The sequence below is a fragment of the Trichomycterus rosablanca genome, chromosome 15, assembly GCF_030014385.1.
Source record: "Trichomycterus rosablanca isolate fTriRos1 chromosome 15, fTriRos1.hap1, whole genome shotgun sequence".
Lineage (NCBI taxonomy): Eukaryota > Metazoa > Chordata > Actinopteri > Siluriformes > Trichomycteridae > Trichomycterus > Trichomycterus rosablanca.
This window is the reverse complement of record NC_086002.1, coordinates 20,367,172-20,511,350: the sequence shown is the minus strand read 5'-3', so window position 1 is coordinate 20,511,350 and position 144,179 is coordinate 20,367,172. Positions and strand designations below refer to the sequence as shown.

The window sequence follows — 144,179 nt, the reverse complement described above, 5'->3', positions numbered from 1 at the left end:
ATTTGAATCTTTGTACTGAATCAGGAATCATGATTTCGAAATCTTAATAAACCCAGATCCTATGAGTGCCAAGAGAATTAAGAGAGAAGGATTTATTTACAGAAGATGAGAGCACGGAAGACAAGTGATATTTGGATGCATTTCATGCAGTAAATCAATCGCAATAAAGATGTCAGTACAAATGACTCAAGTGACTCAACTTACTTAAGTGAACCAGATCACATTACTGAGTGACTCACATTAACCCGAGTCCATAAAATGAACCGAATTTACCACCACTAGGAACACACACACACACACACACACACACACACACACACACACACACACACACACACACACACACACATACACATACATACATATATATATATATATATATATATATATATATATATATATATATATATGATTATTTAAGCATGTTTATGTGGTGAGGACTGAGGGGGCTAGTTGAATTAAATTGATTTAGTTTGGTTGGTTCTATTTTGTGTGACAACGCCACCTTTCACCCCAGGAAATATAATACAGGTAAAACCCACAAGCACACAGGTACGTTCAGAAAGTTTCAAGAGCCAAAAGATTGAGTTTAATTGACATGAAAAAGAATACATATCAACAACAACATACATGCACTGGAACAGTCGTCACTGCATGCCTGCTACACCTAACAAAAACACTTGAGACAGAAGAGCATTTATAACTCTCTTTTATTTTCATTTTTTTTCTTGCGAAGTTGTTTTGAAACCAAAAATAAATAAATGAATCAATTAACAAAAGCTTTAAAATGAAGTGTTTATGTTCATTCATCATCTTAACTAATCAAGTTCGTCATTTTTTCAGACATTGTTTACATAAGCAAAAATCTCAAGTGAAAGACCAAAGCAATTGTTTTAAAAAACAACAAACACAACAGCAAAAATTAATAATAATTAAAAATTTATAACTAATATTGATATCAACAACAACAAAATAATAAAACACATTAGAATAACAACAACAATAATAATAATAATAATTGAAGTCACAAATCCTGACCCAATCTACAAGATGTAACTTCTTTCTAACACCACTAGATGAGGATGATGTCTGCATATAATTTAGAACTCCACTTCAAAAGTCAGTTAAATGTTGAACATTTTAATTTGGTTTTTTATTTTAGCTTATATTAAATGCAATTAGAGGAAACACAGGGCAGCTTATTATTATTATTATGATATGATGACGATTATTATTATTATTATTATGGTTTCGCTTTTCCAGTCACTTTAATAGGATCCACCAATGGATCGCGGATCCGCTCGGAGGCTGAGCGAACAGCAGCGAATCGATTGGAGCGTGGCAGGTTCCATCAACCAATCCTCGGGGCGGATCCTGAAGCGGAGGCGGGTGTTAGAAATGTTCTGCTGCTCGTGTTCTCACGCTGGTTAGAATGGAGATTTCTGCTTGTTGTGCGGCTTTGTTCAAACTTAGTGGTTAGCTTACCTGTGTATATGTTGTGTGTTTTATGATTTCTTCTGTTGTAAATAGTGTGACGGTGTAAATAACGCTGTAAATAGTTTGTTGTCATATAACCACTTACTACTTTTATTTGTTTTGCTTTTGCACTTAATATCACATCAATTGTTTTGATTACATTTCTTTGCAACTCAGTTGTCATCTTTTGCTCTGTTTTGTTTTCCTCCCACCTCACTGCATATCTTTATTAATGTTACAGCCATTCCCCTAGACTGGGTCGTAACACTAGTAGTGTGGTGTCCTTTTACTTTACACATTTAGGTTAAATAAAAATAAACTAGACTAATGTTAGACATATTGTGTTAAACATATTGACAATGAGAAAATGTCATTCTAAACACTGTGCTTGGTTTCAGACCCTTAAAACAACAGTTAAAGACCACACACTTAGAAGAGATGTCTGGAACGTGCTCAAGTATCTCAAAATTTGTTGGTGACCTGACTGAGGCAGTGCATGGATGGGACTACTGCAGTACCCACTCCCTGAGTGGAAAGCGCTCTTCCCAAGTAAAAGACTTAATCCGACCAGTCAAACCAGCTGCAGATAGGCTCACAATCAGATCCATATCAGGTAAGTTTAGTGTGCCTCACATTGGAATGTATAAGCAATATGGCACCAGTAAGAGAGGTGTTAGTGAAAACACAAGCTCAGAGGCATGTCATCACAGCCATGGGTATATCCTTTACCAAACCCACTTTCACTCGTGCCAGTGGTACCTCAGATTTAAAAATCAACCATCTGATTCACCAGTAGCATGGGTAAATGCACCTCCAAATTTGACCCAATGGTGGCGCTAGAGGTTATAAGGTGCTGACATGAAACTTGACAAATTTTAGAGGTTGCTGCTGTTGGGCCCTTGAGCAAGGCCCTTAACCCTCAATTACTCAGACTGAGACTGTAACTGTACTGTACTGTAAGTCGCTTTGGATAAAGGTGTCTGCTAAATGCTGAAAATATAAAATATTAATATATAATATAGAGGAATGCCCCCAAAGATTGTGTGCCAAATGTCACAACTTTTACTGCAGTAGACTCCCATGGCAGAAGATAAACAAAAAATGCCTGCTCCCCTCCCCCTTTCTTCAAAAATGTGCTCCTTGAGCCCTAAGGCTGGTCTTATGCCTTAAGCCTTAATGGGGTTATTTAAATATACTTAAATATATTTTTATATATTTTTTATATTATCATACTGCATATAATGTGCACTTATATATTGAGAAGCCCACCAATTCACATAATGTTTAGTTTATGCTTTATGACACATCAGATGTAAGGTATTGCTGATCAAACAAATTAGGGCCCCTTAAGTTAGTGTAGCTTAAAGTGATGGCAAATGTTTAAGGTTTTTTTGCGTTCAAGTATTTTTCCATTTGTGGATAATGGCTTTTACTGTGGTTTGTTGGAGTCCCACAGCTTAAGTAATGGCTGAGTTTAAATCTCTGCTGCCTGCTACCAGACAGGTTTTATTTGAACCCAATTGTCAATAGAATTGGGTTAACTGGTTGATTTAGTAGCTAAGGGTGCAGTTACTTTTCCACTGTCACGCTTGGAGCCTCAGTATGATCCTGTGCTCCAGTGTGCCACGCCCTTCTCTCCCCAGTCTCCAGCCAGCCTCCCTCTCCTGATTGGTTAGCTGGGGCTAATTAGCCCCAGCTGCTACTATTTAGGAGAGGCTCAGGGAAAGGCTGGTTGGAGACTATTGCATGGTAACTCTGTTTGCGTCTGGGATCTCGGCTCCTGGTACTCTGTCCATTCTCGCTCTGTTTGCTCTGTTTGCTCTGTTTGCTCTGTTTGCTCTGTTTGCTCTGTCTGCTCTGTCTGCTCTGTCTGACCTGTTTGACCTGTTTGACCTGTTTCGTCAGTTTCGCCTGTTTCGTCTGTTTAACCTGTTTAGCCTGTTTGTTTGCCCCGTTAGCCTGTTTAGCCCCGTTAGCCTGTTTAGCCTGTTTGTTTGCCCCGTTAGCCTGTTGAGCCCCGTTAGCCTGTTTAGCCTGTCCGTTAGCCTGTTTAGCCCCGTTAGCCTGTTTAGCCTGTCCGTTAGCCTGTTTAGTCTGTTTAGCCGGTTTAGTCTTTGTTTCGCCTGTCCGTTAGTCCTGTTCAGTCCTGTTCTGTCAGTTTACCCTGTCTTGTCTTTATTATTATTAAATATAGTTTCTGTCACACATCTCCGCGTTTGTGTCCGCCCCTCCTGTCCGTCTAGCCCACAAACCGTTACAGAATAGTCTCCCATATAGGACACAGCGAGATGTTGCTGGTTTATTCTTTCCCAGACTTTGGCTCTATGAGGTTTCCTCAAGTCTTCCCGCTTAGTAGGCCGGCTCCTTATGATGGAAGCAACCATAGGGTTGAAGGCTTCCTTCTACAGAGCCAGCTCTACCTGCAGAACCTTCTGGACCCCCAGCCAACTGAAATCGACAAGGTTCGATTTATGATGTCTCGGCTGAGGGGTGCTGCTCGTGAGTGGGCTAAGCAGCTTTGGTCTGACAGGGGAGTTGAGCTGAACTCGGTGAAGGATTTCGAGGGCCTCATGAGAACCAAATGTTCATGTAGCAAAGTGCCCACTGCAGCTTATACCTGGCATCCAGTGCCCACTGGGGAGGTTAAATTTTCCCCAGTGCCCACTGCGGATGTGGTCCAGGAGCCAGTGCCCGCTTATAAAGCTCGTGACTGTCCCAAGTCCACGTTAGGAGCCAGTCAATCTTATTTAGGTCCTGTTTCCTGTTTCAACCCCAAGGGCTCCGGGGGTCCTTCTGTGTGTTCGCCGGCTCCAGTGTTTTCGCAGCTGCGTCCAGTTTCTCCAGGGTCCAAACAGCTGACTTCTGACGCATATCCAGGGTCCAAGCAGCTGATTTCGGACGCCTCTCCAGTGTTTTCGCAGCTGAGTCCAGTTTCTCCAGGGTCCAAACAGCTGACTTCTGACGCATATCCAGGGTCCAAGCAGCTGATTTTGGATGCCTCTCCAGTGTTTTCGCAGCTGAGTCCAGTTTCTCCAGGGTCCCAACAGCTGGCTTCTGACGCATATCCAGGGTCCAAGCAGCTGATTTCGGACGCCTCTCCAGTGTTTTCGCAGCTGAGTCCAGTTTCTCCAGGGTCCAAACAGCTGACTTCTGACGCATATCCAGGGTCCAAGCAGCTGATTTCGGACGCCTCTCCAGTGTTTTCGCAGCTGAGTCCAGTTTCTCCAGGGTCCAAACAGCTGACTTCTGACGCATATCCAGGGTCCAAGCAGCTGATTTCGGACGCCTCTCCAGTGTTTTCGCAGCTGAGTCCAGTTTCTCCAGGGTCCAAACAGCTGACTTCTGACGCGTCTCCAGGGTCCAAGCAGCGGATTTCGGATGCCTCTCCAGTGTTTTCGCAAGTGACTTTGGATACCTCCCCAGGGTTCTCACAGCTGAATCAAGTAGATTCTCAAGGATTTGTGCAGCTGATTAATGACGTTTCTCCAGTGTTTTTGCAGCTGACTCCGGACGCCTCTTCTCAAGGGTCCACGCAGCTGACTCCGGACGCCTCTTCTCAAGGGTCCACGCAGCTGACTCCGGACGCCTCTTCTCAAGGGTCCACGCAGCTGACTCCGAACGCCTCTTCTCAAGGGTCCATGCAGCTAACTTCGGACGCCTCTCCAGGGTCCACGCAGCTGAATGTTTCTCCAGTGTTTTCCCAAGTGATTTCGGACGCCTCTCCAGTGTTCTCCCAAGTGACTTCGGACGCCTCTCCAGGGTCCTCACAGCTGAGTGATGTTTCTCTAGTGTTTTCGCAGCTGATTTCGGACGCCTCTCCAGGGTCCTCACAGCTGAATGACATTTCTCCAGTGTTTTCCCAAGTGACTTCGGACGCCTCTCCAGGGTCCTCACAGCTGAGTGATGTTTCTCTAGTGTTTTCGCAGCTAACCCCGGACGCCTCTCCAGGGTCCTCACAGCTGAGTGACGTTTCTCTAGTGTTTTCGCAGCTGACTTCGGACGCCTCTCCAGGGTCCTCGCAGCTGAATGACGTTTCTCCAGTGTTTTCGCAGCTGACTTCGGACGCCTCTCCAGGGTCCTCGCAGCTGTATGACGTTTCTCCAGTGTTTTCGCAGCTGACTTCGGACGCCTCTCCAGGGTCCTCGCAGCTGAATGACGTTTCTCCAGTGTTTTCGCAGCTGACTTCGGACGCCTCTCCAGGGTCCTCGCAGCTGTATGACGTTTCTCCAGTGTTTTCGCAGCTGATTTCGGACGCCTCTCCAGGGTCCTCGCAGCTGAATGACGTTTCTCCAGTGTTTTCTCAAGTGACTTCGGACGCCTCTCAAGGGTCCTCGCAGCTGACTCCCGAAGCCTCTTCGCCAGGCTCATCGCAGCTGACTCCCGAAGCCTCTTCGCCAGGCTCACCGCAGCTGACTCCCGAAGCCTCTTCGCCAGGCTCACCGCAGCTGACTCCCGAAGCCTCTTCGCCAGGCTCACCGCAGCTGACTTCCGAAGCCTCTTCGCCAGGCTCACCGCAGCTGACTCCCGAAGCCTCTTCGCCAGGCTCACCGCTGCTGACTCCCGAAGCCTCTTCGCCAGGCTCACCGCAGCTGACTCCCGAAGCCTCTTCGCCAGGCTCACCGCAGCTGACTCCCGAAGCCTCTTCGCCAGGCTCACCGCAGCTGACTCCCGAAGCCTCTTCGCCAGGCTCACCGCAGCTGACTCCCGAAGCCTCTTCGCCAGGCTCACCGCAGCTGACTCCCGAAGCCTCTTCGCCAGGCTCACCGCAGTTGATTTCTGTTCCCGAATTGGCGTCCCTCGGCGACGCTCCTGTTCCCGAGTTGGCGCATCCCGATGGCGCTCCTGTTCCCGAGTTGGCGCATCCCGATGGCGCTCCTGTTCCCGAGTTGGCGCATCCCGATGGCGCTCCTGTTCCCGAGTTGGCGCATCCCGATGGCGCTCCTGTTCCCGAGTTGGCGCATCCCGATGGCGCTCCTGTTCCCGAGTTGGTGCATCTCGGCGACGCTCCTGTTCCCGAGTTGGTGCCCCCTGATGGCACTCCTGTTCCCGAATGGGCGTCCCTCGGCGACGCTCCTGTTCCTGAGTTGGTGTCCTCCGACGGCACTCCTGTTCCTGAGTTGGTGTCCTCCGACGGCACTTCTGTTCCTGAGTTGGTGTCCTCCGATGGCACTTCTGTTCCTGAGTTGGTGTCCTCCGACGGCACTTCTGTTCCTGAGTTGGTGTCCTCCGACGGCACTTCTGTTCCTGAGTTGGTGTCCTCCGACGGCACTTCTGTTCCTGAGTTGGTGTCCTCCGACGGCACTTCTGTTCCTGAGTTGGTGTCCTCCGACGGCACTTCTGTTCCCGAGTTGGTGTCCTCCGACGGCACTTCTGTTCCTGAGTTGGTGCCCCCTGATGGCGCTCCTGTTCCAGAGTTGGTGTCCTTCGAAGGATCTTCTGTTTCCTCATCGGCACCCACCGACGGCGTTCCTGTTTCCTCGTCGGCACTCCCAGATGGCGCTCCTGTTTCCGAGATGACGCCCCCAGATGGCGCTTCTGTTTCCGTGTTGGCGCCCCCCGATGGTGCTTCTGTTCCCACGTTGGCGCCCCCCGACGGCGCTTTTGAACTCTCGTCGGCGCTCCCCGACAGCGCTTCTGGTCTCCTATCATGCCTACCGCAAGGCATATTAAATGACTTCGAATTTGCCCCTCAAGGTCCAGGACCTCCTTTTGTTTTTGTATTTGGGCACGCCAGGAGTCGTGCCTTCGGGGAGGGGCCTACTGTCACGCTTGGAGCCTCAGTATGATCCTGTGCTCCAGTGTGCCACGCCCTTCTCTCCCCAGTCTCCAGCCAGCCTCCCTCTCCTGATTGGTTAGCTGGGGCTAATTAGCCCCAGCTGCTACTATTTAGGAGAGGCTCAGGGAAAGGCTGGTTGGAGACTATTGCATGGTAACTCTGTTTGCGTCTGGGATCTCGGCTCCTGGTACTCTGTCCATTCTCGCTCTGTTTGCTCTGTTTGCTCTGTTTGCTCTGTTTGCTCTGTCTGCTCTGTCTGCTCTGTTTGACCTGTTTGACCTGTTTCGTCAGTTTCGCCTGTTTCGTCTGTTTAACCTGTTTAGCCTGTTTGTTTGCCCCGTTAGCCTGTTTAGCCCCGTTAGCCTGTTTAGCCTGTTTGTTTGCCCCGTTAGCCTGTTGAGCCCCGTTAGCCTGTTTAGCCTGTCCGTTAGCCTGTTTAGCCCCGTTAGCCTGTTTAGCCTGTCCGTTAGCCTGTTTAGTCTTTTTAGCCGGTTTAGTCTTTGTTTCGCCTGTCCGTTAGTCCTGTTCAGTCCTGTTCTGTCAGTTTACCCTGTCTTGTCTTTATTATTATTAAATATAGTTTCTGTCACACATCTCCGCGTTTGTGTCCGCCCCTCCTGTCCGTCTAGCCCACAAACCGTTACATCCTCATAGATCCACACACATTATTTTCTTTTAATAAATGAAACCATTGTTTAAAGCACATTTTGTTTTTATTTGGTCTTTAATATTAAAATCGTATTTGTTTTATTGTCTGATACATACAGTACAAGTGTGACCAGTGCAAAAATAGAGAAAATTGGAAAATGAGGTAAATAGTTTTTTCACTGCACTGCATTATTACAGAAAGATAAAAGTAATTAAGAATATAAACTCCATACAAAAGATATTTCCAAAAAAATAATTACACATTACTGTCAGTCTGTCACGCTGAGTAGAAAGTGGACAGACGCTCGCGGAGAAAGATCCAAGCAGTTTAATAAAGTGCACAAACACAGCAAACAAATCCAAAAACACGAGGCTAAGAGAGGTCAAAAAACGAATACAAAAGTCCGATGCCGAAATAAACAAGCCAAGGAGAATCCAAAAAGCGATATCCAAAAACGGTAAGAAAAGGGTCATACACGATAAAGACTATCAGAACTATCAGAAACACTCGGTATACCACAAGAATTGGCAATACTTCGCAATCTGGTAACAGATTGCGCTGCCTTAAATAACATTCTTAATTGGCAAAGTGCACACAGGTGTGTGACTAGAACTCAGGAGAGGGGGGTCGCTGAAATGCGTCCGTCTGGTATTCAGCGCATGTCAACAGTTCCGTACGTTCATCTACTGCACTCTGGGAATCGTAGTCATGCGTGACAATACCCCCCCTCAAGGAGTCCGATACAGCCGAGGCTCGAGGACGACCACGACGACCACCACCAGGCCGACCACCTGAGTTGCGTAGGTGCTGGTTCTGCGAAGCTTCTCGTGACTGCTTCCTGGGACGACCTCTGGGACGAGGGGCTGGTTTCCCCGGGTGGTTGTGGTGAAACTCGGCCACCAGGGTAGGGTCCATAATGTCCTGTGCTGGAACCCAGCTCCTCTCCTCTGGGCCGTAGCCCTCCCAGTCCACGAGGTACTGTAATTGGTTACCCCTTCTCCTGGAGTCAAGCAGTCTACGAACAGCATACACCAAGGTCCCTTCAATCATAGCTGGAGGGGGTGGTGACTCGTCCGGCAAAACCTCATCCAGAGGACCCGGAATGACTGGCTTAAGGAGAGACACATGAAAAGAGGGTGAGACTCGATAGTTTTGTGGTAGGTCCAGCTTGTAAGTGACCTCATTAATCTTTTCTTTTATCATAAAAGGACCAACAAATTTAGGAACAAGTTTTTTACTTCCCTCTTCAAACCTGAAGTCACGTGTTGACAGCCATACTCTATCCCCGGGGCTAAACTCTGGAGTTTCCCCTCTCCGTCTGTCCGCCTGGACCTTGTTTCTCCGCAAGACTTGTTCAATGCGCCGATGAGTGAACTCCCAAACCTCCTCGCTCCTCTTCATCCACTCATCCACTGCTGGAACATCCGTACTCACTGCTGTCCATGGCATGAGCGGAGGCTGATACCCCAGAACACACTGAAAAGGTGTTAATCCTGTGGCAGAGCTGGTGAGTGAGTTTTGGGCAATCTCTGCCCAGGGAAGAAAATGAGACCAATCCAATTGATTTTCATAACAATACAGTCTGAGAAACTTGGTTAGTTCTTGATTAGCACGTTCACATTGCCCATTAGTTTGAGGATGGTATCCAGAAGTTAAACTGATTGTTACCCCCATGTGTTCAAAGAAAGCGGACCATACCCTGGAGGTAAACTGTGCTCCTCGGTCTGACAAAATGTTCTCAGGTATGCCAAAAAAGCGGAAAACCTGGTGAAACAACGCCTCTGCAGTCTCAAAAGCTGTGGGCAGCTTAGCAAACGGTATGAACCGTACGGCTCTCGAAAAGCGATCAATCACTGTTAAAATCGTAGTATACCCTTGAGAAGGTGGCAGGTCCGTCACAAAGTCAATCGCAACATGCGACCAAGGACGCGCAGGAACTGGAAGTGGCACTAGCTTCCCAGCTGGTAATGCCTTGGGAGTTTTACATTGAGAGCAAGTTGAACATGAGGACACAAATTTATGAATATCAGAGTACATACTCTCCCACCAGTACCGATTAGCTAACAACTGTTGAGTTCGAGTTTCCCCTGGATGCCCAGATGATAATGACGAATGAGCCCAAGTAATGAGGCGATCTCGAAAAGCCAAAGGAACATACTTTCTCCCCATAGGGCAATGAGCCGGTACAGTAATACTTTCTAGCTCCTTGTCAATGTCCTCATCAACCTGCCAACGAATGGCCGCCACAACGCAGTTCTTAGGAAGGATTGCTTCTGGAAGCTCTTGTACACTAGCCTCCTCCTCCCCTATAATCTGCCGTGAAAGGGCATCAGCCTTGGTATTTTTACTACCTGGACGAAATGTGATTTTGAACTTAAACCGAGAAAAAAACAGAGACCAACGTGCCTGTCTGGGATTCATTCTCTTAGCCTGACGTAAATATTCAAGATTCTTGTGATCCGTGAGAACGATAAAGGGGTGAAGCGCACCCTCCAACCAATGTCTCCACTCTTCGAGGGCTAACTTAACAGCAAGCAGCTCCCGGTCTCCAATGCTGTAATTTCTTTCGGCTGGACTTAGTTTATGAGAAAAGAATGCCACAGGATGCATCTTACCCGGATCTCCTACGTGTTGGGAAAGAACAGCTCCCACACCCACCTCGGAAGCGTCAACCTCAACTAAGAAAGGCTTCGTGGGATCGGGATGAATGAGGATAGGGGCAGACGTGAAAGCTTCTTTCAACTTCTTGAAAGCAGTTTCTGCCCTACCATTCCACACGAGACGTCTGGGTGACCCCTTCAAAAGAGAAGTTAAAGGTGCAGAATATGTACTGAAATTTCGAATAAATCGCCGATAAAAATTAGCAAATCCTAAAAAACGCTGTAGTTCCTTAATCGTGGATGGAACAGGCCAGTCTATCACAGCATCAACCTTATGGTCATCCATGACAACCCCTTCTGTGCTAATAATGTAACCCAAGAAGGAAATACATTGGCAATGAAATTCACACTTTTCTCTCTTCACAAAGAGCTGATTCTCTAACAAGCGCTTAAGCACCTGACGAACATGACTGACATGAGTTGCATAGTCTGGAGAGTATATCAGGATGTCGTCTATATAAGCAATTACAAAACGGTCCAACATATCTCTAAGCACATCATTTATAAAAGCTTGGAACACAGAGGGCGCTATAGAGAGCCCAAACGGCATCACCAGATATTCATAATGACCATTACAAGTACTAAAAGCAGTCTTCCACTCATCGCCCTCTCTTATACGAACCAAGTTATAAGCACTACGTAGATCAAGCTTAGTGAAATACTTGGCTCCCCGGAGCTGTTCTAATGCTACTGGTACCAAAGGCAAAGGATACGGGTATCCTTTGGAAACCAGATTCAAACCCCTGTAATCAATACACGGCCGGAGACCCCCTTCCTTTTTGTCTACAAAAAAGAAACCAGCTGAGGCTGGAGAAGAGGAGGGACGAATGAAACCCTGTTGAAGAGCTTCCTGAATGTACTCGTTCATAACTTGACGCTCTGTTTGAGAAAGTGGGTATATGCGTGACTTGGGAGGAGTGGCTCCTTCTAGGAGTTCAATCGCACAATCATATGGGCGATGAGGAGGCAACTCGGTAGCCCTTACCTTACTAAAAACTTCACTAAGGTCAGAATATTCTACTGGAACATCTACTTTGCATTCCCTCTCAGGACCTTCCACTAAAGTAGCATGTAATGCTAGCTTAGGTTTATTAATGCAATGTCTCATGCAATAAGGAGACCATGTTAAAAGTTCCGACCTTGCCCATGAAATCAATGGATCATGTTTTCTTAACCAGGGTAACCCTAAAATAATAGAATATTCAGCCGACTCTAACACAAAAAAACTTATCTCTTCAGAATGTAAAGCGCTTGTGTCCATCTTGATGGGAACAGTCACTTGTGATACCATTCCCGATCCTACAGGATTACCATCCAGAGCTGAAAGGGTAAGGCTTGCCCTTAATGCTTGGGTGGGAATGCACAGCTGTTCCACAATGCGTGCGTTGATGAAGTTTCCCTCGGCACCGGAATCAATTAACGCTGGAAAAACACACACAGAGGCAACACTTGGGCAGTTTAACGTAACAGGGAGGAGAAATTATCGTGATACCAACCCCTTAGTGGGAATACTCACCACATTAGCGTGTGGAGAGAACTTTCCTGGGGTCGGCGCCAATCGTCGTGGATTTACAGGGCAGTTGCGCACCTGATGTCCAGACTCACCGCAGTACAAGCACAAGCCCTCATAAAATCGACGACGTCTCTCCTCCGGGGTTAAACGTGTAGAATCACACTGCATGAGGTTCTCTGGATCAGCAGAGCTTCGAGGGTTAAACTCCCATTCTTGATACCCCTGCGGCTGTGCAGGAACATTGCGCTTCCTCACAAGTCTTGTAGCCATTCGGTCTGGTTTGCGTGCATTCAAGAGATGATCCAAACGAGTAGCTAAATTATAAAGTTCTTCCAAAGTTAAATCCTCATCCTTGCATGCCAACTCCTTCAGAATGTCCGTGTTCAATCCATTCCGAAAAATTACTCGTAATGCCGGCTCATTCCAGCCACTATCTGCAGCCATGGTACGAAACTGTAAAACATAGTCTGCCACAGATCGATTACCTTGAGATAATAGTGACAAAAGTTCACCAGAGGAACGACCCCCGTGAGGACGGTCAAAAATGTTTCTAAACTCCGTTTCAAACTGAGTATAGGTGTACCCTTGTACTTTAGGCCAGACTGCTGTGGCCCATTCCAAAGCTTTGCCAGTCAAACATGATATTAAAAACGAAATGCGGGCTTGATCAGCACGGGGAGGAGTGTTACTAAAATACAACGAGCATTGCAACAAAAACCCCTTGCACTTATCAAACGCCCCATCGTATTTATCCGGTGCACTAACAGGATAAAAAGATTCCTGTTGGTTAGGCGAGGCGTCCGCAGGTGTGGGAGTGACCAAAGAAGTGGAAGGACGAGACCCCAGCAAAAAGGTGGACAATTCCTTCAATTGGTCCTCAATGCGTTCCAGATGAGAATACTGAAGGGTCTGCTGTTGAGATAAACTCTCAACTGAACGCGAGAGATTTTCAATAACAGTGCGGTGCTCACCTAACATCTGTCCTTGCGTGGAAACTGCATTGATGATCCTTTCTGGGTCCGCCGTCTGCATGATGTGGCGAAGTATTCTGTCACGCTGAGTAGAAAGTGGACAGACGCTCGCGGAGAAAGATCCAAGCAGTTTAATAAAGTGCACAAACACAGCAAACAAATCCAAAAACACGAGGCTAAGAGAGGTCAAAAAACGAATACAAAAGTCCGATGCCGAAATAAACAAGCCAAGGAGAATCCAAAAAGCGATATCCAAAAACGGTAAGAAAAGGGTCATACACGATAAAGACTATCAGAACTATCAGAAACGCTCGGTATACCACAAGAATTGGCAATACTTCGCAATCTGGTAACAGATTGCACTGCCTTAAATAACATTCTTAATTGGCAAAGTGCACACAGGTGTGTGACTAGAACTCAGGAGAGGGGGGTCGCTGAAATGCGTCCGTCTGGTATTCAGCGCATGTCAACAGTTCCGTACGTTCATCTACTGCACTCTGGGAATCGTAGTCATGCGTGACACAGTCATTACAGTAACATGAACACAAGGTTTATTCAAAATATCACTCATAATGTATTAGTATGATTATTATTATTATTATTATTAGTCATTAAATATGCAAAATATGTAAATAAAAATGACTCATTTTGCAAATATATACCATTCCAAAAACCCACTGGTTACTGTGAGAAACATCACAGGATGACAGTGGATTGTGGGTAATAGCCTGTACTAAACTGTTGTCTGTTTTGGACTTGCAAAAAAGGGGATTATGTACCCCTCATCCCAGCACCTCTACTGTTTGATGTCTGTTTAGGTCTGTTCTGACCATTCAACAAGATCCCTTGAAAAGTTCCAGGATGAGAATCATACAGAAGAGACTTTCTTCAGTCAGTCCTCTAAACATCTTGTGGTTATGTAGGAAGACGTTCTGACCTCAAGACCTCACTAACATCTGTAATTTCCCAGTAAAGATCCTTAGAGATTCTCTGGCCACTCGAGTAATCCTCATCATGTTCTCCTCCAGGCAGAATCTCAACATCTCCAGTGGCTTTAAACATCTTCATTACAGGTCAGTGAACAGCATGCTTATGCATCAAGCTAATGCAGGGTTTTCTAAAGCAGTCCTCATGGACCCTCAAACCATTTTGCAGCCCTAATCCCTGTCCAATGTACCAGATTAATACAGATGGTACCAGACACCTGATGGACTCTCCAATCCCATTACTTCAGCAGTGATGTATAGAAGGGGGAGATGAAGGTCCATCAGGACTTCTGAGTGGATTTGAGAGTGTTGATCTTGTACAGGAAGTGATGTTATGAGAGGAGCACACCTTCCTTTTTAGAAAGCTTTGTTTACGGCTATGAGCAGTAAGAAGCTGAAAAAAGCGTCACCTTATAGAATCCCAGTGTGAAGAGTAGATGGTGTTTATCTCCACTGCTCTTCATCTTCTTCTTCTCTTAATTCAATGTGTTACAATCAGATGCTGTAGAAGAGATCAGACATGATCAGATGTTTCTGTCACCTATCAGACTTGAACCAGTATAAACACCAGCATACACAGAGACCAGCTGGAACAATGATAGAACATTTTATCTGATTCATTGTATACTAAAAAACCCTGATACAGATGAGATACAATAAGAAAGACATACCCTTGCATGTGTATGTATCGTGTGCATGTGTATGTGTGTGTTTAGGTGTGTCTGTGTATAAAGCAACAGTAACTCACTGTAGCTCTTCCAGGTTACATTGTGGATCCTCCTGTAGATTTTTGAGCAGTTTTACTCCTGAGTCTCGTGAATAATTTTCGGTCAGATGCAGTTCTCTCAGACGTGATGATGGATTTGATTTCAGAGCTGAAGCCAGAGCAGTAAAACCTTCATCTGTAATACTGCAGCTATTTAACCTGCAGAAGAAAATTATTTAATAAAAATCATACATCATCTTCTCCCACCTCCTCCTCCATTTCCATTCAGATCCACAACCAGACATCATCACTGAGAAATCTTCAACATGTAAAACTATTCTATTATATTAATGATAATGTGTTTTATCTTGTGTGGGGAAAATTAGTAAAATATCAAACTCAAATACACACATAAATAACAGTTTCTGTATGAATGATCTTCTGTATCTACAGTGTGAAAGTAAATATCTTACTCCAGTATCTCCAGTTTACAGTGTGGATTCTCCAGTCCAGCAGAGAGCAGCTTCACTCCTGAATCCTTCAGTTCATTGTAACTCAGGTTCAGATGTTTCAGACTGGAGGAGTTTAAACTGAGAACTGAGGACAGAACTTCACAACTTTTCTTTGTGAGATTACACCACCACAACCTGGAGAGAAATAATCAAATCACTGAAATACAGTATCAGTTAAAATATTTTGCTGTCAATGACAAACACAGAATCATGATTTTAGCTTTTAGTGTTAATGTTAAAGGTGCACAATAAAAACATGTTTTTGCTTTCTTTTTTATTAACTGGTTAACTTAGAAAGAAATCTTCTGTATCTACAGTGTGAACATGGCTGGATTACTGACCGGGCCAGTGGGGCCAGCGCCCAGGGGCCCTTGAGGTCAGGGGGCCCCGGGGGGGCCCTGGCCCAAAACATTTTGCGATGCCTATCAACATTTATGATACAATATATTTTTATTTCCGAGGGCCCTCCATTTTAAGGATCCTCTGACTATTAGGGACTTTGACCCCAGGGCCTCTTGGGGGCCTTAGCCATGCTTTTGGGGCCCCTAGCCATGCTTTTGGGCCCTAGCCATGCTTTTGGGGGCCCTAGCCATGCTTTTGGGCCCCTTATGAAAATGGATGAGGCGTTGTGGCACTGCTCTGACTTCGACTTCTGGCTATTAGGGGTCCTAGGAAATAGGGGGGCATATTTTTAGAGGGCCCTGGTTATGAGAGCCCCTACCAGGGGGCCCTAGAGAAGAGCAGGGCATACCATTAGAGGGCCCTTGATCATGAGGGCCCCTGCTATGGGGCCCTTGACTTCCATAGAAGTCGTTTACCATGGCTCCTTGACTTTCTAGGGACCTACAAATTGCCAGGCAAGCTACCATATTTCATAACAGACGTTTTGTTGCAAATATGCGATTCAGGCCCTTACTTAATGTTTCTAAATTTGTATTGTTTCTCTTTGCCCAGGGGCCCAGACTATCCTTAATCCGTCCTTGAGTGTGAAAGTGAAGATCTTACCACAGTATCTCCAGTTTACAGTGTGGATTCTCCAGTCCAGCAGAGAGCAGCTTCACTCCTAAATCATTCAGTTTATTGTAACTCAGGTCCAGATGTTTCAGACTGGAGGAGTTTAAACTGAGAACTGAGGACAGAACTTCACAACTTTCCTCTGTTAGATTACACTTCCACAACCTGGTGAGAAATAATCAGATCAATCAGAGAAATGAAAGACGTCACCTAGCAGCAGTAGGTGGAATCCAAGTAGCAAATCTGATAATATTACCCAGACTGCATTGCAGATGAAAGTAAAAGCAGTTGAATGGATGATGTAGCATCAGTAATTATTCCAACATTGTCTCTTAAAGTGTGTGTGTGTGTGTCACCCTGAGATGGTTTATTTGTTTACACTGATTGTTTCCCAGGATGACGTGATTACTGTAAATGAATAAATGTGTATAAAACTTAGTAAAAGTGAAGATCTTACCCCAGCATCTCTAGTTTACAGTGTGGATTCTCCAGTCCAGCAGAGAGCAGCTTCACTCCTGAATCCTTCAGTTCATTGTTACTCAGGTTCAGATGTTTCAGACAGGAGGAGTTTAAACTGAGAACTGAGGACAGAACTTCACAACTTTTCTCTGTTAGATCACAATCCCACAACCTGGAGAGAAATAATCAGATCAGACTACATTGCAGATAAAAGTGAAAGCAGTTGAACTGATGAATCAAACAATAGCAGGACTGCTCTACTATACTGAGCTTCACATTTCTACACAGTCCAAAAGTAGTGGAAGTGCTAAATATAGCCGTGTAGCGACTGAGAATTAATACAATGTTACCCACCGATTATAAATGACAACTTGATTTTCATCTCCATCCTAAAACATAGATGAAAGTGACTGTGTTTGTGTGTGTGTCACCAATGTGAGTTCCTACTTCCTTGCAAGTGTTTTTGAGTAGCACTGGATCCACCGTGGTCCTGACCAGTATGAAGTGGTCCAGTCATGAGAACTAATAATTATCAGGAAGCTCTACGCAGAAACTGCTGTCACTAACATTCAGGGTTAGAGGTACAAATACTTCTGCTCCTGCTTTCAGGTGAAATTCTACATTCTGTATAAAACTAGTGCACGAGTCTAAACATGTCATTTACACGTCATGTTTATGTAAACTGAGCTCTGTTTATTCCACGTCTGATTCATGATACTGTCGTACAGCAAAATGATCTGATTATTATTACAGTGTTTTCATCAGAGTAAAATTCATTTTCCTGAAAACATGATTACACATCAGTCAGATCAATTCCCTCCATGCTAACGTCCTCAGATTTCAGCAAAAGTGGTCTAGCGTACCTTACTGCTGCACCACCTGAGCACCCTGTTCATGCTAACTTGAGTATCTTTATTTAAAAAGATTGTTTATTATTAATGCATTTCTCTTTTTATTACTTGTAATTTATTTGTCTTATTATTACGTTTAGTCCTGAGATATTTGGAGCTCTGTGGTTGATGATTTCCTCCATTTCAAATCAGATTTTATACTCAGTATCATTAGCAGAGTGCAAGTTAGTAGGTGGTGCAGAAACAGTTAACATTATTATTTAAGTTATTAAATTAGATGTTAATTTCAGACATATTTTGAGATCAGACTGCAGCACTGTAGTTTTGCACCTTCTCAGTTTCGTATATTTAACTATTAGTTTTTGTGTGATGAACTCATGAATCAAATGTTTATTAATAAATGACTCACTCAGCTTTTCTTGATTCTTTCACCACTGGCAGCATCTTCAGAAGACCTTCATGTGATGGATAATATTTCCTCAAATCAAACTCATCCAGCTCCTGATCTGAGTTCAGCAACACAAACACCAAAGCCGACCACTGAGCAGGAGAAAGACGGAGTCCATCGTGATGAACATGACCTTCTCTGTTCAGGTATTTTTGGATTTCCTGCACTAGAGAATCATCGTTCATTTCATTCAGACAGTGGAACAGACTGATGGATTTCTCTAGAGAGGGATTCTCAATGATCTTCTCCTTGATGTACCTGACTGTTTCCTCTTTGTTGTAAAAGCTACTTCCTGTTTGTGGCAGTAGGCCTCGTAAGAGAGTCTGATTGGACTCCAGTGAGAGACCCAGGAGGAAGCGGAGGAAAAGATCCAGGTGTCCATTCTTACTCTGTAAGGCCTTGTCCACTGCACCCTTCAGAAAGTCAGACATGTTTGTATAGTTTCTAAAGATGTTAAAGAATCCAGTGTTTTGCATCACCAGCACATTTCTGTTTTTGTTGATGAAGGTGAGAAATACATATAAAGCAGCCAGAAACTCCTGAACACTCAGGTGCACAAAGCTGAAGACCTGACCCAGGTGCAGTCCAGCCTCTTTTTTGAAGATTTGGGTGCAGACTCCTGAGTACACTGATGTGTTTTTGACATCAATGCCACACTCTGTCAGGTCTTCCTCATAAAAGATCAGGTGTCCTTTCTCCAGCTGTTGGAAGGCCAGTTTTCCCAGTGCCAGTATCGCCTTTCTGGTCTGGTGTGGATCAGGCTCAGATTTCCCATGGTACTTTTGTTCCTTGTGTTTTATCTGAAAGATCAGGAAGAAAGTGAACATTTGAGTCAGAGTTTTGGGGATCTCTTTCCCCTCGGCTCCATCCAGAATTCTCTCTAGAACAGAGGCTGAGATCCAGCAGAAGACTGGAATGTGACACATGATGTAGAGGCTTCTTGATGACTTTATGTGTTTGATGATTTGACTAGCCAGGTTCTCATCACTGATCCTCTTGCTGAAGTACTCCTCTTTCTGAGGGTCACTGAACCCTCGTACCTCTGTTACCTGGTCTACACACTCAGGAGGGATCTGATTGGCTGCTCCTGGTCGAGTGGTGATCCAGAAGTGAGCAGAGGGAAGCAGGTTCCCCTTGATGAGGTTTGTCAGCAGCACATCCATTTTTACTGACTTTGTTATGTTACACAATCGCTCATTATTCTGAAAATCTAGAGGAAGTCGACACTCATCCAGACCATCAAAGATGAACAAAACTTTATAAGCATCACAGTCTAATGATGGCAGACCTTTCACTTCTGCGAAAAACTGACAAAGAAGTTCCATCAGACTGAGATTTTTCTGCTTTATCAAGTTCAGCTCTCTAAAAGGAAGTGGAAATATGAAGATGACGTCCTGATTTGCTTTTCCTTCAGCCCAGTCCAGAATGAACTTCTGCACTGAGACAGTTTTTCCAATTCCAGCGATTCCTTTAGTCAGCACAGTTCTGATGGATGTGTCTTTAAAGAGGTCATTGCATTTGATGAGTTTCTCCTGTGCTGCTGGTCTCCTGGATGCTGCTTCAATCTGTCTGACCTCATGTTCATTACTGACATCTCCACTCCAACCCTCTGTGATGTAGAGCTCTGTGAAGATCTCATTCAGAAGTGATGAGCTTCCATGCTGGTAGATTCCTTCATAAATTCTTTTAAATTTCTCTCTTAGATTGGATTTGAGTTTTTTCTGATTTACAGGGACTAAAAGTTCTAATAAACAAATAAAGGTGATCAACATTTTACTGCATGATCAATAAACATAGTATATAATTTAATATTGTAATAAATAATAGGCTCATTACTAAATGATTTTAAGTATAAACCTATATGATTATAACTGGCTTATTTGTAGAGATGTAGTGACCAATATCATAGTTAGAATTCTCATTTAGTATCAAGTACCTGGTGCTCATAAAACGTTATATAATAGAATCTAATGACCAATTAAAAACCTAGATAATTCTAGAACCAAGATAAATATGGAAGAATGTTAATCCAATATTAAAGAAGTTAATAATTTAAGTATTTAGGTCTCTTACTACTCTGCAGGGTGTTAGCGAGCTCTGTCTGGTTCATGATCTTCAGAACATTCAGTGTGATCTTTAGCGCCCCCTCTCTGAAACTACTCAGATCTTCCACATCCTTCACCTCCTGCTCAGAGCATGCTGGGTAATCATCATTCAGTAGCTTTTTGAACTTGTTTAGTTCATTCTTTACCATGTTGATGACTTTGAGCTCCAGTTCCTGTTGAGGAATTTTGAGGAACAGATCATCACAATAAGCACCATGAGGTAATAAAGAAAAATAAGTGATGTGACCATATAAAGAATGATGTAGATTTAACATTATACTGAAACTAGTTATTGTGACACATTTAGTATAATAACGTGTGTATGTGCCACATTGTTTTATTTTTCACCTGCATGATAAGTTTGCTAAATGAATAAACATTAATTGTTCCTTAAAAGTGGTAAACTGGGATTTCACCTCTGCCTGAACCAGTTGCAACCATTAAAATGTAGAAGGACTTGAAATGAGGCCCATTAACACCATGTGGCAAAAATAAAAAAAAACATTCACATAAGTAAGAAGCAGAACAACATCTAAAGAGGGTCCAGAATCCAAAATCAACATGTAATCTCTCACAGTATTTATTTAACCAACAGCAAACTAGACAAGCATCATCATTATTATTACACACACATACATACAAACCTTAAATATGGATTCCAGCTGATCTCTGTAAGTAACATTTAATTTCTTCTTTTGTGATCTGTAAATAAAAAACAAATAATCTATTGTGCAGCTTTTCAGTCTTTATTATACAACACCAATAAATATACAGAACAGTACTGAACACTAGCATGTTCCATCATCCAGTTATTGAAACATTTCCTATATTTCTATAAAAAAAATGACTAGTTGAATAAGTTTAATAAAGTTAATGTGTTTGATCAGGAACAACTGGAAGTAAAAACACTAGAGCATGAGATTATACTGACCTCAGATCAGTAGAACATCCTCCATCTTTAAAGTTAAAGCTCTTCATGAAGACACAGCTGGGTTCAGGTGAATCTGGTTTCACACTCTCCATCACACTGGGATACAGGTAAAACCAAATGTAAAGGAATGCAAAGGAACCAATAAATGGGTGAATGTTTAAATCTGAAATATAATTTTCAATCCTAATTCAAGCTGGAAACATTGTGGAAGATTTAATAGGTAAAAATATATTACATTTAGAGGATTTAATATATTTAGAAAAAGAAACCAAATGTTTGAGGTTTCTGTTTTAGCTTGTTCAAGAAAAGCTGTTTTGATATTAGTATTTTTAGTACACACCACTTGTTACACAGTAACCAAAACCAACAACTTCATCCGATGCAAGATTTAATTTTTAACACAGACATCATGTTGGCTCAATTCAGGGGTAATTAAATTTTACAAACACTTCCAAGGACATGACAAAGGACTCAGTCAGCTACTGTATAGCAGATAATTTAGTTAATTTAAGTCAATTCTTCTATTAAAAAATGCATGTCTGAGTTCTAAATATCTGCAGACTTAGCTACATTCAACAAATGCTTTTTTGTTTTACACCAGTATGCTAATAACTCACCCACGGCTGATATGATTTTACATTCTTAAATAATTAATAAGATAAGATAAGATAAGATAAGATAAGATAATCCTTTATTAGTCCCACAATGGGGAAATTCACATTGTTGCAGCAGCAAAGGGATAGTACAGCACTCAGTACAAAAAATAGACGATAAAAAATAAAAATAGTACAATGTATAACAATAATAATAAAAAGTCAACTAAAAATATTTACAAATATTTACAAATAACTGCACGTGAGAATATTGCACATTGTAATAGTTTCACATGGGGAAAAAATTGCACATTTTAATGAATAATAATTTAAAGTGTGTGTGTGATCTATCTGGAGCAGTGCTGGTTGTATAATCTAACAGCAGCAGGAAGGAAGGACCTGCGGTACCGCTCCTTCCCACATTTAGGGTGAAGCAGCCTGTCACTGAAGGAGCTGCCCAGTGCTGCCAGAGTCTCATGCATGGGGTGGGAGTCATTCTCCAGCATGGATGCCAGCTTGGCTAACATCCTTCTGTCTCCCACCACCTGCACTGGGTCTAAGGGGCTCCCCAGGACAGAGCCGGCCCTATAAATGAGTTTGTTCAGTCTCTTCCTGTCCGCTGTAGAGATGCTACTGCCCCAGCATACCACTCCGTAAAAGATGGCTGATGCCACCACTGTATCAAAGAAAGTCCTCAGGAGTGCCTCCCGCACTCCAAATGACCTCAGTCTCCTGAGTAGGTAGAGTCTACTCTGACCTTTTTTATAAAGTGCGTTAGTGTTAACTGACCAGTCCAGTTTGTTGTTTAGATGAACACCCAGGTACTTATAAGAGTCCACTCTCTCAATGTCCATTCCCTGGATGTTCACCAGTGGCAAGGTGGATCTGCACCTGCGGAAATCCACCACCAGTTCTTTGGTCTTCCCCACGTTTAACTGGAGGTGGTTCTGCAGACACCAGTCCACGAAGTCCTGAATTAGTCCTCTGTACTCGTTGTCCTCGTCATTGTTTATAAATAAGTATTATAATAAGTATTATTATTACAATTTTATTTGGACTTGACTCTTGTAGACTGAGTCTCAGCTATTCAGTCTAGTCTTGGACTTAACCAAAGAAATCCTGGCAGCCCTACACAGTTTGGATTGTCTTCCAATCCCCAGAATTACAACCTCAGATCAGTAGAAGAGTTTCTGAAGTGGTTTGGATGGTCCTTTAACCGGGTTACTCTTCACTAAGTCTTTATAATTTCAGTTATTTTAACTCTATTTTTATACATTTCATGTAGTTCTGATTAGTTTTCAGATTCAGAAAGTTTTCAGAGCTGGGTGCTTAGGTGGCTCAGGGGTCTAAGTCACTAACGCACCATGATATTATACTGACCTCAGATCAGTAGAACATCCTCCATCTTTAAATTGAAGTGGCGTTCCCATTGACTGGTCGCTCTTCATAGAGACGCAGCTGGGTTCAGGTGAATCTGGTCTCGTACCCTCCATCACACTGGAGTAACACTGAAGTAAAGGTAAAACCAAAAATAAATAACTATATAAAAAAGCACAGGGGCACCTAAAAGTTTCAGTTCAGAGAAACACCACCAAGAACATGATACAGTAATCATACAGCTTAGCTAACTAGCAGATAGTGTAATTAATTCTAAAATCTAAAACAATTAAATAAACTGTATGTCTTAGCTGGGACTTAAAACCACTCTGTAATGCTTTTAGTTTTACACCAGTATACCAATAACTCAACCAGCACTGATCTGATTTAACATTCTTAAACAAATGAAAGTGTATTAATAACAATCTCACTCTCATCAATGTGTTAGATTAGTGCTTTCTTTATAATCACACTGTGTGGACACATTATCAGTAAACATATTCATTTAAAGAAGTAAATGTTTTATGTTAATTATTGATTGTGTGTTTCTGTTATTTTGTCCACCGACTGCATGTATGTAAACACGAGCGCGCTGACGTCACAACTGTGATTTGTAAAGCTACATTTTAGTGTCCACACATAATCAAGGAAGATTTAAATCTCAATCTAGCTTTCATTAAGTGGGTTTAAGATTTAATGTGGATGAAAGAAAAACACAGAAGACTAAAGTGTAAAAAACTTCCGTGTTGGTGTGAACAGTTTTAAATAACGGTGTTAAATATGACGCTACAGAAAAAATATCAGGTAATAAAAAATCAATCCTAAACATTTCTCCATCAAATACGGATTAATAACATTTACATATTACAACTTTATATTCACAAACTCACCGTGATTATCTAGAAAACTTTATATTTCTCTTCTCATGAACCGAAGTGCTCACTTTTACTTTAACTCGATGCAGCCTTCAACTGCTCCTCCAAATCTTTCACTTTCTGAGTTCAAAGTCGCGAGTACAATGGAAATCTACACCATAGAGGATTTTAGTTGTTTTTTTTTCAACAGTTAGATAAACATATTTAGACAGTAATCAAAATGATATTTTTGTTCTGTGTGAATGATAAGATTAAGTCTTAATGCGTTACTACTGAAGAACAGAAATACAATCTTATTGTACAACCTAAATGTGAAAAACGTTTCACCCACTGCCTTTTGTGTCTGTTGCAATCATCATGCTCACACTGTTATAAAGTGGTTCCTCAAAATGACTGAGTAACAAAGCACATACGTTATTAAATAAATACAAAAAATTAATACATAAAATGTAAATAAATAAATGTCTTCCGGGAACCTCAAGCATTGGTCTTGGCTTATCGATGAACATAGTAATTTAGGAAATGAGGTAAAATAAGGTAAAGGTGCATTGATAGCTTTTTTTTTTAAATAAACTGACATGAGCAGCTACATGCACTTTATGAGTTTTAATTTTTTCCAAAATGCCATCTAATGTTCATGAATTTAAAGTTTTTCCTTTAAACCGTGTTCCTTCTTATGATCAAATTAAAACCATGTAAACATAAAATAATTGAAACCCTAACTATCACTTTTATGATACAGAAGTTTGCACAAACAGCACATCTGGGAAAGCTAAACCACAAAAAAGACTACAAAACATTTAAGAAATATGGATGTTGAAAGTAGGAAGTGGTCATTAAAATGTGACTTTACTGGGTCACTGTAAAAAATGTGACTAATGGTTACTTAAAAAAATTATGGCAACAAAGTGACACGTAATATAATTGAGTAGATTTTAATTTCTTAAGCTTTAAGTAAAATCCACTGAATAGGTCAACCAAATTTACACAAAAAAATAAGTAGATGTTAGTAAAAGAAACAGGTAAAATGTGTTGAATTCAGCAATAGAATGGCATGTTTGAGTTAATATAGTTCAAAAACATTTAGTAAACAGAAATCAGTTTCACAAGGAAAGTGTATAAACATTTAGTAAGATTCTGAGAAAAATTAATTTAGATTTACTCAAATATTTAGGAGAAATTAATTTAATATCTAGAAAAACTGAACTGTTTGAACATTTATATAGTAAAATTTTATTTATATTTATTAATATTCTGAGTTAAATTTAATTAAGTTTATTAAATGTCTGGATGAAGATGTTTTGGATTCATTAAATTAAATAATTATTTAAACCCAATTTAGCAAACTGTTAGATCAATGAATCCATAATAGTTTTAGATTGAAACTAAATAAATCTAATAAATCCATAATACTTTTATATTGTAACTGAAAAAAATCTGATAAACTTTAATATGATTTAATATAATAAAGTTAAACTATTTTTAATATACACATAATAATGTCCCTCACATCCTTGTTTTATAAATACTGCTTTTATAATTTTTTGATCAAAAAATCCATAATACTTTTATACTGGAATAAATAAATCTTATAAACAAGGTTTGTAGGTTGTGAGGGACATTAATATGTGTTTATAAAAAATAGTTTGGGTTTATTATATTAAATCATATCAGAGTTTAATAGATTTATCTCTGATACACACTTATTATGGATTTAATAACTATAAATGAAAATAAAATAAAAATAAAAGCAGTAATTATAAAACAAGGTTTGTAGGTTGTGAGGGACACTAATATGTGTTTATAAAAAATAGTTTTACCATATATCCATTAATACATTACAAGACTTTGATGGATTTATTTCTCTGTAATAAGTGTAGATGAAATGTTTCCCATGTTTTTCTGTTAGTTTGATGACGCGTTAGCTGAAGTTGGGGCTTGATTAGCGGTTTCATTTTAATCTTTCTTTAAATAAATACATTTAATCTTAAAATTATTATAAAATAGTTTTAGTAGTATGTAGCCTACTTTCATCTGTGTAAGAATTCGTAAAATAAGTAGGTGTTAGGTGTTTTTTTAACCATTTATATAGATCGGAATGGCGACTGTTAAACGAATGTTGAATATTAAACTAACTTGGTGGTTTTGACGGCAGCAGTGAGAAACTTTTCTGGTTCCTGGTTAAGAAAAGGTTGAATCCAGATGATTTGTTGTGGTGTTTTTGTACTAAATGCAGGTGAAAGAGGATCAGCAGCTGAGAAAAAATGGATGGAACAAACGGCATGAACTCAGCAATGGAAACAGGACAACGGATAATGGATCACCCAACAAAGACTTTGTTAGAGATGGATGGATCACAAGGCTTCGACACGGAAAAGGATCAACGGATAAAGGAAATGGACACCCCAAAAAATCGAGATATTTCTGGGAAAGAAAATGGAATGGAAAATCATGGAGAAAACAAAAAAAGCAAGCAGACACAGAACAATGGACTTAATCTGAAACCAAAATACCAACGTGAGTACCTAAAAGAAGCAACGCTAATAATTGAACCGAGCACGACAAACGAAGAGTTAACAGTCGGTGATTTAATAAAAGAATTGGACAAGATACTCAGACCAGGAAAACTAATAGGACTAAGACAAAACAAGGAATTTGAAATAACTTTGGACAGTGAACAGTCTTGTGAGGTTTTATTAGATGGATTAACTATTAAAGGACATAATTATGAAATCAGAAAAATATGTGCAAAAGAAATGATGGTGTCTTTTTTAAACCTTCCAATATATAGAAGACTCAGATATCTTGAATAAACTGCTGAAGTGGGGGGTAACCCCGATCCTCCCGATTCGTCGCCGCTTCTACCCAGGCACAACGGTAGCTGATGGAACAAGATTCATTAGAGTGAAGTTCCCGAAGGAAGTGGTTTCACTGCCCTACAGTGCAAGATTTGAAACTGGGGATGGTCCACAGTACTATCGGGTCATACATGACAAACAGGTGAAGGTCTGCAGACTCTGCAGGAGCCCAGGTCATGTAATGCGAAGCTGTCCCCATTTCACATGCAGGGAGTGCCTGGAGCAGGGCCACTACTGCCAGAGAGTGCCAAGCAACAAGATGCCCTGACTGCAATAAGGCACTAATCCGCTGTGTCTGTGAAACAGAGGGAGAGATGGGGGAGCATGGAGATGAAACAGCAGAGGGTACGGGGACCCCCCCTCCCCACAGAAGCAGACACAAGAAAACACAACAGAAGCAACAGCGCAAGCACAAGAACAAACTGAGGAAGAAACACCAAAGGCAACAGCAGAGGACAACACAGCACAAGAACAACAACAAGTTCAACATACAGAATGTGAAGATGACAAAGACCAACAGACAAAAGGAGAAGAAAACACACAAACAGCAGAAGGAGAAGACAGCATGGACTGGGCACAGCAGTATAACCAAGAGGAACAAATGGAAATAGTAAGAAAAGATAAGATTAAATCAAAAGACACTACAAAAGATGTAAAGAAAATACACTACTTAACAAAAAACATGAAAAGTAGTAAAAAACAGCTAAATATATCAAAGGTACTAGAAAAAACAGAAGAAAAAAAGGCAAGAAATCAAAGAGAAAATGGGAAAAAAGAGAGAGGAAGAGTTACTATCAGAAGAGAAAAAATTAATGTAAAACTATTAAAACTATTTAATCTTCTTATGTTGAGTATAGTGACAATTAACATAAGAGGATTAAGCTGTCCACAAAAATTAGAGAAGTTAAAAACACAAACAGAAAAAGCAGACATAATATGTTTACAGGAAACAATGTGGGATGAAAAAATAGTAGAAAGCTTTAAACAAAAGTGGAATGGTGATATATTTTTTAACAATGACACAAAAAGGAAAAGAGGAATAGCAACACTAATCAAAAATATTATATGATAGAGGGAGAAAAGTGCAACAAATTCTTTTTTAACCTAGAAAAGACAAAACAAAAAGCGAACATGATTAAAAGTATTTTAAAAAATGACACAATAGAAGTAAAAGAAACAAATGAAATATTAGAAACAGTTGCAGACTTTTATAAAAACATGTTTCAAAAAGAAGGAGTAAATAATACAGACAAGCAGTTTTTATTAAATCATATAAAAAAAAAAAGTGCCAGAGGAAGACAAAGTAATGTGTAACAAAAACATAACAGAAGAAGAAATAGAAGAAGCAATATCACAGTTAAATAGTGGTAAAAGTCCAGGGCTGGATGGCTTACCAAGTGAGTTTTATAAGGTTTTTAAAAGTGTTTTAACTCCGATTTTACTAGAAGTTTTTAATGAGATTCAACAAAAAGGAGAACTAAGTAGAAGCATGAAATTAGGGATGATCAAAATTTTATATAAGAAAAATGGAGGTAAAAGACTTTTAAAACATTACAGACCAAGCAGCATGCTCAATACAGACTATAAAATAATAGCAAAAATTCTAGCAAACAGGTTAAACAAAGTGTTGCCAGGAATAATAACAACAAACCAAGCGTACGGAGTGTTGAACAGAGACATCTCAGACACGGTGAGTAATATTAGGGATATAATATGGCACATGAAGGAAAATAAAATAAACAGGATACATAGTAAGCATAGACTTTGAAAAAGCCTTCGACAGAGTAGAACATGAATATTTATTTAATTTAATAGAAACATTTGAATTCGGAGAAGTCTTTGTACAGTGGATGAGATGTCTATATTCAAACATACACTGTAAAAAATGATTTGTTGATTTTACTTAAAAATATAGTGCAACATTTTTGCATGCTTATTTTTATGTAAACTCTACCTAAAATTTTAGGTAATTTTTACTTAAAACATTAAAATGATAGCACTAAAAAAATCTGAAAATTTCACTTCATTGCTTTTACATAAAAAAATTTGTTTTGCAAGTTAGTAAAATTAAGCTGCCTTTGTTTGATTTACTTAATGTTTTAAGATGACTATTAATAATAATTTGAGTTAATATTACAGCTACTAACGCCACTAATACTGCTACTAATACCACAGGCACAAATATCAGTTAAATGAACAAGCCATTTAGTCAACTTTAAATAACAATTTATTTTAATAAATAGCATTCAAAAACATCAGAATACCTTTGTAACTTGTACCTTTTCCCAACCCTTACCTATAATCACAGTAAACACAATGAAGACATCAGCTAGATAACTGAATGTAAAGTACACCAAAACCAGTATGCATCGGTTGAGTACTTTTCAAAACCCATCATGTTTTACGCACTTTGGTTACATTCAGGAGAGAACAGGTAATTACTCATTACTAGATTCATCGGGTGGCACGGTAGCTCAGTGGGTAGCACTGTTGCCTCACCGCAATAAGGTCCTGGATTTGATCCCCAGGTGGGGCAGTCTGTGTGGGTTTCCTCCGGGAGCTCCGGTTTCCTCCCACAGTCCAAAGACAAGCAAGTGAGGTGAATTGACACTAAATTGTCCATGACTGTGTTTCACATTAAACTTGTGAACTGATGAATCTTGTGTAAGCAGTAACTACCTTTCCTGTCATGAATGTAACCAAAGTGCGTAAAACATGATGGGTTTTGAAAAGTACTCAACCGATGCATACTGGTTTTGGTGTACTTTACATTCAGTTAAAATCCTAATAAACAAACAAACAAACAAGATTCCATCAGTCTTTAATGTCAAACACAGTCATGGACAACTTTGTATCTCCAATTCACCTCACTTGCATGTTTTTTAACTGTGGGTTTTGTTTGTTTATTAGGATTTTAACATCATGTTTTACACCTTGGTTACAATTATGACAGGAACGGTAGTTACTCGTTACACAAGATTCATCAGTTCACAAGGTTCTATCAAACACAGTCTTGGACAATTTAGTGTCTGCAGTTCACCTCACTTGCATGTTTTTGGACTGTGGGAGGAAACCGGAGAACCTGGAGGAAACCCACACAGAAACGGGGAAAACATGCAAACTCCACACAGTAAGGACCCGGACCGCCCCACCTGGAAATCAAACACAGAACCTTCTTGCTGTAAGGTGACAGTGCTACATACTGAGCCACCATGCTGCTCAATATTTAACTTTGAAGCTAAGAATAAATGGCAACCATGTCATTTATGTGAACTGGAATGTTTAAGCATGCTGGCATCAATACCAACATCATAGCCCTTTTGTCCTCTCCATTTCCCTATGTCACCATAGCTCCCATGCTAAAGTTCTGGCCAAATAACAAAAACACAAACTGGCCAAATAACAAAAACATAGATGCTGGCAAATTGCATCACAGAGGTCTTAAACACTTAAAAGTTTAAATCAGTGTCCTTGGTGTTCTCAGTGTTCACATAAACAACTTGTTCTTCAATGACAGAATCTTCGGGGACAGTTTCCCACTGTCTAGTTCCAGTAGCACTTTTTGGAAAAATTCAAAAGTGTACCTCAATGGTTTTGGATAGCTCAGATTGAGCACATAAATCAGGCCAAGCAAGATGACACATGTATTGGGTACACTTTGTAAACCTGCTAACACTTGTACCCCCTCCAAAACAATCCCTACGTCTGGAAGACTGCCATCTGCAGAAACCTCTTTGGTGACAATCTTCAGTGTGTGGTGTTTTAGGTCATCAGGGTTGAGTTCACCATAAATGTCCTGAAATAAACACAAAGAACAATTTTATTATATGATATTGACATTCTTATTGTTACATGCTAATGACTGCACCTCCAAAGAGCCATTTTTTAAACCCTGACTGCAAACAGTAAAGGACAAAACATTAAAGCAAAACATGGTCCAAAATGGGTGTCTTAAAAAATGACCTAAATTTTAATTTTAAACTAATAACAAAATTAGCTCAGTGGGTATCACTGTAGCTCACAGCAAGAAGATCCTGTGTTCAATTCCCAGGTCCTTTCTGTATGAAGTTTGCATGTTCTCCCCATGTCTGTGTGGGTTTTCTCCGGGTGCTGCGGTTTCCTCCCAGTCAAAAGACGTACAAGTGAGGTGAATTGGAGATACAAAATTGTCCATGACTGTTGAATATTAAACTTGAACTGATGAATGTTGTGTAAGCAGTAACTACCTGTCCTGTCATGAATGGAACCAAAGTGTAAAACATGATGTTAAAGTCCTAATAAATAAATATAAATCTCTTTCATGCTTTTACTTCTATAACAAGCTTAATTACTGAAATTCTGAATCGTTTGTTTGTTTATTAGGATTTTAACGTCTTGTTTTACACTCTTTAATTACATTCATGACAGGAATGATAGTTACTCATTACACAAGATTTATCAGTTCACAAGTTTATATTAAACACAGTCATGGACAATTATGTACCTCCAATTCACTTCACTTGCTTGCTTGTCTTTGGACTGTGGGAGGAAACCGGAGCACCCGGGGGAAACCCATGCAGACACAGGGAGAACATGCAAACTCCACACAGAGAGGACCCGGACCGTCCCACCTGGGGATCAAACCCAGGAACTTCTTGCTGTGAGGTGACAGTGCTACCCACCTAGCCGCCATGCCGCCCAAAATTCTGAATTGAGTACTAATTTTAAAGACCTTCCTCAAAAGTCCATGAGACTCAAAATCCAGCTAAAAAGTGATTAACAATACTAAAAGAAATGAGCACATGAAGATGTGTATTTCAGTCACAAAAAAACTTGTCTGGGTCACAATCTCAATCTCATCACTTAACCCCTTTCTATTCAGCCTCCCTTGCACATAACATATCATAATAAATCACAGTGTACATCATCACACTGGGTCTGTATTTGTCACAGACGCACTGTATATGACAGGGCAAAAGTAATGCAGACTTAACACATGTACCACACTAACCTGGTAGTTTGCAATGAGATGCTCACCATCTTCAGAGAGGTGCGCTAAGCCACGAATCACTACCTCTCTCCGACTGCTCACACCAGCATCCTTAATGGCAAACAAACAAACAAATCTTTTTTAATAAATGTATGTTTAGACACCAAACCTCAACATTTAAAATTGATTTTAAAACAACTCACCTGATCCAGTAACATTAATATTTCACGCATTTTGCGTGCAGCATTTCCTCCTTTGGACTGAAACATACTGAGGAGCCTATCTGTGTATTTGTCCAGCTTAGTAAAGAATTGTGATTCCAAATCAACGGCCGTTATCCTTCTGAATTCCTCTTTTACCTTAAAAGCAAGACGTAATAATTATTAACAAAACTGTAATATATAATGAAATGTACATTCATTGTTACACACAAGCTACTATCCATATTGTGATATCCAGGTAATAAAAAAACTTCTGTAATCATGTCATTATAAAAACACTCAAATCACCAGAATTACATCAAAAAGGGCAGGCCATCTCTCCAGCAGGTCCTGTATAGGTGGGCTTTCTTCAACTATTTCTTGCCTGCGACAGGAAAAGGTTTTGGCCATCTTCTCACCAACAACTTTCTGGTTGTTCCTAATCTTAATGTCGCTGAGAAGCTCTACCCGCACTCTCTCCAATGTCTGCTTGGTTTCACCAGTTGGGAGAGGTGGGAGGTAGTTCAACTCTGCCTTTCGGGGCTTTTTTACTGCAGCAGGCCTCTTATCTTGTGAAGAATTGACCACCAATTCAGGGCATCCAAGCTGTTTTAGTTTTCGTCTGTAATTTGCCATCTTATTCTTCAGTCTTGATAACCAACCATCGTATCCAGTCAATGATCCAGGCTCCCTCAGACATGGATACTTTTCAATTAATGCCCGTGCAACTGCACATATCTGCTTGCTAGTGGGGTACGCACAATGCTGGAACATTTTTTTAACTATTGTGTCAGAAACCTGAGACCTCACACTGTGATCATTTAGAAGAACCCTATTTTTTAGGGAATCTTTGTTTCCTGTCTGCAGAGTCAGCTCAGTGTCGTATGGAAAATCAGGAATTTCAAATTGAGTTGGCCATTGTTGTGACCTCAGCCCTTGAGTCTTCAAAGGGGACAGCAACACTGTGTCATCTGATGATCCATACTGAATGGATGAGACATCTGATGAGTTAACTGAAGACACTGTGGATAGGGCATCTTGAGATGGAGAGGATGCATTCTGAGGGTTGTCAATTGTTGTTAGGGTGATTAACAAAGGTTCCACAAAAACAACCTTAATTGTGTCTTTGTCTCTTAAAGTGGATGTGGTAGTCAAAGAAAAAAAATCTCCAAACTCTGCATCCAAGTAATGCAGAGCAAAGTTTGCAGTTACATTAAATTCTTCTTTCACCACCTTCTCCAGTTCTTCAGTTGCATCAGGAATCCCGGAAGGCAAGCTCAGTTTATGCACATTGTGTTTAGTAATCACACGTAGCGTTGCTGGTGACATTTTGGGAGTCTGTTACAAAAAAATGACAACTTAAATATTACAGAGAGGTAGCCCTTTAACACAGTTTTACCATCCTATTAACATATACTACATAATGTACAAAATGTAAATAATTCCTTTAAATTTTTTTATCAAAAAAGATGAAAGGGTCAAGATGTCAAGTGATCCAAGCTCCAAGCTGATCAATTAGAATGGAACATCAATGTGTCGTTTCAGGGTAACCATACATTTCTTCCCAACATTGTATGCAACTAATGGCACAGAGTCATTCAAGTCACTCTGGAGAAGAAACTTTAGATGTCCTGGTTTTTCTAGCTCAAATGATCTCATGTGCTCATCATACCATGCTACTCGGGTCTTTACCATAAATCCAACCAAATTCTCAACAATAGCAATTTGGTGAATTTGCACAAAATCTGTGAGCCCTGCAGTGGAACCATGGGCTAAAATCATACCAGCACAGTATTTTGTTCCATGGCAGAACGCAGAGTTAGCCAACTGTACCGATGTCTGATTTGGGAATTTGTTTAGAATCGCTTCCTGTCAGCCTTCAACAAATCCAAAGGAATGAGGGAAACATGTGAAACAGTAAGGGCTGGTTTTGAAAAACTGTCGTTTTGTGACTGATAGGCCATTAGAAGCTGATGTTTGGTTGCAAGAGATAGCTAAATGTTCCTGAATGAATTTATATTCCTGGAAAGATGTGCAAATATCTATGTTTGTGCTCTGATATTTTGATACCAAGGTAACAAATGGTCTCTCTTGTATGAACTGAAGCAACAACCAGCTCAACTATTTCTTTAAGATCCATATGAGTAACCATGCAGGTTCGTCAGCTGGTATCTTCATTCCAATAAGAAATGGCAGAAATCTTAACAGGGCCCAGTTTTCATGTGCATTGCCCCCAATGTTCTTCCGAGAGGCCAATGTGAGAGGCACTGGCTTTGGGCAGTTAGTTTTGTCAGTCCATTTAAATGGAAAATGCTTAATTGAATCACTGACCTCTGATAAAGTTAAATATTTTTTCTCAATGAATACTTTCAAGCATAAGGCTATTTCGAGAGGAACAATCCCTTCGAAAAGGTCATGCAATAAATCTGGTGGGTACCCTTTCAAAACATGAAAGCTACTCAATTTGTCAGTCAACACACATTGTTTTTTGACACCAAAGCAATGGGAAGTACTTTGGTCATGTAACCTTGTTTGAACAAGCAATGCATGCTCCTGTTTAGTTCTCATCTGAAATTCACCTCTGCGTACCTCCTTCAGCTGAAAATCTGAGCGTTGCCCAACACAAAATCTGCATGGGTATTGCCCTGAAAAACTCTCCACAAATCCCCCAATTGCATGTGCACCCAAATTGTCTGCTACCACACACTGTACAGCACCTTTTACATTTCTGGCAAGACTTAAAACAAAAATTCCTTCTGACTCCAAAACTACAAGGTCTTGTAGTAGTGGTTCCAGAACCACTGAGTAGCCATGTGTTTTGACATCGTCTGCTTTACAAAGCACTGCCAAATGAATGGAGGTCAATTCAGCTAGCAGTTGTGATGGAATATTACCCAAAACCCAGTACACAGCTGTTATCTTGTGTTTCTTTCGGGAGGTTCCTAGAGGATTACAGACCTCAAAATCATCTACATAAAGAATCAAAGACACCTTGAATTTATCTCCATTGAAAAAAGTATTCTCCTTAAAGTATGACCCATCATAAAAAGATTTGTACTGAAGTGTCACATCACGTTTGGAAGTTTCAGTACTTTCTACAACTTTTTCCAAAATATTTTTGTTGTTCAGTAACTGAGACAATGATTTTAGAATTGGAACATACTGAAAACTCCTTTTTGACTTTGAATCAACGATATACTCAATGGGTTGAATAACACTAAAATTGTCCTTAAAATATTTTTTTCTTTTGTATGCACTGTTAAAGGGACCATCCACTCCAAGGGCTTTACTTATTGGTCCTGATTTACACAGCTCCTTCACTAAATCTGCTATAACTGATCGAGCAAGTATGCAATTGTGTTTCTCCAAAGTTTGCTCAATAATGTTTTGGAAGTCTAGAGCTGAAGCTACAGATGAAATGAACTGTAAGTCCTCTACTAACTCATCTACACAATTTCCTGAAACATGGAACAGGCTTTCCAATTTAAGCAGCAATGAACCAAGCTTTTTCTCAGAAGCATTTTGTAAAGGTTTAATCTCGTCATCAAATGTCAAGTCACTGTTTTCAGCAATATTTTCTGTATCCATCCCAGTTTCGACAGCATCAGGAACATCTGAGGTTCTCTGCAGAACCAGACTTTTAAAATCAGTGACAGAATGAGGCGTATGTTTTCTGCTCTTGTGAGCTGCATATGTCCCATAAACATTTGTTTTAAAATCACAACCATTAAAAGCACAGTGAACTGTTTCTTGCTGACTCAGATGACGTCTTACATGAGCAAAAAAATCCTTTTCTGTTGTGAATCTGTTTGATCCACAATTTGGACAACAGAAAGAAACAACCTCTCTGCTTATCGACACATCAGGGCAATGGTATCTTGCCAAATGTGATCGCAGAGCACTGTGAGTCTTGAAGGTGCAAGGGCATTCAGAGTGTGGACAGGGCTGAGGCCCTAAGCAGTCATGATCCATTCTATAATGTTTAAAAAGGTCCCCTTTCCTCAAAACTTCTTTCTGACAAATTTTACAAACCCACTTCATGCTGTTCTAAAAACTGACAAAAATAACAACACAACCATTTGTAGTATATAAACATCTTAAGTGAAATATAAAAAATATGATTCTATATGCTAGACAACAGCTGCTGCAAAAGAATTAAACAAAATTGTTAATGTTCTTACCTTTACTTGTGTGAAGGCTTATAAAATCTCAGTCTTGTCTGAATCTGATATAACAATAAAGAAATGGGTTAATTTTGTAATTAATTGAGATGACAAAATGATTGATGGCATGGCTTCACGTAACTTTCTAAAATAAAGCAATAAGCCACGAAAGTCCGTGCGTTACTGAGATTTTATCACTGGGAAGGTTGTTTTGGCACAACGCGAAGTCTTTCCCCATGATAAAATCATAGCAGTATCGAGTGGCTTATTGCTTTATTTTAGAACGTTACGTGAAGCCATGCCATCAATCATTTTGTCATCTCAATTAATAAAACGGCGGTCAACATAAAATATAATAAAACACAACAATGTTCAATTTATAAATGTTTATATTTACAAAAACACGTACAAAAAGCATTCTTCCGCGACCCCACGTAGTTCGTTAAGTGTTGCTAGGCAACATGAGGGCGACCATAACATTCACTTTTTCTTTTCAGTGGCGGATTAATATGGAATGATGTGAGGTGGTCATATGTGTGCGTTTATCGGGGATTTTCGGCTTCGAACGCGGCTCAGCCAATCAGATTTTAGGACCGGAACTATCCGTTTTATAAATAATAGTAATAATTATATCAATGACTATAGAACCGTTCTCTCTAAATTTAAATTAATAAGAAACATTTTATCAATGTCAGCTCTATAAAAACCTTTAATGTGCAACAAAAAATGCCTTCTCACGTTGTCGCCGCGGCCAAAAATGGCCAAAGTGCAATCTACACTTCATTGTACTGTGCGAAGAAACACAATGAGAAAAGAATACTTAACACTGTAAAGTTGAGCGCGACGTGAATGCGGGAAGAAGCGCGGGCAAAGTGTATACTCCCTTAAACACCGAATAATTTAAGTTTTGGTATGGTTTTTAATTTAACAAACCTAAAACAGAGTTATCGGTTTAGATTTAATCTAAAATATATTAATGTTTGCTACCTAGCATGCAAACAGCGGCCTATTTCGTTAGAATTAAATACTTTTTTCCTCATCCACACTAACAGCAAAAGAAACCAATACATATATTTTGTCTGAAACTCAAAAACGGCTCAAAATGCAAAACATATAAAAATAAACAGTGAATATGTTCTTACCTGTTAAGTTCTGACTTGATGTACTGCACATTCGAGGTTTAACGGTTTTCTGCTGCGCGCCAAAATCCTGTGTCACGTGATGTCCACAGAAATCTCAAATTATTTAGTTCAGTCTGCTCAATTCTAGTGGATGTTGACAGTCCTCAAAACTTTAAGTAATGTTTTAGCAAAATTGTGAATATAATAAAAACATAAAATATATGACTGCATTTATTCTTTTTATTAAGTTAAGTTCAAAAAATTGCATTTTATGTAAAATCTACTCATTTTAATAAGCAAACTTTACTGGGTTCAAGAATCATTTTTTACAGTGCACACACACACACACACACACACACACACACACACAAACAATTACATATTACATGTGGTTACTGTGTGTGTATTGTACACTCAGTATCATTAAACACACACACACACACACACACACACACACACACAATTACATATTACATGTGGTTACTGTGTGTGTATTGTACACTCAGTATCATTAAACACACACACACACACACACAATTACATATTACATGTGGTTACTGTGTGTGTATTGTACACTCAGTATCATTAAACACACACACACACACACAATTACATATTACATGTGGTTACTGTGTGTGTATTGTACACTCAGTATCATTAAACACACACACACACAATTACATATTACATGTGGTTACTGTGTGTGTATTGTACACTCAGTATCATTAAACACACACACACACAATTACATATTACATGTGGTTAGTGTGTGTATTGTACACTCAGTATCATTAAACACACACACACACACACACACACACAATTACATATTACATGTGGTTACTGTGTGTGTATTGTACACTCAGTATCATTAAACACACACACACACAATTACATATTACATGTGGTTACTGTGTGTGTATTGTACACTCAGTATCATTAAACACACACACACACACACACACACAATTACATATTACATGTGGTTACTGTGTGTGTATTGTACACTCAGTATCATTAAACACACACACACACACACACACACACACACACACACAATTACATATTACATGTGGTTACTGTGTGTGTATTGTACACTCAGTATCATTAAACACACACACACACACACACACACACACAATTACATATTACATGTGGTTACTGTGTGTGTATTGTACACTCAGTATCATTAAACACACACACACACACACACACACACAATTACATATTACATGTGGTTACTGTGTGTGTATTGTACACTCAGTATCATTAAACACACACACACACACACACACACACACAATTACATATTACATGTGGTTACTGTGTGTGTATTGTACACTCAGTATCATTAAACACACACACACACACACACACACACACACACAATTACATATTACATGTGGTTAAGCCCGGATAAGTTCAATCTACTTAAAAAATTTGAGGAAACCGGTTGCCCTAAAAAAGTTAAGTAATGTATAATGAAAACTTGAGTTAGCATAACTTAAAACATTAAGTTATTACACCTAAAAGGCAAGTTGATTAAACTTTCTTTTTTTTGTTATACCAACTGCTTTCCCCAATAATTCTACTTATTATCTTGAGCTCAATGGAAAAAACTATTGATTTCTTCTTAGTTTTTATGTTAATTACATTTTAAATATGAATTACAAATGTTTATAGAGAAACAGACACAATTATAAAATTATTTTTCTTTATTTCACTTCATAAGTATTTACTTAAAATACAACATGTCAAGAAAACATCTTTAAAACTGTACAAACTGTATATAAAGTTCTGATGAAACACAAACAGCTCCTCACAGTAACCATGAACCTGTAAAACAACAAAAAGAAACAACAGAAGTATTAAAATCAACATTAACAGCATTAATATAAGGAATTAAATAAAGCAAGCCAGCACACTTTTTGCTTCGTATGAAGGCTAGCATGCTAACATGCAGCCTAAATACGGCAAATAAAGCAGCGCTGTTTGATTATTTATTTAGTGTCAACATTAAGATCATTTATTTTAAACAAAATTGTTAAGTAAAGTTCAACACTTACCAAAATTAGACGGAAGATGAAAAAGCCCCATCAGACTGGTGTACATGCTACTCAAAAATAGCATCATGAGGAAGAAAATGTTTGTCCACTTAGTTTAACAAAGGTTCCACTTCACAAAAGACATTTCAGGAAGACAAGTTTACTTGTGCAAAAAGCCTTAAATGAAAAGTAAAAAGTAATTTGCAACAACAGGTAACAAAAGTTAAAACAAATGGCTGCCTGATTCACCAACAGCAAGCTGAAAAAAGGCGACTTACATGTAAATGGTGGCGTTTTTCTGTTTAATTACCTTAACTTAACTTTTTTAAGTTAATCTGATAGAAAAGTAATTTTTTTTGTTTAGTAAACTTAAATCTTTTAGCACATTTAAATGTGTACTCAAATTAGTACAATGTACTCTGCATTTTATAGTAGAGCAAAAAAACTTAAATAATTGATGTATGTTGTACTAAAAATGTTTGATTAAATATAAAGTCCGGGCTAACAGTGTAAACACACACACACACAATTACATATTACATGTGGTTACTGTGTGTGTATTGTACACTCAGTATCATTAAACACACACACACACAATTACATATTACATGTGGTTACTGTGTGTGTATTGTACAATCAGTATCATTAAACACACACACACACACACACACAATTACATATTACATGTGATTACTGTGTGTGTATTGTACACTCAGTATCATTAAACACACACACACACACACACACACACACAATTACATATTACATGTGGTTACTGTGTGTGTATTGTACACTCAGTATCATTAAACACACACACACACACACACACACAATTACATATTACATGTGGTTACTGTGTGTGTATTGTACACTCAGTATCATTAAACACACACACACACACACACACACACACACACACACACACAATTACATATTACATGTGGTTACTGTGTGTGTATTGTACACTCAGTATCATTAAACACACACACACACACACACACAATTACATATTACATGTGGTTACTGTGTGTGTATTGTACACTCAGTATCATTAAACACACACACACACACACACACAATTACATATTACATGTGGTTGATGTGTGTGTATTGTACACTCAGTATCATTAAACACACACACACACACACACACACACACAATTGCATATTACATGTGGTTACTGTGTGTGTATTGTATACTCAGTATCATTAAACACACACAATTACATATTACATGTGGTTACTGTGTGTGTATTGTACAATCAGTATCATTAAACACACACACACACAATTACATATTACATGTGGTTACTGTGTGTGTATTGTACACTCAGTATCATTAAACACACACACACACACACACACACAATTACATATTACATGTGATTACTGTGTGTGTATTGTACACTCAGTATCATTAAACACACACACACACACACACACACAATTACATATTACATGTGGTTACTGTGTGTGTATTTTACACTCAGTATCATTAAACACACACACACACACACACACAATTACATATTACATGTGGTTACTGTGTGTGTATTGTACACTCAGTATCATTAAACACACACACACACTTACATATTACATGTGGTTACTGTGTGTGTATTGTACAATCAGTATCATTAAACCCACACACACACACACAATTACATATTACATGTGGTTACTGTGTGTGTATTGTACACTCAGTATCATTAAACACACACACACACAATTACATATTACATGTGGTTACTGTGTGTGTATTTTACACTCAGTATCATTAAACACACACACACACACACACACACAATTACATATTACATGTGGTTACTGTGTGTGTATTGTACACTCAGTATCATTAAACACACACACACACTTACATATTACATGTGGTTACTGTGTGTGTATTGTACAATCAGTATCATTAAACCCACACACACACACACAATTACATATTACATGTGATTACTGTGTGTGTATTGTACACTCAGTATCATTAAACACACACACACACACACGTCTTCCAAAAAATAGGACTTAAAAATATCATGAATAATAAAATGCGTTTATACTTTAATAAAGCCTCTATAGAGCAGTAAAGAACATGTTGCACTATAGATTAGGTATTTATTACATTAATGTGTTATCTTTGTGTTTTAATAATCTTTATATTAATAATTAATAAGCTTTAGGACTGTTTGTTTTTTTTCCAATTTTTTTGTAATAGCAATATTTTCTGTAATGTAAAATTGATATGCTTTTGTGTGAAGTCATTATTTACTCAGTAATTAAACTTTAGTATTTTAATAGTTAATAAAAGACTAATATAGTTATTTAAAATAGTTTTTTAAATCATTAATAATTATCAGTGCGACCATTTTGTGTTTAAATTGTGTATAAACTTTATTATTCATTATTTTATTACTATGAATAACACAGTTGATGCTTTTGTATGAAACTGGTGATGTGGGTGTAGGTTTGGTTTTGTGTCACTAGGTGGATCCACTAACACAGTTCATTTAAACTTTCATGTAAATTATATAAACCCAAACCCAACAATATAAACCCAAAATAAACAAGCACTAACATGTTTTACCAGATCAACTTCATTTCTTCCAAAAAAAGATCTGAAATACTGATTTGTCTGACCACAATAAACGTTTCCACTGTGTGATGGTCCATTTCAGATACTGCTGAGCACAGAGAACCTGACATCACTTTTGGAAGCGTCTTCTGTCTTAAGTTGCAGTGGTTGTGGCCCGCTAGCACAATCAAATAGAAAAAATATAATTATACTAATTTAAGATGCAATTCTCCTTTTTACTAATTGGTGGCAGCAGCACTGTAAGTACGCATTCATGAGAAGTGACAAAACCGTGAATGAGACTCGTTGAGGTGATAAAAGCGACACAGGTTGTACAAACAACGATTAACAGGAACAAAATGTAACGTGACGTATTGTGCTAAAACAACGACCTAAGAATTTGAGTGGTGGAGAGAACTTATGCCCAGTAATAATTTAGAGAAAGTCAGAGTTCCTGTGTCGTCCTTTTAGTACATAAAGCCACGTTAAGTTTTATTTTTGTAAATGTACCCCGTCTTATTTTACAGAGTTTCTGAAAGTTTTAAAGTTCAGTTAGAAATTCAGATAGCTTTTTCTGTATGTTCTGATTTGTTCACCTGAATGCGTACATTTGGTTGTTATTCGCTGTGTGAAATGATTAAATAACAGCGTATTTATATGCATATTTTATTATTTTAAATAATGTCATCAGGGACTGTTGTCTCCCGGGTATTTTCACATTATCAAATCTGGCCCTCCTAGAAAAAAAGTTTGGACACCACTGACATAAGGCTTCTTTTACACAGTAAAGTTTTAAATTGCATTTGTGCATGTAACTCTGTATTGTAGTGCTTTACAAAGGTTTACCAATATAATCCCTCACCCACGTGGTTATATCAGCTACTGATAAATAATGATTGTAGATACAGTTTTATCTGAGGGATTAGAGATCACTGGTGTTTAGTTTAGGCTTGTGCTCTTGACAGTGACCCGAAGCACACACCCCAAGAGAACAAAGGAGTGGCTTTAGAGAAAGTCTGTTCATGTCCTTGAGAGTCCACACCTGAATCCAGTGGAGCATCTGTGGAAGGAGATGAAAATGGCTGTGTACAAATGCTCCCCATCCAACCTGATGGAGTTTGCAAGGATATGCCAAGAGGAATGTCCAGATGCCAAGCTCGTAGCTTCTTTCCCAAGATGCACTGAAGCTGTAATTGCTGCCAAGCGTGCATCATCCAAGCTTTAAGCTAAGGGTGTGTACAGATACGTAGCCCCTAAATAAATGATTTATGTCTGTAAAATAAAATTACATATTTTCTAAACCCTGTTTTCACTTTGTATTTATTGGCGATTGTGTGTCAATGTTTGAGGCAAAAATTCTATTATAGAATGAGTCTGTAACATAATTAAACATGGAGAAGGTAAAAGGGGTGTGCAGACTTTCCAGCTTAACTGTATATACCCTTCCAATATGCTGTTAAAACACAGAACACATAAGTGAAAAACAATATGATATACACAAGTGCAGATAAAAAAACAGTATAATAAATACAAAGACCTACAACAAATACACAACAAATTTTTAATCTGGGGAGTCACGTGACGCCGTACATGGATTCGGCAGCGGTCGGTTAGAGCTCCCAACACGACACCCCCATTCCATCCCTTTTTTGAGAGTTTGGTCCTGTATTATTTTTACTGACGGATGATAATTCTGTTACCGATGTCCACGAGTAGAAAAAAGTTGGACCTTACCCCAAATGCGTCTCCGGTAAAGAAAAAGGTGAAGTCGGACTCTCAGCTGCCTCAGACCAACATGGCGGATCCTCTCGCTCGTTTAGAGCAAACAATATTAGCTGAACTTTCGGTAATGAGGGGGGAATTTGCAACACACATGTCTACGATCCAGAACATGTGTTCGAAGCTCGACTACCTTACAGGTGAGCAAAGAGAACAGAAGAAACTTCTTTTAGAGCATTCGTCTCGTTTGGAGGCCCTAGAACAGAAAGCAGTCGACATGCAAGACCGGAGCAGGCGTAACAACTTGCGCATTGTCGGTATACCGGAGGGTGCTGAAAAAGATGACCCGATCGGCTTCATCAAAAGGCAGCTCCCGATTTGGCTACCGGCGCTGGTTAACCAACAGCTGGAAGTAGAGCGAGCTTATCGCGTTCATTCCAGAGCATCGGCGGATTACGGCAGACCTCGTGCTTTCATTTTTAAGTTGCTACGCTGCAAGGATCAGGATCTCATCCTCAAAGAGTGCCGTCGCTCCGGCCAGCTGACATGGAACGGCTCGAATCAGAGTTTCTTCCCCGATTTCTCTCCAACCACGGCCAAGAAACGCAGTGCTTTCAGCGCGGTGAGAAAAGCAATGAGAGAAGCAGGTGTTCAGTCTTTTCTCCTATATCCAGCGGTCCTCAAAGTGATTCAAAACGGGGAAACGCACCTGTTGCACACTCCGGAGGACGCTCCAGGGTTTCTGGACCCTGATGCAACGTCTTTATAAGCGCTGACCGGTAACTAGATATGAGCAAATCTGCTCAGGTAAACACCCGCCATCTCACCCTCCACCCTATGCCTTCCGCCATCCCACCAGCCCAGGGTGTTCCTTATTTCCAGTTCTGAAAGTTGGCAACCCTAATTGGAGCAGCTAGCGATCTCGTCAACATGACTGCCATTACCTCAGGATCTGCTGCACCTAAAATAAAATGCTATTTGATGATGAATTAAATGGTTAGTGTGAAGGCTTTACTTCATTTTATGATTAATAGTAAAGCTGATCTCTCTCCATGTTCAAAGTTATTTGTGAGGGCAAACTGACAGATGACTTAAGATGTTAATTATGTAAGCTTTAACTTACCCATTGAACGGGTCACCTTGGCAATCATCGCAACAATTGCAGATACGTATATATTAGGGCTGTAAAACGATTAAAAATTTTAATCGCGATTAATCTCAGAATTTCATATAGTTAATCGCGATTAATCGCATAAAAAAAAAATCTGTGTAAATGTTATAGAAAACAAGGATTTTTAAGTGAAATGTTACAATTAAAATGGTGAACATATTTTATGCTAAATGTACTGATGTTAAAAACTGCTGGGACAAGAGAAAACTGTAAGGGAGTTTTATTCACTCACATACTAGGCAGTAATACTATCCAATGGTTTAATGGACGTTTCTACACGAACTGAGTGTGTTTTGATCCTTTGGGGCTTCCATAGTTCATGGACTAACGTGCTTGACTCAGCTGTCCGGTATTCTTTGCCGTAACAGAAGGAGTTAATAAAGTGTTCTGCTCCCGACAACTTGTGAATATAGCGTGTATTTATTTCTTTATTATGCAAGTGCATTACTACGACACTACGTCGCTCGGTTACATTATGTTAACAAACCGCAAATGAAAAACGGTGGCAAGTCCGACATTAAAACGTTTGTTCTACCAGTCAAGTCTCAACATGAACTAGAATTTGCGTTAACGGCACTATTTTTTTTAATCGCGTTAAATTGAGATCGCGTTAATGCGTTATTATCGCGTTAACTTCGACAGCCCTAGTATATATATATACAGTGGAGGAAATAAGTATTTGATCCCCCACTGACTTTAAAAGTTTTAATACAAAAAAATAAATGAAACGTCTCATAATTTTATGCCAGCTTTATTTTAACAGTGTCACATAGAATATCAAAAGAAAAACTGAGAAAATTACATGAAATGAGAAATAAAAATTTATTTGAATTTCATTGGAGGAAATAAGTATTTGACCCCCTAGTAAAACATCATTTAATACTTGGTGGCAAAACCCTTGTTGGCAAGCACAGCAGTCAGACGTTTCTTGTAGTTTTTTATAAGGTTTGCACACACTTCAGGAGTAATTTTGGCCCACTCCTCTCTGCAGATCATCTCCAAATCCTTAAGGTTTTTAGGCGTGCATTTGGAAACGCGAAGCTTCAGCTCTCTCCATAGATTTTCTATGGGATTGAGGTCAGGAGACTGACATGACCTTGATATGCTTCTTATGGAGCCACTCCTTGTTTCCTTGGCTGTATGTTTTGGGTCGTTGTCATGCTGGAAGACCAATCCACGACCCATTTTCAGTGCCCTGGCAGAGGCAAGGTTGTCACCCAGGATTTTGCGATACATGGCCCCGTTCATCTTCCCGTCGATGCGGTGAAGTTGGCCTGTGCCCTTAGAAGAAAAACACCCCCAAAACATAATACTTCCACCACCATGCTTGACGGTGGGGATGGTGTTCTTAGGATCATATTCTGTATTTTTCTTCCTCCAAACACGTCGAGTTGAGGCCAAAGAGCTCAATTTTGGTCTCATCTGACCACAGCACCTTCTCCCAGTCTCTCTCGGAGTCATTAACATGTTCATTGGTGAACTTGAGGCGGGCCTGGACATGAGCCTTCTTGAGCAGAGGAACCTTGCGTGCACTGCAGGATTTTAAACCATTACGTCTCAGTGTATTACCAATGTTTTTTTTTTTGAGACTGTAGTCCCAGCTGCCTTGAGATCATTAACCAGCTCCTCCCGTGTAGTTCTTGGCTGATTTTTAACCTTTCTCATGATCAATGAGACTCCACGAGGTGATATCTTGCATGGAGCTCCAGGCCTAGGTCAATTGACAGTAATGTTGTACTTCTTCCACTTCTGAATAATTGCACCAACAGTTGTCACCTTCTCATCCAGCTTCTTACTTATGGCTTTGTAGCCCATTCCAGCCTTGTGTAGGTCAACAATTTTGTCCCTGACATCTTTAGACAGCTCTTTAGTCTTGCCCAAGGTGGAGATGTTGGAGTGTCACTGAGTCTGTTGGCAGGTGGCCTTTTACACAGGTGACAATTTGGGACAGGTTTCTCTCATGCAGGTAACGACTTCACTGAGATTAGGGTGTGTCAGTAGTCTGTGGGAGCCAACATTAGTCATGGTTTTTAGGGGATCAAATACTTAGTTCCCTCAATGAAATGCAAATTATTTTTTATTTAAATATTATTTAATTTTCTAGATTTTCTTTGTGATATTCCATCTCTCACTGTTAAAATGAAGCTACCATAAAAATCATAGACTGTTTAATTATTTGTCAGAGTACAAACTTTCAAAATCAGTGGGGGATCAAATACTTATTTCCTCCACTGTATATATATATATATACAGTGTATCACAAAAGTGAGTACACCCCTCACATTTCTGCAGATATTTAAGTATATCTTTTCATGGGACAACACTGACAAAATGATACTTTGACACAATGAAAAGTAGTCTGTGTGCAGCTTATATAACAGTGTAAATTTATTCTTTCCTCAAAATAACTCAATATACAGCCATTAATGTCTAAACCACCGGCAACAAAAGTGAGTACACCCCTTAGTGAAAGTTCCTGAAGTGTCAATATTTTGTGTGGCCACCATTATTTCCCAGAACTGCCTTAACTCTCCTGGGCATGGAGTTTACCAGAGCTTCACAGGTTGCCACTGGAATGCTTTTCCACTCCTCCATGACGACATCACGGAGCTGGCGGATATTCGAGACTTTGCGCTCCTCCACCTTCCGCTTGAGGATGCCCCAAAGATGTTCTATTGGGTTTAGGTCTGGAGACATGCTTGGCCAGTCCATCACCTTTACCCTCAGCCTCTTCAATAAAGCAGTGGTTGTCTTAGAGGTGTGTTTGGGGTCATTATCATGCTGGAACACTGCCCTGCGACCCAGTTTCCGGAGGGAGGGGATCATGCTCTGCTTCAGTATTTCACAGTACATATTGTTCATGTGTCCCTCAATGAAATGTAACTCCCCAACACCTGCTGCACTCATGCAGCCCCAGACCATGGCATTCCCACCACCATGCTTGACTGTAGGCATGACACACTTATCTTTGTACTCCTCACCTGATTGCCGCCACACATGCTTGAGACCATCTGAACCAAACAAATTAATCTTGGTCTCATCAGACCATAGGACATGGTTCCAGTAATCCATGTCCTTTGTTGACATGTCTTCAGCAAACTGTTTGCGGGCTTTCTTGTGTAGAGACTTCAGAAGAGGCTTCCTTCTGGGGTGACAGCCATGCAGACCAATTTGATGTAGTGTGCGGCGTATGGTCTGAGCACTGACAGGCTGACCCCCCACCTTTTCAATCTCTGCAGCAATGCTGACAGCACTCCTGCGCCTATCTTTCAAAGACAACAGTTGGATGTGACGCTGAGCACGTGCACTCAGCTTCTTTGGACGACCAACGCGAGTCTGTTCTGAGTGGACCCTGCTCTTTTAAAACGCTGGATGATTTTGGCCACTGTGCTGCAGCTCAGTTTCAGGGTGTTGGCAATCTTCTTGTAGCCTTGGCCATCTTCATGTAGCACAACAATTCGTCTTTTAAGATCCTCAGAGAGTTCTTTGCCATGAGGTGCCATGTTGGAACTTTCAGTGACCAGTATGAGAGAGTGTGAGAGCTGTACTACTAAATTGAACACACCTGCTCCCTATGCACACCTGAGACCTAGTAAGACTAACAAATCACATGACATTTTGGAGGGAAAATGACAAGCAGTGCTCAATTTGGACATTTAGGGGTGTAGTCTCTTAGGGGTGTACTCACTTTTGTTGCCGGTGGTTTAGACATTAATGGCTGTATATTGAGTTATTTTGAGGGAAGAATAAATTTACACTGTTATATAAGCTGCACACAGACTACTTTTCATTGTGTCAAAGTGTCATTTTGTCAGTGTTGTCCCATGAAAAGATATACTTAAATATCTGCAGAAATGTGAGGGGTGTACTCACTTTTGTGATACACTGTATATATATATATATATATATATGTATATATATATATATATATACAGTGTATCACAAAAGTGAGTACACCCCTCACATTTCTGCAGATATTTAAGTATATCTTTTCATGGGACAACACTGACAAAATGACACTTTGACACAATGAAAAGTAGTCTGTGTGCAGCTTATATAACAGTGTAAATTTATTCTTCCCTCAAAATAACTCAATATACAGCCATTAATGTCTAAACCACCGGCAACAAAAGTGAGTACACCCCTTAGTGAAAGTTCCTGAAGTGTCAATATTTTGTGTGGCCACCATTATTTCCCAGAACTGCCTTAACTCTCCTGGGCATGGAGTTTACCAGAGCTTCAAAGGTTGCCACTGGAATGCTTTTCCACTCCTCCATGACGACATCACGGAGCTGGCGGATATTCGAGACTTTGCGCTCCTCCACCTTCCGCTTGAGGATGCCCCAAAGATGTTCTATTGGGTTTAGGTCTGGAGACATGCTTGGCCAGTCCATCACCTTTACCCTCAGCCTCTTCAATAAAGCAGTGGTCGTCTTAGAGGTGTGTTTGGGGTCATTATCATGCTGGAACACTGCCCTGCGACCCAGTTTCCGGAGGGAGGGGATCATGCTCTGCTTCAGTATTTTACAGTACATATTGGAGTTCATGTGTCCCTCAATGAAATGTAACTCACCAACACCTGCTGCACTCATGCAGCCCCAGACCATGGCATTCCCACCACCATGCTTGACTGTAGGCATGACACACTTATCTTTGTACTCCTCACCTGATTGCCGCCACACATGCTTGAGACCATCTGAACCAAACAAATTAATCTTGGTCTCATCAGACCATAGGACATGGTTCCAGTAATCCATGTCCTTTGTTGACATGTCTTCAGCAAACTGTTTGCGGGCTTTCTTGTGTAGAGACTTCAGAAGAGGCTTCCTTCTGGGGTGACAGCCATGCAGACCAATTTGATGTAGTGTGCGGCGTATGGTCTGAGCACTGACAGGCTGACCCCCCACCTTTTCAATCTCTGCAGCAATGCTGACAGCACTCCTGCGCCTATCTTTCAAAGACAGCAGTTGGATGTGACGCTGAGCACGTGCACTCAGCTTCTTTGGACGACCAACGCGAGGTCTGTTCTGAGTGGACCCTGCTCTTTTAAAACGCTGGATGATCTTGGCCACTGTGCTGCAGCTCAGTTTCAGGGTGTTGGCAATCTTCTTGTAGCCTTGGCCATCTTCATGTAGCGCAACAATTCGTATTTTAAGATCCTCAGAGAGTTCTTTGCCATGAGGTGCCATGTTGAAACTTTCAGTGACCAGTATGAGAGAGTGTGAGAGCTGTACTACTAAATTGAACACACCTGCTCCCTATGCACACCTGAGACCTAGTAACACTAACAAATCACATGACATTTTGGAGGGAAAATGACAAGCAGTGCTCAATTTGGACATTTAGGGGTGTAGTCTCTAAGGGGTGTACTCACTTTTGTTGCCGATGGTTTAGACATTAATGGCTGTATATTGAGTTATTTTGAGGGAAGAATAAATTTACACTGTTATATAAGCTGCACACAGACTACTTTTCATTGTGTCAAAGTGTCATTTTGTCAGTGTTGTCCCATGAAAAGATATACTTAAATATCTGCAGAAATGTGAGGGGTGTACTCACTTTTGTGATACACTGTATATATATATATATATATATATATATTAGGGCTGTCGAAGTTAACGCGATAATAACGCATTAACGCAATCTCAATTTAACGAGATTAAAAAAAATAGTGCCGTTAACGCACTAATTACATTACGAGATTTTTTCACTTCTAAAACTAAAGCAATTCATTTTCACCCACGGGAGACAGATTGAATTATTCTCACTGACCACGCTCACACGCACGTTTAATGTTATTTAGTTCCGTTTGACAAAAAAAACCCTTAAAAATAGAGCTAACAGCGAAGATAAACCGGTTACAAAAGCAGCGACCGCTGTGTTTGTGTTCAACACTCTGTTCACAGTGTCGATACAAGTGATTCAAGAATCGATTCATTGTAAGCGCAGCGTAAGTTTCTTTTCTCAGTCATCTCTCCGTGTTTAGTGTTATAATAAATGATGCGGTTGTAAATAAACACCAAATACTACAGAACATTCTGTGTGACTCGCTTACCTTATAAAGCTCAGGCTTAATTATACTGGTTATTACCACAGAGCGGGAGTCGACTCAGAGTCGTTTACGATTTACCGAGGTGAACCACGAACGTGCTGATAGAATCGGCTCAGATGGGATCGGACTGTATTATCTTTTTAAAGTAAATATTTCAATCAGCAGAATCGCATCGCATGTATGATGTGCACAACGTTAATTACGTGCGTTTATTAATGAACGTTTACGTTAGCTTGTCAGAAGCTTTCTCAATGATGTCTGTGCGGTGTTTTTTTTTTTACAATTAGTGATGGCAAGCAACTGTTCCACTGCACTATTTTACACTAAAAACTAAACTATTCCATAATGCTCCAGATTGCATCATTCTAAATAGGTATCGGCGAGTACAAAAATACATGTACTCGTACTCGGTTGGGAAAAAATGGTATCGATGCATCCCTAGTGAAAACACACTCACTTTGTGTAGAAACGTCCATCAAACCATCGTCACGATACAACCACAGAAAAGTCTGTTACAATAACTACGCATCTGACATTTATACGAAGTCAAGGGTCTCTGCTAGATAGTATTACTGCCTAATATGTGAGTGAATAAAACTCCCTTACAGTTTTCTCTTGTCCCAGCAGTTTTTAACATAAGTACATTTAGCATAAAATGTGTTCACCATTTTAATTGTAACATTTCACTTAAAATCCTTGTTTTCTATAACATTTACACAGATTTTTTTTAATGCGATTAATCGCGATTAACTATGTAAAATTCTGAGATTAATCGCGATTAAAAATTTTAATCGTTTGACAGCCCTAATATATATATATACGTATATACCACTATACATACAGTGGTGCTTGAAAGTTTGTGAACCCTTTAGAATTTTCTATATTTCTGCATAAATATAAATATGACCTAAAACATCATCAGGTTTTCACACAAGTCCTAAAAGTAGATAAAGAAAACCCAATTAAATAAATGAGACAAAAATATTGTACTTGGTCATTTATTTATTGAGGAAATGATCCAATATTACATATTTGTGAGTGGCAAAAGTATGTGAACCTTTGCTTTTAGTATCTGGTGTGACCCCCCTTTGCAGCAATAACTGCAACTAAACATTTCCGGTAACTGTTGATCAGTCCTGCACACCGGCTTGGAGGAATTTTAGCCCATTCCTCCATACAGAACAGCTTCAACTCTGGGATGTTGGTGGGTTTCCTCACATTAACTGCTCGCTTCAGGTCCTTTCACAACATTTCGATTGGATTAAGGTCAGGACTTTGACTTGGCCATTCCAAAACATTAACTTTATTCTTCTTTAACCATTCTTTGTAGAACGACTTGTGTGCTTAGGGTCGTTGTCTTGCTGCATGAGCCACCTTCTCTTGAGATTCAGTTCATGGACAGATGTCCTGACATTTTCCTTTAGAATTCTCTGATATACAGTGTATCACAAAAGTGAGTACACCCCTCACATTTCTGCAAATATTTCATTATATCTTTTCATGGGACAACACTATAGACATGAAACTTGGATATAACTTAGAGTAGTCAGTGTACAGCGTGTATAGCAGTGTAGATTTACTGTCCTCTGAAAATAACTCAACACACAGCCATTAATGTCTAAATAGCTGGCAACATAAGTGAGTACACCCCACAGTGAACATGTCCAAATTGTGCCCAAATGTGTCGTTGTCCCTCCCTGGTGTCATGTGTCAAGGTTCCAGGTGTAAATAGGGAGCAGGGCTGTTAAATTTGGTGTTTTGGGTACAATTCTCTCATACTGGCCACTGGATATTCAACATGGCACCTCATGGCAAAGAACTCTCTGAGGATGTGAGAAATAGAATTGTTGCTCTCCACAAAGATGGCCTGGGCTATAAGAAGATTGCTAACACCCTGAAACTGAGTTACAGCATGGTGGCCAAGGTCATACAGCGGTTTTCCAGGACAGGTTCCACTCGGAAGAGGCTTCGCCAGGGTCGACCAAAGAAGTTGAGTCCACGTGTTCGGCGTCATATCCAGAGGTTGGCTTTAAAAAATAGACACATGAGTGCTGCCAGCATTGCTGCAGAGGTTGAAGACGTGGGAGGTCAGCCTGTCAGTGCTCAGACCATACGCCGCACACTGCATCAACTCGGTCTGCATGGTCGTCATCCCAGAAGGAAGCTGACGCACAAGAAAGCCCGCAAACAGTTTGCTGAAAACAAGCAGTCCAAGAACATGGATTACTGGAATGCCCTGTGGTCTGACGAGACCAAGATAAACTTGTTTGGCTCAGATGGTGTCCAGCATGTGTGGCGGCGCCCTGGTGAGAAGTACCAAGACAACTGTATCTTGCCTACAGTCAAGCATGGTGGTGGTAGCATCATGGTCTTGGGCTGCATGAGTGTTGCTGGCACTGGGGAGCTGCGGTTCATTGAGGGAAACATGAATTCCAACATGTACTGTGACATTCTGAAACAGAGCATGATCCCCTCCCTTCGAAAACTGGGCCTCATGGCAGTTTTCCAACAGGATAACGACCCCAAACACAACCTCCAAGATGACAACTGCCTTGCTGAGGAAGCTGAAGGTAAAGGTGATGGACTAAACCCAAATGAGCACCTGTGGCGCATCCTCAAGTGGAAGGTGGAGGAGTTCAAGGTGTCTAACATCCACCAGCTCCATAATGTCATCATGGAGGAGTGGAAGAGGATTCCAGTAGCAACCTGTGCAGCTCTGGTGAATTCCATGCCCAGGAGGGTTAAGGCAGTGCTGGATAATAATGGTGGTCACACAAAATATTGACACTTTGGGCACAATTTGGACATGTTCACTGTGGGGTGTACTCACTTATGTTGCCAGCTATTTAGACATTAATGGCTGTGTGTTGAGTTATTTTCAGAAGACAGTAAATCTACACTGCTATACAAGCTGTACACTGACTACTGTAAGTTATATCCAAGTTTTATTTCTATAGTGTTGTCCCATGAAAAGATATAATAAAATATTTGCAGAAATGTGAGGGGTGTACTCACTTTTGTGATACACTGTAATTCAGAATTCATTGTTCCATCAATGATGGCAAGCCGTCCTGGCCCAGATGCAGCAAAACAGGCCCAAATGCTACCACCACCATGTTTCACAGATGGGATAAGGTTCTTATGCTGGAATGCAGTGTTTTCCTTTCTCCAAACATAACGCTTTTCATTTAAACCAAAAAGTTCTATTTTGGTCTCATCCGTCCAAAAAACATTCTTTCAGTAGCCTTCTGGCTTGTCCACGTGATCTGTAGCAAACTGCAGACGAGCAGCAATGCTCTTTTTGGAGAGCAGTGGCTTTCTCCTTGCAACCCTGCCATGCACACCATTGTTGTTCAGTGTTCTCCTGATGATGGACTCATGAACATTAACATTAGCCAATGTGAGAGAGGCCTTCAGTTGCTTAGAAGTTACTCTGGGGTCCTTTGTGACCTCGCCGACTATTACACGCCTTGCTCTTGGAGTGATCTTTGTTGGTCGACCACTCCTGGGCAGGGTAATAATGGTCTTAAATTTCCTCCATTTGTACACAATCTGTGAATTAGTGTAGTCCAAACTCTTTAGAGATGGTTTTGTAACCTTTTCCAGGCTGATGAGCATCAACAACTCTTTTTCTGAGGTCCTCAGAAATCTCCTTTGTTCGTGCCATTATACACTTCCACAAACATGTGTTGTGAAGAGCAGGCTTTTATAGATCCCTGTTCTTTAAATAAAACAGGGTGCCCACTCACACCTGATTGTCATCCCATTGATTGAAAACACCTGACTCTAATTTCACCTTCAAATTAACTGCTAATCCTAGAGGTTCACATCCTTTTGTCACTCAAATATGTAATATTGGATCATTTTCCTCAATTAATAAATGACCAAGTACAATATTTTTGTCTCATTTGTTTAACTGGGTTCTCTTTATCTACTTTTAGGACTTCTGATGATGTTTTAGGTCATATTTATGCAGAAATTCATTTTATTTTATTTTTAATTTTTAATTTGCACATAAAAATATGTTTAATTTTAATCTTATTTTTTTCAATTTTTTTAATATCCATAATTAAAATGTAATATGATTATTTAAGCATGTTTATGTGGCGAGGACCGAGGGGGCTAGTAAGAGATGTGAGATTAACATGAAAAAGAATACATATCAACAACAAAATACATGCACTGGAAAAGTCGTCACTGCATGCCTGCTACACCTAACAAAAACACTTGAGACAGAAGAGCATTTAACTCTCTCTTCCTTTTATTTTCATTTTTTTCTTGCGAAGTTGTTTTGAAACAAAAAATAAATAAATGAATCAATTAACAAAAGCTTAAAAATGAAGTGTTTATGTTCATTCATCATCTTAACTAATCAAGTTTGTCATTTTTCAGACATTGTTTACATAAGCAAAAATCTCAAGTGAAAGACCAAAGCAATTGTTTTAAAAAAACAACACAACAGCAACAATTAATAATAATGAAAAACAATTAATAATTAATATTGATAACAAAATAATAAAAAAAAGATTAGAATAACAACAATAATAATAACTAGAGATGCATTTCCGGAGAAAATGCGAGTGTGATTGCCGTGTGCCGGTCGGCGGGCGTGCGCAGGTCGGGGGCGCGCATGCGTTTAGAAGTGGTGCGGTGCGTGGGGTGTGAATACTTTCTCCCAGACAGGCCACTGTATCTGTGTACAAGCTGTGGTGTGAGCACAAGTTCACTCTGGGTGTGTTTGAAAAGCCAAACCTGTAAATAAATGCATTTCTGCACGTTTGTACTGCTTACAAATCAGTACTCATTCATTTACATGTGATTATCACTGCAGGGGCCATGGTATTGCGCAATCTATGATCGGCTGTGTCTCATTTACAGATTTCAGGCATAGTGCACTCAGACTTCGGTCCCTCTTTTAGCATTTAGCAATTCCCATTGATTTCAATGCATCCGTTAGCCTTGAAGCTAACGGATATAAATATCTTTGTTTCTGTTGCAGCGCGAACGATATGACGCTCACTGCAAAGTCTAACTGCACTATAATTTCATTCTGTGCAGCGTTTTCATCTTAAAAATCACTAATACTTTAGTTACAGACCAAAATAAGTCAGATTTTTTGGCGGCCGCCATTTTCTATTCTCAGAACGGCCTGAAGATGCCGTCTACGTCATCACGTTGACGTTCTGTGGAAAGCCAAAGGTGTCAAGATTTTTGTCCAAAAATTCGGGCAAAAACGGGCATAAATGCCACACGGATGGGCGTATCCGGATGATTTTTTGGATTTGGGCGCTAATTAATGACCCGGTCGATCAAGGGTTGGAACGGCGTTGATAGCTCGAAATTCATTTCAAAATGAATGGGAGTCAATGGGGAAAAACGGGCACCTTAAAACGGGCACTGTGCCCACAGTGTTGGTTCGATCAAAAAGTTGTATACAAGCGCTCTATTCCCGTATGGGCCGGACGATTTGGCGCTGGAACGGGGTCGATATCTCGAAAACTGCGGGAGAAGAAGCACGGACAAAAAACGGGCAGAATAATAATAATATATTGAAAACGAAAATAACAATAACAATAGTGTGCTTGCATTCTGCAATCACACTAATAATAGTAATTATTCAAGTCACAAATCCTGACTCAATCTACACGATGTAACTTATTTCTAACACCACTAGATGGAGATGATGTCTGTATATAATTTTGAACGCCACTTTAAAAGTCAGTTAAATGTTGAAGATTTTAATTTGGTTTTTCAGTTTAGCTTATAATAAATGCAATTAGAGGAAACACAGGGCAGCTTTTATTATTATTATTATCATTTTCATTATTATTATTATTAATAATGTAAGGCATTGCTGATCAAACAAATTAAGCCCCCTTAAGGTAGTGTAGCTTAAAGTGATGGCAAATGTTTTAAGGGTTTTTTTTGCGTTCAAGTTTTTTTTCCATTTGTGGATAATGGCTTTTACTGTGGTTTGATGGAGTCCCACAGCTTAAGTAATGCCTGAGTTTAAATCTCTGCTGCCTGCTACCAGACAGGTTTTTATTCAAACCAAATAGTCAATAGAATTTGGTGAACCGGTTGATTTAGGAGCTAAGGGTGCAGTTACTTTTCCTCATATATCCACACACATTTTTTTAAATAAATGAGACCATTGTTTAAAACATTTTGTTTTTATTTGGTCATAAATATTAAAATGTGTTTTATTGTCAGATACATACAGTACAAGTGTGAACAGTGCAAAAATAGAGAACATTGAAAAATGAGGTAAATACTTTTTTTTTACTGCACTGCATTACTGCAGAAAGATGAAAGTAATTAAGAATATAAACTCCATACAAAAGATACTTCCAAAAAAAATAAATTACACAATACTGTCAGTAATTACAGTAACATGAACACAAGGTTTATTCAAAATACCAATCATAATGTATTAATGTTATTATTATTATTAGTCATTAAATATGCCAAATATGTGAATAAAAACTCATTTTGCAAATATATAAAATTCCAAAAACCCACTGGTTACTGGGAGAAACAGCACAGGATCACAGTGGATTGTGGGTAATACCCTGTACTAAACTGTTGTCTGTTTCGGACTTGCAAAAAAGGGAGATTATGTACCCCTCAACCCAGGACCTCTACTGTTTGATGTCTTTTTTTTAGGTCTGTTCTGATCATTCAACAAGATCCCTTGCAGAGTTCCAGGATGAGAATCATACAGAAGAGACTTAACTTCAGCCTGTCCTCTAAACATCTTGTGGTTAATGTAGGAAAATGTTTTAATCTTAAAACCTCACTAACATCTGTAATTTCCCAGTGAAGATCCTTGGAGATTATCTGGTCTCTTAAGTAATCCTTCTCATGTTCTCCTCCAGGCAGAATCTCAACATCTCCAGTAGATTTAAACTTCTTTCATTACATGTCAGATAGTAATTGCTTTAAGCTAATGCAGGGTTTTCTAAAGCAGTCCTTATTGACTCTCGCCCTGTTTTGCAGCTCGTAACTCAGTCTATCAGATTAATACAGATGGTACCAGATGGACTATCCAATCTCATTACTTCATTATTGATGTATAGAAGGAGGAGATGAAAGTCCATCAGCACTTCAGAGTGGGTTTGAGAGTATTGATCTTGTACAGGAAGTGATGCCATGCACACAGTTATACAGAAAGCATGTTTACAGATTTGAGCAATAAGAAGCTGAACAAAGCGTCACCATGTAGAATCCCAGTGTGAAAAGTAGATGGTGTTTATCTTCACTGCTCCTCATCTTACAATTCAATGTGTATTAGAATCAGAAGCTGTAGAAGAGATCAGACATGATCAGATGTTTTAGTCACCTATCAGACTCAACACAATCAAAACCACTATAAACACACACACACACACACGGGAACAATGATAGAACATTTTACATGATTCATTGTTCACTGAAGAACGCTGATACAGATGAAGTTCTGCTAATAAGCAGTTCTGATTCTACAATAAGACACCACTGCATGTGTGTGTAATGTGTGCACATGTGGGTAATGTGTGCACGTGTGTGTAATGTATGCATGTGTGTGCAATGTGTGCATGTGTGTGTGTTTAGGTGTGACTGTGTATAAAGCAACAGCAAGTTACTTTAGTACCTTGGTTACATTGTGGCTTCATCTGTAGCTCTTTGAGCAGTTTTACTCCTGATTCTCCTGCATCAGTCAATCAGTTGCAGTTCTCTCAGACGTGATGATGGATTTGATTTCAGAGCTGAAGCCAGAGCAGTAAAACCTTCATCTGTAATACTGCAGCTCCACAACCTGCAGAAGAAAATCATTTAATAAAAATCATACATCATCTTCTCCCACCTCCTTCTCCTCCATCTCCATTCAGATCCACAATCAGACATCATCACTGAGAAATCTTCAACATGTAAAACTATTCTATTATATTAATTATAGTGTTTTATCTTGTGTGGGGAAAATGAGTAAAATATCAAACTCCTACACACATCAATAACAGTTTCTGTATGAATGATCTTCTGTATCTACAGTGTGAAAGTAAAGATCTTACCTCAGTATCTCCAGTTCACAGTGTGAATTCTCCAGTCCAGCAGAGAGCAGCTTCACTCCTGAATCATTCAGTTTATTGTTACTCAGGTTCAGATGTTTCAGACTGGAGGAGTTTAAACTGAGAACTGAGGACAGAACTTCACAACTTTCCTCTGTTAGATTACAATCAACCAACCTGGAGAGAAATAATCAGATCAATCAGACACAGTATAAGTAAAAAATATCTTCTTATCAGTCACAAACACAAAATCATAATTCAGCTCAGCAACATTTAAAATAAACCTTAGAGAAAACATGTTTATTGGGTCGCTTTTAATTAATTGGTTAAATACTTTCAAAACAGATCTTCTGTATCTACAGTGTGAAAGTGAAGATCTTACCCTAGTTTCTCCAGTTTACAGTGTGGATTCTCCAGTCCAGCAGAGAGCAGCTTCACTCCTGAATCCTTCAGTTTATTGTAACTCAGTTTCAGAACTTTCAGACTGGAGGAGTTTAAACTGAGAACTGAGGACAGAACTTCACAACTTTCCTCTGTTAGATTACAACACCACAACCTGGAGAGAAATAATCAGATCAATCAGAGAAATGAAAGACGTCACCCTGCAGCAGTAGGTAGAATCCAAGTAGCAGATCTGATAATATTACCCAGACTGCAGTGCAGATGAAAGTAAAAGCAGTTGAATTGAGGATGCCAAATCAGCAATCATTGCAACATGGGTTTAAAATTATGATTTAGATAGAAATTATGATAGGATTCCACATTTTAAAGGTTTTCAGAGATCAAATGTGGAATCCTTAGTGGACAGATCTTTGTTAGTTGATAGTGGTGGATTTATTGTTTACATTTTAAGCTTAGCTTGCTACAGTATCTCACAAAAGTGAGTACACATTTCTGCAAATATTTAATTATATCTTTTCATGGGACAACACTATAGAAATGAAACTTGGATATAACTTAGAGTAGTCAGTGTACAGCTTGTATAGCAGTGTAGATTTACTGTCTTCTGAAAATAACTCAACACACAGCCATTAATGTCTAAATAGCTGGCAACACAAGTGAGTACACCCCACAGTGAACATGTCCAAATTGTCAAATGTCAATATTTTGTGTGACAACCATTATTATCCAGCACTGCCTTAACCCTCCTGGACATGGAATTCACCAGAGCTGCACAGGTTGCTACTGGAATCCTCTTCCACTCCTCAATGATGACATCACGGAGCTGGTGGATGTTAGACACCTTGAACTCCTCCACCTTCCACTTGAGGATGCGCCACAGGTGCTCAATTGGGTTTAGTCCATCACCTTTACCTTCAGCTTCCTCAGCAAGGCAGTTGTCATCTTGGAGGTGTGTTTGGGGTCGTTATCGTGTTGGAAAACTGCCATGCGGCCCAGTTTCCAAAGGGAGGGGATCATGCTCTGCTTCAGAATGTCACAGTACATGTTGGAATTCATGTTTCCCTCAATGAACCGCAGCTCCCCAGTGCCAGCAACACTCATGCAGCCCAAGACCATGATGCTACCACCACCATGCTTGACTGTAGGCAAGATACAGTTGTCTTGATGTTGCTCACCAGGGCGCCGCTACACATGCTGGACACCATCTGAGCCAAACAAGTTTATCTTGGTCTCGTCAGACCACAGGGCATTCCAGTAATCCATGTTCTTGGACTGCTTGTCTTCAGCAAACTGTTTGCTGGCTTTCTTGTGCGTCAGGTTCCTTCTGGGATGACGGTCATGCAAACCAAGTTGATGCAGTGTGCCGCGTATGGTCTGAGCACTGACAGGCTGACCTCCCACGTCTTCAACCTCTGCAGCAATGCTGGCAGCACTCATGTGCCTATTTTTTAAAGCCAACCTCTGGATATGACAATGAACACATGGACTCAACTTCTTTGGTCGACCCTGGCGAAGCCTGTTCCGAGTGAAACCTGTCCTGGAAAACCGCTGTATGACCTTGGCCACCATGCTGTAGCTCAGTTTCAGGGCGTTAGCAATCTTCCTATTGCCTAGGCCATCTTTGTGGAGAGCAACAATTCTATTTCTCACATCCTCAGAGAGTTCTTTGCCATGAGGTGCCATGTTGAATATCCAGTGGCCAGTATGAAAGAATTGTACATAAAACACCAAATTTAACAGCCCTGCTCCCCATTCACACCTGGGACCTTGACACATGACACCAGGGAGGGACAACAACACATTTGGGCACAATTTGGACATGTTCACTGTGGGGTGTACTCACTTGTGTTGCCAGCTTTTTAGACATTAATGGCTGTGTGTTGAGTTATTCTTAGATTAGTCAGTGTACAGCTTGTATAGCAGTATAGATTTACTAAGTTATATCCAAGTTTCATTTCTATAGTGTTGTCCCATGAAAACATATAATAAACTAGTTGCAGAAATGTGAGGGGTGTACACACTTTTGTGACATACTGTAACAGTGCACTGAACAAATAAGGTTAACCACCATCTGAGATTGAATATTAGTTCAGAGTGTGAAGGTGAAGATCTTACCACAGTATCTCCAGTTTACAGTGTGGATTCTCCAGTCCAGCAGAGAGCAGCTTCACTCCTGAATCCTTCAGATCATTATAACTCAGGTTTAGATCTTTCAGACTGGAGGAGTTTGAACTGAGAGCTGAGGACAGAACTCCACAACTTTCATCTGTTAGATTACAATCAACCAACCTGGAGAGAAATAATCAGATCAATCAAAGAAATGAAAGATGTCACCCTGCAGTAGTACGTAGAAACCAAGTACCAGATCTGATAATATTTCCCAGACTTCATTGTAGATGAAAGTCAAAGCAGTTAAATTGATGATGCTGAATCAGCAATCATTCCAACGTGAGTGTAAAATGTGATTTCAGACTTTGGATTCCACATTTTAAAGGCTTTCAGAGATCAAATGTGGAATCCTCAGAAGATCTTTGTTAGTTGATAGTGGTGGATTTATTGTTTACATTCTAAGCTTAGCTTGCTAACAGTGCACTGAACAAATAAGTAAGCTTAAGTAAGCTAGTGAGCTGCACTGAACAATCATGTTAAGATGTGAAGACCTATGACTAATCCCATACGACAACTGCTAAGGTTGTTTTTTATTAAATCGATGCTTCAGAGTGGAACAGATCTTCTGCATCTAAAAATCTTACCTCAGTATCTCCAGTTTACAGTGTGGATTCTCCAGTCCAGCAGAGAGCAGCTTCACTCCTGAATCCTTCAGTTTATTGTAACTCAGGTTCAGATGTTTCAGACTGGAGTTTACACTGAGAACTGAGGACAGAACTTCACAACTTTCCTCTGTTAGATCACAATCCCACAACCTGGACAGAAATAACCAGATCAATCAGGCACAGTATGAGTAAAAATATTTTCCCATCAGTCACAAATACAGAATCATAATTTCAGCTCTAAGCAACGTTTAAATTGCACCATGAAAAAAACATGTCTTTTGTTTTCTTCTTTATTAATCTGTTGTAATTTCGAAACAGTTTTTTGTATCTACAGTGTAAAAGTGAAGATCTTACTCCAGTTTCTCCAGTTTACAGTGTGGATTCTCCAGTCCAGCAGAGAGCAGCTTCACTCCTGAATCCTTCAGTTCATTGTAACTCAGGTTCAGATGTTTCAGACTGGAGGAGTTTAAACTGAGAACTGAGGACAGAACTTCACAACTTTCCTCTGTTAGATTACAATCCCACAACCTGGAGAGTTAATTAGAAATAATTAGATCAATCAGAGAAATAAAAGACGTCACCCTGCACCAGTAGGTGGAATGCGAGTAGCCGATTTGATATTACACAGACTGCAGCAGATGAATCAACCAACAACAGGACTGCTCCACTAACTATTTTCAAATGGGATGGAGTGTTAATCCAAAATGGTGAAGGTGGAACTATAGCCTTGTTACAGCTGAGATTTAATACAATATGACCAATACAATTTACAAATGTAGTAATGCTTCATAATCAGACAATAGTCTCAGACTCAGACAGTAATCAAGTTACTCACTCTCAGTCACTTTCTTAACCGCTTATCCAATCAGGGTCACAGGGTGTGTAATCCTACAGCCTACATGCTTAGCCCATCCCAGTTTTTTTAATTGGCGCAAGGCACACATTAACAGCCCGAACTGCATGTTTTTGGACTGTGGGAGGAACCCGGGTGGAAACTGGGGGGGAAACCACACAGACACGGGGAGAACTCCGCACATAAAGAACGGAGTTCTGGACTGCCCCACCTGGGGATCGAACCCAGGACCATAACTGAGGCCAACCCTGCTTAGCTTCTGAGATCGGATGAGATCAGGCATTCCCAAGGTGGTGTGGTCATAAGCCAAAGTCAAAGTAGCTTACTGTACATTTCTACAATGGTTGTGTACAGAGATTTGCATGTTCACCCATGTGTGTATGAGTGTTCTTCTTAGGGTACCTCCATTTATTTTATTTATTTAGATGTTTGCCATGAATATAGAGAAAGGTTATATTCACAGCAGGAAGGGTAGGTAAGTTACCTTCATTTTCTTATCCATATGTGTGTCACCAGTGCATGTTCCTACTATCATTGACTGATTGATTGGTTGATTGATTTACTTTATTGATCCCCGAAGGCAAATTGCAGTGTAGCAGCAGCAATTACAATTATTACAAACATCTAACAAACATCACACAACAACATTACAATGGGGTAGGAAGAATAAGAATTAAGATATAAAATCTACAAAATATAAAAAGAAAAATAGAATATTGACGTAGTGTGGCAGTAGTTTAAAGCTTGAGAGTCCGAAGCTTGAGAGTCCGAACTAGTAAGCCTAAATTTAAATGGTAAACCCAAGGCAGTGTAGTAAAAGCAGTTGTCCTGATATAGTTTGCCTTACGTTGTTTTAACTCAGGGGTGTCCAAACTTTTTTCTAGGAGGGCCAGATTTGATAATGTGAAAGTGCCCGAGGGCCAACAGTCCCTGATGACATTATTTTAAACAATAAAATATGCAGGCCGCTCAGGTGGTGCAGCGGTAAAGTACGCTAGCTCACCAGAGTTGGGGCTTTGAATACATTGTATCGAACCTCAGCTCTGCCTTTCCAACTGGGCTGAGCGGCAGTATGAACAACGATTGGCTGTTGTTCAGGGTTAGAGGGTAAGAAAGTTGGATCATAGGTTCCTAATAACTGGTGCAACTGCAGCCCCTGCTAGCTGACTGATGGCGCCTGCACAGGGCTGAGGAATAATGCTGATGGGGGTGTGGCCCTCCATACACAGTGCCCGTCAAGTATATGAACTCGACTCGTGCAGGTGCACTATCTGTATTGACTGTATGTGCCGGAGGGGGTGTATTTCAGTTGAGAGGCATCCTCAGTCAGCGGTGAAGGGTCGAATCAGTATAGAGGAGCAATCAGGGTAATTGGACACAACTAGACTGGGGGATAAAAAATGGGGGGAAAAAGAGGGGATATATAAAACAATAAAATATGCATATAATATGCTGTTATTTAATCATTTCATTTTCTTACAGCGAACAACAACCAAATGTAAGCATTCAGGTGCCAAACATGGTTTGGGTTTAAACTATAACAATGCATGGCTACCTTTGGAGTATTTCCTGGCATACATAAACATAGGACAAAAGAGAAAAGAAGATGTTCATATTGAACAATCCTTGCCACTGTGCTTAAGTTATCTGGCTAACTCAGAAATCATGCTTTTCAAAATATTGTGATCTAATATTGTGCATCAATAAAACATCAAAACACAGATAAGATTATTTCATAGATCTATTAAGAAAACTTTTAATACTGTGTTGTGCAGAAACAAGACTGGGAAATACTGTTCTAAATGACCATTTAAACATCTATAAATACCTGAAACAATCAAGTTATCAGACAATATCTATACTTTGTAAATCAAGTTATTTACTGCTATAAAAAAGTTCAATTGTGTTAATAAATACGGTCCATGTGAACACTTAGTCAATATAAATGATTGTAGCACGGCTATCCCAGAAATAAAATTAACCGACAACGCCACCCCTTAGTTTAAACCTGGAGATAACTCCAGTCCAAACCAATAAATACACCGTCACAAAGAGAAATCAATATGACGTTCTTTATTATAACACTAAGTAGCAAAGTGTACTAAAAACAATAAGATCGCCACTTGGATTAGTATTAATAATTTAGTGTATAAAAGCAACCCCAGTAGTCCACCTCTAGCCAGAACTATTAATGTGTGCTATACTATTACTAACCATATTGAGTACCCAAAATACACTCCAATCACAAAGTATTCCATTACACTTCAACCTTTAAGTCCAACACTGCAAGACCACTACACAATTGGACATTCAATGTAATTATAGTGAACAATTCCCACACGCTTTAAAACTAGTCTGGCTGGGGTAAGACTATTACTGGAGCCGCTTACTCCTCTGGAAGTGGCTTTACACTGGTACAATTTTAAAAGAACCACATTAAAAATGTGGTTACCTACGTATAAAAAATTACAAAATACAAAAGAAAACACACATAAAACAAAGAAAACTGGCAGAAAAGAACAGCGGCTGACGCTCTACATTCACTCCAGCACTCTACAATAAACAAACAAAGACACAAAACAATACTTTAGAGCCTAGCTAAACACGTTAAGAATATTTTATCGTTCATGCTCTATGCTCAAATACATTTTAATGTTATAATGCTACTACAAGCACATAACTTAATCGCTGTTTAAATGCCTTTAATGTTACAGTTCATTGGTGCACTAAAACAAACGAGTCCCAGTCGTATTCACTTCACTCCGAATTAACACGAGGCAATATGAAGTATATCCACTGCTAGTTGCGTCACGCACACACACTGTGAAAATACATATAACCCGTTTAACGGCTAATAACATTCTCAACTATAAAATCGCCAGCCAAAATCCCACAAATTACCTCTGTAGAAAACGTTCACCACAACTGGCCACCACATCCAAGTACCTACGAGGTAAATAATAATAACGCTTTGTTATCGCTCCACACGAACGGTAACAACAAGCAAATCTATTAAAACCAAATCAAATTTCCCGCCTACATACCTGGTACTCTCGGCGTCTCACCCACTACCCTCAGCAGAGCGTGGTATACGCCATTACTTTTTACTCGTTGGCTTTATACTCTCACCAGGACTCAACACTGCCCCCAACGACAGGGCCACTCGCTACATATTAGATACAGATGTGTTTTTAAAAAACTACAAACATCACAAATATAAATCGTGATTACCATGGCTGGATTACTGACCGGGCCAGTGGGGCCAGCGCCCAGGGGCCCTTGAGGTCAGGGGGCCCCGGGGTGGCCCTGGCCCAAAACATTTTGCGATGCCTATCAACATTTATGATACAATATATTTTTATTTCCGAGGGCCCTCCATTTTAAGGATCCTCTGACTATTAGGGACTTTGACCCCAGGGCCTCTTGGGGGCCTTAGCCATGCTTTTGGGGCCCCTAGCCATGCTAATTATTGACAGGCTGTTTAATGTATTAATTTATTTATGTTTTTGGAGGGGGGGGGGGGGGGGGGGGGGGGGGGCATGCGGGGTGGGTGGCCTGGGCAACTCTTTGCCCAGGGGCCCAGACTATCCTTAATCCGTCCTTGGTGATTACAACCATGTGATTGAAGAACCTGAATAAACTGCAGAGATGAAACATCACGCAGCAAACGGGTTTGGAAATACTCGTTACAGCGAATGCGTGATTTCATTCATCTTTTCATTGGTCATTTTGATATGCGCTGCTATGGACAGACGGAGATTTATACCCACAATCAACAAAAAAGTAAAAACCGCTAAAAGTTTTTAATCAGACAGCGACGGAATATATATTTTTTCTGTTTCACTGTGCTGGCGGGCCACAAGTAATGTAATTTAAGACGGAAGGCACGGGCCGGATAGAAGGCCGGACTTTGGACATGCCTGTTTTAACTGAACTAGATAGTGTTTGGTCATTAAAGCAGGGTGCTTTTAGACTATTAGATCGAGTAGCAGTTTACAATGGAGAAACTACTCATTGCATACACTGCCAAGCATGGTTCAAGTGGATTATTTGAAGAGATTGAGAATACTGTGGATGAGCCCTATGAGTGAGCTAGGTCCCAGTTTGAAATGATCCTAAAATGCCCAAAAAAAAAAAAAAAAAAAAAGAATGTTGCTAATGCACTTCATGCCATTTTTGCCTAGGAAGAGGTTAAGGGAAGTTGAGTCAGAGAGAAATGCTCTTGAAACAGAGAACACAATGCTTCATTCTTCATTCAGTGAACATATTATGTCTATGAAAAACTACGAAGCAGGTGAAACTATTTTGAAGAACAAAACAGTACAGCTAAAAGGAGATATTTCAGCCTGTAAGGCAGACAATCATAGACTTGCATCATCTATTGAAAAGTTACTGAATGATCTACAGCAATCTAGAGATGTTTGCCAGTTTATGCTAAAACATACAGCAAGCAAAACTATTTTGAAGGATGAAATTGTGCAGAAATTTCAGCTTGTAGGGCAGACAATCACAGGCTTGCATCATCGGTAGAAAAGTTATCAAATGTTCTGCAGCAATCTAGAGCTGCATGCCAGCTAAAATGTACATCAGTCCCACCAACAATAAACTCTAGAACACCTTTCAGCCAGATCTCAAACCAGACACATTTTCCGAGTACAGTAGAAAGGAACCCCTGTTGAGATGAAGCTTCTCTGTCACAGAACAGCTATGATCATCACTCCCAGCATACTGTGAGGTTCCCTATGGCACCACTGCATTCATCCACAGCGCTTCGCCCCGGTAAGGAAGAAAACAGTACAGTCACAACTACTATTGTCCGAGCTCTAAATCCCACTGAATTAGAATCATTGGAAAATTTGACCCATGATCCTTTAGATTTCATAGGTAGTTTGGAACAACACATAGACATTCACAGGTTAACAGATGCAGATGCTTGTGTTATTTTGATTATGTGTCTTCCCCCTACTCTTGCCAAAGCTCTCTTGGATAAGGTCAAAAATAAAATTGCTAACAAGGGTGAGAGAAAACAGGCATTGTTAGAGGTTCTGGGAGTGAGAGTCGTTAACTGGGAAAAGATTACGCAGGTTAGGATGACAAAGGGAGAGCATCCTATTGCATTCTCAGAGAGACTCATGGATGCCTTTGTAACCTATAGTGGCATTACTGACATTACAACACAGGATCATAGATTTACAGTGGTGCCAAAAAGTATTTAGTCAGCCACTGATTGTGCAGGTTCTCCTACTTAGAAAGATGAGAGAGGTCTGTAATTTTCATCATAGGTACACTTCAACTATGAGAGACAAAATGAGAAAAAAAAAATCCAGGAAATCACATTGTAGGATTTTTTAAGAATTTATTTGTAAATTATGGTGGAAAATAAGTATTTGGTCACCCACAAACAAGCAAGATTTCTGGCTCTCACAGACCTGTAACTTCTTCTTTAAGAAGCTCTTCTGTCCTCCACTCGTTACCTGTATTAATGGCACCTGTTTGACCTCGTTATCTGTATAAAAGACACCTGTCCACAGCCTCAAACAGTCAGACTCCAAACTCAACCATGGCCAAGACCAAAGAGCTGTCGAAGGACACCAGGAAGAAAATTGTAGAGCTGCACCAGGCTGGGAAGAGTGAATCTACACTGCTCAACTGTGGGAGCAATTGTAAGAAAATGGAAGACACACAAGACCATTGATAATCTCCCTCGATCTGGGACCCCACGCAAGATCTCATCCCGTGGGGTCAAAATGATCATGAGAACGATGAGCAAAAATCCCAGAACTACACGGAGGGACCTGATGAATGACCTGCAGAGAGCTGGGACCAAAGTAACAAAGGCTACCATCAGTAACACACTACGCCGAGAGGGACTCAAATCCTGCAGTGCCAGGCGTGTCCCCCTGCTTAAGCCAGTACATGTCCAGGCCCGTCTGAAGTTTGCCAGAGAGCATATGGATGATCCAGAAGAGGATTGGGAGAATATCATGTGGTCAGATGAAACCAAAATGGAACTTTTTGGTAAAAACTCAACTCGTCGTGTTTGGAGGAAGCAGAATGCTGAGTTGCATCACATACCTACTGTGAAGCATGGGGGTGGACACATCATGCTTTGGGGCTGTTTTTCTGCAAAGGGGACAGGACGACTGATCCGTGTTAAGGGAAGAATGAACGGGGCCATGTATCATGAGATTTTAAGCCAAAACCTCCTTCCATCAGTGAGAGCATTGAAGATGGAACGTGGCTGGGTCTTCCAGCATGACAATGATCCCAAACACACCGCTCGGGCAACGAAGGAGTGGCTCTGTAAAAAGCATTTCAAGGTCCTGGAGTGGCCTAGCCAGTCTCCAGACCTCAACCCCATAGAAAATTTGTGGAGGGAGTTGAAAGTCCGTGTTGCCCAGCGACAGCCCCAAAACATCACTGCTCTAGAGGAGATCTGCATGGAGGAATGGGCCAAAATACCAGCTACAGTGTGTGCAAACCTGGTGAAGACTTACAGGAAACGTTTGACCTCTGTCATTGCCAACAAAGGTTATGTTACAAAGTATTGAGTTGAACTTTTGTTATTGACCAAATACTTATTTTCCACCAAAATTTACAAATAAATTCTTTAAAAATCCTACAATATGATTTCCTGGATTTTTTTTTCTCATTTTGTCTCTCATAGTTGAAGTGTACCTATGATGAAAATTACAGACCTCTCTCATCTTTCTAAGTAGGAGAACTTGCACAATCAGTGGCTGACTAAATACTTTTTGGCCCCACTGTAAGTCAGCTTTGGTTAGCCAAAAGGACATTTTTACCCGCGCGGCCATAGCAATGCATGTGACACATACTGTACATCTACGTATGAGGAAATTATTGCTAAAATGACTCAGTTTTACAATAGCAATACTGGTGCCAGGAAATCTATCAGTGGTAAACCTTCCTATCAGAATATAGCCAGAAAACATGTTTCATGGAAGAATGAAGGCCGGGTAGCTAGAAAGGTTAATGAGAGACCACCACCCTATAATCCTAATGCAAACATAGTTTGCTATTCATGTGATAAAGAAGGACATATTGCCAGAGAATGCAAATCCATGTCCAGACAAGTATCTCCAAAGGTGTCCCCTTACTCACAGGTTAATATTGTAGCGACCCACTGCTGTAGACGAGAAGGACCCAGAAGGACTCGCGGCTGTGGTATTAAGATCTACCGTGACCATGTTCTTCGGCACTGGAAATGGGCTGGCTACGAGAGAAATGCATCATCGGCTATGGGCTTTGCAGCTATTAGCTTTGAGCATGTTGTATGAATGTGTGTGTGTGTGAATGGGTGTTTGACAACATGTTCACAGAAAGAGCAATTTCCTATCCCAGCTTCGTCTTCGATGCCGTAGAAACGCTACAATATAAAGCTCAATGAATTGCAGGCAGCAATGTCCAGAACGACAACCAGCTCCTCAGTCCGGTGTGGTGACAAGACCATATACTGGAGTTTTGATCAACAACATCCAATGGGTCCACATTCCAGTCTTGGTGAACCTGACAGCATGGTCTCCAGAAATAGATAAACGATGCCAAGAAGTAAGCATGACTGGGATGTACAAGGATCTACTAACCACAGCATTCCTGAAATACCATAGTGCTGTAGCAACCAGCTCCCCATCACACCAGCCTGCAGATGAACTTCAGACCCCATACTCACAGAGAACATCCTATCGGCGGAAACTGTTGGGGCTCATGGATAGTATTCTGGGAGCTACTGGAACAGGTTTGGGAATATCTAACTGGATCAGCGCTGAGAAGCTAAAACAGAATAAACTTAAAGTCCTTATAGGTGAGCAAGTGTTACAGATGGATGCCTATTTACAAGAAGGGCTAAAGGAGGAAAAGGAGACCGTACAAGATATTCACACCATTGCTACAACCTTGTCTGTTATTTCTCACAGCATTAAGGGAGCTTTTAACCACATGCAAAAGGAATTATACTGTGCACAGTTTGCCTCAATAAAGTATCAAGAGATCTCCTGCATTCTACAGGACGTGTTGGCGGAGAGGGTTCCAGGAACTCTTTTCACTGAAGAGGTGGTCATGAAATGGTTTGGATTTTTAACACCTCCTCCGGTGATTTAAAGACTTTCATGAACAAACTAGACAAATGTAGGTTGCCCATTCCTTATAGTTACATTTTACAAATGGCTAGGGTCTCTTCTCATCCTCTTCCAGCTAGATTTTACAGTCCACTAGACTATGGCCTTTAATGGAGGGAATTAATTTACCTTTTACCCCTCACAAAGGGAAATCATCAAAACCCAACACTGAAACACCACCAATACAGATCCTGAGGTGGTGGAATGAGACTGTGATCAATAACCCGAAAAACAAATCATGGGCTTGTTCAGCGGGTAACAGTTTTCAGCGGTTCGGTTGTTTTATGAGACAAATGTATGCAATGCTTTTAACTGTTTCTATACCTGTCTTCCAAAGAGAGCAGGTCTTTCAGAGAGTGGTTAAGGTTGATAGTATAGGACTGTTGTGACAAGACTCCTTTTGGCTTCCTCTGTGAATGTGATGCTGTAGAAAAGCAATCCTTTTGTGGAGACTTAAATATGAGTGATACAACCTGTGAAATTCGCTTGACACACATACACAATAACTTTACCAAGGTAGTTGTTCAGGGGAATAAGGCATGTGTTACCACTCCGTACAAACATTTCTCCATTTATGCTAATGGTAGTCTGGAAGTAACTAATACCACTTCATTATGTATTACACCAAATTCAGCTTGTTCTGTAGGAAATCTTTGTTTCCCCTATGTTAACCTAACTGAACAAAGTGTTTATGCTAATCCAGAAGAAGAGCTAGGGTTTGTTGAGGACATTCCTGACTTTGACTTTCAGTTACCAAACCTAGATACTATGCTTATGTCTTTAATGCAAAGGAAAGACAACCACATCATCAAAGCCTCCCAGGATCTTAGCGCAAAGGACAACAATTTGATTAGACAAATGCATGATGGTGATATGGATATTGCGGTTTCTGGTTTAACATGGGAACTGACCTTCAAAACTGCAGTTTGTGTGTGTATTATTCTTATATTGTGCCAATGTGTAATGTTTCGCAGTATGTGGTCCATGTTGAAACGCCACATTTGAACTTTCTCAAACACTTCAGTTAGGCATTCCCCTTGGATGTGATGGTTTTTGAAAAAAAAATCGGTGGGTTGATTATTTGGTTGGTTTTTTTTTTTGTTTGTTTGTTTTGTCCATGTAAAGGAAAAATTATGATGGTTTTGCCAGTTGAGAGAGTGAGTACCAGTGTGTTTTGAGGCACTTCTCCATAGACTTCTCAAGGCCAATGAGGGGCAACCTAAGGCAGGAGGGTGTTGACCACTGAGTGCCACTCAAGGCAGGTGTGTGTGGTAAGCAGTTGTGATGCTTCAGGGTCAAAAGGATCAAAGGGGCGACTGTAAGAATTACAGCATGGACCCAAGGATGACTAGCTTTACCTAACTGCACTCAATGGCATTGTTATCATAATCAAATGTATAAACCAGGATGTCTCTTCCTGGAGTTGGGGTGACCACCTGGCTTAGTTTAGCATATGAAAAGGGAGAACTGGAAGAGCAGAGACAGCTCTCACAGGTTCTAACCAACTTGAAAGGGATTATTATAATATGTAATCAACAGCCATCACAGACAAAGGGAATCGGCCTAGACATGAAAGTGATCAAAGACAATTAGACCAATTAGAATTGAGGTGACAGTTCTATCTTGTCTGCACTGCTTTTGGGTAATACACATCCTTTACAGGAAACCCCTAAAATGGTAACACAGGAAACCCTTATATGGTATTTTCAAATGTATACAGCGGGGAAAATAAGTATTGAACATTCAACATTTTTCTCAGTAAATATATTTCTGATGGGGCTTTTGTCATGAAATTTTCACAAGATGTTGGAAACAACCTCAGTAATCCACACATACAAAGAAATTTAAACAAATAAGTCCATAAATGAAGTCATGTGTAATAAAGGTGAATGACACAGGTAAAAAGTATGGAACACGCTTACTGAAATTTATTTAATACTTGGTAGAAAAGCCTTTGTTGGTAATGACAGCTTCAAGGCGCCTTCTGTATGGAGAAACTAGTTGCATGCATTGTTCAGGTGTGATTTTGGCCCATTCTTTCACACAAACTGTCTTCAAATCTTGAAGGTTCTGGGGGCCTCTTCTATGAACTCTGATCTTCATTTCTTTCTATAGATTTTCAATTGGATTCAAGTCAGGTGATTGACTGGGCCTTTATAGCAGCTTTATTTTCTTTCTCTGAAACCACTTGAGAGTTTCCTTGGCTGTGTGTTTGGGATCATTGTCTTGCTGAAATGTCCACCCTCGTGTCATCTTCAGCATTCTGGTAGATGGCAGCAGATTCTTATCAGGAATGTCTCGGTACATTTCTCCATTCATCCTTTCTTCAATTATACACTGCTCAAAAAAATAAAGGGAACACTAAAATAACACATCCTAGATCTCAATGAATGAAATATTCCAGTTAAAAATCTTTATTCATTACATAGTGGAATGCGTTGAGAACAAAATAACATAAAAATGATCAATGTAAATCAAAATTATTATCCCATGGAGGTCGTGATTTAGAATCATACTCAAAATCAAAGTGGAAAATCAAATGACAGGCTGATCCAACTTCAGTGGAAATTACTCAAGACAAGTTAAAATGAGGCTCAGTAGTGTGTGTGGCCTCCACGTGCCTGTATGACCTCCCTACAACGCCTGGGCATGCTCAGAAGTTGCTCAGGTAGTGCAGCTCATCAAGGATGGCACATCAATGTGAGCTGTGGCAAGAAGGTTTGCTGTGTCTGTCAGCACAGTGTCCAGAGCATGGAGCAGTACACCAGGAGATGTGGAGGGGGCCGTAGGAGGGCAACAACCCAGCAGCAAGACCGCTACCAACAGGAGGAGCAGTGCCAGAGCCCTGCAAAATTACCTCCAGCAGGCCACTAATATCCATGTTTCTGCTCAAACTGTCAGAAACAGACTCGATGAGGGTGGTATGAGGGTCCAACGTCCACAAGTGGGGCTTGTGCTTACAGCCCAACACCGTGCAGGGCGATTGGCATTTGCCACAGAACACCAAGATTGGCAGATTCGCCATTGGCCCCCTGTGCTCTTCACGGATGAGAGCAGGTTCACACTGAGCACGTGACAGATGTGACAGAGTCTGGAGACGCCGTGGAGAATGTTCTGCTGCCTCAACATCCTCCAGCATGACCGGTTTGGCAGTGGGTCAGTAATGGTGTTGAGAGGCATTTCTTTGGAGGGCCGCACAGCCCTCTATGTGCTAACCAGAGGTACCCTGACTGCCATTAGGTACCGGGATGAGATCCTCAGACCCATTGTGAGACCATATGCTGGTGCAGTGGGCCCTGGGTTCCTTCTGATGCATGACAATGCTAGGTCTCATGTGGCTGAAGTGTGTCAGCAGTTCCTGCATGATGAAGGCATTGATGCTATGGACTGGCCTGCCCGTTCCCCAGGCCTGAATCCAATCAAGCACATCTGGGACACCATCCACCAATGCCACGTTGCACCACAGACTGTCCAGGAGTTGACTGATGCTTTAATCCAGGTCTGGGAAGAGATCCCTTAGGAGAACATCCGCCGCCTCATCAGGAGCATGCCCAGGCATTGTAGGGAGGTCATACAGGCACGTGGAGGCCACACACACTACTGAGCCTCATTTTAACTGGTCTTGAGTAATTTCCACTGAAGTTGGATCAGCCTGTCATTTGATTTTCCACTTTGATTTTGAGTATGATTCCAAATCCAGACCTCCATGGGATAATAATTTTGATTTACATTGATCATTTTTATGTTATTTTGTTCTCAACGCATTCCACTATGTGATGAATAAAGATTTTCAACTGGAATATTTCATTCATTGAGATCTAGGATGTGTTATTTTAGTGTTCCCTTTATTTTTTTGAGCAGTGTATAAAGTCAGCACCATATGCTGAGAAACAGCCCCACACCATGATGTTCCCACCTCCAAACTTCACTGTTGGTATGGTATTTTTGGGGTGATGTGCAGTGCCATTTCTCATTCAAACATGGTGTGTGCTATGACATCCTAAGAGTTCAATTTTGGTCTCATCTGACCAGACTATATTCTCCCAGTATTTCATAGGCTTGTCCAAATGTTGTGCAGTAAACTGTAAACAAGCTTTAACATGCTTTTTCTTCAGCAATGGAGTCTTGCGCGGTGAGCGTGCATAGAGGCCATGGCGGTTGAGTGCATTGTACTTATACTTTTATTTGAAACAACTGTACCTGCTAATTCCAGGTCTTTCTGAAGCTCTCCGTGGGTGGTCCTTGGCTCTTGGACAACTCTTCTGATTTTTCTTTTGACTCCCCTGTCAGAAATCTTGCGAGGAGCACCTGGTCGTGGCTGGTTTATGGTGAAATGATGTTCTTTCCACTTCCGGATAATGGCCCCAACAATGCTCACTGGAACATTTAGAAGTTTAGAAATACGTCTGTAACCAATACCATCAGTATGTTTTGCAACAATAAGGTTGTAAAGGTCTTGAGAGAGCTCTTTGCTTTTACCCATCACAAGATGCTTCTTATGTGACACCTTGGTAATGAGAAACCTTTTTATAGGCCATCAATTAGGACTAAACTAGTTAATATTAATTTGCACTGATAGGGGCAGGATTGCTTTCTAAATACTGACAGATTTCAGCTGATGTTTTGGCTTTCCATGCCTTTTTGCACCTCCTTTTCTTCATGTGTTCAATACTTTTTCCCTGTGTCATTCCATTTTATTACACATAACTTAATTTATGGACTTATTTGTTTAGATTTCTTTGTATGTGTGGATTACTTAGGTTGTTACTAACATCTTGTGAAAATTTCATGTCAATAGCCCCATCAGAAATATATTTGCTGAGAAAAATGTTGATGCGTTCAATACTTATTTTCCCCGCAGTATATGCTGTGTGTTTCAGTTGAATTGTTCAGTCTAGCTCCACTGTACCCGAGTTACTTTGTGTTTCTTGCTACTGCTTCCTGTAATAAAGATTCACCATTTTCATCAAGTTGGAGAGACGTCCTTCTGTTCCATTTTTCATTACAACTGCCTGGCCAAAAGAAAAGGTCACACACTCTAATATTTGGTTGGACCGCCTTTAGCTTTGATTATGGCACGCATTTGCTGTGGCATCGTTTCCACAAGCTTCTGCAATGTCACAACATTTATTTCTGTACCCCCCGGACTAAAGGCAGTAATAGTAGAACTACAAAGTAGTTAAGTGGAGCTGATAAAATAGACAGTGAGTGTAGAAACAAGGAGGTGATTTTAATGCTATGGCTGATCGGTGTATATTTACCAAAGTTTATTCAACAAAAAACATCCAAACATTTAATCTAAATTACATTTCCATTCCATAATTAAGCATCTGATTATTCTTACATTGTTTTCATTACAGTAAAATGAAAACATGATTACACATCAGTCAGATCAATTCTATACAAGCTATCCTCAGATCTCAGCAAAAGTAAACTAGTGTATTTTACCGCTATATCAGCTGAGCGCCCCGTTCATGCTAACATGAGTGTCTTTATTTAAAAGGAATGTTTATTAATAATGCATTTCTCTCTTTATTACTTGTTATTTGTTTGTCTCTTTATCACATTTAGTCCTGATGTTTTTGAAGCTCTGTGGTTGAATATTTATACAATTTGACCCCAGATTTTATACTCAGACTGCAGGTTAGTAGGTTAGAATTAAGTACTTAGTAGTAGTAGTTAACCTTAATATTTAAGTTTCTAAATTGGATGTTACTTTAAGACACATTTTGAGATCTGACACTTTAATTCTCCACTATCTCACCTTCATGGATTTTAATCATTATAGTTTATGTGATGAATCCTTGAATCAAATGTTTATTAATAAATTACTCACTCAGCTTTTCTCGATTCTTTCACCACTGGCAGCATCTTCAGAAGACCTTCATGTGATGGATAATAACTACTCAAATTGAACTCATCCAGCTCCTGATCTGAGTTCAGCAGCACAAACACCAGAGCCGACCACTGAGCAGGTGAGAGTTCATCGTGATAGACATAACCTCTCCTGTTCAGGTATTGTTGGACTTCCTGCACTAGAGAATCATCGTTCAGTTCATTCAGACAGTGGAACAGATTGATGAATTTCTCGGGAGAGAGATTCACACTGATCTTCTTCTTGATGTACCTGACTGTTTCCTCTTTCTTGTAAGAGTCACTTCCTGTTTGTGGCAGTAGGCCTCTTAAGAGAGTCTGATTGGACTCCAGTGAGAGACCCAGGAGGAAGCGGAGGAAAAGATCCAGGTGTCCATTCTTACTCTGTAAGGCCTTGTCCACTGCACTCTTCAGAAGGTCAGACATAGGGTTTCTAAAGATGTTAAACATTCTGGTATGTTTCTTTACCTGCAGATTTCTGTTTTTGTTGATGAAGGTGAGAAATACATATAAAGCAGCCAGAAACTCCTGAACACTCACGTGCACAAAGCTGAAGACCTGACCCAGGTGCAGCCCAGCCTCTTTTTTGAATATTTGGGTGCAGATTCCTGAGTACAGCAATGTGTTTTTGACATCAATTCCACACTCTGTCAGGTCTTCTTCATAGAAGATCAGGTTTCCTTTCTCCAGCTGTTGAAAGGCCAGTTTTCCCAGTGCCAATATCGTCTCTGTCGTCTGGTGTGGATCAGGCTCAGATTTCCCATGGTACTTTTGTTCCTTGTGTTTTATCTGAAAGATCAGGAAGTGGGTGAACATTTGAGTCAGAGTTTTGGGGATCTCTTTCCCCTCAGATCCATCCAGAATTCTCTCTAGAACAGAGGCTGAGATCCAGCAGAAAACTGGAATGTGACACATGATGTAGAGGCTTCTTGATGACTTTATGTGAGTGATGATTTTACTAGCCAGGTTCTCATCACTGATCCTCTTCCTGAAGTACTCCTCTTTCTGAGGGTCACTGAACCCTCGTACCTCTGTTACCTGGTCTACACACTCAGGAGGGATCAGATTGGCTGCTCCTGGTCGAGTGGTAATCCAGAGGTGAGCAGAGGGAAGCAGGTTCCCCTTGATGAGGTTTGTCAGCAGCACATCCATTTTTACTGACTTTGCTATGTTACACAATCGCTCGTTATTTTGAAAATCTAGAGGAAGTCGACACTCATCCAGACCATCAAAGATGAACAAAACTTTATAAGCATCACAGTCTAATGATGTCAGACCTTTCACTTCTGGGAAAAACTGATGAAGAAGTTCCATCAGACTGAGATTTTTCTGCTTCATCAAGTTCAGCTCTCTAAAAGGAAGTGGAAATATGAAGACGACATCCTGATTTGCTTTTCCTTCAGCCCAGTCCAAAATTAACTTCTGCACCGAGACTGTTTTTCCAATTCCAGCGATTCCTTTAGTCAGCACAGTTCTGATGGACGTGTCTTTAAAAAGGTCGTTGCATTTGATGGGTTTCTCCTGTGCTGCTGGTCTCCTGGATGCCACTTCAATCTGTCTGACCTCATGTTCATTACTGACATCTCCACTCCAACCCTCTGTGATGTAGAGCTCTGTGTAGATCTTATTCAGAAGTGCTGAGCTTCCATGCTGGAAGATTCCTTCACTGATTCTATTACATTTCTCTCTCAGATTGAATTTGAGTTTTTTTTTATACACAGGGCCTAATAGTTCTAATAAACAAACAAAGGTGATCAATATTTTACTGCATGATCAGTGAACACAGTATATAATTTAATATTTGAATTAAAAAAAGATTTTTAATTATATATATTTTTTATTTATAAATATAAACATCTATGATTATAATTGGGTTATTTGTAGAGATGTAGTGACCAATATCATAGTTAGAATTCTCATCTAATATCAAATACCTAGCGCTCATAAAACATTATATAATAAAATATAATGACCAATTACAAGTCTAGATAATTCTAGAACCAAGATGAATATAAAATATTTTTTATCTAATGGTAAAGTAGTAAATACATTATAGTCAAGTTAAAATAGTTAGAACACCCCATGAAAACCTTTGTCTTTTTGAACATATATAAACATATGAACATTTAAGCTTCATTTGAACAGTACAGGGAGATGGAGCTTATACAGTGGGGCCAAAAAGTATTTAGTCAGCCACTGACTGTGCAAGTTCTCCTACTTAGAAAGATGAGAGAGGTCTGTAATTTTCATCATAGGTACACTTCAACTATGAGAGACAAAATGAGAAAAAAAAATCCAGGAAATCAAATTGTAGGATTTTTAAAGAATTTATTTGTAAATTATGGTGGAAAATAAGTATTTGGTCAAAAACAAAAGTTCAACTCAATACTTTGTAACATAACCTTTGTTGGCAATGACAGAGGTCAAACATTTCCTGTAAGTCTTCACCAGGTTTGCACACACTGTAGCTGGTATTTTGGCCCATTCCTCCATGCAGATCTCCTCTAGAGCAGTGATGTTTTGGGGCTGTTGCTGGGCAACACGGACTTTCAACTCCCTCCACAAATTTTCTATGGGGTTGAGGTCTGGAGACTGGCTAGGCCACTCCAGGACCTTGAAATGCTTTTTACGGAGCCACTCCTTCATTGCCCTAGCGGTGTGTTTGGGATCATTGTCATGCTGGAAGACCCAGCCACGTTCCATCTTCAATGCTCTCACTGATGGAAGGAGGTTTTGGCTTAAAATCTCATGATACATGGCCCCGTTCATTCTTCCCTTAACACGGATCAGTCGTCCTGTCCCCTTTGCAGAAAAACAGCCCCAAAGCATGATGTTTCCACCCCCATGCTTCACAGTAGGTATGGGATGCAACTCAGCATTCTGCTTCCTCCAAACACGACGAGTTGAGTTTTTACCAAAAAGTTCCATTTTGGTTTCATCTGACCACATGATATTCTCCCAATCCTCTTCTGGATCATCCATATGCTCTCTGGCAAACTTCAGACGGGCCTGGACATGTACTGGCTTAAGCAGGGGGACACGCCTGGCACTGCAGGATTTGAGTCCCTCTCGGCGTAGTGTGTTACTGATGGTAGCCTTTGTTACTTTGGTCCCAGCTCTCTGCAGGTCATTCATCAGGTCCCTCCGTGTAGTTCTGGGATTTTTGCTCATCGTTCTCATGATCATTTTGACCCACGGGATGGAATCTTGCATGGCGCCCCAGATCGAGGGAGATTATCAATGGTCTTGTATGTCTTCCATTTTCTTACAGTTGCTCCCACAGTTGATTTATTCACACCAACCTGCTTGCCTATTGTAGATTCACTCTTCCCAGCCTGGTGCAGGTCTACAATTTTCTTCCTGGTGTCCTTCGACAGCTCTTTGGTCTTGGCCATGGTTGAGTTTGGAGTCTGACTGTTTGAGGCTGTGGACAGGTGTCTTTTATACAGATAACGAGGTCAAACAGGTGCCATTAATACAGGTAACAAGTGGAGGACAGAAGAGCTTCTTAAAGAAGAAGTTACAGGTCTGTGAGAGCCAGAAATCTTGCTAGTTTGTTATTGACCAAATACTTATTTTATACCATAAATCCTACAATGTGATTTCCTGGATTCTTTTTCTCATTTTGTCTCTCATAGTTGAAGTGTACCTATGATGAAAATTACAGACCTCTCTCATCTTTCTAAGTAGGAGAACTTGCACAATCAGTGGCTGACTAAATACTTTTTGGCCCCACTGTACCAATTAATCAATAAATGGTAATTAATTGTGAGGAAAAAGTTAGGACACCCTATGCCCTAATAGCTGGTATTTCCCCCTTTGACTGAAATAACCTCAATTAGATGTTGCAATAACCATCTACCAGTCTCTGACATCAACTGGGAAAAAGTTTTTCCCACTCCTCCATGCAGAATTTTTTCAGCTGTGTGAAGACCCCACATCATCTCAATAGGATTAAGATCCGGGCTTTGACTTGACAATTCCAGAACTCTCAATTTCTTTATTTTGAGTCATTCCTTGGTGGATTTACTGGAATGTTTTGGGTTGTTGTTTTTATGTTGCATGGTCCACCTCAGCTTCAGCTTCAGTTTTTGAACAGATGGTCTTACATTATCTTTAAGCACCCTCTGATACAGTGAAGCATTAACTGTGGATTCTATAATGGGGAGCTTGCCAGGCCCTGCTGCTGCAAAGCATCCCCAAAACATGACATTTCCACTTCCATGCTTCACAGTTGGTATGAGGTTCTTCTGCTCAAATGCTGTGTTTGGTTTGTGCCAACATGTTTTCTGTTACTGTGCCCTAATAATTCAACTTTGGATTCATTTGTCCAAAGCACATTGTTTCAGAAGTCCTGGTCTTTGTCTACGTGTTTCCCTGGCAAACTTTAGTCTTGCCCTGATGTTTTTTGACAGCAAGGGTTTCTTCCTTGCACACCCCTCATAAAAACCTAACTTGTGCAGTCTCTTTCTGATGGTAAATGCATGTACCTTGACATCAACTATGACAAGAGCTACCGGTAGGTCCTGTGATGACATTGTAGGACTTTATGCACCTTGCATTCTGCTGGGACGGCCTGACCTGGCCATGTTGGCAGTTGTTTTAAATGTTCTCCACTTGTAAATTATTTTCTGGACAGTGGAACGGCTGATTTCTAATTGTTTTGAGATAGATTCAAATCCCTTCCCAGACTCATATGCATCTACAACCTTCTTTCTGAAGGCCTCAGAGAGCTCTTTAGATCTCACCATGGTGATAACACTCACTTCAATAATCAAGAGCAATCCAAATGAATGTCTGAGGTTTAAATAAAACTCCAATGTACTCTAATTACAGTGGGGCCAAAAAATATTTAGTCAGCCACTGATTGTGCAAGTTCTCCTACTTAGAAAGATGAGAGAGGTCTGTAATTTTCATCATAGGTACACTTCAACTATGAGAGACAAAATGAGAAAAAAATATCCAGGAAATCACATTGTAGGATTTTTAAAGAATTTATTTGTAAATTATGGTGGAAAATAAGTATTTGGTCACCCACAAACAAGCAATATTTCTGGCTCTCACAGGCCTGTAACTTCTTCTTTAAGAAGCTCTTCTGTCCTCCACTCGTTACCTGTATTAATGGCACCTGTTTGACCTCGTTATCTGTATAAAAGACACCTGTCCACAGCCTCAAACAGTCAGACTCCAAACTCAACCATGGCCAAGACCAAAGAGCTGTCGAAGGACACCAGGAAGAAAAGTGTAGACCTGCACCAGGCTGGGAAGAGTGAATCTACAATAGGCAAGCAGGTTGGTGTGAATAAATCAACTGTGGGAGCAATTGTAAGAAAATGGAAGACATACAAGACCATTGATAATCTCCCTCGATCTGGGGCTCATCCCGTGGGGTCAAAATAATCATGAGAATGGTGAGCAAAAATGCCAGAACTACACGGAGGGACCTGATGAATGACCTGCAGAGAGCTGGGACCAAAGTAACAAAGTTACCATCAGTAACACACTACGCCGAGAGGGACTCAAATTCTGCAGTTTCAGGCGTGTCCCCCTGCTTAAGCCAGTACATGTCCAGGCCCGTCTGAAGTTTGCCAGAGAGCATATGGATGATCCAGAAGAGGATTGGGAGAATATCATGTGGTCAGATGAAACCAAAATGGAACTTTTTGGTAAAAACTCAACTTGTCGTGTTTGGAGGAAGCAGAATGCTGAGTTGCATCCCATACCTACTGTGAAGCATGGGGGTGGAAACATCATGCTTTGGGGCTGTTTTTCTGCACAGGGGACAGGACGACTGATCTGTGTTAAGGGAAGAATGAACGGGGCCATGTATCGTGAGATTTTAAGCCAAAACCTCCTTCCATCAGTGAGAGCATTGAAGATGGAACGTGGCTGGGTCTTCCAGCAGGACAATGATCCCAAACACACCGCTCGGGCAACGAAGGAGTGGCTCCGCAAAAAGCATTTCAAGGTCCTGGAGTGGCCTAGCCAGTCTCCAGACCTCAACCCCATAGAAAATTTGTGGAGGGAGTTGAAAGTCTGTGTTGCCCAGCGACAGCCCCAAAACATCACTGCTCTAGAGGAGATCTGCATGGAGGAATGGGCCAAAATATCAGCTACAGTGTGTGCAAACCTGGTGAAGACTTACAGGAAACGTTTGGCCTCTGTCATTGCCAACAAAGGTTATGTTAAAAAGTATTGAGTTGAACTTTTGTTTTTGACCAAATACTTATTTTCCACCATAATTTACAATTAAATTCTTTGAAAATCCTACAATGTGATTTCCTGGATTTTTTTTTCATAGTTGAAGTGTACCTATGATGAAAATTACAGACCTCTCTCATCTTTCTAAGTAGGAGAACTTGCACAATCATTATCATTACAGCTGATGTGGTGCACCTGATTCTAATTTTAAACATTTTAAGTAGTAATAAATGTGGGAGTGTCCTAACTTTTACCTCACACTAAATTTCCATTTTTGTTCATTACATTTTACAACTTGAGTGTAAAAATAGTTTTTAAATTTTCTTTTGTTTAGTTATATAAGCTCCATCTCTCAGTACTCTTTAAATGAAGCTGAAATGTTCATATGTTGTCATATGTGGCCTAACTTTTTCACATGTCTGTATTTAGGTCTCTTACTTCTCTGCAGGGTGTTAGCTAGGTCTGTCTGGTTCATGATCTTCAGAACATTCAGTGTGATCTTTAGCGTCCCCTCTCTGAAACTACTCAGATCTTCCACATCCTTCACCTCTTGCTCAGAGCATGCTGGGTAATCTTCATTCAGGAGCTTTTTGAACTTGTTTAGCTCATTCTTTATCATGTTGATGACTATGAGCTCCAGTTCCTGTTGAGAAATTTAGAGAAACAGATCATCACAATAAGCACCATGAGGTAATAAAGATAGATGAGTGATGTGACCACATAAGGAATGATGTAGTTCTAACATTATACTGAAACTAGTTGTTGTGATACATTTATGTGATACATACATGTGTGTGCCACATTGTTTTATTTTCTTCTGCATGTCAAGTTCAGTAAATGAATAAACAGTAAATGTTCATTAAAATGTGCAAGTTCTAAAATAGAATTTCACCTAAACCAGTTTCAACCATTAAAATGTGGAAGGTCTTGTGTTTAATACCCCTAATGAGTCACTTTAACTCCTTATGGCAAAAATAAAGAACATTCAAGCCTGTAAAAAGCATCTAAGGAGGCCTAAATCCAAAATCATCCCTCACAGATTTCATTTAACCAACAGAAAACTAGATTAGCATCATAAATATTATTACACACATACATACAAACCTTGAAAATGGATTCCAGCTGATCTCTGTAAGTAACATTTAATTTCTTCTTTTTTGGTCTGTTAATAAAAAAGACAAATAAGCAATTGTGCATCTTTTCAGTCTTTATTATACAACACAAATAAATATACTGGGGCTGGGGGTTCGGTTAGTGCAGTGGTATAAGGCACTAACACACAATGAGTTTATACTGACCCAGCATCAGTGGAACATCCTCCATCTTTAAATTGACGTGTTTGACCCATTGACAGGTCACTCTTCATGGAGACACAGCTGGGTTCAGGTGAATCTGGTTTCATACCCGCCATCACACTGGGGTACAAGTAAAACCAAACATAAATAAACTATATAAAAAAGCAAAAGAGCACCTGAAAATTTCAGTTCAGAGAAACACCACCAAGGACATGGCAGAGTAATCAGACAATTAGCTTAACTAACAGCTAGTTTAGTTATACAGAACTGAGCATTAGCATGTTTCAACATTCAGTTATTGAAACATAATTTTTATGATTTTTTGGAAGTAAAAACTCTAGAACATTAGATTATACTGACCTCAGATCAGTAGAACATCCTCCATCTTTAAAGCGAAATGGATGTCCCATTGACTGGTCACTCTTCATGGAGACACAGCTGGGTTCAGGTGAATCTGGTCTTGTACCCTCCATCACACTGGGGTACAGGTAAAACCAAACATAAATAAACTATATAAAGAAGCATGAGAGCACCTGAATATTTCAGTTTTCAGAGAAACACCAAGGATATGACAAGGTAATCAGACAACTAGCTTAATTAGCAGCTAGTTTAATTAAAGCTTAGTGGTTAAGGTACCAGACTAGTGATCAGAAGCTTAACGGTTCAAACCCCACAATCGCCAATTTGTCACTGAGCGAAGTCCTTAATCCTTAGTTACTGAAATTGAATAATTTGCTTTGGATTAGAGTCCCAACCCAGCTAACACAGAACGTTCCCGTAACGTTAGATTTTGGTTCCCCTATGGTTATTTTTAGGGAACCATCCCATAACGTTATGGGAACGTTCTATTTTCGTTAATAAATCAGCGCTGTTCCCGGAACGTTCCGGGAACTATGAAACCTAACGTTCTCTCATGGTTTTATGAAAAATAACAGAGAACGTTATCTAAAAGTTGCCTTAAGGTTTTCTTTCTTATGTGTTTAAAGTAACGTTCCAGTAACGTTCCCGGAAGGTTTTCTTATGATCTTTAAAGTTTTTTAGTAGGAACTTACCAAAAAAGCAGCCTTTTGCTTGAGACGGTCCATGTAGATCAACCTTTACTTACAAGTACCAACTATAAAACTATGAAACCTAACGTTCTCTCATGGTTTTATGAGAACTAACAGAGAACGTTAGTTAAAGCTTGTATAAAGTTTTATTTCTTATGTGTATAAAGTATCGTTCCAGTAACGTTCCCGGAAGGTTTCTAAGTTAAAGGTTACTGCAAGGTTCTAGGTTACCGGAGTGTTATTGCAAGGTTGTCTAAAGTTTTCAATAATTTAAAGGTTAGTACAAGGTTCCCTTAAAGGTTTCAATAATTTTAAGGTTACGGGAACGTTCCCAGAACTACAGTGCACAACCAAATGGGAACGTTCTATTTCTGTAAAGAAAACTTTTCTGGGCAACCAAAATCATCCGTTCCCAGAACGTTCTGGAAACCAAAAATTGTTAGCTGGGTCGTTCCACCTCTGCTCTCATCACTGTGTTAGATTAGTGCTTTCTTTATAATCATACACAGCGTGGACACATTATCAGTAAAAATATTCATTTAAAGAAATGAATGTTTTATGTTTATTATTGATTGTGTGTTTCTGTTATTTTGTCCACCGCCTGCATGTATGTATATACCAGCGCGCTGACGTCACAACTGTGATTTTGTAAAGCTACATTTTAGTATCCAGACGAATTAAGCGGGTTTAAGATTTAGTGTGAATGAGAGAAAAACACAGAAGATAATAAAGTGTTAAAAATATCCGTGTGTGTGTTACTGCGAACAGGATAACGGTGATAAATGTGACGCTACAGAAAAAATATCAGGTAATAAAAAATCAATCCTAAACATTTCTCCATCAAATACAGATTAATAACATTCACATATTACAACTTTATATTCACAAACTCACCGTGATTTTCTAGAAAACTTTATATTTCTCTCCACATAAACCGAAGAGCTCACTTTTACTTTAACTCCATGCAGCCTTCAACTGCTCCTCCAAATCTCCCACTTTCTGAGTTCAATGTCGTGAGTACAATGGAAATCTACACCGTTAGATTAAGTCTTAATGCGTTACTACTGAAGAACAGAAATACAATCTTATTGAACAACCTAAATGTGAAAAACGTTTCACCCGCTGCCTTTTGCGTCTGTTGCAATCATCATGCTCACACTGATATAAAGTGGTTCCTCAAAATGACTGAGTAACAAAGCACATACGTTATTATATAAATACAAAAATGAAGACATAAAATGTAAATAAATAAATGTCTTCCGGGAACCTCAAGCATTGGTCTTGGCTTATCGATGAACATAGTAATTTAGGAAATAAGGTAAAATAAGGTAAAGGTGCATTGATAGCTTTTTTTTTTTTACAATAAACTGACATGAGCAGCTACATGCACTTTATGAGTTTTAATTTTTTCCAAAATTCCATCTAATGTTCATTAATTTAAAGTTTTTCCTTCAAACCGTGTTCCTTCTTATGATCAAATTAAAACCATGTAAACATAAAATAATTGAAACCCTAACTATCACTTTTGTGATACAGAAGTTTGCACAAACAGCACATTTTGGAAAGCTGAACCACAAAAAAAGACTACAAAACATTTAAGAAATATGGATGTTGAAAGTAGGAAGTGGTCATTAAAATGTGACTTTACTGGGTACACTGTAAAAAATGTGACTAATGGTTACTTAAAAAAATAAGGCAACAAAGTGACATAATATAACAAATATTTGGGAGAAATTAATTTAAATATATAGAAAAACTGATCTGTTTGAACATTTATATAGTAAAATTTGATTTATATTTATTCATATTCTGAGTTCAATTTAATTAAGTTCATTAAATGTCTGGATGAAGATGTTTTGGATTCATTAAATTAAATAATTATTTAAACCCAATTTAGCAAACTGTTAGATCAATGAATCCATAATACTTTTAGATTTAAACTAAATAAATCTATTAAACTCTTATATGATTTAATGTATTAAAACCAAACTATTTTTATAAACACATATTAATGTCCCTCACATCCTACAAAAGTTGTTTTTTAAATACTGTTTTATTTTTAATTTAATTTAATTTATAGTTAAAATCAGTAAATCCATAATACTTTTAAATTGTAACTGAAAAAAATCTGATAAACTTTGATATGATTTAATATAATAAAGTTAAACTATTTTTAATATACACATATTAATGTCCCTCACATCCTACAAAAGTTGTTTTATAAATATTGCTTTTATTATTTTTTTTATTTTAATTTATATTTAAAATTAATAAATACATATTACTTTTATATTGGACACAAATAAATCTATTAAACTCTGATATGATTTAATGTATTACAACCAAACTATTTTTAATATACACATATTAATGTCCCTCACATCCTACAAACCTTGATTTTTAAATACTGCTTTTATTTTTTATTTATTTTAATTTAAAGTTAAGATCAATAAATCCACAATACTTTTATATTGGACACAAATAAATCTATTAAACTCTGATATGATTTAATATAATAAACCCAAACTATTTTTTATAAACCCATATTAGTGTCTCTCACATCCTACAAAACTTGTTTTATAATTACTGCTTTTATTTTAATTTTATTTTAATTCATACTTTAGGTCAATAAATCCATAATACCAAATATTTTTATATTGGAACTAAATAAATCTATTAAACTCTGATATGAAGTAATATAATGAAGTCAAACTATTTTTGATATACACCTATTAATGTCTCTCACATCCTACAAACCTTGCTTTATAGATACTGCTTTTATTTTTGATTAATTTTTAGTTAAGATCAATGAATCAATAATAAGTGTGTATCAGAGATAAATCTATTAAACTCTGAAATGATTTAATATAATAAAGCCAAACTATTTTTAGTATATACACATAATAATGTTCCTCACATCCTACAAACCTTGTTTTATAGAAACTGCAATTACTTTTATTTTATTTTAATTTATAGTTAAGATCAATTAATCCATAATACTTTTATATTGGAATTAAATAAATCTATTAAACTCTGATATGATTTAATATAATAAAATTAAACTATTTTTTATAAACACATATTAATGTCCCTCACATCTTACAAACCTTGTTTTATAGATACTGTTTTTATTTTATTATTTACTTTTATATTGGAACTAAATAAATCTATTAAACTTTGATATGATTTATTATAATGAAGTCAAACTATTTTTAATATACACATATTAATGTTCCTCACAACTGACAATGCTTTTTTATAATTACTGATTTTATTTTTATTTTATTTTTTATTCATAGTTAGGATCATTAAATCCATAATAAGTAAGTAAGTAAGTAAGTAAGTAAGTAAGTAAAGTTTATTTATATAGCGCTTTTGTGAATTTATATAGCGCTTTTGTGAATTTCCCCACTGTGGGACTAATAAAGGATTATCTTATCTTATCTTTTCTAGGACCAAGCCACAAAGTGCTTTACAATGCGGTCAAGTATAATACAATAAAAACACAAAAATTATTAATCATAAAAAGCTACCCAGTGACATAAAAACATTAATAAAATAGCACAAATAAAAATTATAAATGCACTTTAACAACACATACATACATAAATATACACACATATACATACACAAACATACACATACACTACTCTGAAATGCTAATGAATAAAAATGTGTCTTAAGACATTTCTTGAAGGTTAATGTAGACTCAGAGAGTCTGATATCGAGTGGGAGACTATTCCATAATTTAGGAGCCTGGACAGAAAAAGCACAGTCCCCTTTTCTCCTCTGTTTGGTACGGGGCACAACCAGAAGCTCTTTATTAGATGACCTCAAAGACCTACAACTTTTGTGAGGAACCAGCAATTCATGTAGAGCCCTAAAGGTAAGAACAAAAATTTTAAAATCTATCCTAAATTTTACTGGCAACCAATGAAGTGAGGCCAGCACTGGACTGATGTGGTCTCTACGTCTAGTTTTTGTTAAAAGCTGAGCAGCTGCATTCTGAACCATCTGGAGTCTTGACACAGCTCCTTGACTGAGGCAAGTATACAAAGCATTGCAGTAATCCAGCCGAGATTAAATAAAAGCATGGATGATTTTCTCTAAGTCTTGAAAAGACAAAACCTGTCTAAGCTTTGCAATATTTCTTAGCTGAAGGAAGCAAGACTGAACAAGCTTATTTATATGGCCAGAAAATTGCAAGTGAGAATCAAACACAACACCCAAATTTCTTGGGGAAGTGTTAATTCTTGAAAGGAGAGAACCCAGGGCCATCTCCAAATCCCTGGGTATGTTGTAGACCAACAACTAGAACTTCGGTTTTGTCCTCATTTAATTTAAGAAAGTTATAATTCATCCAATTCTTGATAGCTGCAATGCACTCAGTTAGATTGTCTAATCCACTGAATTCATTTTGCTTAACAGAGAGGTACAGTTGCATATCGTCTGCATAAAAATGAAAAGAAATATTAAAACGTCTAATTAAATTACCCAGGGGGAGCATATATACTAAGAATAAAACAGGGCCAAGAATAGAACCCTGAGGTACCCCACAGGTAAAATCAGCCTTCAAGGACATCTTATCTCCAATGGAAACAGAAAATTTCCTATTGGATAAAAATGACCGAAACCAATCCAGTGCTGATCCTGATATGCCAACCCATTCACTGAGCCTGTTTATTAGGATATCATGATGATTAAAGGCTGCACTAAGATCAAGTAAAACCAACACTGTTATTTCCCCTGAATCTGTGTGCATTAAAATATCATTTAAGATTCTCACCAGTGCAGTTTCTGTGCTGTGCTTTTTTCGAAAACCAGACTGAAATTTTTCAAAGACATTATTTTCTTCCAGTGCATGCAGAAGTTGATCAGACACAACCTTCTCCAAGATTTTTGATAGAAAAGGAAGTTTTGAAATGGGTCTAAAGCTAGCACAATCATTTGGGTCAAGGCCTGCTTTCTTCAAAAGAGGCTGTACACTTGCCACTTTAAAACAGGTTGGTACAATGCCCGAACTAAGAGAAAGGTTCACAATGGCTAGCAAAAGAGGACCCACTGATTTCAAAACTTTTTTAAGAAAGTTAGGAGGAATCACATCAAATGAACTAGAAGATGGTTGCAGGTACTGCACGATTCCCATTAGCTCATCCATAGAAATAGGGGTAAAACTATTTAAAATATCACTGTTATAGCTGACAGGACAAATTTCCACACAATCCGAAGGAGGAACAATATTGGCTCTAATTTCAGTGATTCTGTTTAAAAAGTACTCTAAAAACTGTTCACATCCAATGTCTGAATCTTGCCTGTTCAACTCAACACCATTAATGAGAGAATCAATGGTAGAAAACAGGAACCTTGGCCTATGCCTATTAACAGTAATTAAGTTATTAAAATATGCAGCTCTTGCATCCTTAACTGTTGTACACCACTATCAAATCCCTCATATACAGGTAGTGCACCTGAAGCTGGGACTGTTTCCATTTACGCTCCGCCTGTCTACGTTTCCTTTTGAGATCCAGAATTTCACTGTTTAACCAAGGAGATAGAGTTGTTAATTTAGATCTGGTCTTAAATGGAGCCACCTCATCTAAAACTGTTAAACATAAATTATTAAAAGCATCAGCCATAACAGTAAGATCTGCAGACTGCAATAAATCATTAAATATAGTTGAAAATTTTGCCGCTGTGTCTTCATTAAAAAGCCGAGAGCATATAATGTGTTTGGAATTTGCAGCTTTAGAAAGATAGACTCAAAGCAAATGCATTTGTGGTCAGAAATTCCCAAATCTTCCGACCACAGAGAATTTAGATTAAGCCCTAAAGTAAAAACCAAATCCAAAGTATGTCCATGAACATGGGTTGGGCCTGACACATGTTGCACAAAATTAAAAGATTCAGCAGTATCTAAGAATTCTTTGGACCATCCACTTGCACTGTCATCTACATGCATGTTAAAATCCCCTAACAATAAAATCTTATCAAAGTCAAGTACAATGGATGACAACAATTCAGAGAATTCTAAAAGAAAATATGCATTTGTCTTAGGTGGCCGATAGATTACAACACAAAGCACTGGGTTATCACTTAAAACTTTAAAAGCCAGCAGTTCAAAACGTTCAAATACCCCCAAAGACACAGGAGAACAATATAAACTGTTTTTAAAAACAGCAGCAAGTCCACCCCCACGCCCATTTAATCTTGGGCAATTAAAGCATCTATAATCTGGTGGGCACAGTTCGGAGAGCTGACAGCTCTCACCAGGCTTCATCCACGTCTCTACTATAAACATAAAATCAAGATCCTTAGAAGAAATAAAATCATTCAGCATAAAAGTCTTGTTTGAAATTGAACGAGCATTTATAAGTGCCATCTGAACAATAGAGCGATACTCCAGTTCCGACGGAGACGCACAGTATATTTTCTGCAAATTACTGCCTATCACACCTCTGGCTCTGAAAGCAGGCTTCATTGAAGGGATGCATTGAAGTGAGTCTGACTGTACCGCTCCCTCTCTTCTACGGCGAAGTGGGCGTACCCGGACGGGCCAGCTGAGTGCCGATGTGTCAGGCTGAACACACCTGAGATGAATAGGTCTGAAATTCAATGAGTAATTGCGGACAAGATCATGTGCAGAATTCACTCCGCGTTTCCCATCCCACTCCGTGGACAGCGTTGTCATGGAGACGACACTGCTACTAGTGTATAAGGCAGCAGTGCTCTGATGACGTGTTTGCGGAGCGGCAGTGCGCACGGCTGACCAGAAGGATGGAATAGCGTTACCGTTTCGAAAATAAACAAGCTTTCTCCGTGAGCCCCTGTGAATATAACGAGGCCGGCGAAAGAGTCCAAGCTGTTTGATGACCAGAACGCACGATGGAGTAGTGCAATTGTTGAACTTCATCAGCTGGTCAACGGAATAGTTCAACATTGTGCCGATCCCAGGAACAAACTCATCCACCGTTCACCACCAGCTGCAGACGTCACGCGATGCACAGCAGAAAGAACAAAAGTATCAAAGAACAAATGAAAGTATCAAAAGTGACATAAAATAAAAAAATAGAGCCACAGGGTGTGTAAAAAGATGAAAACGAAAAACGATAATAAAACAATAAAATACGACAAAATACGGCAGCGGCAGCCAAATGCGCCAGCGTCCACCATCACCATGACAATCTACATTAGAATTAAAGCTCCAGGAGAACCTTATGCACAGTGTCACAGGAACAGAAAGCTCTGCCCATCTATACACCTGCAAGCTGTGTGACCACCTTTACCAAAGTAATCTTTACCAGCAAGCTACATTCCTACCAAGACGCTACATAATCCTAGGTGATGGTGGATACCCCTGTATCACACACCCCATCGCCCTTATAACACCTCTTAAAAAGCCAACAAGAGGCAGGAAGCCTTCAATAAGCATCACACAAAACATTCTGAAGATCAGGTGGAGGTCCATCTTCCTACATGCCCCGCGAAGTCCACCCAGGTTTTGTGCCGGAGGTGATTGTATCCTGTGTTACTCTGCACAATATCTGTATGGGAGCAGGAGATATTGTTCAGCCTGAGGGGGAAGCAGATGTGCCAGGGACTTTTCATCTTTATATAGCAATTCAGGCGCGGTTAACTAGGACCTTTGTTCGAGAATGGGGGGTGTGCAGGGTTGGTCCTTTCTGGGTGTTGCGCCAAGTTCATAACAATGTCTTAAAGTTGGATGAGACAAGAGTTTATGAATTTCAGCTTCCCAGTTTAGAAAACAAGCACATACAACTGTTTCTCTTTTCCTGTTAGATGAACGCTTCCACAACGAGGCCAAAACACATTGCTAAACCATATCAATGTTGATCCATTCCAGATCTTAGCTCCCGTTACTGTCTTTGTCTTTTTGTGTTTTTATTTTATGTTTTTCGGACTAACTTCACTGATATTACACTTCATCTGTTTATTATGGAAGTAAATCTGTCTCATCAGATTTTGAATTTAAAAGCCTTTGAATTTTGATTACTGAACTTTAAGCCTTTGAATTTTGATTACTGAACTTTTTTGCCTCAGAATTCAACCCACACATTTTACAATAACTCATTTTCACTTTCATTTTTTGATGTTAACAAATTCAAAATAAAAAATTCAAGTTTATAAAATTCAAATAATATATATTCAGGTTGCTCAAATTCGATAGGTCAAATTCAGATCACAAAATTCAGATTAAAAAATTCAGACTAAACATCCGGGACACGCAGGATGAGCAATCGATTCCAGAGCCGTAGAGAGAACAGAGTAGCGACACTCCCATAGAGAACCGCTGTGACGGGGGCGGGACATTTCTCTGCACAGCTCCGGGTGGAGCTCTGTTCATTTCCACTACTGAGCAGCATTTTCAGCTGTATGTTGCTTTGTTTTAAAGAAATAATGAATTTGATGTCATTAATATACTTAATACTGTTATTGTTTAGCATTTGCTCAGCACTAAATGTTACATGTTTATCTTATTTAATAGGTATAACTGAATTTAGCTCAGTCAGTTAAGCTTAATTAATGCCACTAGAGTCTTTTCACCTAAAATGAGGTGATTAATAAAGAGTCTTGTTACAGAAATGATAATAAAACATTAGAACCATAATAAATCATGCTACTTTTACTTTCACACTTAAGTACATTTGAAGGTAAATACTTTAGTACTTTTACTCAGTGAAGTGGAGGTAAAGAGTATTTTTACTTCTACTACTACTTTTACTGGAGTAATATTTTACCTTGGATATCTCTACTTCAACTCAACTACATGGTTTGTGTACCTTGTCCACCACTTACATTAGACAAAATGAACTTGTGCATATTATTATGAATTAATTCATGTATTACATGTAGGAATCAATTATTAATCACTCATGAAATAAGAGATGAATGAAGCTATTTCATGTACCTGCACAATAATGTTAAAGGTACGGTAATGTGTTTATCAATCTGTTCATTCAGTGCAGGTAAACCTTATGAATCCAGCCACATGGCTCAGTGTTTAACCAAAATGATGATTATTATTATTATTATGAATCCTCAGGAAAGTGAAGGGAGATTATAGTTTATGCAAAAAAAAAGAAAGAAAAAAAGCTCTTTAATCTCTGTACTGTATATTGTTTATACTACTTAATGATATCACATTATGTAATGTATGCTAATATAATGTACTGTGTGTTAACAAGAACGATCTATTCATTATAAGTCATTATAAACATCAATCTTTCACTTCATATACCAAATGCAGTAAATGTAAAGGCAGTTGAAAATACCCAGAAATTGTACAAATGTTTATTATTTAGTGTTTAATACTTCATTCACTGCTGCTTGTCCCATCCCAGCTAGCCTTGTAATTGTGGCCCACTTCCGGCGCAGCTGGGCCGGAATAGCCCCCAAAACACTGCGATACCATTTATTTCCCATTTTCTTCTCCTTTCACATCCTCATAGATAAAATAATACATTTATTCTACAGATTAACTACAGATTAACTACAGATTAACTACAGATTAACTACAGATTGTGCAGCAGAAAGTATTTTATTAAGATAATTGCAGCAAGTATAATAATAATAATAATAATAATAATCAGAATATTAAAAATAAGACAAATTATAAAAGTGAAACAAAATGACAACTATATTAATATTATATATAGAAAATAACATATAATTGCATATAAGAATGATAATTATCAAAGTGAACAATATTGTAAATATACATACTATACTACGCATACACAATACTACTAAACATACTACTACTACAACTACATCTACTAATACAGCCTACATACATACCATAAATATTTTACACACACACACACACACACACACACACACACATATATATATATATATATATATACAGTGGTGGAAATAAGTATTTTATATTATTAATTATTATTATTAAGTATTTAATATACTATTGAATGAGCTTTAATTATTTTGCAGCTGTTGGCTAATGCAAGAAACTGTTTACCTTTTAGCTAACGTTACCTGAAGTGTATTAGTTCAGACTACCAGTTAACCTGAAACTCAATAGATAACATTACCTAACAGTTTCCATTTCCAAATTGCTCTCTACAGTGTATCACAAAAGTGAGTACACCCCTCACATTTCTGCAGATATTTAAGTATATCTTTTCATGGGACAACACTGACAAAATGACACTTTGACACAATGAAAAGTAGTCTGTGTGCAGCTTATATAACAGTGTAAATTTATTCTTCCCTCAAAATAACTCAATATACAGCCATTAATGTCTAAACCACCGGCAACAAAAGTGAGTACACCCCTTAGTGAAAGTTCCTGAAGTGTCAATATTTTGTGTGGCCACCATTATTTCCCAGAACTGCCTTAACTCTCCTGGGCATGGAGTTTACCAGAGCTTCACAGGTTGCCACTGGAATGCTTTTCCACTCCTCCATGACGACATCACGGAGCTGGCGGATATTCGAGACTTTGCGCTTCTCCACCTTCCGCTTGAGGATGCCCCAAAGATGTTCTATTGGGTTTAGGTCTGGAGACATGCTTGGCCAGTCTATCACCTTTACCCTCAGCCTCTTCAATAAAGCAGTGGTCGTCTTAGAGGTGTGTTTGGGGTCATTATCATGCTGGAACACTGCCCTGCGACCCAGTTTCCGGAGGGAGGGGATCATGCTCTGCTTCAGTATTTCACAGTACATATTGGAGTTCATGTGTCCCTCAATGAACTGTAACTCCCCAACACCTGCTGCACTCATGCAGCCCCAGACCATGGCATTCCCACCACCATGCTTGACTGTAGGCATGACACACTTATTTTTGTACTCCTCACCTGATTGCCGCCACACATGCTTGAGACCATCTGAACCAAACAAATTAATCTTGGTCTCATCAGACCATAGGACATGGTTCCAGTAATCCATGTCCTTTGTTGACATGTCTTCAGCAAACTGTTTGCGGGCTTTCTTGTGTAGAGACTTCAGAAGAGGCTTCCTTTTGGGGTGACAGCCATGCAGACCAATTTGATGTAGTGTGCGGCGTATGGTCTGAGCACTGACAGGCTGACCCCCCACCTTTTCAATCTCTGCAGCAATGCTGACAGCACTCCTGCGCCTATCTTTCAAAGACAGCAGTTGGATGTGACGCTGAGCACGTGCACTCAGCTTCTTTGGACGACCAACGTGAGGTCTTTTCTGAGTGGACCCTGCTCTTTTAAAACGCTGGATGATCTTGGCCACTGTGCTGCAGCTCAGTTTCAGGGTGTTGGCAATCTTCTTGTAGCCTTGGCCATCTTCATGTAGCGCAACAATTCGTCTTTTAAGATCCTCAGAGAGTTCTTTGCCATGAGGTGCCATGTTGGAACTTTCAGTGACCAGTATGAGAGAGTGTGAGAGCTGTACTACTAAATTGAACACACCTGCTCCCTATGCACACCTGAGACCTAGTAACACTAACAAATCACATGACATTTTGGAGGGAAAATGACAAGCAGTGCTCAATTTGGACATTTAGGGGTGTAGTCTCTTAGGGGTGTACTCACTTTTGTTGCCGGTGGTTTAGACATTAATGGCTGTATATTGAGTTATTTTGAGGGAAGAATAAATTTACACTGTTATATAAGCTGCACACAGACTACTTTTCATTGTGTCAAAGTGTCATTTTGTCAGTGTTGTCCCATGAAAAGATATACTTAAATATCTGCAGAAATGTGAGGGGTGTACTCACTTTTGTGATACACTGTATCTTAATCCAAAACTCATTAATAGACTTTCTGCTTACATTTTGCTAAGTAAAATGTTAAGATTCAACGTTAATTTACCAAACACGAACAAATAATTAGTCCTCTTTTTTAACGGCTCGCATCGCACTGTTGCTATGGTGACGTTGTTCCGCGTCTCTACGAGCACCAGCCAAACCCAGCTGTGGTAACAACTGGACCGGATCTGGCTACACTGATTCTGGCCGATTCTGACACTCGGCCGACTGTGCCGATAGAAAAGAGGGAGCTGGACCAGATGATTGTGCTAGCTGGGATATGAGAACATGACAGCGCTGGGTTTTTTGAAACTATTGGATGGATACATAAACCACGTGACCGTGTGGCGGCGAGAACAAGGAGTGTCGCAACTCTCTCTATCTACGGCTCTGATCGATTCTGTCTCAAATCGAACCGACACCCAGCCAATCAAGTTACACTCCAGCGATCAAGTGACAACGAAGCGGCTTCGTTTACAGCAGAGCCGTAGAGAGAGAGAGTTGCGACACTTCTTGTTCTCGCGGTCACGTGGTTTATGTACCCCTCCAGTAGTTCCAAACAAACCCGGCGCTGTCATGGGACAAGCAGCAGTGAGTGAAATATTAAACGGCAAATAATAAAATATTGTACAATTTCTGGGTATTTTCACCTGCCTTTACATTTACTGCATCTGCTTTAATGTCAGTTTGGTATATGAAGTGGAAGATTTTTATAATGACTTAATAGGTTGTTCTTGTTAACACACAGTACATTATATTAGCATACATTACATAATGTGATATCATTAAGTAGTATAAACAATATACAGTACAGAGATTAAAGAGCTTTTTTTCTTTCTTTTTTTTTTGCATAAACTATAATCTCCCTTCACTTTCCTGAGGATTCATAATAATAATAATAATAATCATTTTGGTTAAACACTGAGCCATGTGGCTGGATTCATAAGGTTTACCTGCACTGAATGAACAGATTGATAAACACATTACCGTACCTTTAACATTATTGTGCAGGTACAGGAAATAGCTTCATTCATCTCTTATTTCATGAGTGATTAATAATTCATTCCTACATGTAATACATGAATTAATTCATAATAATATGCACTAGTTCATTTTGTCTAATGTAAGTGGTGGACAAGGTACACAAACCATGTAGTTGATTAGAAGTAGAGATACCCACGGTAAAATATTACTCCAGTAAAAGTAAAATACTCTTTACCTCCACTTCACTGAGTAAAAGTACTAAAGTATTTACCTTCAAATGTACTTAAGTGTGAAAGTAAAAGTAGCATGATTTATTATGGCTCTAATGTTTTATTATCATTTCTGTAACAAGACTCTTGATTAATCACCTCATTTTAGGTGAAAAGACTCTAGTGGCATTAATTAAGCTTAACTGACTGAGCTAAATTCAGTTATACCTATTAAATAAGATAAACATGTAACATTTAGTGCTGAGCAAATGCTAAACAATAACAGTATTAAGTATATTAATGACATCAAATTCATTATTTCTTTAAAACAAAGCAACATACAGCTGAAAATGCTGCTCAGTAGTGGAAATGAACAGAGCTCCACCCGGAGCTGTGCAGAGAAATGTCCCGCCCCCGTCACAGCGGTTCTCTATGGGAGTGTCGCTACTCTGTTCTCTCTACGGCTCTGGAATCGATTGCTCATCCTGCGTGTCCCGGATGTTTAGTCTGAATTTTTTAATCTGAATTTTGTGATCTGAATTTGACCTATCGAATTTGAGCAACCTGAATATATATTATTTGAATTTTATAAACTTGAATTTTTGATTTTGAATTTGTTAACATCAAAAAATGAAAGTGAAAATGAGTTATTGTAAAATGTGTGGGTTGAATTCTGAGGCAAAAAAGTTCAGTAATCAAAATTCAAAGGCTTAAAGTTCAGTAATCAAAATTCAAAGGCTTTTAATTTTCAAAATCTGATGAGACAGATTTACTTCCATAGGAGGTATTAATTCTGGGAATTGAAGGACAATCTGAACTGTGTAGGACTGCTAAACCCTATTTAGTGTAGTCCAAGACTAGATTAAGTAGCTGAGATTAAGTCCACAAATTCAGGAAAAAATCTAAATAAGAGCATATTAATGTTTATATCTACTGTATATTAAAATTGTAATAAATAAATATTAATTAATGTTTTAAAGAATGTTAAATCATATTAGTCGTGGTTGTGTTATTAGCATACTGGTGTTAAAAAAGCATTATAAAGCGTCGCTAAGTTTGCAGACATTTAAAACTCAGGCATTCCTTTTTTAATAGATGTGACTTTATATAAACTAACCTAGTTAGCTAGTTAAGCTAGCTGTTTGTTACTTTGTCATGTTCTTGGTGGTGAGCCTTTCTGCTCTTTGTGCTTTTTTTGACACAGTGATACTACTAACTGTTGAACTGCTAATTGTTTATTACATTTACCCCTGAATTAGCATCTGTGGTAAATTAAAACTTTTATGGGATGAAGTTGTCATGGTTACCCTGTAATGAGTGGTGTGTACTAAAAATACAAATACCAAAACATCAAAATCTCTTCATCAAAACCAAAAAAGTTTTGTTTTTTAAAAATATTAAACATTTAGATTTCATGTTTTTTTTTGTTTAAATCTGCCATAAAGTTTCTAGTTTTAAGAAGGTTGGAAGAATCACATTTTAGATCTTAACATTAATTAGTTATTTAATGTTTGGTTTTTTAATGGAACCTCCACTTACATTTAAAGATGGAGGATGTTCTACTGATCTGGGGTCAGTATAATCTCATGTTCTAGTCTTTTTACTTTCAGTTCCTCAGGATTAAATGCATTAAACTCACTGAACTGGTCAATTTACAAATTAGCTAGGAAATGTTTCAATAACTGGATGTTGGAACATGCTAGTGTTCAGTACTGCTCTGTACATTGGTGTTGTATAATAAAGACTGAAAAGCTGCACAACTGATTATTTGTCTTTTTACTTACAGAGCACAAAAGAAGAAATTAAATGTTACTTACAGAGATCAGCTGGAATCCATATTTAAGGTTTGTATGTATGTATGTATGAGTGATAATAATGATGCTAATCTAGTTTGTCGTTGGTTAAATAAAAACTGTAATGATCTTATGTAGTGCTGGACAATAATTCGATATCGATATATATCGTGATAGAAAATGTTTCAATAAGGGTGATATGATTTTTAAACAAATTCGATCCATACACATACGTGCGTGATGACGTACGCCACAGGCACGACGCCAGTGCTCAGCGTCACTGCTCTGATTACACTCCGCTTGAGTGTAATTGAGTAGTTTTTTACAGCCTGTAATTTTACTTTTACTTAAGTATGTTTTGTATTAAGAATTGTAATTCGCTACATTTTAAATAACATCCGTTACTGAGTAAATAAAAAACGCTAAAGAAATCGCGTCTGGGAAACTGCGGCAGTGAATTCTGCGACGAGGAGTCGAATATTTTGTCTCGGTTCCTTTTAAAGAGTCGTATATATACATAGCGACTCCTAGAAGCGTGAGTCGGTTCCTTTATTTCAGTTTAAAGGGCCGTTCAATAGAATCGAATCATTCTACGACACATCACTGGTGGTTATACAGTTTGAAAAAGTTTTATGGGACTAAAATGACACATTACACACCCCTAAATGTTTTAAATGTTGTTTTTCTATTATATTTTAATTAAAAACAACTATTGTGAGATATATCCACTTGTCCTGTTTGCATTAGACAGAAGAGACTAAGTAAAGTTTACTCTGAGTACATTTTAAATTAGTTACTTTTTACTTGAGTAGATTTTTAGACTAGTAACTTTACTCGTACTTAAGTAAAAATTCATTAAAGTAATAGTACTTTTACTTGAGTACAATATTTTAGTACTCTTTTCACCTCTGGTTAAGACATATGTTAATATATTATATTATATATATATTGTCAAAGCTTATGTTTATTTGAGAATGATGTCGTGTTTTTGTCTGTATACAAATGCTGAAATCCAGTAAATGTGAAAGCTAATTTATTGTTATATCGTGATATAAATTTTAGCCATATCGTCCAGCCCTAATCGTATGTTGATTTTGGATTCTGGACCCTCTTAGATGTTCTTCTGTATGTGAATTTTTTTTTATTTTTGCCATATGGGGTTAATGGGACTTATTAGGGGTACCAAACACCCAGGCTTCCACATTTTAATGTTTGAACCTGGTTCAGAAAGAGTTGAAATCCCAGTTTAAAAGTTAAGCACATTTTAATGAACAATTAATATTATTCATTTACTGAACTTAACATGCAGATAAAAATAAAACAATGTGGTGCACACAAGTTATTATACTAAATGTATCACAACAACTAGTTTCAGTAAAATGTTAGAACTACATCACACATTATAGATAGATAGATAGATAGATAGATAGATAGATAGATAGATAGATAGATAGATAGATAGATAGATAGATAGATAGATAGATAGATAGATAGATAGATAGATAGAGTGGGGAAAATAAGTATTTGATTCCCTGCTGATTTTGTAAGTTTACCCCCTTACAAAGACTTGAACAGTCTATCATTTTTATGGAAGGTTTATTTTAACAGAGAGAGACAGAATATCAACACCTGAATGATTCAGAGAAAGCTTGGGAGAATGTGATATGGTCAGATGAGACCAAAATTGAGCTCTTTGTCATCAACTCCACTCGCCGTGTTTGGAGGCAGAGAAATGCTGGATATGACCCCAAGAACACCATCCCCACTGTCAAACATGGAGGTGGAAACATTCTGCTTTGGGGCTGTTTCTCTGCTAAGGGTACAGGAAGACTTCATCGCATTGAGGGGCTGATGAATGGGGCCATGTACCGTAGAATCTTGAATGAGAACCTCCTGGCCTCAGCCAGAACACTGAAGATGGGTCGTGGATGGGTCTTCCAGCATGACAATGACCCAAAACATACAGCCAAGATAACAAAGGATTGGCTTAAGAAGAAGCACATTAAGATCCTAGAGTGGCCTAGCCAGTCTCCAGACCTTAATCCCCTAAAAAATCTGTGGAGAGAGCTCAAACTTCCAGTTTCCAAGCGACAGCCTCGAAACCTTCAGGATTTGGAGAGATTGTGTAAAGAGTAGTGGGCCAAAATCCCCCCTGAGATGTGCACAAACCTGGTGACCAACTACAAGAAACGTCTGACCTCTGTGCTTGCCAACAAGGGTTTCTCCACCACGTACTAAGTCACGTTTTGCTAGGGCATCGAATACTTATTTCACCTAATCAAATACAAATTAATTTATAACCTTTATTTAAGGTTTTTTTTTCTGGATTTTTTGTTGATATTCTGTCTCTCTCTGTTAAAATAAACCTTCCATAAAAATTATAGACTGTTCAAGTGTTTGTAAGGGGGTAAACGTACAAAATCAGCAGGGGATCAAATAATTATTTTCCCCACTGTAGGTAGGTAGGTAGGTAGGTAGGTAGGTAGGTAGGTAGGTAGGTAGGTAGGTAGGTAGGTAGGTAGGTAGGTAGGTAGGTAGGTAGGTAGGTAGGTAGGTAGGTGTGATAGTACAATGTGCATGTATACAATATACAAAATACAAGAAAAAGCAAGAATGTGTGCAGTAAATATATCACTAATTGTGATGATCTGTTCTTCTAAATTCCTCAACAGGAACTGGAGGTTAAAGTCATCAACATGTTAAAGAATGAGCTAAACAAGTTCAAAAAGCTACTGAATGAAGATTACCCAGCATGCTCTGAGCAGGATGTGAATGACGAGAAAGATCTAAGTAGTTTCAGAGAGGGGGCGCTAAAGATCACACTGAATGTTCTCAAGATCATGAACAAGACAGACCTTGCTAACACCCTGCAGAGGAGTAAGAGACCTAAATACTTAGAAATTATATAATTAATAAATAATTAAAAACATCTTTCATATTTATCTTTCCAGAATCAACTAGGTTTTTGATTAGTCATTGAATTCTATCCTATTATGTAACATTTTACGAGCACCAGGTACTTGACATTAGGGCTGCACGATATTTCGTTTCAGCATCGACATCGCGATGTGTGCATGCGCGATAGTCACATCGCAGGACGTGCAATGTTACTTAATGCAAATTAAATCAAATACGTCATGCTACAACTTTTTTGCTGCTTGACACAATTCACACCGTTCTCATTTTCCATGTAATATCTACCAGTGTGTTCAAAAACCTAGTGAGCTGCCTTGCTGTACTACCTACATAGGCAGAGGGGATAGGTAGAGAGGATTCTATTAAGTCAATGACTTAGGTTATTGGAACGCGGCTACTTAGCGATTTCATCGGGTTTCGCGTTTAGCATTTAGCATCTTGCCATTAAAACCAATGGAATGAGGTGGGACGGCGCTAACATGCAGAGGCGATTTAACCTGCCTGTGGGCTCAGGGGCTACGGCTGGTTGTGGCCCCCCTACATATATAAATACATATCCCTTGCTGTGCACTTACTGTGTATTGTGATTATATGTATTTTGATATTTCATTGTCTTTTAGTTATTTTTATATTTTACTTAACGAAAATATTGTTTTTACTTTCGCTATCGCGGCACTAGCATTAGCCACTTGCTACCGCAGAGGGTCGGCTCACCTAGACACTGTCCCGTGGGGATGCTACAGGTCTTTTACTGCGCGGTGGTGGAGGTGTGGGAATAAAAGCACACGACAGGGTAGAGTCACGTCAACTGTTTATTCAGGACTTCAGTGAGTGTTACAGCACTTTAGACCGCCTAGTTCCAGAACCCGAACTTCCATGCTGGGACCATATAGCGAGTCTCACATACAAAACTAACTGCAGAACGTATAAACCCGGTGCTGCATTCTGATTGGCTGAGCTGAATGTCACTCACATACTTGTTCATTACAGTACTGCTACAGCTCGTTATAGTTTATCTGGCCAATCAACAGTCAGAAATATGAATAACGTGTAAATGATTTACACAATCACTGGTTTGTAAGCTTCCCTATTCTTATTAACCAAAATAACTAACAAAATAAAATAAATAAATAAATAAAGCAGCCAATCCGGGGCCCTCAATTATTTGGGGCCCCTGGGCTGAAGCCCAAAGGTCTTTTGGGTTTTTTAAATAATGTTTACTACTTGAAGAGGGTTTTAATTGTGAAATAAAATATTAAATGACCAATTTTGTCAATCCTGTTAATTCCTTCATGTGATATTGAAGCTTTCTTAGTTTAATGCTCAGTTTCAACCCAGTACAAAGATGTAGCTTGTCATAATCTTTTGTATCTCTTGTAGGCACCACCATTTTTCACAGATGAGCCCCTTAATTAGAGTAAGATACATGCATTATTAATATTATTAATAATGTTGTGAAAATTCCTGCATTTGTTTTTATATCGCAATATTATCGCAGGAAAAGAAAATATCTACTTGACATTAGATAAAAATTTGAACTGTGATATTGGTCACTACATCTACAAATACGCAAATTATAATAATTGAGGTTTAAACTATTTATTAAAATATTAAATGATATACAGTGTGTTTAAATTATGCAGTAAAATACTGATTCATAATCTCTGTTTTTTAGAACTGGTCTCTGTATATCAGAAAAAACTCAAATCAAACCTGAAAGAGAAATTTAAAAGATTCAGTGAAGGAATCTCCCAGCATGGAAGCTCAGCACTTCTGAATAAGATCTTCACAGAGCTCTACATCACAGAGGGTTGGAGTGGAGACGTCAATAATGAACATGAGGTCAGACAGATTGAAGCAGCATCCAGAAGACCAGCAACACAAGAGAATCCCATCAAATGTAACAACCTCTTTAAAGACACGTCCATCAGAACTGTGCTGACTAAAGGAATCGCTGGAATTGGAAAAACAGTCTCAGTGCAGAAGTTCATTCTGGACTGGGCTGAAGGAAAAGCAAATCAGGACATCATCTTCATATTTCCACTTCCTTTTAGAGAGCTGAACTTAATGAAGCAGGAAAATCTCAGTCTGATGGAACTTCTTCATCAGTTTTTCCCAGAAGTAAAAGACCTGCCATCATTAGACTGTGATGTTTATAAAGTTTTGTTCATCTTTGATGGTCTGGATGAGTGTCGACTTCCTCTAGATTTTCAAAATAATGAGCAATTGTGTAACATAATGGAGTCAGTAAAAATGGATGTGCTGCTGACAAACCTCATCAAGGGGAACCTGCTTCCCTCTGCTCACCTCTGGATCACCACTCGACCAGGAGCAGCCAATCAGATCCCTCCTGAGTGTGTAGACCAGGTAACAGAGGTACGAGGGTTCAGTGACCCTCAGAAAGAGGAGTACTTCAGGAAGAGAATCAGTGATGAGAACCTGGCTAGTAAAATCATCACTCACATGAAGTCATCAAGAAGCCTCTATATCTTGTGTCACATTCCAGTCTTCTGCTGGATCTCAGCCTCTGTTCTAGAGAGAATTCTGGATGGAGCCGAGGGGAAAGAGATCCCCAAAACTCTGACTCTGACTGAAATGTTTACTTACTTTCTGATCTTTCAGATCAAACACAAGGAACAAAAGTATCATGGGAAATCTGATCCACACCAGACCAGAGAGACGATACTGGCACTGGGAAAACTGGCCTTCCAACAGCTGGAGAAAGGAAACCTGATCTTCTATGAGGAAGACCTGACAGAGTGTGGCATTGATGTCAAAAACACATCAGTGTACTCAGGAGTCTGCACCCAAATCTTTAGAGAGGAGGCTGGACTGCACCTGGGTCAGGTCTTCAGCTTTGTGCACCTAAGTGTTCAGGAGTTTCTGGCTGCTTTATATGAATTTCTCACCCTTATCAACAAAAACAGAAAAAACACTGAATTTCTGAAGAGTGCAGTGGACAAGGCCTTACAGAGTAAGAATGGACACCTGGATCTTTTCCTCCGCTTCCTCTTGGGTCTCTCACTGGAGTCCAATCAGACTCTCTTACGAGGCCTACTGCCACAAACAGGAAGTAGCTCTTACAACAAAGAGGAAACAGTCAGTTACATCAAGAAGAAGATCAGTGAGAATCCCTCTCCAGATAAATCCATCAATCTGTTCCACTGTCTGAATGAACTGAACGATGATTCTCTAGTGCAGGAAGTCCAAAAATACCTGAACAGAAGAGATTCTCTTCTTCACGATGGACGCCGTCTGTCTCCTGCTGAGTGGTCGACTCTGGTGTTTGTGTTGCTGAACTCAGATCAGGAGCTGGATGAGTTTAATTTGAGGAAATATTACCCATCACATGAAGGTCTTCTGAAGCTGCTGCCAGTGGTGAAAGAATCAAGAAAAGCTGAGTGAGTCATTCATTGACATTTGATTCATAAGTTCATCAATTAAATACTAATAATTAGATTCACAAAACTGAGAAGTTGCTAAACTAGTGTTGCAGTCTGATCCTAAAATGTGTCTGAAATTAACTTTAATTTAGTTAATTTAATAAAATAAAATAATTATGCTGTCTTTTTTAACACCACCTACTAACTTGCACTCTGCTAATTATACTGAGTAGGGTTGTAACGATACTCTACCCACGATTCAATGTGATTCACGATACTGGGTTCACAATAAAAAATTTTTCCTGATTTAAAAAATTTAAGACAAATTATGACAAACTTTCTTTTTATTATTTCTTTTAAAAAAATTAAATGAAGTTCAGTATTAAAGAGAGAAATACATTAATAATAAACAATCTTTTTAAATATGTAGTATAGTTTGAAAATTAGTACAGTAGAGCAGTCTTGCTATTGGTTCTCAGTTCTCAGTTTAAACTCCTCCAGTCTGAAACATCTGGACCTGAATAACAATAAACTGAAGGATTTAGGAGTGAAGCTGCTCTCTGCTGGACTGGAGAATCCACACTGTAAACTGGAGATACTGGAGTAAGATTTTCACTTTTAGATAGATACTTTATTAATCCCGAAGGATAAATTTAAAAAAGTATACAATTATTTACAAAGTTTTATACACATTCATTCATTTACACTAATCACTTCATCCTGGGAAACAATCAGCGTAAACAAATAAACCATCTCAGGGTGACACACACGTTCCGAATCATCAACTCAGTTGCTTTCACTTTCATCTGCACTGCAGTCTGGGTAATACTATCAGATCTCCTTCTTGGATTCTACCTACTGCTGCAGGGTGACGTCTTTCATTTCTCTGATTGATCTGATTATTTCTCTCCAGGTTGAGGTGTTGTAAACTAACAGAGGAAAGTTGTTTAGTTCTGTCCTCAGTTCTCAGTTTAAACTCCTCCAGTCTGAAACATCTGAACCTGGGTAACAATAACCTGAAGGATTTAGGAGTGAAGCTGCTCTCTGCTGGACTGGAGAATCCACACTGTAAACTGGAGATACTGGAGTAAGATCTTCACTTTCACACTGTAGATACAGAAGATCTGTTTCACTCTGAAGCATCATTTTAATAAAAGCTGAACCTTGGTAGATGGTTTGTTTGGGACTCTTTGGAGTCTTCATACATCATCACATCCTATCATAATTGTTTCTTTACTGTAGCTCACTAACTTACCTGAGATTAGATCCTAAACTAGCAGCACCTGAGTTTCTGGTGTTGAACCTGCTGTAGGAATTTATCATGGATGAAGAAAAATGTGATTCAGTAATAACTGCTATTTTTATCTTCTCAGTGTTCTTCTATACAGGAATAAAATGAATTTTGTGTATTAGCTTTTTAGTTAGCAACATTCACAGAGGTAACAGCAATATTTTAGTAACAAGCCAGTAACGACCAGTAAATCAGTTTTAACCAGAAATCATCAGTTGTGCTTCAGTTAGATCTGAATAGCTGGGGGGTTTGATGTTCTAAAATCAAATCAGGTTTTTAATGATTACAAAGTTTTATACATCAGGACTCATTCAGTTACATTAACCACTTCATCCTGGTCAGGGGCGTGGTGGGAAACAATCCGAGTATAGTAGAAACACACCCTGGAGTGATGCTGTTTTCATGTGCACATCAGGCAGTAGGTTTCTGAGAGGTGAAACTCATTCACCTGATTTACTGTTAGAATTAACATACAAATTCTACATTATTATTTGTTGGATTGTTCGGCCATGTTGGAAAAAGTGTTTACATCACAACTCAGACAGTTCATGTTACATCATCATAAATTTCACTTTGTTCAATTTTAGCTTCTGATATCACAGGGGGTTCATGTGGTGCAACCTGGTGGGAAATGAACTTTTCCCATAAGAGCCACACCACTTAAAACCAGGACGTGTGTCTTCTTTCATGTACACACACTTTTAGATACAATAACTCACACCAGGAGCCACTTAGAGTAGCTAATTTGCCCTCGAATGTTTTTATGTTCAGAAAAAAAACATAAAACGCAGGGAACTATTGAGAGAACATACAAAACTCTTCACAGACAATAACCAGATAATTGAACCTAGGAGCTCAGGAACTGTGTTGCATTGCAGTACTCGCTCTACCAGCTGCTCCACCCACCATCCTGATATATTAGGTGTTTGAACACCACTATGAAAACATCTGATAATGATTCAGACTCCTGTGTGATTATGAAGCATCATTAATTAAACTAGAACTGAAATCCCAGGTTCCATTAGTTGGTGTTTGGGAGGATTTTTGGTTTTAAGTGTGTAGATGTCATAGTGTGATTGTTGCTAAATGATCTACCAGCTAACAAGCTGTTGGAATGATTACTGATTTAGCATCATCAATTCAACTGCTTTCACCTTCATCTGCACTGCAGTCTGGGTAATATTATCAGATCTGCTACTTGTATTTCACCTACCTTTCATTTCTCTGATTGATCTGATTATTTCTCTCCAGGTTGTGGGATTGTAATCTAACAGAGAAAAGTTGTGAAGTTCTGTCCTCAGTTCTCAGTTTAAACTCCTCCAGTCTGAAACATCTGAACCTGAGTAACAATAAACTGAAGGATTCAGGAGTGAAGCTGCTCTCTGCTGGACTGGAGAATCCACACTGTAAACTGGAGATACTGGAGTAAGATCTTCACTTTTACACTGTAGATACAGAAGATCTGTTTCACTCTGAAGCAAACCAGGCTGTGTGTCTTCTTTTATGTGCACACACACACACACACTTTTGGATACAATAACTCACACCAGGAGCCACTTAGAGTAGCTAATTTACCCTCGAATGTTTTTATGTTCAGAAAAAAAAACATAAAATGCAGGGAACTATTGGGAGAACATACAAAACTCTTCACAGACAATAACCAGATCATTAAACCTAGGAGCTCAGGAACTGTGTTGCAGTGCAGTACTTGCTCTACCAGCTGCTCCACCCACCATCCTGATAAATTAGGAGTTTAACATCACTAGATCTACTGAAGATCCCACATTTGAACTGTGAAAGTGCATTTAAAATGTGGAATCCATTTTAAGTCTGAAATCACATTTTACACTCACTTTGGAACAATTCCAGATTCAGCATCATCAGTTGAACAGCTTTCACTTTCATCTGCAATGCATTCTGGGTAATAATATCAGATCTGCTACTTTCTCTGATTGATCTGATTATTTCTCTCCAGGTTGAGGGAGTGTAATCTAACAGAGGAAAGTTGTGAAGTTCTGTCCTCAGTTTTCAGTTTAAACTCCTCCAGTCTGAAACATCTGAACCTGAATAACAATAAACTGAAGGATTCAGGAGTGAAGCTGCTCTCTGCTGGACTGGAGAATCCACACTGTAAACTGGAGATACTGGGGTAAGATCTTCACTTTCACACTGTAGATACAGAAGATCTGTTTCACTCTGAAGCATCATTTTAATAAAAGCTGAACCTTGGTAGATGGTTTGTTTGGGACTCTTTGGAGTCTTCATACATCATCACATCCTATCATGATTGTTTCTTTACTGTAGCTCACTAACTTACCTGAGATTAGATCCTAAACTAGCAGCACCTGAGTTTCTGGTGCTGAACCTGCTGTAGGAATTTAACATGGATGAAGAAAAATGTGATTCAGTAATAACTGTTATTTTTATCTTCTCATTGTTCCTCTATACAGGAATAAAATGAATTTTGTGGATTAGCTTTTTAGTTAGCAACATTCACAGAGGTAACAGCAATATTTTAGTAACAAGCCAGTAACGACCAGTAAATCAGTTTTAACCAGAAATCATCAGTTGTGCTTCAGTTAGATCTGAATAGCTGGGGGTTTGATGTTCTAAAATCAAATCACGTTTTTAATGATTACAAAGTTTTATACATCAGGACTCATTCAGTTACATTAACCACTTCATCCTGGTCAGGGGCGTGGTGGGAAACAATCCGAGTATAGTAGAAACACACCCTGGAGTGATGCTGTTTTCATGTGCACATCAGGCAGTAGGTTTCTGAGAGGTGAAACTCATTCACCTGATTTACTGTTAGAATTAACATACAAATTCTACATTATTATTTGTTGGATTGTTCGGCCATGTTGGAAAAAAGTGTTTACATCACAACTCAGACAGTTCATGTTACATCATCATAAATTTCACTTTGTTCAACTTTAGCTTCTGATATCACAGGGGGTTCATGTGGTGCAACCTGGTGGAAAATTAACTTTTCCCATAAGAGCCACACCACTTAAAACCAGGACGTGTGTCTTCTTTCATGTGCACACACTTTTAGGTACAATAACTCACACCAGGAGCCACTTAGAGTAGCTAATTTACCCTCAAATGTTTTTATGTTCAGAAAAAAACAAACCATAAAATGCTGGGAACTATTGGGGGAACATATAAAACTCTACATAGACAATAACAAAAAAAGATAATTAAACCTAGGAGCTCAGGAACTGTGTTGCATTGCAGTACTCGCTCTACCAGCTGCTCCACCCACCATCCTGATATATTACTTTAAACACCACTATGAAAACATCTGATAATGATTCAGACTCCTGTGTGATTATGAAGCATCATTAATTAAACTAGAACTGAAATCTCAGGTTCCATTAGTTGGTGTTTGGAGGGTTTTTGGTTTTGAATGTGTAGATGTTGCAGTGTGATTGTTGCTAAATGATCTACCAGCTAACAAGTTGTTGGAACGATTACTGATTCAGCATCATCAATTCAACTGCTTTCACTTTTATCTGCAATGCAGTCTGGGTAATATTATCAGATTTGCTACATGGATTCCACCTACTGGTGCAGGGTGACGTCTTTCATTTCTCTGATTGATCTGATTATTTCTCTCCAGGTTGAGGGGGTGTGATCTAACAGAGGAAAGTTGTGAAGTTCTGTCCTCAGTTCTCAGTTTAAACTCCTCCAGTCTGAAACATCTGATCCTGGGTAACAATAACCTGAAGGATTCAGGAGTGAAGCTGCTCTCTGCTGGACTGGAGAATCCACACTGTAAACTGGAGATACTGGGGTAAGATCTTCACTTTCACACTGTAGATACAGAAGATCATTCATACAGAAACTGTTATTGATGTGTGTAGGAGTTTCATATTTTACTCATTTTCCCCACACAAGATAAAACACTTTATCATTAATATAATAGAATAGTTTTACATGTTGAAGATTTCTCAGTGATGATGTCTGGTTTACATCACAACTCTGACAATTCATGTTACATCATCATAAATTTCACTTTGTCCAACTTTAGCTTCTGATAACACAGGGGGTTCATGTGGTGCAACCTGGTGGGAAATTAGCTTTTCCCATAAGAGCCACACCACTTAAAACCAGGAAGTGTGTCTTCTTTCATGTACACACACTTTTAGGTACAATAACTCACACCAGGAGCCACTTAGAGTAGCTAATTTACCCTCGAATGTTTTTATGTTCAGAAAAAAACAAAACATAAAATGCAGGGAACTATTGGGAGAACATACAAAAACTCTTCACAGACAGTAACCAGATAATTGAACCTAGGAGCTCAGGAACTGTGTTGCATTGCAGTTCTCGCTCTACCAGCTGCTCCACCCACCATCCTGATATATTAGGTGTTTGAACACCACTATGAAAACATCTGATAATGATTCGGACTCCTGTGTGATTATGAAGCATCATTAATTAAACTAGAACTGAAATCCCAGGTTTCATTAGTTGGTGTTTGGAGGGTTTTTGGTTTTGATTGTGTAGATGTTGTAGTGTGATTGTTGCTAAATGATCTACCAGCTAACAAAGATCTACTGAAGATTCAAAATTTGAACTGTAAAAGCCTTTAAAATGTGGAATCCATTTTAAGTCTGAAATCACATTTTACACTCACTTTGGAACAACTGCAGATTCAGCATTATCACTTTCATCTGCAATGCATTCTGGGTAATAATATCAGATCTGCTACTTTCTCTGATTGATAAACTCCTCCAGTCTGAAACATCTGGACCTGAATAACAATAAACTGAAGGATTTAGGAGTGAAGCTGCTCTCTGCTGGACTGGAGAATCCACACTGTAAACTGGAGATACTGGAGTAAGATTTTCACTTTTAGATAGATACTTTATTAATCCCGAAGGATAAATTTAAAAAAGTATACAATTATTTACAAAGTTTTATACACATTCATTCATTTACACTAATCACTTCATCCTGGGAAACAATCAGCGTAAACAAATAAACCATCTCAGGGTGACACACACGTTCCGAATCATCAACTCAGTTGCTTTCACTTTCATCTGCACTGCAGTCTGGGTAATACTATCAGATCTCCTTCTTGGATTCTACCTACTGCTGCAGGGTGACGTCTTTCATTTCTCTGATTGATCTGATTATTTCTCTCCAGGTTGAGGTGTTGTAAACTAACAGAGGAAAGTTGTTTAGTTCTGTCCTCAGTTCTCAGTTTAAACTCCTCCAGTCTGAAACATCTGAACCTGGGTAACAATAACCTGAAGGATTTAGGAGTGAAGCTGCTCTCTGCTGGACTGGAGAATCCACACTGTAAACTGGAGATACTGGAGTAAGATCTTCACTTTCACACTGTAGATACAGAAGATCTGTTTCACTCTGAAGCATCATTTTAATAAAAGCTGAACCTTGGTAGATGGTTTGTTTGGGACTCTTTGGAGTCTTCATACATCATCACATCCTATCATAATTGTTTCTTTACTGTAGCTCACTAACTTACCTGAGATTAGATCCTAAACTAGCAGCACCTGAGTTTCTGGTGTTGAACCTGCTGTAGGAATTTATCATGGATGAAGAAAAATGTGATTCAGTAATAACTGCTATTTTTATCTTCTCAGTGTTCTTCTATACAGGAATAAAATGAATTTTGTGTATTAGCTTTTTAGTTAGCAACATTCACAGAGGTAACAGCAATATTTTAGTAACAAGCCAGTAACGACCAGTAAATCAGTTTTAACCAGAAATCATCAGTTGTGCTTCAGTTAGATCTGAATAGCTGGGGGGTTTGATGTTCTAAAATCAAATCAGGTTTTTAATGATTACAAAGTTTTATACATCAGGACTCATTCAGTTACATTAACCACTTCATCCTGGTCAGGGGCGTGGTGGGAAACAATCCGAGTATAGTAGAAACACACCCTGGAGTGATGCTGTTTTCATGTGCACATCAGGCAGTAGGTTTCTGAGAGGTGAAACTCATTCACCTGATTTACTGTTAGAATTAACATACAAATTCTACATTATTATTTGTTGGATTGTTCGGCCATGTTGGAAAAAGTGTTTACATCACAACTCAGACAGTTCATGTTACATCATCATAAATTTCACTTTGTTCAATTTTAGCTTCTGATATCACAGGGGGTTCATGTGGTGCAACCTGGTGGGAAATGAACTTTTCCCATAAGAGCCACACCACTTAAAACCAGGACGTGTGTCTTCTTTCATGTACACACACTTTTAGATACAATAACTCACACCAGGAGCCACTTAGAGTAGCTAATTTGCCCTCGAATGTTTTTATGTTCAGAAAAAAAACATAAAACGCAGGGAACTATTGAGAGAACATACAAAACTCTTCACAGACAATAACCAGATAATTGAACCTAGGAGCTCAGGAACTGTGTTGCATTGCAGTACTCGCTCTACCAGCTGCTCCACCCACCATCCTGATATATTAGGTGTTTGAACACCACTATGAAAACATCTGATAATGATTCAGACTCCTGTGTGATTATGAAGCATCATTAATTAAACTAGAACTGAAATCCCAGGTTCCATTAGTTGGTGTTTGGGAGGATTTTTGGTTTTAAGTGTGTAGATGTCATAGTGTGATTGTTGCTAAATGATCTACCAGCTAACAAGCTGTTGGAATGATTACTGATTTAGCATCATCAATTCAACTGCTTTCACCTTCATCTGCACTGCAGTCTGGGTAATATTATCAGATCTGCTACTTGTATTTCACCTACCTTTCATTTCTCTGATTGATCTGATTATTTCTCTCCAGGTTGTGGGATTGTAATCTAACAGAGAAAAGTTGTGAAGTTCTGTCCTCAGTTCTCAGTTTAAACTCCTCCAGTCTGAAACATCTGAACCTGAGTAACAATAAACTGAAGGATTCAGGAGTGAAGCTGCTCTCTGCTGGACTGGAGAATCCACACTGTAAACTGGAGATACTGGAGTAAGATCTTCACTTTTACACTGTAGATACAGAAGATCTGTTTCACTCTGAAGCAAACCAGGCTGTGTGTCTTCTTTTATGTGCACACACACACACACACTTTTGGATACAATAACTCACACCAGGAGCCACTTAGAGTAGCTAATTTACCCTCGAATGTTTTTATGTTCAGAAAAAAAAACATAAAATGCAGGGAACTATTGGGAGAACATACAAAACTCTTCACAGACAATAACCAGATCATTAAACCTAGGAGCTCAGGAACTGTGTTGCAGTGCAGTACTTGCTCTACCAGCTGCTCCACCCACCATCCTGATAAATTAGGAGTTTAACATCACTAGATCTACTGAAGATCCCACATTTGAACTGTGAAAGTGCATTTAAAATGTGGAATCCATTTTAAGTCTGAAATCACATTTTACACTCACTTTGGAACAATTCCAGATTCAGCATCATCAGTTGAACAGCTTTCACTTTCATCTGCAATGCATTCTGGGTAATAATATCAGATCTGCTACTTTCTCTGATTGATCTGATTATTTCTCTCCAGGTTGAGGGAGTGTAATCTAACAGAGGAAAGTTGTGAAGTTCTGTCCTCAGTTTTCAGTTTAAACTCCTCCAGTCTGAAACATCTGAACCTGAATAACAATAAACTGAAGGATTCAGGAGTGAAGCTGCTCTCTGCTGGACTGGAGAATCCACACTGTAAACTGGAGATACTGGGGTAAGATCTTCACTTTCACACTGTAGATACAGAAGATCTGTTTCACTCTGAAGCATCATTTTAATAAAAGCTGAACCTTGGTAGATGGTTTGTTTGGGACTCTTTGGAGTCTTCATACATCATCACATCCTATCATGATTGTTTCTTTACTGTAGCTCACTAACTTACCTGAGATTAGATCCTAAACTAGCAGCACCTGAGTTTCTGGTGCTGAACCTGCTGTAGGAATTTAACATGGATGAAGAAAAATGTGATTCAGTAATAACTGTTATTTTTATCTTCTCATTGTTCCTCTATACAGGAATAAAATGAATTTTGTGGATTAGCTTTTTAGTTAGCAACATTCACAGAGGTAACAGCAATATTTTAGTAACAAGCCAGTAACGACCAGTAAATCAGTTTTAACCAGAAATCATCAGTTGTGCTTCAGTTAGATCTGAATAGCTGGGGGTTTGATGTTCTAAAATCAAATCACGTTTTTAATGATTACAAAGTTTTATACATCAGGACTCATTCAGTTACATTAACCACTTCATCCTGGTCAGGGGCGTGGTGGGAAACAATCCGAGTATAGTAGAAACACACCCTGGAGTGATGCTGTTTTCATGTGCACATCAGGCAGTAGGTTTCTGAGAGGTGAAACTCATTCACCTGATTTACTGTTAGAATTAACATACAAATTCTACATTATTATTTGTTGGATTGTTCGGCCATGTTGGAAAAAAGTGTTTACATCACAACTCAGACAGTTCATGTTACATCATCATAAATTTCACTTTGTTCAACTTTAGCTTCTGATATCACAGGGGGTTCATGTGGTGCAACCTGGTGGAAAATTAACTTTTCCCATAAGAGCCACACCACTTAAAACCAGGACGTGTGTCTTCTTTCATGTGCACACACTTTTAGGTACAATAACTCACACCAGGAGCCACTTAGAGTAGCTAATTTACCCTCAAATGTTTTTATGTTCAGAAAAAAACAAACCATAAAATGCTGGGAACTATTGGGGGAACATATAAAACTCTACATAGACAATAACAAAAAAAGATAATTAAACCTAGGAGCTCAGGAACTGTGTTGCATTGCAGTACTCGCTCTACCAGCTGCTCCACCCACCATCCTGATATATTACTTTAAACACCACTATGAAAACATCTGATAATGATTCAGACTCCTGTGTGATTATGAAGCATCATTAATTAAACTAGAACTGAAATCTCAGGTTCCATTAGTTGGTGTTTGGAGGGTTTTTGGTTTTGAATGTGTAGATGTTGCAGTGTGATTGTTGCTAAATGATCTACCAGCTAACAAGTTGTTGGAACGATTACTGATTCAGCATCATCAATTCAACTGCTTTCACTTTTATCTGCAATGCAGTCTGGGTAATATTATCAGATTTGCTACATGGATTCCACCTACTGGTGCAGGGTGACGTCTTTCATTTCTCTGATTGATCTGATTATTTCTCTCCAGGTTGAGGGGGTGTGATCTAACAGAGGAAAGTTGTGAAGTTCTGTCCTCAGTTCTCAGTTTAAACTCCTCCAGTCTGAAACATCTGATCCTGGGTAACAATAACCTGAAGGATTCAGGAGTGAAGCTGCTCTCTGCTGGACTGGAGAATCCACACTGTAAACTGGAGATACTGGGGTAAGATCTTCACTTTCACACTGTAGATACAGAAGATCATTCATACAGAAACTGTTATTGATGTGTGTAGGAGTTTCATATTTTACTCATTTTCCCCACACAAGATAAAACACTTTATCATTAATATAATAGAATAGTTTTACATGTTGAAGATTTCTCAGTGATGATGTCTGGTTTACATCACAACTCTGACAATTCATGTTACATCATCATAAATTTCACTTTGTCCAACTTTAGCTTCTGATAACACAGGGGGTTCATGTGGTGCAACCTGGTGGGAAATTAGCTTTTCCCATAAGAGCCACACCACTTAAAACCAGGAAGTGTGTCTTCTTTCATGTACACACACTTTTAGGTACAATAACTCACACCAGGAGCCACTTAGAGTAGCTAATTTACCCTCGAATGTTTTTATGTTCAGAAAAAAACAAAACATAAAATGCAGGGAACTATTGGGAGAACATACAAAAACTCTTCACAGACAGTAACCAGATAATTGAACCTAGGAGCTCAGGAACTGTGTTGCATTGCAGTTCTCGCTCTACCAGCTGCTCCACCCACCATCCTGATATATTAGGTGTTTGAACACCACTATGAAAACATCTGATAATGATTCGGACTCCTGTGTGATTATGAAGCATCATTAATTAAACTAGAACTGAAATCCCAGGTTTCATTAGTTGGTGTTTGGAGGGTTTTTGGTTTTGATTGTGTAGATGTTGTAGTGTGATTGTTGCTAAATGATCTACCAGCTAACAAAGATCTACTGAAGATTCAAAATTTGAACTGTAAAAGCCTTTAAAATGTGGAATCCATTTTAAGTCTGAAATCACATTTTACACTCACTTTGGAACAACTGCAGATTCAGCATTATCACTTTCATCTGCAATGCATTCTGGGTAATAATATCAGATCTGCTACTTTCTCTGATTGATAAACTCCTCCAGTCTGAAACATCTGGACCTGAATAACAATAAACTGAAGGATTTAGGAGTGAAGCTGCTCTCTGCTGGACTGGAGAATCCACACTGTAAACTGGAGATACTGGAGTAAGATTTTCACTTTTAGATAGATACTTTATTAATCCCGAAGGATAAATTTAAAAAAGTATACAATTATTTACAAAGTTTTATACACATTCATTCATTTACACTAATCACTTCATCCTGGGAAACAATCAGCGTAAACAAATAAACCATCTCAGGGTGACACACACGTTCCGAATCATCAACTCAGTTGCTTTCACTTTCATCTGCACTGCAGTCTGGGTAATACTATCAGATCTCCTTCTTGGATTCTACCTACTGCTGCAGGGTGACGTCTTTCATTTCTCTGATTGATCTGATTATTTCTCTCCAGGTTGAGGTGTTGTAAACTAACAGAGGAAAGTTGTTTAGTTCTGTCCTCAGTTCTCAGTTTAAACTCCTCCAGTCTGAAACATCTGAACCTGGGTAACAATAACCTGAAGGATTTAGGAGTGAAGCTGCTCTCTGCTGGACTGGAGAATCCACACTGTAAACTGGAGATACTGGAGTAAGATCTTCACTTTCACACTGTAGATACAGAAGATCTGTTTCACTCTGAAGCATCATTTTAATAAAAGCTGAACCTTGGTAGATGGTTTGTTTGGGACTCTTTGGAGTCTTCATACATCATCACATCCTATCATAATTGTTTCTTTACTGTAGCTCACTAACTTACCTGAGATTAGATCCTAAACTAGCAGCACCTGAGTTTCTGGTGTTGAACCTGCTGTAGGAATTTATCATGGATGAAGAAAAATGTGATTCAGTAATAACTGCTATTTTTATCTTCTCAGTGTTCTTCTATACAGGAATAAAATGAATTTTGTGTATTAGCTTTTTAGTTAGCAACATTCACAGAGGTAACAGCAATATTTTAGTAACAAGCCAGTAACGACCAGTAAATCAGTTTTAACCAGAAATCATCAGTTGTGCTTCAGTTAGATCTGAATAGCTGGGGGGTTTGATGTTCTAAAATCAAATCAGGTTTTTAATGATTACAAAGTTTTATACATCAGGACTCATTCAGTTACATTAACCACTTCATCCTGGTCAGGGGCGTGGTGGGAAACAATCCGAGTATAGTAGAAACACACCCTGGAGTGATGCTGTTTTCATGTGCACATCAGGCAGTAGGTTTCTGAGAGGTGAAACTCATTCACCTGATTTACTGTTAGAATTAACATACAAATTCTACATTATTATTTGTTGGATTGTTCGGCCATGTTGGAAAAAGTGTTTACATCACAACTCAGACAGTTCATGTTACATCATCATAAATTTCACTTTGTTCAATTTTAGCTTCTGATATCACAGGGGGTTCATGTGGTGCAACCTGGTGGGAAATGAACTTTTCCCATAAGAGCCACACCACTTAAAACCAGGACGTGTGTCTTCTTTCATGTACACACACTTTTAGATACAATAACTCACACCAGGAGCCACTTAGAGTAGCTAATTTGCCCTCGAATGTTTTTATGTTCAGAAAAAAAACATAAAACGCAGGGAACTATTGAGAGAACATACAAAACTCTTCACAGACAATAACCAGATAATTGAACCTAGGAGCTCAGGAACTGTGTTGCATTGCAGTACTCGCTCTACCAGCTGCTCCACCCACCATCCTGATATATTAGGTGTTTGAACACCACTATGAAAACATCTGATAATGATTCAGACTCCTGTGTGATTATGAAGCATCATTAATTAAACTAGAACTGAAATCCCAGGTTCCATTAGTTGGTGTTTGGGAGGATTTTTGGTTTTAAGTGTGTAGATGTCATAGTGTGATTGTTGCTAAATGATCTACCAGCTAACAAGCTGTTGGAATGATTACTGATTTAGCATCATCAATTCAACTGCTTTCACCTTCATCTGCACTGCAGTCTGGGTAATATTATCAGATCTGCTACTTGTATTTCACCTACCTTTCATTTCTCTGATTGATCTGATTATTTCTCTCCAGGTTGTGGGATTGTAATCTAACAGAGAAAAGTTGTGAAGTTCTGTCCTCAGTTCTCAGTTTAAACTCCTCCAGTCTGAAACATCTGAACCTGAGTAACAATAAACTGAAGGATTCAGGAGTGAAGCTGCTCTCTGCTGGACTGGAGAATCCACACTGTAAACTGGAGATACTGGAGTAAGATCTTCACTTTTACACTGTAGATACAGAAGATCTGTTTCACTCTGAAGCAAACCAGGCTGTGTGTCTTCTTTTATGTGCACACACACACACACACTTTTGGATACAATAACTCACACCAGGAGCCACTTAGAGTAGCTAATTTACCCTCGAATGTTTTTATGTTCAGAAAAAAAAACATAAAATGCAGGGAACTATTGGGAGAACATACAAAACTCTTCACAGACAATAACCAGATCATTAAACCTAGGAGCTCAGGAACTGTGTTGCAGTGCAGTACTTGCTCTACCAGCTGCTCCACCCACCATCCTGATAAATTAGGAGTTTAACATCACTAGATCTACTGAAGATCCCACATTTGAACTGTGAAAGTGCATTTAAAATGTGGAATCCATTTTAAGTCTGAAATCACATTTTACACTCACTTTGGAACAATTCCAGATTCAGCATCATCAGTTGAACAGCTTTCACTTTCATCTGCAATGCATTCTGGGTAATAATATCAGATCTGCTACTTTCTCTGATTGATCTGATTATTTCTCTCCAGGTTGAGGGAGTGTAATCTAACAGAGGAAAGTTGTGAAGTTCTGTCCTCAGTTTTCAGTTTAAACTCCTCCAGTCTGAAACATCTGAACCTGAATAACAATAAACTGAAGGATTCAGGAGTGAAGCTGCTCTCTGCTGGACTGGAGAATCCACACTGTAAACTGGAGATACTGGGGTAAGATCTTCACTTTCACACTGTAGATACAGAAGATCTGTTTCACTCTGAAGCATCATTTTAATAAAAGCTGAACCTTGGTAGATGGTTTGTTTGGGACTCTTTGGAGTCTTCATACATCATCACATCCTATCATGATTGTTTCTTTACTGTAGCTCACTAACTTACCTGAGATTAGATCCTAAACTAGCAGCACCTGAGTTTCTGGTGCTGAACCTGCTGTAGGAATTTAACATGGATGAAGAAAAATGTGATTCAGTAATAACTGTTATTTTTATCTTCTCATTGTTCCTCTATACAGGAATAAAATGAATTTTGTGGATTAGCTTTTTAGTTAGCAACATTCACAGAGGTAACAGCAATATTTTAGTAACAAGCCAGTAACGACCAGTAAATCAGTTTTAACCAGAAATCATCAGTTGTGCTTCAGTTAGATCTGAATAGCTGGGGGTTTGATGTTCTAAAATCAAATCACGTTTTTAATGATTACAAAGTTTTATACATCAGGACTCATTCAGTTACATTAACCACTTCATCCTGGTCAGGGGCGTGGTGGGAAACAATCCGAGTATAGTAGAAACACACCCTGGAGTGATGCTGTTTTCATGTGCACATCAGGCAGTAGGTTTCTGAGAGGTGAAACTCATTCACCTGATTTACTGTTAGAATTAACATACAAATTCTACATTATTATTTGTTGGATTGTTCGGCCATGTTGGAAAAAAGTGTTTACATCACAACTCAGACAGTTCATGTTACATCATCATAAATTTCACTTTGTTCAACTTTAGCTTCTGATATCACAGGGGGTTCATGTGGTGCAACCTGGTGGAAAATTAACTTTTCCCATAAGAGCCACACCACTTAAAACCAGGACGTGTGTCTTCTTTCATGTGCACACACTTTTAGGTACAATAACTCACACCAGGAGCCACTTAGAGTAGCTAATTTACCCTCAAATGTTTTTATGTTCAGAAAAAAACAAACCATAAAATGCTGGGAACTATTGGGGGAACATATAAAACTCTACATAGACAATAACAAAAAAAGATAATTAAACCTAGGAGCTCAGGAACTGTGTTGCATTGCAGTACTCGCTCTACCAGCTGCTCCACCCACCATCCTGATATATTACTTTAAACACCACTATGAAAACATCTGATAATGATTCAGACTCCTGTGTGATTATGAAGCATCATTAATTAAACTAGAACTGAAATCTCAGGTTCCATTAGTTGGTGTTTGGAGGGTTTTTGGTTTTGAATGTGTAGATGTTGCAGTGTGATTGTTGCTAAATGATCTACCAGCTAACAAGTTGTTGGAACGATTACTGATTCAGCATCATCAATTCAACTGCTTTCACTTTTATCTGCAATGCAGTCTGGGTAATATTATCAGATTTGCTACATGGATTCCACCTACTGGTGCAGGGTGACGTCTTTCATTTCTCTGATTGATCTGATTATTTCTCTCCAGGTTGAGGGGGTGTGATCTAACAGAGGAAAGTTGTGAAGTTCTGTCCTCAGTTCTCAGTTTAAACTCCTCCAGTCTGAAACATCTGATCCTGGGTAACAATAACCTGAAGGATTCAGGAGTGAAGCTGCTCTCTGCTGGACTGGAGAATCCACACTGTAAACTGGAGATACTGGGGTAAGATCTTCACTTTCACACTGTAGATACAGAAGATCATTCATACAGAAACTGTTATTGATGTGTGTAGGAGTTTCATATTTTACTCATTTTCCCCACACAAGATAAAACACTTTATCATTAATATAATAGAATAGTTTTACATGTTGAAGATTTCTCAGTGATGATGTCTGGTTTACATCACAACTCTGACAATTCATGTTACATCATCATAAATTTCACTTTGTCCAACTTTAGCTTCTGATAACACAGGGGGTTCATGTGGTGCAACCTGGTGGGAAATTAGCTTTTCCCATAAGAGCCACACCACTTAAAACCAGGAAGTGTGTCTTCTTTCATGTACACACACTTTTAGGTACAATAACTCACACCAGGAGCCACTTAGAGTAGCTAATTTACCCTCGAATGTTTTTATGTTCAGAAAAAAACAAAACATAAAATGCAGGGAACTATTGGGAGAACATACAAAAACTCTTCACAGACAGTAACCAGATAATTGAACCTAGGAGCTCAGGAACTGTGTTGCATTGCAGTTCTCGCTCTACCAGCTGCTCCACCCACCATCCTGATATATTAGGTGTTTGAACACCACTATGAAAACATCTGATAATGATTCGGACTCCTGTGTGATTATGAAGCATCATTAATTAAACTAGAACTGAAATCCCAGGTTTCATTAGTTGGTGTTTTTGGTTTTGATTGTGTAGATGTTGTAGTGTGATTGTTGCTAAATGATCTACCAGCTAACAAAGATCTACTGAAGATTCAAAATTTGAACTGTAAAAGCCTTTAAAATGTGGAATCCATTTTAAGTCTGAAATCACATTTTACACTCACTTTGGAACAACTGCAGATTCAGCATTATCACTTTCATCTGCAATGCATTCTGGGTAATAATATCAGATCTGCTACTTTCTCTGATTGATCTGATTATTTCTCTCCAGGTTGTGGGGTTGTGATCTAACAGAGGAAAGTTGTGAAGTTCTGTCCTCAGTTTAAACTCCTCCAGTCTGAAACATCTGAACCTGAGTAACAATAAACTGAAGGATTCAGGAGTGAAGCTGCTCTCTGCTGGACTGGAGAATCCACACTGTAAACTGGAGATACTGGGGTAAGATCTTCACTTTCACACTGTAGATACAGAAGATCTGTTTCACTCTGAAGCATCATTTTAATAAAAGCTGAAACTTGGTAGATGGTTTGTTTGGGACTCTTTGGAGTCTTCATACATCATCACATCCTATCATAATTGTTTCTTTACTGTAGCTCACTAACTTACCTGAGATTAGATCCTAAACTAGCAGCACCTGAGTTTCTGGTGTTGAACCTGCTGTAGGAATTTATCATGGATGAAGAAAAATGTGATTCAGTAATAACTGTTATTTTTATCTTCTCAGTGTTCCTCTATACAGGAATAAAATGAATTTTGTGGATTAGCTTTTTAGTTAGCAACATTCACAGAGGTAACAGCAATATTTTAGTAACAAGCCAGTAACGACCAGTAAATCAGTTTTAACCAGAAATCATCAGTTGTGCTTCAGTTAGATCTGAATAGCTGGGGGGTTTGATGTTCTAAAATCAAATCACGTTTTTAATGATTACAAAGTTTTATACATCAGGACTCATTCAGTTACATTAACCACTTCATCCTGGTCAGGGGCGTGGTGGGAAACAATCCGAGTATAGTAGAAACACACCCTGGAGTGATGCTGTTTTCATGTGCATCAGGCAGTAGGTTTCTGAGAGGAGAAACTCGTTCACCTGATTTACTGTTAGAATTAACATACAAATTCTACATTATTATTTGTTGGATTGTTCGGCCATGTTGGAAAAAAGTGTTTACATCACAACTCTGACAGTTCATGTTACATCATCATAAATTTCACTTTGTTCAACTTTAGCTTCTGATATCACAGGGGGTTCATGTGGTGCAACCTGGTGGAAAATGAGCTTTTCCCATAAGAGCCACACCACTTAAAACCAGGAAGTGTGTCTTCTTTCATGTGCACACACACACACACACTTTTAGATACAATAACTCACACCAGGAGCCACTTAGAGTAGCTAATTTACCCTCGAATGTTTTTATGTTCAGAAAAAAACAAACCATAAAATGCTGGGAACTATTGGGGGAACATATAAAACTCTACATAGACAATAACAAAAAAAGATAATTAAACCTAGGAGCTCAGGAACTGTGTTGCATTGCAGTACTCGCTCTACCAGCTGCTCCACCCACCATCCTGATATATTACTTTAAACACCACTATGAAAACATCTGATAATGATTCAGACTCCTGTGTGATTATGAAGCATCATTAATTAAACTAGAACTGAAATCTCAGGTTCCATTAGTTGGTGTTTGGGAGGATTTTTGGTTTTGAATGTGTAGATGTTGTAGTGTGATTGTTGCTAAATGATCTACCAGCTAACAAGTTGTTGGAACGATTACTGATTCAGCATCATCAATTCAACTGCTTTCACTTTTATCTGCAATGCAGTCTGGGTAATATTATCAGATTTGCTACATGGATTCCACCTACTGCTGCAGGGTGACGTCTTTCATTTCTCTGATTGATCTGATTATTTCTCTCCAGGTTGTGTAATTGTAATCTAACAGAGGAAAGTTGTGAAGTTCTGTCCTCAGTTCTCAGTTTAAACTCCTCCAGTCTGAAACATCTGGACCTGAATAACAATAAACTGAAGGATTCAGGAGTGAAGCTGCTCTCTGCTGGACTGGAGAATCCACACTGTAAACTGGAGATACTGAAGTAAGATCTTCACTTTCACACTGTAGATACAGAAGATCATTCATACAGAAACTGTTATTGATGTGTGTAGGAGTTTCATATTTTACTCGTTTCCCCACACAAGATAAAACACTTTATCATTAATATAATAGAATAGTTTTACATGTTGAAGATTTCTCAGTGATGATGTCTGGTTGTGGATCTGAATGGAGATGGAGGAGGAGGTGGGAGAAGATGATGTATGATTTTTATTAAATGATTTTCTTCTGCAGGTTGTGGAGCTGCAGTATTACAGATGAAGGTTTTACTGCTCTGGCTTCAGCTCTGAAATCAAATCCATCATCACATCTGAGAGAACTGTATCTGAACCTCAATAATCCAGGAGAATCAGGAGTAAAACTGCTCAAAGATCTACAGGAGGATCCACAATGTAACCTGGGGAAACTAGAGTGAGTTACTGTTGATTTATACACAAATACAACTAAACACACACACACACACGCACACATTACACACACATGCACACATTACACACACATGCACACATTACACACACATGCACACATTACACACACATGCACACATTACACACACATGTACACATTACACACACATGCACACTACACACACATGTACACATTACACATTACACACACATGCACACATTACACACAGATGTACAAATTACATACACATGCACACATTACACATTACACACACATGCACACATTACATACACATGTACAAATTACATACACATGCACACATTACACACACATGTACACATTACACATATGCACACATTACATACACATGTACACATTACACACACATGTACACATTACATACACATGCACACATTACACACACATGCACACATTACACACACATCTACACATTACACACACATTCACACATTACACACACATGTACACATTACACACACATGTACACATTACACACACATGCACATTACATACACATGCACACATTACACACACATGCACACATTACACACACATCTACACATTACACACACATTCACACATTACACACACATGTACACATTACACACACATGCACATTACATACACATGCACACATTACACACACATGCACACATTACACACACATGTACACATTACACACACATGCACATTACATACACATGCACACATTACACACACATGCGCACATTACACACACATGTACACATTACACACACATGCACATTACATACACATGCACACATTACACACACATGCACACATTACATACACATGTACACATTACATACACATGTACACATTACACACACATGCACATTACATACACATGCACACACTACATACACATGCACACATTACACACACATGTACACATTACACACACATGCACACATTACACACACATGCACACATTACACACACATGAGCACATTACACACACATGCACACATTACACACACATATGAACACATTACACACACATGCACACATTACATACACATGCACACATTACACACACATGCACACATTACACACACATGTACACATTACACACACATGCACACATTACACACACATGCACACATTACACACACATGAACACATTACACACACATGTACACATTACACACACATGCACACATTACACACACATGCACACATTACATACACATGTACACATTACACACACATGTACACATTACACACACATGCACACATTACACACACATGCACACATTACACACACATGAACACATTACACACACATGTACACATTACACACACATGTACACATTACACACACATGTACACATTACACACACATGCACACATTACACACACATGTACACATTACACACACACATGCACACATTACACACACATGCACACATTACACACACATGTACACATTACACACACATGTACACATTACACACACATGTACACATTACACACACATGCACACATTACACACACATGCACACATTACACACACATGCACACATTACACACACATTACACACACATGTACACATTACACACACATGCACACATTACATACACATGCACACATTACATACACATGCACACATTACACACACATGTACACATTACACACACATTACACACACATGTACACATTACACACACATGCACACATTACATACACATGCACACATTACATACACATGCACACATTACACACACATGTACACATTACACACACATGTACACATTACACACACATGCACACATTACACACACATGAACACATTACATACACATGCACACATTACATACACATGCACACATTACATACACATGAACACATTACACACACATGCACACATTACATACACATGCACACATTACACACACATGCACACATTACATACACATGAACACATTACACACACATGCACACATTACACACACATGCACACATTACACACACATGCACACATTACATACACATGTACACATTACACACACATGTACACATTACACACACATGTACACATTACATACACATGCACACATTACACACACATGCACACATTACACACACATGCACACATTACACACACATGCACACATTACACACACATGCACACATTACATACACATGTACACATTACACTCACATGTACACATTACATACACATGCACACATTACACATTACACACACATGCACACATTACACACACATGTACAAATTACATACACATGCACACATTACACATTACACACACATGCACACATTACACTCACATGCACACATTACACACACATGCACACACTACACACATATGCTCACATTACACACACATGCACACATTACACACACATGCACACATTACACACACATGCACACATTACACACACATGCACACATTACACACACATGCACACTACACACACATGCACACATTACACACACATGTACACATTACATACACATGCACACACTACACACACATGCTCACATTACACACACATGCACACATTACACACACATGCACACATTACACACACATGCACACATTACATACACATGCACACATTACACACACATGTACACATTACATACACATGCACACTACACACACATGCTCACATTACACACACATGCACACATTACACACACATGCGCACATTACACACACATGCACACTACACACACATGCACACATTACACACACATGCACACATTACACACACATGCACACATTACACACACATGCACACATTACATACACATGCACACATTACACACACATGCACACAATACACACACATGTACACATTACACACATGTACACATTACACACACATGCACACATTACACACACATGCACACATTACATACACATGTACACATTACACACACATGTACACATTACACACACATGTACACATTACGCACACATGTACACATTACACACACATGTACACATTACACACACATGCACACATTACACACACATGCACACATTACACACACACGCACACATTACACACATTACACACACATGCACACATTACACACATGCACACACTACACACACATGCACACACTACACACACATGCACACATTACATACACATGTACACATCGTTCATACTGGTTCTGATTGTGTTGAGTCTGATGGGTGACTGAAACATCTGATTTTGTCTGATCTCTTTTACAGCATCTGAACACACATTGAATTATGAGAAGAGGAAGATGAAGAGTAGTGGAGAAATTACAGATGTTAGTGAGGTCTCACGGTTAGGACGTCTTTCTACATAACCACAAGATGTCTAGAGGACTGACTAAAGAAAGTCTCTTCTGTATGATTCTAACCAATGTTCTTTGAAAGAAACCTTGTTGAATTGTCAGAACCAGTGCTGGGTTAAGGGGTACATAATGCTCTTTATTGCCACTATCCACTATTACCCACAATCCACTGTGATCCTGTGATGTTTCTTCCAGTAACCAGTGGGTTCATGAAATGGTATATATTTGTAAAATTATAAATTATATTTATTTACATTTACATATTTGGTATTTAGCAGAAACTTTTATACAATGTACTTTGACAGTGTACTGTCTAGGCCAGTGTTTCTCAACCTTTTTTCAGTCAGGGCACCCTTTAAAAGTATGCAAAATCTCAAGTCACCCCAGTCTAAAATGTATTAAAAAACGTACACTCTGCATCCCTCGGACTACTAACACACACGCACACACACCATAAGGTGTCATTTAGGGAGGGAGGGGTAAATGTGACTTACTTTTAATGTGAAACCTGAGCCTGGGATGATGCACACATGTCCTTATTTGTCTTGCCAATAAAGCTTCTTTTGAGTTTGAGTTGAGTCTCTCTCTCTCTCGCGCTCTGTCTGTGTGTGTGTGTGTGTGTGTGTGTGTGTGTCTTGCTCGCTCTCCGCTCTCGGATTTGAATTTCGACAATAAACAGCTCTTATTAGTCTTATTAGACCCATCCAACCCATCCAGCCTGCCCTGAAGATCTGCGAGGAAGACGTGCTGAGACTTTTTAAAAAACAGAAAGTCAAGAAGGCCCCAGGTCCTGATGGAATCTCTCCCTCCTGCCTGAGGACCTGTGCAGACCAACTTGCACCTGTCTTCACTAAGATCTTCAACAGATCACTGGAGCTGTGTGTTGTTCCGTCCTGTTTTAAATGCTCCACAATAATACCCATTCCCAAAAACTACCACAGGACTAAATGACTACAGACCTGTTGCCCTGACCTCTGTGGTCATGAAGTCCTTTGAAAGACTGGTTCTCAACCACATTAAGGAAATCACGGACCCCCTGCTAGACCCCCTGCAATTTGCCTATCGGGCCAACCGGTCGGTGGACGATGCAGTGAACATGGGTCTCCACTTCATCCTCCAACACCTTGATCACCCAGGAACTTATGCAAGAATTCTGTTCTTGGACTTCAGCTCAGCCTTCAACACAATTATTCCAGGACAATTACACAGCAAACTGACTGAACTCAGCGTACCAGCCTCCACCTGCCAGTGGATAACTTACTTTCTTACTGGCAGAAAACAGCAGGTGAGGCTGGGAAAGTGTACTTCAGGGACCCGAACCATCAGCACGGGTGCCCCACAGGGTTGTGTACTCTCCCCACTGCTCTTCTCGCTGTACACAAATGACTGTACCTCCATGGACTCCTCTGTTAAAATCCTGAAGTTTGCAGATGACACTACAGTCATTGGTCTCATCAGTGACAGTGATGAGTCTGCTTATAGACGGGTGGTTGATCAGGTTGTCCTCTGGAGCAGTCAGAACAATCTGGAGCTGAACACAGCAAAAACAGTGGAGATGACCGTGGACTTCAGGAGGAGCCCCCCAACCCTGCCAGCACTCACCATCCTAGACAGAACTGTGATGGCTGTGGAGTCCTACAAGTTCCTGGGCACAACGATCTCCAAGGACCTGAAGTGGGACAGCAACATCAACTCTATCATCAAGAGGGCTCAACAGAGGATGTACTTCCTGTACCAGCTGAGGAAGTTCAACCTACCCCAAGAGCTGATGGTGCAGTTCTACACAGCCATCATAGAGTCCATCGTCACCACTTCCATCACAGTGTGGGGCAGCACTATCACAAAACATGACACCAAGAGACTGCAGCGCATCATCAAGTCTGCAGAGAGGACCATCGGTGTAAAGCTGCCCACACTGCTGGACCTGCATGCTTTCAGAACCAGGAAGCGTGCAGAGAAAATCATCACTGACCCGTCTCACCCTGGCCATCACCTCTTTCGGTGCCTTCCATCAGACCGACGCTTCAGCCACATGAAGACCCGAACGACCAGGCTACAGAGAAGCTTTTTTCCAAACTCCATTACGCTCATGAACAATTGAACACTACTGTACTGTTAATACTCGGGACACTTGCACATCAAAAACTACCTATTTCATTTATGTAATGGCATACACAGGATTTTCACTTTTACTTCCATTTCTTATTTATATATTTTTATATTTTCTGTAGTTTTTATATTGCACAAAACTGCACCTTTTTAAAATTACAATGTAAATTGCACATGCTAAATGTTTACAAATGTTTTCTATGTTTACGGGTATGAATGTGTGTGTAAGGAGAGAGTGAGCTGTGTGAATAAGATTGTCTTTACTGTATTTTTCGTGCACTGCAAGCATCTGTGTAACCAAAAACAAATTCCTTGTATGTGTGAGCATACTTGGCCAATAAAGCCCGATTCCGATTCCGATTATGATTAATTCCCTCTACTGATGGAAGCGGAATGGGTGGATTACAGCCGAACTGTGCAGAAATAACCATATATGTAGCGGCTCCCAGAAACGCAACTCGGTTCCTTTTGTTCATTTTAAAGAGCCGTTCAATAGAATCGGATCGTTCGCGAACGACTCATCACTATCAGAATATATTTGACGGCACCCCGGTTGAGAAAGGCTGGTCTAGGCCTTGATTAGGGGCCCAACAGTGGCAACCTGGCAGTAGTGGGGCTTGAACCAGTGATCTTTCAATTACTAGTATGTATTAGTATTATTTAACCATACATTTTAACCAACTAACGGATTAAAGCAATAAACTACAATAGATTAAAATAATGATTAAGTGATGATTCTTATTAATGATGTTAAATATAGAATATCACTTATGTTTTTTCTTTTTTCTTTTTTTTTTCTTTTATACAAGCACAGGTTTCCATGTTTCAAATGCATATCGACCTCTACAGTGGACACTACAGTTTCAATCATTTCACTTCTACACTGATTCATTATCTATACAGGTGATTTAAGTTTCTGTTCATGATTTCTTTCTTACTCCTCTGTAGTGCTGTCTCCTTTTCATACTTTATCTGATGCACTTTATTATTTTGCTAATAACAATAAACACATACACAACAAGATTTTAAATTCATGCACATACGTGCAGCCTCATTCTGTATTAGTTTTAATAAAAAATAAATGTTATTTTAAAACTATAAAAACTAACAATTTGTAACAATTAAACATTAAAAAAAGAATGAATAAATAACATGTATTTGTATCTTACCTGATTAAAAATAAGTAAAGGAGACATGGTGTTGTGTATTGTAAGTTAAAGGTGTTTCTCTGTTAAGCGTGATGATCTTAATGTAGAAACAGAAGAAAAGCTGCTGCTTAGTTTCTTATTCACACAGAGCAGGAGAATCAACAGATGACGTCATAATAAGCCAGCGTGCTTGAGGGTGCCTCAGCGGCTCCACCTGCTGCGCATGCGCGCAACGTTTTTCAGTAGTGATGGGAATTTCGGCTCTTTTTAGAGAGCCGGTTCTTTTGGCTCGGCTCACTAAAAAGAGCCGGCTCTTTCGGCTTCCAAATGGCTCCCTAGATTTTTTTGTTGCTTAAATTAATTTATTACCAAATTACATGTAAAATCGATGACTAATGTACAAAAATATCGTATCATATGTTTATTATTTAAATGGCTTTATTTATATACTCAACATGGAACAGCGCTACAACAATAAATTATAAAATACAAAAACAAAGACCCATCTCAATTAGACAAAAAGGTCTGATTGTGTATATTATTTGTACATTTGCATCTAGAGTGGGATGGCATGGTGGCTAAGTGGGTAGCACTGTCGCCTCACAGCAAGAAGGTCCTGGGTTTGATCCCCAGGTGAAGAGGTCCGGGTCCTTTCTGTGTGGAGTTTGCATGTCTTTCCCGTGTCCGTGTGGGTTTCCTCCGGGTGCTCCAGTTTCCTCCCACAGTCCAAAGACATGCAAGTGAGGTGAACTGGAGACACTAAATTGTCCATGACTGTGTTTGATATAACCTTGTGAACCGAAGAAACTTGTGTAATGGGTAACTACGTTCCTGTCATGAATGTAACCAAAGTGTAAAACATGACGTTAAAATCCTAATAAACACAACAAAATAAACAAGCATCTAGAGTGAAACAACACAACATCAACGACGCAGCTAGCAAAAAATGTATCCGGCATGCCGGAACCTTTTGTGTCGGCCCACATCCAGCAGCCGGATCTGGCCCGGTGTCAAAATGAATGACGGTTAGATTGTGGCCCGTATACGGCTGCCCGGATCCCAGCCATGACTGCCAGCAATAAGCCAGCACTTAACCACCTGCTAGCCAGAACAGCCATTATAAGGCCAAATATGGCCCAGTTCTGGCCTGCAGTAGATTTCTAAAAGGCTTTCCCCAGCCATATGTAACCTTTAATGGTCACTGGGACTACTACAACTGTTCTTGCTTCTTATTGCTATGAAAATACTGTGTTATATATATATGTGTAAATATATATATATATATATATATATATATATATATATATACAATTTATTATAATTATAAGTAATAATAATAATACAATTAAAAACAGTAACAGAAAAAAAAACAAATGTACACCAAAATACATTTTTTTATTTTATTTCAAGTATTTTTATTTATTATAAAAATGTTTTGTCCTGCCATAATTGACTGCTGATCTCCTACCTCCTGACACTGGTCTGTAATTCTGGAATGAAAACAAAAACTATTTTTCACAGATCAATGTGGATCTTATTCAAAATTTTCAGTTCCACTTAATGATGGAAAAGAAGTAACTGTAGTTTAAATATGTTTACCTGGTTTAAAATGGTTTATTGATTCACTCAGGCAGCAGGAGTGGCATCACGAAAATGTTTCCAGAACAGTGCTTGAGCAGAATAAACAGTGCCTTTAGTAGGCTGAAGAACATAAGTGCAAACTTGGAAATATGTGCTTTAGACATGATAATGTGCTTTTTGATTATAATATTTTGCAGTGTTATGTACAGTGCTTGCATACATTATCCCTAATCGATCCTGAAAATGTCTTTCAAACTGTATGTTGATAAAAGCAGCTTTTGTAAACATCTTACCAAGATCAGTGTAGGACAAATAACCCAAGGTGGCTGAGTGAGCTGGACTCAAAGGTGCACAAAAAGTCACTGCAGAAATATAAACACTTAATTAGTTAAATCATTCAATCAAGGAACTTCATAAAGACTTGTAAATAAGTGCTTTATGCATGATAATGTGCTTTGTCTTTGTAAACATGTTTCCTGGGTTATTTATGCCAGCCAATGACTAAAAGTTGTTATAATATTGTCAACTGCCAGGAAGAGGGAACTAATGTTATCAAACTTTTATATACATCAAACCCCTTACTCAAAAATGATGGACCACCAGCTCCAAACAACTGTAGGTATAGGTAACTAATGTCATCGTTTTAAAATATTATGTTTGTAATATAACTTGGCTATATAGTTTGATGGTTTATATAGTATTCATAATATCAGTGTAAGTTTCCTTTAGGTGTATGTTTTAAATTCATTTTGATAGCCTTTGCTGCCATATTTATGTATAGCTGGCTAGATAGTTAGTTTACCATACCTGCCAAGCTAGCATTTTTGGCTAACGTTAAAACATAGCTATAATATATTTATTAATAATCAAAAATATGAAATTATTTGATTATATGTATTGTTCTGTTACTGCAGTATATCAGTATTTTTAATATAATGTTTTAGTAAGTTTTTAGTCCTAAAGAGCAGCAGTTAACATTACCTTGAAATCCTCAGTGAATAAGTGTAAAAGATAACGGATTTCTTATTTAAACTGAACTAAGCGCGCGAGGCTCCTCGCGCATGCGTTCAGGGAACCTTTCGTATTGAAGTAGTGAACTGATTCTATCTGACACCACCATGTATTAACGTTAGGGTAATAGTTAAAAATCACTTGCCAGTTCTCATTGTTATAAACAGTTATCATGGCTTAGCGTACGTACATCTGGTTCAAGTCAAACAAGCTAATCAAGCGACTGTAAAATAATTTTACACATACATATACAACTATTATATTGGATTTAAAAAGTTGCTTTGAGTCTCAGTCAGCCGACATGCAGCCATAGTCGGGCCAGATGCGGGGTGCCGCAATTCCGCCGAGTCTCAGTTAGCCGACAGTGCCGACATGCATCCATAATCGGGCCAGATGCTGGGTGCCGAGCCGACAGACAGCCGACACTGCCGGAGCCGGAATCGGCCCAGATCTATCTTGCTAGCTGGGCTCCTCCTTACCCCTAGTAATACTATCTTAGTATGTCAATAACTCAACCAGCACTGATCTGATTTCACATTCCTAAATAAATGAAAGTGTATTAATAATAGTGCTGGGCGATATGGATCAAAAATTATATCTCAATATATTTGAGCTAAACGATATACGATATATATCTGATATTTTTTCATCCCATAAGGTAATAACAAAAAGACACTTCTAAGACAAAGCTACATGTTCCAAATTTTTTACAGGCACTTTTATTAATATTCATGCTGGGAAGCTTCACACAACAACTATTTTCCTTAAAAAAAATAAGTATTGTAAGAAAAAGTTCTTGTGTGAGCTTGCGTGTTTTGCACCGAGCTTGTGTGACATTAAAGGCTAAGCACCAGCTAATATTGAAGTTTTAAACACATACATGCATCGAAAGTTGAGTTCCTAACTTGTGATTATTGATAGTTAGAAAACATTTTTTTTTTTACAAATTCAAGGAATACGGCTTAAAATTCTGTTGTTTTGCGTCGCTCGCGGTCTTCGGAATCTGTCACAGGCGTCGCACGTGTGACGTAGATGGTGGACAACAACTCAAGCAGTTGAATGGAAGGCGATGCAAAATGATTAAAAGCTGCGTTGTGTTTGGCTGCAATAATTCAATTCAACACCAACACCGATTTGATATTATCGTCAAATACATAAATATTATATATCTAGATAGATATATAGATGAGACAGCTTTAGGACAAATCAAATGCGTGTTTATTGATAAATACTGAACAGAGCAGGGATGCGCTATAAGAATGCACGTCTTTTCTCTATTAAAAAAAGGTTTAAATTTAGCTTCTATCCTAGGCTAGATATACACTGTAAAACGAAAAAAGTGTTTAGGCTAAATATTTTAAATGCACTAATCTGATCAAAATATGGTATAAATAAAAATAGAATAAAGGCTGAAAGACCTTAAACCTGCGTTATCATGCGCGCTAGAAAAACCAACATGTTCACCTGATGTGGTTTAGAGAGGATCTGAGTGGGGTAGTGATGTTCCCCTCAGCACTAAAACTCTCTCTGATGGTGCTCGGTGCACTAATACACACCTGTACTGCACCTGCATGAGACTTGAGAGCAAAGCAAATCTAGCCTGGTTATTATTGCGCCACTATTAACTATCTAATAGTTAACTATCTTAACTATTTAGTAGGTATAATTAATATAACAATATATACTACATTTTAAGTTATTATTCGTTTCAATAATTTTTTATTCAACGAAAAAATACATTTCAATCATTCCAGCAAGAGAGTATCTGCAGGCTGTAATGCCATATTAACCGTCATTAAGTGTTTTAGAACGCCGAGGCTGTTTAAATATAGTCTAAATTACAATTATTTTATTGAGTGTGAACCATTAATAAACTTGCCTATAATTACTGTTGCCATTGTTTTCATTTTAAAACACAAAGCCTGACACTCAGGCTGCGGTAAAATGACGCTCTTAGCTCATTTTCATAATTAATTCATTTAACATTTATTACACCTGAATGTAAGCGTAAAACAAGATGGACCCTGCAACAACAACAAAAAAAGAAAGAAAGAAAAAACGTTATACAGGCACCCCCACTGTCACTGCAGATTCACCCTCTTCATTAAATTCAGAAATAGCTTAGGAATCTGAAGAACCAGCACTGGAAAATTCGCAGTCCAAGGCTGCGTCCGGAATCGCATACTTACTGAGTACGTACTAGATTGGAGGAAGTACAGTATATACTACTCGGCCGGTAAAGAAGTACGTACTTTCAGTACGTAAGTACGCAGTATTCACACAACACACGTACGTACTACGTCCGCCATCTTACCAACGTCAAGTGATGACGTGAGGACGTGATGACGTCACCATAGTTACAGACCGCATGCTCATTTCAAGCGCCACTCGCTAATATTTTGGGTATTTATCTCGTCTTTTTGCGCCACTTACCGATTAATCCAGTCATGTATCCCGACTCCACACTGAGACGGCAGAGAGCTGTAAATCGCAGAAGAGAGCTAAAAATTTTTTGATTTTTAACCTCAGAAATAATGTAAGTACTACTATCCTTTTTAGCAACAGTATACTACATTACCATGATTAGACTAATACAATAAAAAAACATGACAAAATGATAGATCTGACACATTAATAATTATAGTAGAAGAATTTTTCGAAAAAGGACAAAAATAATAATAGCTTATGAGTGAAGATTGAAGTTCAACACACATTGATTTTATTTTAGATAGGTAACATAAAAACAATTATAATAACAATAATAATAATAAATAAAACAATGCAAAACCAGTAAGAACAAAAACTGAACTATGTACATTTATTTTACAGCATGTGAACCCGAGATCGTACTGCAACCTGAACACAGCTGTGCCTATCTTGCAGCTGTATTTTAGTGGTGCAGACCTCAAGGCTGACCTTCGTCTCTCCCGGGACACCATCACCTCACTCATCACTTCATTAAAAACTGAAGCTGATCATGGGTGGAGCAGGGACATTGAAGTGTTGGTGTTCCTCTATTGGCTGGCACATGCAGCATCTTATCGTGTTGTGTCACGAGCCTTTGCCATACCCAAATCGTCTGTGCACGACATTGTACACAGAATTAGTAGGGCTGTCAGAGGGCTAGTCAGGAGGATTATCACCCTACCAACTGGTGATGAACTAGAGCAGAGGTCACTAACAGGCGGACCGCGGTCCGGGTCCGGACCCAGAAGCTGACCCATACGGACCCAGACCTACAGCCAAAACAGAAAGTTATGATTTAAATCCTGACGTAGCGCTTCTGTTTTAACCGGCGCAGCTTTTGTAGTCTTTACGGTAGCGGTTTAGTGAATGAAGAAAGGCACAGACCAATTGCATGCGAGTTCCCACTAGCACCACTCAACCAATCAAGTCCGTGCATTCCAGGAAGTAAACATTGCGACGCTCCAGTGCAGACGGATGAGAGAGTTAGAGGCAAGTTGCTCATGAAAAGACGGTAGATAGAAAAAAAACATAGCAAATTTAAAGAAAACAAAAAGGGAGAGATACAGACGACTGCGCCAGACAAAATTGAGGAAAACACGGGCGAGAAACAAAGGGAGAGAAAAATAACAAACAAATGGCGCTCTCCAAAAAAAGAAAAGTGGACAGCGAAAACAGAGCATTTAATCCGGAATGGACAGAGTCATTTCTGTTCATACTTCCCACTGGGAGCACTAAACCCGTGTGTCTCATATGTTCAGAAACCGTGGCACTTATTAAAAGTGCCAATGTAAAACGCCATTATGAGACAAAGCATAAAGGTTTTGAACAAACATACCCACTCAAATCTGAAGTGAGATCAAATAAAATAAGTAGTCTCAGAGCCCAATATGACCAGTCCACCAGAATCCTGAGCCACACATTCACTGCCCAACAACGTGCTCATGAGTGTTCCCTCAGAATTGCTTGGATTTTGGGTCAACACAAAAAGCCATTTACTGATGGAGAGGTTGTCAAGGAATGCATGAGTGCAGTAGCTGAAACACTAATTGAGGGAAAACAAAAACAAGAGCTTTGTGATCAAATAAAGCAAATACCCATGTCAGCATCATCTGCCACAAAGAAAAGTGAAATATTGACCCAGGATGTGCTAACCCAGCTAGATGAAGCCATGCATAGGGCACCATGTGTAGGTTTAGCAGTGGATGAGTCCACTGACATGTGTGACAATGCTCAGCTGTTAGTGTATGTCAGGTTTTTCAACACAGACCAGAAAGCATTTTGTGAAGACCTGTTAGGTGTCACTCCCCTTCAGACCAGTACAAGAGGAGAAGATATCTACCTGGCCATTAAGGCGATGTTATCAAAGAGAGGAATAGAGCCAAAAAAAGTCATTTCAGTAACCACAGATGGAGCCCCTGCTATGATAGGGAGAGAGAAAGGAGCTGTAGCAAGACTGAAAGTGGACAATCCTGAGCTCATAGCTTACCATTGCATTATTCATCAATCTGTCCTCTGCGCCTCCCTGTCAGATGAGCATGCTGAGGTGATGAATACAATGATGAAAATGATAAATTTTCTCAGGGCATCCTCTTCCTACCAGCATTGCATGCTTAGGGAATTCCTCAGGGAAGTTGATGCCAATGCTGATGATCTTTTGCTGCACAACAATGTGTGATGACTCAGCAAAGGCAGAGTGTTAGTACGCTTTTGGTCTATTAGGAGGGAAGTTGCATCTTTTTTGGCAGAGCTAAAAAGTCAGAAGGCAACACAGTTTTCTCTCTTTTTAGAAAATGAAAAACAGATGGACAATGTGGCCTTTTTAGTTGATATCACTTTACATCTGAATGAACTAAATTTGAGGCTACAGGGCAAGGACAACTCAATTTGTGAACTGATGACAGCTGTCCGCTCCTTTCAAAGGAAACTTGAGGTGTTTAAGGAAGACCTGCAGGGAGACTGTGCACACTTCCCAGCAGTGCAGGAACAGGTTCAGGGAAAGCGAGATGTGTCTTCTTTTGTTGACTTTATTGATAAGCTGATTGTAAACTTCAGCAACCGTTTTGACAGCTTTAACTTTGGACAGCAGCTCACCATGTTCATTCAGAACCCATTTCTCATCACAGATGTCAGGCAGTTCTCAAAGGAAGTCACACAGCACTTTAAATGGGTAAATGCTGGGCCTCTCCAGATGCAATTGGTTGATCTCCAAGCAGATGTGGCCCTAAAAGAGCAGTTTGTAAGAACTGATCCTTCCACTTTCTGGCTCCAAATGGTCCCTGAGACAGCTTTTCCAAGTCTGAGGAAAGTAGCTCTATACATCTTGACCATGTTTGGCTCCACACACAACTGTGAGGCAGCTTTCTCCACAATGAACATAATCAAAACTAAATATCGTTCCAGGCTCACCAATGACCACCTTCACGTGTGTATGAGAATGGCCCTGACTCCATTCAAGCCCAGGTTTAAAATCCTGGCAGGACAAGCTAAAGCTCAATTCTCTCACTGAGCAAAAACTTAGGGGAATTGAACATAAGAGGGGAGGAAAGTGAACCTCTAAAACTGTTTCATTGTTAACATGTTAAGACTTATTATCTGTAAAATTGGTTGAGACTGTTGAGTCAAGATGTAAAACATTCACAATTTTCAAATTTTATTTTTCTCTTATTTTGAAATGCATATCAGCAGTCATACATATATGTTTAGTTCTACTGTATGTTACATGACAAAAATATTGTTAAAATTTGTGAACAAGTTTTTAAGTAAGTTAGTTTTTGAGTTAAATAAGTTTTTGAATTGTACTGAATTCATTTGGTTTTACAGTCAGGTATTGATTACATGCAGATGTTCATACAACTACTAGGCTACCTTAATATGTATCACACTAAATAGTTAGACATTATGATCTTCCGGACCTTTCCTTCAAGAAATTTTCTCTAACTGGACCTCTTAAAATTTTAGGTTAATACCCCTGAACTAGAGTGTGTAGGAGCTGGGTTTGCCCACTTGGCCGGATCCGAATGTTTTAAAGTGGCAGTTGGTGCTATTGATGGGTGCCACATTCGTATAAAATCCCCTTCTGCCAACGCTCAGTGCTACCTAAACAGAAAGCTGTTCCACTCAATTCAGCTCCAAGCCATCTGTGATCACCTGGGGAAGTTCAGAGACATTTTTGTTGGTTACCCTGGGTCAGTTCATGATGCAAGGGTACTAAAGAACAGCCCTGTGTATAAAGAGGGCTTATACCCACCTGCAGGACTATACATTCTTGGGGATGGGGGTTATCCCTGCATTAACACGCCCATCCGGCTCCTGACCCCCTATCGAGAGCCAGTACAGAACCCTGTACAGGCTCGTTTTAACAGCAAACTGTCCAAGGCCAGGAATGTGGTGGAAAGGGCTTTTGGAATGATGAAAACAAGATGGCGTTCCATTTTCTTTAAAGCCCTTGAGGTGAGCCCTGTCTTCGCCCCGGAGGTTGTTGCATGCTGTGCGGTGCTAGTGTGACTGTGCAGCAACATTGCAACAATCATGAATATTTAGCCTCAACAACCCCAAAGCTAGATATGTTTACACTCCTAAGGATAGTTTGGCCCATCACTAGCATTACAGATAAAATTAAATAAATCTATAGATAGATCATTTATTACAGCAGCTAATGGTCATCTTGGAGGTTGTGTTTGGGGTCGTTATCCTGTTGGAAAACTGCCATGAGGCCCAGTTTTCGAAGGGAGGTGATCATGCTCTGTTTCTGAATGTCACAGTACATGTTGGAATTCATGTTTCCCTCAATGAACTGCAGCTCCCCAGTGCCAGCAACACTCATGCAGCCCAAGACCATGATGCTACCACCACCATGCTTGACTGTAGGCAAGATACAGTTGTCTTGGTACTTCTCACCAGGGCGCCGCCACACATGCTGGACACCATCTGAGCCAAACAAGTTTATCTTGGTCTCGTCAGACCACAGGGCATTCCAGTAATCCATGTTCTTGGACTGCTTGTCTTCAGCAAACTGTTTGCGGGCTTTCTTGTGCGTCAGCTTCCTTCTGGGATGACGACCATGCAGACCGAGTTGATGCAGTGTGCGGCGTATGGTCTGAGCACTGACAGGCTGACCTCCCACGTCTTCAACCTCTGCAGCAATGCTGGCAGCACTCATGTGTCTATTTTTTAAAGCCAACCTCTGGATATGACGCCGAACACGTGGACTCAACTTCTTTGGTCGACCCTGGCGAAGCCTGTTCCGAGTGGAACCTGTCCTGGAAAACCGCTGTATGACCTTGGCCACCATGCTGTAGCTCAGTTTCAGGGTGTTAGCAATCTTCTTATAGCCCAGGCCATCTTTGTGGAGAGCAACAATTCTATTTCTCACATCCTCAGAGAGTTCTTTGCCATGAGGTGCCATGTTGAATATCCAGTGGCCAGTATCTTGAGAATTGTACCCAAAACACCAAATTTAACAGCCCTGCTCCCCATTTACACCTGGGACCTTGACACATGACACCAGGGAGGGACAACGACACATTTGGGCACAATTTGGACATGTTCACTATGGGGTGTACTCACTTATGTTGCAGCTATTTAGACATTAATGGCTGTGTGTTGAGTTATTTTCAGAAGACAGTAAATCTACACTGCTATACAAGCTGTACACTGACTACTCTAAGTTATATCCAAGTTTCATGTCTATAGTGTCGTCCCATGAAAAGATATAATAAAATATTTGCAGAAATGTGAGGGGTGTACTCACTTTTGTGATACACTGTATATATATATATATATATATATATATATATATATATATGTATGTATGTATATATATGTATATATATACAGTGTATCACAAAAGTGAGTACACCCCTCACATTTCTGCAAATATTTTATTATATCTTTTCATGGGACAACACTATAGACATGAAACTTGGATATAACTTAGAGTAGTCAGTGTACAGCTTGTATAGCAGTGTAGATTTACTGTCTTCTGAAAATAACTCAACACACAGCCATTAATGTCTAAATGGCTGGCAACATAAATGAGTACACCCCACAGTGAACATGTCCAAATTGTGCCCAAAGTGTCAATATTTTGTGTGAAAAACTGCCCATGAGGCCCAGTTTTCGAAGGGAGGGGATCATGCTCTGTTTCAGAATGTCACAGTACATGTTGGAATTCATGCTTCCCTCAATGAACTGCAGCTCCCCAGTGCCAGCAACACTCATGCAGCCCAAGACCATGATGCTACCACCACCATGCTTGACTGTAGGCAAGATACAGTTGTCTTGGTACTTCTCACCAGGGCGCCGCCACACATGCTGGACACCATCTGAGCCAAACAAGTTTATCTTGGTCTCGTCAGACCACAGGGCATTCCAGTAATCCATGTTCTTGGACTGCTTGTTTTCAGCAAACTGTTTGCTGGCTTTCTTGTGCATCAGCTTCCTTCTGGGATGACGACCATGCAGACCGAGTTGATGCAGTGTGCGGTGTATGGTCTGAGCACTGACAGGCTGACCTCCCACGTCTTCAACCTCTGCAGCAATGCTGGCAGCACTCATGTGTCTATTTTTTAAAGCCAACCTCTGGATATGACGCCGAACACGTGGACTCAACTTCTTTGGTCGACCCTGGTGAAGCCTGTTCCGAGTGAAACCTGTCCTGGAAAACCGCTGTATGACCTTGGCCACCATGCTGTAGCTCAGTTTCAGGGTGTTAGTGTGGTGCACTTAAGGGAACAACATAAAAGAAAAATAGAATGCCATCTGTTTACTCTGTAATTGATTGGTGAGCCTGTGCATCGATCAGTGCGAGGGCTGAGGGGAGGGAAAATTAGAGGGCACCCGTTGCACCTGTATCATTATAAAGTGATGCGGCTGTGAACAGTACAGAAAGTGTCCTGTGTCTTTTCCTTTTTATAAATTTCTATAATCCCCTCTCTCAGGTATGAATAAATTGCATAAGCAATAAGTATAATATTTAAAGAGATAACCGCTTGTGAAGTTTAGTATAATTTGTTTGATGATAAATTGTTTTAGTCAGTGTTTATAAACGGCAGGTAGCCGGCTATGCTAATTAGCACCGCGCTCCGGTTTAAGTTTATGCTAAGCTAGCGACTTCGGTTACAAGAAGTTGTGTGTTCAGTTGAAAGAGATATATTTGTTATATTTACAATTCTATTTGTTGTTGTTTTATATTTTTATGAAACAAA

The 144,179-nt window shown here is 39.2% G+C and overlaps 3 protein-coding genes across 3 annotated transcripts; 1 reads left to right on the top strand and 2 right to left on the bottom strand.

The window, feature by feature from the left end:
* Positions 1-14,408: 14,408 nt before the first annotated feature.
* On the bottom strand, positions 14,409-23,966 carry LOC134328360 (NACHT, LRR and PYD domains-containing protein 9-like). The gene is made up of 10 exons (XM_063009463.1): positions 23,918-23,966; positions 23,031-23,158; positions 21,058-21,153; positions 20,771-20,828; positions 20,095-20,299; positions 17,983-19,765; positions 16,721-16,894; positions 16,255-16,428; positions 15,320-15,384; positions 14,409-14,425 (listed from the first exon to the last, which is right to left on the bottom strand). Exons 2-10 carry the CDS (start codon positions 23,141-23,143, stop codon positions 14,409-14,411), a joined length of 2,685 nt encoding a protein of 894 aa, XP_062865533.1. The 5' UTR covers positions 23,144-23,158; positions 23,918-23,966.
* Positions 23,967-57,119: 33,153 nt separating this feature from the next.
* Positions 57,120-84,791, bottom strand: LOC134328359 (NACHT, LRR and PYD domains-containing protein 3-like). The gene is made up of 11 exons (XM_063009462.1): positions 84,724-84,791; positions 84,367-84,483; positions 84,173-84,230; positions 83,507-83,711; positions 76,830-78,600; positions 62,360-62,533; positions 61,347-61,520; positions 59,212-59,385; positions 58,833-59,006; positions 58,415-58,579; positions 57,120-58,084 (listed from the first exon to the last, which is right to left on the bottom strand). Exons 1-10 carry the CDS (start codon positions 84,789-84,791, stop codon positions 58,477-58,479), a joined length of 3,018 nt encoding a protein of 1,005 aa, XP_062865532.1. The 3' UTR covers positions 57,120-58,084; positions 58,415-58,476.
* A 95-nt stretch (positions 84,792-84,886) lies between these two features.
* On the top strand, positions 84,887-129,730 carry LOC134328358 (NACHT, LRR and PYD domains-containing protein 3-like). Its single transcript, XM_063009461.1, has 9 exons — positions 84,887-84,939; positions 100,150-100,207; positions 102,829-103,033; positions 104,748-106,473; positions 108,998-109,171; positions 112,905-113,078; positions 125,215-125,388; positions 125,640-125,816; positions 129,069-129,730. Exons 1-9 carry the CDS (start codon positions 84,887-84,889, stop codon positions 129,073-129,075), a joined length of 2,748 nt encoding a protein of 915 aa, XP_062865531.1. The 3' UTR covers positions 129,076-129,730.
* Positions 129,731-144,179: the final 14,449 nt, after the last annotated feature.

Bases quoted from the DNA above. Each gene is read 5' to 3' on its own strand.
- LOC134328360 (XM_063009463.1), bottom strand. From the start codon at position 23,143: ATGGAGGGTACGAGACCAGATTCACCTGAACCCAGCTGCGTCTCTATG. The intron at 20,829-21,057 runs GTCAGTATAATC...TTTTATTTACAG, and splicing joins GGATGTTCTACTGATCTGAG to ATCACAAAAGAAGAAATTAA. The intron at 15,385-16,254 runs GTAAGATCTTCA...ATTTCTCTCCAG, and splicing joins TGTAAACTGGAGATACTGTG to GTTGTGGTGGTGTAATCTCA.
- LOC134328359 (XM_063009462.1), bottom strand. From the start codon at position 84,791: ATGAAGAGTGACCAGTCAATGGGACATCCATTTCGCTTTAAAGATGGA. The intron at 84,484-84,723 runs GTCAGTATAATC...CTTGTACCCCAG, and splicing joins GGATGTTCTACTGATCTGAG to TGTGATGGCGGGTATGAAAC. The intron at 59,386-61,346 runs GTAAGATCTTCA...ATTTCTCTCCAG, and splicing joins TGTAAACTGGAGATACTGTG to GTTGTGGTGTTGTAATCTAA.
- LOC134328358 (XM_063009461.1), top strand. From the start codon at position 84,887: ATGAGAGCACCTGAATATTTCAGTTTTCAGAGAAACACCAAGGATATG. The intron at 103,034-104,747 runs GTAAGAGACCTA...TCTGTTTTTTAG, and splicing joins TGCTAACACCCTGCAGAGGA to AACTGGTCTCTGTATATCAG. The intron at 125,389-125,639 runs GTAAGATCTTCA...TTTCTTCTGCAG, and splicing joins TGTAAACTGGAGATACTGAA to GTTGTGGAGCTGCAGTATTA.